The 116344-nt window shown below is 38.7% G+C and overlaps 6 protein-coding genes across 6 annotated transcripts; 4 read left to right on the top strand and 2 right to left on the bottom strand.

Annotated features, from left to right (window-relative positions):
* Positions 1 to 1270: 1270 nt before the first annotated feature.
* LOC134660784 (catalase) lies at positions 1271 to 4348 on the bottom strand. The gene is made up of 2 exons (XM_063516573.1): positions 4031 to 4348; positions 1271 to 2747 (listed from the first exon to the last, which is right to left on the bottom strand). The coding sequence occupies exons 1-2, from the start codon at positions 4085 to 4087 to the stop codon at positions 1281 to 1283; spliced, it is 1524 nt and encodes a 507-aa protein (XP_063372643.1). The 5' UTR covers positions 4088 to 4348; the 3' UTR covers positions 1271 to 1280.
* Positions 4349 to 24917: 20569 nt separating this feature from the next.
* LOC134660756 (uncharacterized) lies at positions 24918 to 28202 on the top strand. Its single transcript, XM_063516542.1, has 2 exons — positions 24918 to 25239; positions 26458 to 28202. Exons 1-2 carry the CDS (start codon positions 25151 to 25153, stop codon positions 28193 to 28195), a joined length of 1827 nt encoding a protein of 608 aa, XP_063372612.1. The 5' UTR covers positions 24918 to 25150; the 3' UTR covers positions 28196 to 28202.
* Positions 28203 to 33774: 5572 nt separating this feature from the next.
* On the top strand, positions 33775 to 37637 carry LOC134660762 (Y-box factor homolog). The gene is made up of 5 exons (XM_063516550.1): positions 33775 to 33996; positions 35772 to 35835; positions 36127 to 36342; positions 36586 to 36729; positions 36834 to 37637. Exons 1-5 carry the CDS (start codon positions 33888 to 33890, stop codon positions 37102 to 37104), a joined length of 804 nt encoding a protein of 267 aa, XP_063372620.1. The 5' UTR covers positions 33775 to 33887; the 3' UTR covers positions 37105 to 37637.
* A 3054-nt stretch (positions 37638 to 40691) lies between these two features.
* LOC134661786 (uncharacterized) lies at positions 40692 to 54969 on the bottom strand. Its single transcript, XM_063517973.1, has 6 exons — positions 54771 to 54969; positions 51074 to 51355; positions 45904 to 46067; positions 45499 to 45757; positions 42284 to 42376; positions 40692 to 40844 (listed from the first exon to the last, which is right to left on the bottom strand). The coding sequence occupies exons 1-6, from the start codon at positions 54939 to 54941 to the stop codon at positions 40692 to 40694; spliced, it is 1122 nt and encodes a 373-aa protein (XP_063374043.1). The 5' UTR covers positions 54942 to 54969.
* A 1776-nt stretch (positions 54970 to 56745) lies between these two features.
* On the top strand, positions 56746 to 78068 carry LOC134661785 (facilitated trehalose transporter Tret1-like). The gene is made up of 13 exons (XM_063517972.1): positions 56746 to 56878; positions 57211 to 57315; positions 62476 to 62678; positions 64021 to 64176; positions 64347 to 64430; positions 72870 to 72957; positions 73255 to 73388; positions 74708 to 74917; positions 75178 to 75243; positions 75689 to 75796; positions 76386 to 76531; positions 77046 to 77166; positions 77934 to 78068. Exons 1-13 carry the CDS (start codon positions 56746 to 56748, stop codon positions 78012 to 78014), a joined length of 1635 nt encoding a protein of 544 aa, XP_063374042.1. The 3' UTR covers positions 78015 to 78068.
* Positions 78069 to 81435: 3367 nt separating this feature from the next.
* Positions 81436 to 112268, top strand: LOC134661355 (neuralized-like protein 4). Its single transcript, XM_063517394.1, has 31 exons — positions 81436 to 81972; positions 82179 to 82280; positions 82910 to 83023; positions 83306 to 83467; positions 84225 to 84363; positions 84774 to 84840; positions 85223 to 85355; positions 85903 to 86058; positions 86325 to 86465; positions 87338 to 87425; positions 87652 to 87754; positions 87980 to 88156; positions 88589 to 88679; positions 90830 to 90947; positions 91923 to 92031; positions 93515 to 93708; positions 94880 to 95065; positions 95880 to 96004; positions 96528 to 96640; positions 97766 to 97898; positions 98952 to 99093; positions 100126 to 100304; positions 101164 to 101376; positions 101889 to 102111; positions 102533 to 102615; positions 106235 to 106390; positions 107251 to 107436; positions 108233 to 109199; positions 109845 to 110007; positions 110886 to 110945; positions 111820 to 112268. Exons 1-31 carry the CDS (start codon positions 81820 to 81822, stop codon positions 111920 to 111922), a joined length of 5079 nt encoding a protein of 1692 aa, XP_063373464.1. The 5' UTR covers positions 81436 to 81819; the 3' UTR covers positions 111923 to 112268.
* Positions 112269 to 116344: the final 4076 nt, after the last annotated feature.

The raw sequence follows: 116344 nt of genomic DNA, 5'->3' as shown, positions 1-116344 counted from the left end.
AATTTTCTTTTCCGCACCAATTGTAAGTTTCTGTTTGGCCCAATGGTTGACTGGTAGAGAATGCCTTATGGTATTAAGTCCGCCATTTGTAATTTCTTGTATTGTACAATAAAGGTTAAATAAATAAATCATTCAGAATTGAGGAGAATGGGGTTAATAATGCATATTTTTACAGACCTTCATGTCCTTAAACTTAGATGAAAAAAAACCGGCCAATTGCGAGTCGGACATAATAATAGTAGTTTATGCAACAGTGATATAATAAGGGTTCTTAAAATTCAAGGGTCGAAGTTACAAAACGAGACGTAGTCGAGTTTTGTAAAAAAAGACCCGAGAATTTTAAGAACCAATTATGAGCTGTTGCATACATTACTTTTTCTATGACAGCTGCAGCAAAAATAAAAAAAAAGAGTTATTATTAAAAAAAAAGAGTTATTATTAAAAAAAAAGAGTTATTATTTAAAAAAAATTGAGTTATTATTTAAAAAAAAAAGAGTTATTATTGTAAATGAAAACATACCTCTTTCAATCAAGATGATCGGAACTTGTATCTTTAAAAAAAATAAAGCAGTTGTATTCAAATGACATTGCTTTAGATATCACTGTCAGTCATTTAATTGACACATTTAAGTGCTGGAGTAGAAAAAATATCTATTAGCACGTGTATGCAAAGGTAATTCGCAACTCGTGTCGATTTAAAACTCTCCCTTTGGTCCCACTCATTTACTACTTTTCGCACTTGTATCGTAATCTACTATTGATTATAGTTATTTGACAAACAAGAAACATTATGGCTTTACCACTGATACAGTTTATTTTAATATCTCTCTGACTTTAAATCTAGATTTAAGGGCTCCACAGACCTTGCAATAAATCGCAAGGTGCAAGATGCAAAAAATTCAATCGTTCTATACACTTATATAGTTTTTGGCAAACCGCGAGTTCAGTTCAGACTTCGAGGAGAACTACTAGTTGTAAAGAAAAACAAGTATATACATGAGTTGCAATTTTTAATTTTAAAAAATTACATTGTGATCAGTAGTTTCATCAGCAACAAAACCAAATAAAATAGAAGAACATAAATTATTACAAATTACAAAGAAAAAACAAGACGTTTAAAAATGCTTAAATGTAAGTATTATACCACAAATCCCCATCAATATAATAGGAAAATATTTATAATAATAATTGTAGGTACCTACCCAGGTACATAAAGATCGGCCCTTGGTTATTAGCACTGATAACATTTTATAGCACCATTCAATATTAATTGGTAATATTTACAAATTGGCATGGTATTTTTTGAAAGGGGCCAAGCCAGCCTCAACCTTGCTGCCTAGTTCCGGGTGGACTTGGGTAAAGATCTTGATGGCCCTCTCTTGGATGAAAGCCGCGGCATCCTTGAGGTGGCCTACAAAGTTCGAGATGGTACGCTGCTTTTCGGCATCATCAAACACCTGTTTGTAGAGCATGGTAGCTTGAGAGAAGTTATCTTCGGTTTGACCACTATCATAGCGGTCGACATCTCCGGTCAAGTTGTATCTAGGTTGCAGACGCTGTGCGCGGGGGCACTCTTGTGGCCCAGAGAATGAGTTAGGGAAATAATTCGGGCACCCTTCCTGGTTGGCAATAGCTTGAGGTCCATCGCGTTGGTAGTTAGAGACAGTGACACGGAATGGGCAGTTCACAGGGATCTGCAAGTAGTTGGCACCCAGGCGATGGCGGTGGGTGTCGCTGTATGAGAATAAACGACCTTGCAACATCTTATCGGGTGACGGCTCGATCCCCGGAACCATATTGCTTGGACTAAAGGCCAATTGCTCAACCTCAGCGAAATAGTTCTTGGGATTTCTATCCAAAACCAGCTTACCTACTGGGATCAATGGGTACTCGGAATGGGGCCAGACTTTGGTCAAGTCGAATGGATTAAATTTGCAATTCTCTGCTTGCGCCATGGTCATGACTTGGATGTATAATGTCCACGAAGGGAAGTCACCCTTGCCAATTGCATTATACAGATCTCTGAGGGAATAGTCAGGGTCGGAGGACGCCAGTTCAGCGGCCTTATCCGTGGGCAAGTTCTTGATTCCTTGGTTGGTCTTGTAATGGAATTTCACCCAGTGAGCCACTCCCTGAGCATTGACCAGTTTGAAAGTATGGGAGCCATATCCGTTCATGTGTCTGTATCCGTCAGGGATTCCACGATCACCAAATAGATATAAAACCTGATGGATTGATTCTGGCCTCAGAGTCAGGAAATCCCAGAACATGTCAGCATCCTTTAGGTGGGTTGCGGGGTTTCGTTTCTGGGTGTGTATGAAACTAGGAAATAGAGTAGGATCTCTGATAAAGAAGATAGGAGTGTTGTTCCCAACTAAATCCCAGTTACCGTCATCTGTGTAAAACTTGACGGCAAATCCTCTAGGATCACGAACAGTATCAGCCGAGCCGCTTTCACCGCCAACAGTTGAGAATCGGACTGCAATAGGTGTCCTTTTCCCAATAGTTTCAAACACTTTAGCAGCGGAGTACTTGCTTATGTCATGGGTGACCTCGAAATAACCAAACGCGCCGGCACCTTTAGCATGTACCACGCGTTCCGGAATACGCTCCCTATCAAAAGAAGACATCTCATCCAAGAAGTTGACATCTTGTAAGAGGGCGGGGCCGTTTTTACCAACAGTTTGGATCGCAGTCTTCACTCCTACGGGGCTTCCAGATTTGGTAGTGATGAAACCAGGGGAATCCTGAAAACAAAAAATAAGATTTTTAGTAAGTAACAAATAAAATACTAAATTGCAATGGCACTATTTTAACAGACTTCAAAAAGGAGGACCTTTTTGTGACGACGCTGGCGGATTTTTTTTTAACCTTTTTTTAATGAATGGTCAACCGGGATAAATCCTAAAAATTACGAATTGCGTCGATTTCGTTATTTCTCGTATACGATTGGTAGGAATAGGAACGCCCTCAATGTTTCGTTTCATTCTCTAAATTGCCGTTCTTTAAAAAAAACTCAAATAGACGCAATAATCCCATAGTGGCATTTACCACGGTCGACGTTACTTATGTTCCTTGATTTCTCGTAGACAGCTGGATGATTATAGGAAGGGGATTATACTTTACAGTTGGTCCAATGATATATTGATCTGAACTCTTCAAATATTATAGACTCACTTATAGTGATTTGAGTATGTTTTGTCCATTTGCTCTAGGTAAGTTGATAACAGACTTCTGGTGAAGTTGAACTGATGGTGAAGACCAATAAATAAAGGCATACCGTTTAGTGAAGTTTTTTTGATAATGGTAATTTAGTGATGAGCACTAAAGATTTATTTACATATATATGAAGAGAAGATATATAAGGATACACACTAAAGAGCAAACATTGATTTAAAATATTAAGCCGTAACATAAAAGCGTCATACAATCGCTTAGCACATTCAATGCGTAGGTATCGACATATTAGTATACAGGGTACAAAGTACAAGTAAAAAGTAATTACACTAATGCAAGGACACTTAAGTAAGTACCACAGAAATAAGCAGTCCTCTGTACATGATTTAATCGATACCTACTTATATCACTGCTGTAAAAGTCATCATCATCATTAATTTTGTCAAATATGTGTCCACTTTTGATAAACTGATAACACCGATTCGAGATAAAACGTAGCTAAAGGTCATCAAGTTTACTTAGTCACAATATCCAGAGCAAACAAACAGAGACAGTTAAGTTCTTAAACGACGCATTAAAAAGATACCTAGTAATGACTTTTCTTTATTAAACTCATAATAGGTACTTAAGTAAACAAGTTTTACGCGATAGGCAGGGAAATATTCAATCTTTAATTAAGAACAGGGAAAAATAGAATGGTCAAAACATAACCTGTAAAAAAAAATTGAATCGTTTTGATTATATTAATGGATTTTAGTATCCTCAAGATCTTAGTAACAAACGCAGTAATTAGGTAGCTAATAGTAGCTGTTATCGTACTTCATGTTAACGGCATTAATGACTAAGAACTTACTTTAAGAGTCTTCTTGTAGCCGACCAGCTGGTCTGAAGCCGGGTCTCTTGATGCCATGTTCTGAAGTCTTCTTGCAAGTCTAGTTCGGTGTAAAACGGAGCGACACACTGGACGCGTCCTGTGAGCGCAAATACCGCACTTCTGTTCGCGCGAGCCCCTTATATAGAGTTGGTGCCGATAAACAACTATCACACCAAACGAGTGCAACCGGTGACCGATTCAACGCACACTAGAATATCTACCTATTGAAGCGTTCGATATGTTTTACAAATAACACGCGATAACCAATACTGATCAGCTTTATAAACTTGATAAAAATTATTTCACCAAGAACACTAGGCAACACATTATGATAAAAACAGTCACGATCACGAAATAGACAAGCTTAAGGTTTTGATGTGACGTCACTGTGTTCGGGCCGTGAGTGGCAGAAAGCGCGATGATAAACACATCTAGGCGGCTCGCCCCCTCCCGCTCTCGCGCCGCGGCCTGCCTCAACCGGTCGCACCGGCTTGATGCAGACAGTATTGCAGTATTGCCAACATAAAAAACCCACCCATGGCAAAACTCTCACGCTACAAGAAGTACAATAGTAGGTACATTGTGCAACGAGGGGGATAAGTAAAATTTTTGCAAACGAGGTCGATAGATTCACGACAGCCGCAGAATTAAAGACTCGAGTTTGCAATATTTTTACCCCCGGAGTTACACACAATGTTTTTCATCACAATTGCAAAGAAAAACTAAATTTTAAGCGAAATAATTCATTTTTCCAAACATTCGTCCGCCATATTGTCATTAGGGGTTTTCATCAGCCACGATTGAAAATTGTGTAAAAATATTTTAAAAGACTATTATATTAATCAAATTAAATATTTTTAAACATACTTAAACAAAATAATTAATTTATAAACGTTAGTATTTTGAAAGTAATGCTTTATTTATACATACCTTTACTTTTAACAAGTATTTTACTTAAAACCTACTTGGTTCGCATGAATTAATGACATAGGTAACTTAAAAAAATGCTATAACTCCCGGGGAAAAAAATGGACTTTAACTCCCGCTGCACTTGCGTGAAATAGCACGCTTACTGCGCAAGTGTGATGCTGATCAAATGAAATAATATTATTTTCACCACACCAGTTCATAGAGGCTCTCTTTATGGTTCAAAAACTGATGAGAAAGATGCATTTTATCCACAAGAGTGGCAAAGTAGTTTGATAAAATTTTTGAGTTGTTTCCTTATGTTGGCTGATAGAATTTACTTGTAAATGATGATTTTATTGATAAAATTTAAAAACGTTAATTTGGTTTGATTGTTGATATTTTTAGGTATGTACCTACCGACCTATCAACAGCTGATAAAATACGCATGTTTTTGTCACTCATAGAACGATTTGCGTTCGGCCACCAATCATTACGTAAGTTAAACATAGCTAGTGGCAAGGTCGGGGCGCAAGTAACATACGATTTTGAATAAGTGCCGTATGAAATGGTACCTACTAGCTATTAAAGTTTTAGATTAATTACAATTCGGTATAAATTGAGGTAAAAAGATGGAAAAAGTTACATTTAGGAACTCTAATACCTTTAAACGAGCAATTCTTGTATATTTATTTATTTATATCTATATATATATTTCGGGGATCTCGGGAACGGCTCTAACGATTTCGATGAAATTTGCTATATGGGAGTTTTTGGGGGCGAAAAATCGATCTAGCTAGGTTTTATCTCTGGGAAAACGCACATTTTCCAGTTTTTATATGTTTTCCGAGCGAAGCTCGGTCTCCCAGATATTAATAGTTATATGAAATAACTTCATAATTTTCCGGTTAAATCAGTGTTTGACAAAATACTTATTTATTTAACGGGGGAGCAAAATTGTTGTTTACCTACCCATCGTCCTGATATAGTCTCGAGTCACCAAAAATCCCAAAGCGCTCGAGGTTGAATAAGCGTCTTGAGAATCTTGAGCGTTGCGAGGGTGCTAAGGCACGGGAGGTGTAAAACTTTGCTACCGCGTGTTACTACATTTTTCACCTTGCGGGGAAAATACTAGGTATACCTAAACAATTCTAATAGAAATTAATGCTTACCTATTTATATTGATCATGATCATCGAAAATCACCGCTTAAAAGTCCATATTTATCAGCGAAGATAAAGAAAAGCAACAACTTAAAATGTATATTGAAATCGAATTATTTATTTCAAGTGTTATACCCATATATGTAAGATTAGTTTTAAAAAATCTTAGAAACTATGTTAGTATCCATAATATAATTATATTTTTACATTACATTTAAATAAAAAAGTACCTACATAATACCTATTAAATTACTTTGCACTCTAGAGAATAAAACGCAATTATGCACAGTGCTTTCAAAGCGGATGTGAAAAATAGTTACAGTAGACATGTCAATAAAAAAATGGTATTGTTTTTAATTGGCTTAGGGCTATAAGATAATATAATGTATTAAATTTTGCCCGCGACCTTATCTGTATGGAATTAGTATTATATTAGCAGTTAGAGTAAGTATACGGCCTGGATAAAATCTAATAATGGCAATAATTTTGAACTAAATATGTTTAATTGCTTACTTCATTAATTTTAATTTCAATACATTAATTTTCTAATTTACACCCCCTTTTCGCCCTCTTTAGGGATGACTTCAGACTAGGGTTGCCAACCGTACTATATTATATAGTATTGTACTATATTTTGGCTCTCTGTACTATATACTTTTGGAAAAATATATAGTACGCTATAATACTATATTTCCGATTAAACGTATGTTACACTTATGTTTAGTATTTTATCTAAAAGTACCATATTTTTTTGAAATGTACTATATTTTTGATGCCCTATTCTGGAAAATACTATATTCTACCAAAAAATAGTTGGCAACCCTACTTCAGACATAAAAAATAGGTATCCTATGTCCTTCCCCGGGACTCAAACTATCTCTATGCCAAATTTAAACTAAATCCGTTCAGCGGTTTAAGCGTTAAGGGGTAACACACAGACAGAAAGACACAATTTCGCATTTATAATATTAGTATGGATTTAGGGTACAAGAAAAAAACATTAGGTATGTACTTAAGTAATTTAGCAACGCTGTCCTCTTTTCCACACAATTGCGTTTTTCACGCAATTGCGATTTTATAATTAAATCCTATCAAACTGAATATGAAGTATTGTCACAAGTCATTTACAATTGGCTATTAATTACCCACTCCTAATTATTATATAGGTTGTACTAGCTCACTGAATATACGCTATACAAGTAGGTAGCAAGTTTAGTTACATTACAACCAAATTAAAAAGTCGATAGTAGTAGTTATTTATTAACTCACATTTATAGACGGGTCTATCGCGAAATTTATTTTTTACCTTTATTTACCGACGTTGTAAATGTGAGTTAATATGTGTTCAAAACGCGAAAGTTTTAAATAAATATTATACCTAATAGGTCGTTATTTGTTTTATCTACAAGGGGGCAAAGTTGTTGTTTAACCTGTCGTGCTAATACTTAGTGAGTAGTACCAGAGCAAGTGAAGGATTCCAAAATTGGTTGGTTCGCATAGTGGAATCTTGAACCTTGCGAGGGTTTCAAGGCACGAGGGTTAAATAAATTTTACCCCCTAGTGAAACACAAAAAATTTCACCACACAAGGAAAATACTAATTGTAAAATATTAAACTAAAACAAAACAAATCGATTCAAAATGAATGTTATTAAATAAAAGTGAATTCTACCAGCAAACATAAGAAAACAACTCAACATTTTCATTTGATTACATGTAAATAAAATGCAACTTTCTTATCAGTTTTTGAACAATCAAGAGAGCCTTTTCCAGCTGGTGTGGTAATCTGTTCCATTGTGTCTATAATAAGGTGATTCCACCACTTGGCAAATAGGTACCTACCTACCAGATTAACATAGGTAATAAAGTTACTGTCGAATTGATCAGCTGTGTTACTTAAGGAGTTACTAAATAGTCAGGTGATCTCCTCTACGAGTCCAAATAAGATATGCAATCTAAATGTTTAATGATATTAACGGGTACAATCCGTTCAAGCTGGGTTGCACCAGGTGTGGTCACTGGTCACGGATGACTCACGTCCCAGCAAAATGTCAATGAAGATATACTTTAACAACACTAAACTACCCGAAATTAGTTTATAAACATGAGCTGAAAGCGAGCGCGCCGTAAGAAAGCAGATGTGTGTAATGACCAATGCACGTGCATTTCATACTTGGAGGATATAATCAAACGGAGACGCCATGTCTGTAATTTTCTGTACAAAACAGTCTGCCGATTTTTGCGGGGGAGGGGAACGTCAAATGTATGCGTAACGTAAAAATAGCCATGTCAGATAAACGTCAGTCCATACATTGTGTATGACCGTTGGCCGCCTATTTTCGACAGAGGGGAAAGCCTGTTAATGGCTACTCCGTTTAGTTGTATCCTCCAAGATTTCATACGACGTTTTTCAACAAACTTGCGAGGAAAAAACAAAACATATATGTATTATTCAAATTTTAATTGTTAAAACAGTAAAAGATAAATTTTCATAATAATGGTGCGTGGCTTCCACTTTGAACATCGAATAATTGCAGCAAAGCGTATAGGTACTCTCTTCTTCCTCGCGTTGTCACGGCTCATGGGAGTCTGGGGTCCCCTTTGACAGCTAATTTTAACTATTTTTTCAGTCAATTATGATGGTGGTATGTATGTCGGTTTTTGTTATGTTTTGATTATGTTATGTTAGTTTAATTATTTAATAATGCATGTAGTTTAAGAATATTGTACGCCTTAAAGGCAGGTTATAATGGACATTAAGTATTTTAGAACATCTGTATTACCTACATATAACTCACAATAAAGAAATTGAAATTGAAATTGATGGTAAAAAGCTAAAACTTATCGCAGCGTCAAATTTAAATATGATGTGTTCTTCATATTCAATACTTTAATTTGAAGTTTTCGTCAATATTTAAACTAAAAAGTTGTGAAACTAGCCCATGTAAATATAACCTAACCATCGCACCGCACTTATCGCTCAATCAATGATTGTAGGTAGGTATAATGAGCGAGCCATATTTCGGAGACACTATCTGTCACTATGTCCGCGAAAGAGCAACGATGCCCATTGCCGGTCGTAACATGTGGTTCCTGGCATAGAGAGCTTATAATATGTGTAACGATAAAGCAATGTATGCAACTGTACATAATTAGGCATTGCATTGAAACACTCGAGTGATCTTGTAAATAATTTTCCAAATCCGAACTGAAAATCTCCTTCATTTGAAATATTGAAGTCGGTTAAAGAAACCAATTTATCTACACAAGAAATGTAGAGCGAATTCAAAACAACCTCCTTTAGCAAAGTACAATAAGGAAGTACATACATTATACCTAAGCCAAGAATCTTATCATAATCTGATAAATATTATGATGTAGATTGGTATTCGATACGTTGTTTAAAAAAAATACCCGCCTACATTGATTATAAATGTACATATAAACAGATAAAAACCGGTCAAGTGCGAGTCGTACCGCGCTCCAAGGGTACATTACCCAATTTTTAACCATGTATTTTTTATGTGGAACGCGAATGAAATGTCTTTAAAAACCCGTAGGGGTCGGATCAAAAACTACGTAATTAAGTCTGACACCCTTGATTGCACATTTCTTTTCTAATAGGTTTTCCTGTCATCTAATAGGTAAAGAACTATTTTGTGTAATTTTTTCAAAATTTTAAACCCAGTAGTTTGGGAGATAAAGGGGGGGGGAGAATGGTAGGACAGACAGACAGACGCACGAGTGATCCTATAAGGATTCCGTTTTTTTCCTGATGTAAGTACCTCATTTAATAATATATGTACATGTATAGTTAGGTTGGATTCCAGTACTATGCCCGTTGTTGGATACCTATAGTCATGTTGTTTATATAAAATGAAGGTATCTACTTGCATATTGTTTTGCATTATGTTGTTTATCTTCCAACCTTTGCGGAGAGCAAGGTTAGTTTAATTTCAAGGTTAATGAAATTATTGATAATACCTAGTTGGTTCATAACTCATAACATCGAAAATAATTGGTTGTGCTAAACTTTCCACTTAATAGCATCTTTCACGTTTACACATTGCATGATTTGCATGGGCCAGTGGCGTAACGTAGCTAGGCGGGGGCGAATGGGGCCCTCGCCCAGGGGGCCGATTTTTGAATTTCGATCGCTCGATTTCGTCACTCGAAAATGGGTGGAAAATGGCGAAATGCTGATTTTTGAAATACGAGCGATAGAAATTGGGAATCTAGTGATATTGACCACTCGTTTTCAACTCTATTAGTAGAATTTACATGGCTAGTAGTGGAGATATTACTGAACGAAATACACGAAATCCAGCGGTCGAATATCAAAAATCGGCCCCCTGGGCCTCGCAAAGCCAACCTTTATATTGCCTTGCTATTTAATGATTGTATGGGCTCAGGTTTTGTTCAAAACTTATAAAATAATTAAGTTAATTAGGTACCTAAATGTAAAAAAAATCCCACCACTCCATAGTCTCCATACATTTAAAAGTCTGAGCCGGTGGCACCTTGCGACTGGCTGATGTCCCATCATTAGAGTGTAAACTACAACTAAGTATTACCTACCTATACTATACTTTATAACTTTTATAAGGTTTAGTCCTTCAACCGACCAGTGGTCCGGCCATACGGTCCGGCTAACACAGGAGGTAGGTACCTATTAAAATTGTTAACTCCACCTCCCTTATTGCTCAAAATGGGTATTATTTTATTTCTCATGCTCTGAAAATGGCTCATTGTTTATATGCAGCTGGTTGAAAGTGATACGTTCCGACCTTAGAAAGTTTTACCTACCTACTTTTTTTTTTAAGATTAGCAATCAAAACTCGTGTCAAAATGGATCCCATCAAAAACAATATCTGGGTGACCGAGCTTCGCTCGGAAAACATATAAAAACTCGAAAATGCGCGTTTTCATTCAGAGATAAGACCTAGCTAGATCGATTTCTCGCCCCCGAAAACCCCCATATAGTAAATTTCATCGAAATCGTTAGAGCCGTTTCCGAGATCCCCGAAATATATATATAAATAAATAAATAAACAAGAATTGCTCGTTTAAAGGTACATAATATAAGATTACATGTAAAAAGGTGCAAGTCTCGCAACGCTTCTAGTACAAAAAAAGTATTGAGATGTAAGTAATGTGAAACCAAGTCGGTTATTTTAATCAGTGCCAGGGGGTGTTAAAACCGTATCAATAAGATATCTTTAATTTGTAATACGTATAATGACTGTACCCAGTGTACATCATATGAGTGTAGTTTTATGTTTTAAATGTCAGAATTAGTTAACATGATAAATAGGTGCTACAGTGTGTCCACACTTCAAGATTTTAATTAATTATTTTGTTAGAAAATTACTTACTAAAAATAATTTTGATTAACTTTAATAACTGAGTTAGTGCATCGTGTTCTCGATCTTCAATTACTTAAGTCAAAATTACTTATTTTGTATTACGTCTTAGGTGTCACCCTGTATATATTACTGAAAATTCAGGTTTCTAGCTTCAGCCAGCACAAAATTACAGGACGTCGAAAATGGCCTGAATCGCTTCGAGAAAAGGATGGTACGGCCATGCCTCGTTGTTTTGCTCGACTTGGCGGGGGCACTACCGTGCCCCCAGATTTGTCGTATAATTTCCATTCTGATTTAAAAAATAACGATCCTTTTACCTAACTTTCGGTGCAAAATTACCTCAAGGAAAAACTTCAAGTTTTTACTTTGTCATGTTTCAAAATATTCCTTTCCCCGTATTGAACATTTCTGTCTCGAACTGACGCTCTCACTTCGTCAAACTATCTCGTCAGAAGTGGGTAGGTATCTATTATCTTTTACCCATTACTACGGAACAATTTGGTGTTCCGGACTTATGGGAGGCGCGCGCGGAGCCGAACCTAACGTGTCGAGGCCCTTTTAACAATTTAATGAGATATACATATATAAGTACCTAATGTAAGGGGTACACCAAGCGAATGCTGCCTAGCGAATGATGGATTAAAGACTGCTATGGGATAATTAAAAAACCAGACGTCTGCCTAATAAAACGGTATGCATATGATCAATCTACTATTATTTATTATGTTACCTATGATAATCCAAATTATATAAAGTCTATTTTAAAAGATTGTGTTTAATGTATTTGTGTTAGGCAATAAAATGTGTAATAATTGAATTAAATTTTAATTTGGCATACAATCATTTTTTATTTACTTAATCATAACCATGTAATTTTAAATAAAGTGTAGCTTTCCATTGAGCTCAAAATAGCATTCAACATTTAACACGGGAGATATTTTTGAATTCGAGCCATAATAAAACAAAACAACAAAAGATAAAGGTAGTCGCAATATTAAGAACAAATATGGCACCTCAACTCAACATGCATGGGTTTAGAGTTGAAAATGCAATACCTACGTCTAAAGTGTAGATAATAAATTTACTTAGCAACAGTTGTGTTTAAATTAGACATACCCACATGCCTATCTATATATAGGTTACTAAATATTTTTGTTCGTATGGCTTTGCCTATTTTCACACGTAAATTGCCTAGCTAGTACATGTCAGTTACTTTAGTTTTTATTAATTAGCTATTTTAACTTGTTAATTAGCTACATGCTCTCTTTAGTTTAATTTTTATCGTGTAACTACTAGGTATTTTCACTATTTTATAAAACAAGCAACAACGGTTGCACTCCGGGAGTGCCGATAGAAGTTAATTCATCTCACTATGTTACCGACGCCCGGTAACACGATACATACGTTTAGCGGAGGTATTCTATTTATTTATTTTAAGTATATTATTATCATTCTTAAATAAGATCACGCTTTTTCATTGACATATGAAGGGTCCACGGAAAGAACATGTCTAGTCACATTTTTCGGAAAATGAGATTTTTATCTCAAAATGAAGAGCTCTTAATGAACTATTAGTTATATCTTTTGCTACCACTGTATAATAAATGTAACACAAGTTTATTTTTAGTTAAATAATACCTAGTCACGGAATTACCATACGTTTTGACATTGTTCCAAATTTTAAAACCGCGATTACTCAAAATGTCACTAGTGTAGACATGTTCTTTCCGTGGACCCTTCATGTTTATTTACATACTGCCATGACAACGTCAAATTATTTGAACATAGGTAAAGAGTCTTGAAAATGAGTCCGCAACATAAATGTCAAATAACATTGAGTTTTTCTTTATTGATTTAAATGCCATCTAAATTATGAGTGGCCATCTAAACCTTACGCCCCTTACGGTCACGTGATCGCCTTACGCTGTCTCGAGTTTATCATTTTTTCCCCACCTCAAAAAGTGCCCAGCGCCGCTAAAGAAATTTTCACTTCAAAAAATCTATTATATTTGGTTTAACTAGATGGGTACATAAGTGGGTACATACCTTTTTTTTTATTGGGAGGAAAATCCGTTGTGGATACCTCCGCACCGCAGGGACAGCGCGGAGGTTGTCGGACTTTCACCGACTAAAAACCTCCCAGTTGTCCTCCTCGGCGCATTTCGGACGGCTCTGGGATCTCCAATGAACGCGCCAGTGCCGTCCTAGCATTATGCCCCTTTATGGGTCCCCTCTTTTTTCAGTCGCAGTCCCTAGCTGCGACCGTCTCCGACCCCGAGGACCCCTTTTACGACAGGCAGGGGATGCCGTAGCCGTATCTTTCGCCCGGGCTACAGGGCGCAACTACGTATGATACCTACCTAACCCTTCATTTTCGGTTTTATATTTTACACCCATCTCGGTTCATTTTGTTTACCTTATGTTATGGCATATTTTTTTATTAAATATGATATTTAGTAGTATGACGAAACTGTATTATTTAGTCAGCAAGTCACGCCAAACTCTTTGACACGCTAACAACTTAACACTTCGCCATGTGTTAATAGTGTAAAACTGTTAAGACGCTTACTTCACCTTGCAAAATACTCTTTATTTCCAGGAAACGAAGGTACATGTAGGTACAGGAAGACTCAGAAACATTGTACTCAAATATTCTTTCCTGAAATCATTGCGCAATCAAGTAAATAGGTACCATATTGGCCTGACATTAAGCTACATCGTCACTAAAGGGTATCGTAAAGTAATTACCTACGTTGATCCATTTTTAAATTGAGTCCAAACGTTTAGTTAAGATAAGATAAACCATTTGTCTTTTATACTGGCATGAGACGAAATAAAGAAACAAATTACGACTTTGTAACAACTTAGCATATGAATCACATGATAAAGGCATCATGATTTGTAAATTTATGGAGTACCTAGACTACCTAGTATGGAGGAATGTGATGTATAATTCATTAAATAGTCGAGGATAGTTAGAAGTAAGCTATGATGCTGTGCCCTTACAGGGTCCATGTGAGACATTGTACATTTATTCTGACATCTATACTGTACCATGGTAAAGCAATAAAGAATTATTATTATTATTATTATTGGTATTTCTTTATTTTTCTCTCCAATTGGAGGAAGTTTTGTTTCCATATCCGCGGGCTTTTGGCCAAACGAATATAGAAATGTATTTTCGACTCTATTGTTCTAAAGCTAGAAATTTCCGAACTATTCTACATGTGTTTATAATGGCAGCTTTTTGTAGGATTATGTACGTGAGTGGGTAAATATCAAGAGTCTTGAGGCTGGAATGCAGAGTGCGGGGGATAACACCTGTGGATGAAATGATGATCGGAATAGTTTTAACTGTGTTCACTCGCCATTGGGTTTTAATCTCTATAGACAGGTCTGTATATTTACTGATCTTTTCAGTGTGTGTAGAGGTGAGGTTGTGGGTGTTAGGAATAGCAACGTCGATCAGATATACAATTTTTGCGGTTTTGTCATGAAGGGTAATATCAGGGGGCCGATTTTTGAATTTCGATCGCTCGATTTCGTCACTCGAAAATCGGTGGAAAACGGCGAAATGCTGATTTTTGAAATACGAGCGATATAAATTGGAAATCTAGTGCCATTGACCACTCGTTTTCAATTCTATTAGTAGAATTTACATGCCTACTATTGGAGATATTACTGAACGAAATACACGAAATCGAACAGTCGAAATTCAAAAATCGGCCCCCTGGCCTGTTGTAGTGGATAGTTCTGTCTGTAATTATAGTTCTGTCCCAGTAAAGTTTGTAATCGGGTGACTCTAGTACAGTTTGCGGAGAGTATTTGTAGTAATATGGATCGGCATGCTCCTGTAATATGTTGTATTGTTATTTCCTTTATCCATTTAATTTCTCAGATTAGGTTATTTATAATATGGATATAAAAATAAAATACAAAAACACTTACAAAAACAATACAAAATACTTATAAACATATTATAAAAAACCTAACCTAGGGTGCCGCCAGCAGCGGGGCAAGGCCCAAGCTGCCGGTGGTCAGGGCCGCAGAGAGAGGAACCGGCGGACTATCCGCGCCGTGTCCAAGATCACCGCCTTCTGCATCCGGCCCTTGATCCAACCACCTAGCGAGAGTCTCTCAAGATTATGTTATTATTATTATGAGGCTTCTAGGTTCTTACTTAGGTCACGTTAAACTCATAAAAGCCGAACGCTTATAGATACGATTCCCACCTATTCGTATTTTGAAATAAACACCCAAGCAACATTAATACATTTATTTATTTATACAATTAACCAAAAATACAAGTGATAACCTGGTCGTATTAAGTATAATATGTGGACCATATTACACTTAATACGACCGTGAATGATATAGCAAATAGGTATGAAAGTATTATACTCAGATCAGCAATACACTGTATAGACAAGTACTCCGTCGCTGGTGGCTGCTAGATGGCAAAAGAGGTCGCTCCCGCCTTGTGCTTGGCCTTATATGAAGTTGGGTTTGACAGCTCCGGATGTACGTCACACGCAGTGTTGCCAAGATCATCGAAGGGGTGTTGCCAAAATGCCGCGGCGACAACAATTTAAATGTAGATTTTGGGTAGATTCTTAGGTCATTAATTTTGGTAGAATTGTAGTCGTTTATACGGATACCTATACATAGGTACGTAGGTAGGTACATATAGGTAATGAAATTAATTAATCCCCTATGCGGATACATAGCAGAATGTGCAAGTCGCAAAATGAGCACTAGTGCAAATCGCAGAAGGTGCAGGTAGTAAAACGTGCAGATCGTAAAACGAGCAGGTCGCAAAATGTGCAAATCGTACAAAGTGCAGGTCGCGAAATGTGCAAATCGTAAAAAGTGCAGGCCGCATAATGTGCAAATCATAAAAAGCGCAGGTCGCCAAATGTGCAAATCGTAAAAAGTGCAGGTCGCGAAAGGTGCATATAGTAATGTCGTTTGCTTTGTGTGTCGTCCCTAGTTAAACTGCATGGTACAAAGTCCAACGGGCATATTTCAAAGCACTGCCTCATAAATTATTTGCTCATAAAACAAGGTCACGATAAGGTATCAAAATAATAAAAAAGATAGCAGGTTTGTTTCAAAATATTTTAACATTCGGTAATCAACAGAAGCCTTATTGGCAACGATTACGCTTTTTGGACCTGTAGAATCTGAGCTCTATTTCAAAATCTACACATTTTGCGACTTGCTCATTATGCGATCTGCTTGCACATTTTGCGATCTGCTCATTATGAGATCTGCACATTTTGCGATCTGCTCATTATGAGATCTGCACATTTTGCGATCTGCTCATTATGAGATCTGTACATTTTGCGATCTTCTCATTATGAGATTTGCACATTTTGCGATTTGCTCATTTTACGTAGCCTGCACATTTTGCGACTTGGACATTCTGCTATGTATCCAAATTAATGGATAAATAAAAATCCCATTTTAATGTTTGTCAAAAGAGAAGCGGGTGTAAATTCTAGTTTCAAATCTGAATTAAGTAGATACAAATAGTTCTTTCAGACCGGGGTTTGAAAGAACTATTTGAAGCATTTTATTTTCAAGGTAACTTGGGCCAGTTGGGCCTCGCGCTCGCAGGAAAGTCGTATCGTTGAATTTTTTTTCTAACTACCCCGATTTTCATTTCTCTTTCATTTAAGTAAATCAAAGATAAAAATTAATAGACAAAACATTTCTATCAGACCGCCCTCGACGTGCATTATGTAAGAAAATTTATACGTATTATCAGTAAACTTTTATCCGTGTTGTTCTTTGGTTTATCTACGCTGCACAAACACGAAGTGAAAAGTCACCGTGTATAGGTATCATGCATTCGATAGCAACATGCTTTCAATTTTGTTATTGCACCAACCAAACACACTGTAATCACCTTCAACTTGACCGGTCGTCGTAAGGGGAAATCTATTTGCATACATTTGAATGTATTAAAGCTCAGCGACTTCGACATCGAAAAACATAAAAATACTCCCGAAGTTAGGTAGGTAGGTATTTCTATAGGTATCGTACAGTCAGCAGCAGAAGTTGCTAAGCGGGCGAGGTGTTCAAAATTAACCTTGATCCGCACTTATTCTATTAACATTAAAGTCGCCTGATGACTGTACTAGAAATTAAAGTCCCAATTCTGGCCTGGAATGCCCATTCCCCAAATGTCCCAGTACCCGTATTTACTTAGAAACAGTTACTTACATTTATTTATACAAACGGCCAAGTGCGTGTCGGGCCACGCATGATGGAGGGCTCCGAACCTTCACAGTATTATGACCTCAAGAAAGCGAAGAAGAATGCGTGGTTAAAATAAATAAATAAATAAATATTGTAGGACAATTTAACACAAATTGACTAAGATTAGATTAGATTAGATTCATTTATTTCTTATTGAAAATGCCCCACAGTAAGCTCTAAGCTGGGGAAATCTGTCGGGTTACTCGTGCCCACGGTGTAGGCATGTACCTACATAGATAAGTACCTACGTCTAAATACATTTATGTAGTAGGTATCTGAAAATATTCATAACGCGTTTGTTTTACAAACTAATTTTTAATTCTGTCAAATCTTTCAATGAAGGGACTGAAAAGAGAATATCATGTATCCGGCGATATAATATACAGCTGGTCAACCAAATTTTGTCAGTAAAAAAAGGCGCGAAATTCAAATTTGCTATGGGACGATATCCCTTCGCGCCTACATTTTTCAAATTTGCCGCCTTTATCTACTGTCAAGATCTGGTTGACCAAGTATATTTAGGTTATTTAGGTACAGTCACCAGCAAAAATATATGACTGTGGGCAGCCGTGCAAAAATATCTGATGCTCCATTGGAGGCATAAGTATATGACGACACTACCTCGGTAAAAATATGTGATGCTTTGTGGCCGGCAAAAACATCGTTACTCTGTATCCGCATAAATATCGGATCGGATCGCTTAAAAATATTTGATTACTCATAAAAATCAAAATTATGTGATTACTCTCAACTGGCATAAATAGCTCTCGCAATGTGAATGCAAATACATCGGATGGCAGACGGACCGCCTATATATCTGACACGAAATTATGAAATATGTCATCAATCGGCAAAAATGAACCATACCTGGATAGCATAGAGCCTTACATTGTTTGAAGTGATTTGACAATTCACGAAAAGAGTGCAGACTTGTCATTGCATATGTCTGTCTCACATATTTCATTTGCAATTTTAAATTGTGACATAATTCAGGTAGACTTTTAATAGACAATGTGTAATAAACCTCCTTCTTACATAAAAAGAATGATGAAGAGGTCAACCTGTGAGACTGACAAGGACAAACAATAATAGCGCTTTCGCTGCTACTCCTACTGAAAGATACATAAGACTATCCCGTTTTGTCATTTCCCCCACCCCTCATGCCAGATCCAGTTATATACTAGAATTACTAGATTCATGATTGCAATACGTTACAATTCAAAATTATATCCAGCCAGCCTATTATGGATAGCTTTATCCATCTTTATCCACGTGATAAAATAACTGTCACTGTTTAACACCGTGGGAAAGAAAGTGACGGACACCGTTTTATCACGCTGTCACGTAGACAAGAACGACCATCATATCCGTACAGTTTATTCCGTCAAATCGATGATAGAATACAATGTGAGACAGACATATACAATGACATTACAATGACAAGTCGGCACTCTTTTCGTGAATTGTCAAATCACTTTATACAATTTACGACTCTATACCAAACATGTATGGTTCGTTTTTAAAGGTCGATAACATATTTGTGATTTTCCAACGTGTCAGATAAATAGGCGGTCTGTCGTCCATCCGATGTATTTGCTTTTGCAGTGGAGAGATATTTATTCTAGACGAGAGTAATCACATAATTTTGAATTTTATGAGTAATCAAATATTTTTAAGCGACCCGATCCGATATTTATGCGGATACGGACTAACGATATTTTTGCTGGTCACAAAGGATCACATATTTTTACCGAGGTAGTGTCGTCATATACTTATGCCTCCAATGGAGCATCAGATATTTTTGCACGGCTGCCCATAGTCATTTATTTATGCTGGTGACTGTACCTATAGGTCATTAGTGTTAGTGTCGAGTCGAGGCGGCGTATGAAGCGATTTGCTGACCTGAGTACGTATTGATTTGAAACCGGTGTCCTTGGGAAACCGTATAATTTACTTAATACGAAGCAAGAAAATGTCATGATCGATACTTAATGTTAGTAACATACCAATTTGATAAAATAAGGTCGGCCAACTGCATTTATGGGGCAAATGCGCGAAAAATCGCGCTTTATTACTTAAAATAATCAATAAATTCTCGATGATATATATATATATTAAATACTGGGTTTTTTATTCAATATACTAATCATATTTTTTTTTATTGTATGGAATATGTGCATAAATGTAGAGATGTTGTAAAAACTAAGAAAGGAATGGTATTTGATTTCCGGAGAATGTATAGGTACGCAAATTACGGTGGCCACATTTTTATGTCGACGTGACTAATATAATTCCTATAGATAACTCTACTTTGTTATCATACTAAGGCCTTTTTGAAATAATCACTGGGAAGATAATGATTTCGATGTACACATCAGGTTAATTTTTAATGGGGCACTGTGAACACAGGTATCCGATCCCACGCTTGCTACGCCTAAAAAGTCTAAAAAGACCTTCCAAATAAACAATTATTGGCATTTACAAATTTTGGAAGAAATTTACAGTCGGCGACAAAATCGTAAATTTTGTCAAAAAATTATTTTGATGCCAATCGGTTCCATTACTATTCAGGATCAAGAGACCAGTGGCCTATTTTATAAAGCTACAAGTTACAATTTAGAAGCGGAAGTCTCTTTCTAAACTTATGTGTTAGAACGAGACTTCCGCTTGTAAATTGTAACTTGTAGCTTTATAAAATAGGCCACAAATCGTATGAAAAAAGTTGATTTTTTCCATTTAACAGCGTCAGGTTGGTTAAGTGAAACATTGGGGTGAAGGGCACACAGACATTGTGCTAGCCGAGTACTCCTAAGAATCTTAGAATTGGACCAAGCAATTCTACATGGCATTTGCAATTTTACAAAGACAAAGTGTGATTATGTACCTCTACCTATTCCTTAATGTCAAATTTCTATGAAAATATGACATAATAAATACCTATAACGACACTTCCTCTCTTTGTTCTATCCCAGTTAGTGCAAAATTAGCTTAGATAATCTATATCTCAAGGAATTATTTTGTTTTTATTTGTTTCCGGCTTGTTTTTACCCTCATATAATATATATTATGTACCTATAGAATTCTACTGACATAAATAAATCATAACATGAACATAACGTTTACTTGATCGTTTTATACATACGAGTATTGCCTGTGAAAAGATATGAGCTTGATCATGTATTTTGCAGACTTTATTATTTTCTGTACTTAGGCGTTAGTGCGATTTTTTATGTTTACTTTTCTGTAAAGCATAAAAATAGAGTTAGACAGATTGAGCCCTTTGAATATAAAATACTTTTTTTATAATTTCATATATTAGGTTTTCCTTATTATCAAACCGACAAAACTCCTGATAAAACGTTCCATATCAACATTTATTTTGTCTTCCTTGTCTCTGACTGACCCATTTCGAGTCATAATTTCATAATAGGTCTGTCTGACAATTGGCTACTTTCCTACTAGTCAAATCAGCTTCTTTTTTAGAACTGTCAAAACGATTTTCTAATATCGATTTTTTATGAAAACGTGTGTAGTGACGTCACGGTCAACTCGCCTACATTTTATGTTTCAATCCAATTTATTAAATAGAAATAGTATTTAAAAATAACTGTTATCTATATTTTTCTAATAATTATCTGGTGCTTTATTTCGTGCACGGTGTGAAATAATTTATTTTAAGTAGAGGAAAGTACCCAATTTACATGGCGCATTCACCTAGACGGGTCGGTACAGTCACCTGCAATAATACGGTGAGTGTAACACATTATAACAGGTGACTGTACAAGCAGCACCTGTGTGTTTCAGAAATTAGCATGGTGTACTGATGAGTAATTCTGGAGCATAGGAATCTACGTCTGACAATCTACAAGAGAGTTAGAGACAAACCAAAGAAAGTCTGCAGCGCAATAATTTGACATCGAATTAAAAAACTACATATGGCAATGTTTTTTAAGCAGTCAGTAAACGTCATGCACTATGGTATGTTTGTCAAAATCGTTTAAATATTCATTGTGTTTTGTGATGAACGGAATAAACATGGTGAAACCTTACAAAACCGGCGTGCGGGAGTTACTTTTCCGCATGACGAATAATTTTACACTTGTAAAAAGTCAGCACGAGGCGATTCAAGCTGAAAAACGACAATGTTTACAAAATTTGGAGTTGATGACGGGTAAGTGGAATGAAACATCTTAATACTTCACCATATGTACCTACTTAGATAATATAATATTGGTTTAGACTAAGGTTTCACAGCAAATTGAACACACCTAATAGGTATAGGCATACTTATGATTCTTATGAACTTCCTCTAACATTTCGAGAAACTCATTGGTACTAGCCGGGTTTTGAGCTCGAACCCACAACCTCCATGCTTATGCTCACGGCATGGGTACCTACTAGTTAAAGCTAAAATTAATTTTTAATATACAGGGTGTCCCAAGAAGTAGTGATATACTGAAGCTGGGAGGTAGAGGACCTAGAGGGCTATCTGAATCACCCCCATGTATGTTCCGCGATTTTTCGTATTTTCGGAGTTATGATTTTTTTTAATTTTTCACCTATCGCCGAGTACGATGAGATTTTTATTTATGGTGACGTGAATTATTGCGGTAGATGCTTGATTTTTTTTGTGTGCTAAGCTGATAGATAGGCCAATTCAGTATGGTAACATTTACTATCGTTAGATCTTTGAATGGAATTAAAAAAAAATTAATGCCAAGAAAGATAAAATTACCCAGTATGTTCACAACTTCAAGGGCGCTTAGAAAAATAAAACATTCAGTATATCACTACTTCTTGGGACACCTTGTATGTTTATTGTTTTAATGGTTTATTTCGTTTTTCCGAAAACTTTAGTTCGCAAATTGCGGGCAATTTCTCTGTCAATCTAATTACGCCTTAATGGGAGTAAAAGAGAAAGATGCTCGCATATTGAGAACTTCGGTGTTCGCGGTAGGCCCTCTGTACCTATTTACCGCCGTCGCGGATATTACAAAAGCTTATTAATTTTGATGAAGCCAAATGTCACATTCTCCCAATATTATTTATCAATATTAGTATATGTCTACATATTAATAGTGACATCTATTGTTGGAATGAAATTTATTTTACCATAAAAATTAAGCTGTGCATACAGCAAAATTTTTTCATAGACGGTAAATATGGTAGAAATTTCACAAGTATCAAGACTATTTAATCCATTTTCTGTGGTGTTGTCGCATACTGATTTTTAAAAACTACTTTTAATCTAGCGCTGCAGACTTTCTTTGGTTTGTCTCTACGCTTTTGCTGAAACTTGCTTTTGCAATGTTTTACGAACAACTACTAAACAAATCTCTGGATACAAGTAAGGTGTATTCGGGTAATTTCGTATTAAATTAAGTATCTAATGGATTTATTCCTTTTGTTATTTTCCTCCTGATGGATCGTCCGTCAAACTAACTCATTCATCTAATTGGTTACTTTCTATCCTCTTCAACAATATAGGTATCTAGTATTGTTTCACTAGTGGGCAAAGTAGTTGATTAACATGAGGGGGTTAATCAACTATTTTGCTAGTATTGATAACCGAGCCAGCGAGAAATTCCAAAAGTGAACCACTAACGTAGCTAATCTTGAGCGTTGCGAGGATTTAAAGGCACAAACGCGAGGAAAATACTACCTGTAAAAATACAAATCTACTCCAACTTCATTATATACTTAGGTTTGATGCAAAAGGGATATTTATTTAAGGGGTGTAACGAAAAAAAACTGTAATCTTCAAATGAAAAATTTATGGATTGGTAAGGATTTTTGGATTTTAGGATTACTACTTTTAATTTAAATAATTATCAGTATTTATTATTATTCTATTTTCTGTAGGAGTGATAGGCAGCTTTTTCCTAGCGCCTTCAGTGACAGCTACTTACGGACCCGTTTTTCATATTTGCCTGCACCATCCCAACACATGCTGGATATGTCAAAGTTTTTTGGCTGTTTACTCCTTCTCTTTTAATACACTCTTGATTTGAACCCATTAATAGTCGAGAGAACGGCACTGCAGGAAACTGCAGCAAAGTAAGACCAGGTAAGGTGGTCTTACTTTGCTCATCGTCTATTAAAAAATGTGACTTTTTGTACGAAGGAAATTGTATGCTTTTTGACTTGGCCTATAAATTAATAACGCAAATTTTCGATTCCTCTAGCTATCCTCCTAAGGCCCAGCCATATAAACGAAACATCCAAAATTTACCACTGAAATTTGAACCTAAATTGTAGGAAATAGAGTCGTGTTTGCGTTGTTTGAAAATTGAACGAAACAAAGCAAAAGCGACTCTGTTCCAATTGAACATGGTTTAAATTACATCGAACTGAATAGGTACTATCGGTAGGACCTTGGGCCTTAGGAGGCTATCCTAACTTTTGAACGAATCTAAATACTGTGTATTTTGTTTATAGTTCGTTTCACTTTAGCCGAATATTTACCCCAATTTTTCACGATAAATATGACGGGCATGCGGGGGCGGGCGCAAATTCTATTAACAATATTTCTGATGGGTCACTTGTTCCTAGAGGTCTGCCGCTTCGAGACCTCTGTTCAAGAGACAAATGACTAAATTAGTAGTTGGTTATTATGAAATGCACGAATCTCCGAGGTTATTTTAAGTATCGAAAGCAAGCATGGAGTATGATGAAAATTTTCTTACCATTTGGAAAATACCAAATTTCATTGATCTCTTCTATTCAGCGGTGTAACGTCGCATGGCGTAAAACCAGAATTATTTGCACTAAAATATATAATTTAATAATAGGACTTATAAATGCGATAAGAAAGCCGTCGTCATCATGTTTAGGAATAAAATTACAACCGTTTGAAATTTACAGTTTTTTTTCGGCACAGGCTTTATATGCATTGTTATTGCCAAGTCAGTGCAAAGTTATCGTGGTCCGAGTCTATACATAAGGTCCAATTCCTAGCTGTCAAAATGTTTGATCTTAAAAGATCTTGTATTAAGTACCTATGTAAATTTACAATAATCCATAAGGTGATATAGAAATTAAGCGGAAGGTGATGAATAAATGTTAGGTACAATACATTTTCTATAATTAGATTACCATCTTCAGAAATCTGATGTTAAGCGTGCATGATGATCCGTTATCTCCGGACAATGCATTATCGATTGCGACATGCCGATCCAGTGAACAATGTTCTGCGACCTTAATACTTAGGCACGTTTCGCCATGCCGCTGCAAATAGCTGATGTTTTCAAAGCAAATTAACATTTATCGCTCAATAATTAGTGGTCACCATTGTAAAAGAATCATTGCCAGAACGGCTACGCTCACAGCCAATTTAAATATTACCGCTTTTTTTCTAATTAGTATTTGCATATTGTGGTGTGTAGCGCCCGAGTGACACAAGATGTTGGCTGTGTGCTTCCCCATCCTTGTGTCTTTGGCTGTGGCAGCTCCAGGAATTTCACGTACATGCTATGATTACTGCAATTCAAAGTAAGTTTTACTTTATGTTTCTTCTTTTTCACCACACGCTCGAAAGGCTCTCTCAATCTTTTGACATCGGTGTGCAAAGTTATCATCTAGCCCCCTGAGACCCAGAAGGATTTGTTTTGTTTTTGAATAAGGAACCCTTAGTTACTCAATGAAAATTCAAAATATTTTTTGGTATACATATGTATCAAAATTTGTACGCACCTTGCTTAAGCTTAAGAGGCTAGAGCGCAAAGTAATCTAACGTGTTTCTTCATGATAGATAGCTGGTAGGGTTGATTTGGAACTTTTAAGCAATTGACAACAAATATAACACGCATTACACGCATGAGATTTTGTTTAGTCTTAAGATGCAAATGCGAATTTCTGCACGTGTCTGTGTTTCACCGTTGCATTGGTCCTCATAGCCTTTACAGAGCTACTATATAGTTTTGGAAAAATCGGGCAGTGTATTTTTTTTTTATCCTTTATTAATGCTCCGATTTTGAGGAATGATGCCTACTTTAAATAAGTCGTTACACTAGTATAATTAATAAATATAAGAGAATTGCTCGTTTAAAGGTATTAGATTAAATGAAATCATAAAATAAAAAACATTTACACGACAACGTCCAATATTTTGTTTTTGTACTTGGAAACTTTAGCAATAGGGTGACTGCTATAGTTATTGGCCACTCTATACTATAGTAATTGGCCTTTCCTAACAAATCAGAAACAAACAAGCGGAAAGAACTCTTATAGTTAAGAGTGGCCAATAATTAATAGCAGTCACCCTAGTATTAAATAAAAGTGTTCAAAATAGATTGTGAAAATACGTACATAAAAACTTGTACGAGGGTTCTCAGGAGAATAATGTAACAAGCTTCACATGTCTTGAGGGGCGATTCGATCAGTGTGCGGACTGTGCGGTATAAGCATATTTACTACAAAAATGTTTGTGCCGCACACTGGTGGAATACCGCCTTTAAAGTATCAAGTGTGCCATTCTGGCTGAAAACTGAATAGGTACAACCTAAAATAGTTGCACGAATTACACGTCTGCTACAATGACTTAAAACATATTAATCTGAATATTAAGTAATAGAATATAATTATGGACTAGTAAAATACCTTCAAGTAGATGGATTTAAAAAGGTTTTAGTGGGTTTATATTATTACACAATATTTTACTATATTATAAAATTTGAATAAATTATGTACTTGTGATATTTATTTTTCCAGAGAATCCAAAGCAATCAAAAACACAGTGCCCCTGCAGTGTAATTGTGCGGATTTTCTAAATATTGTGATTGAATCCGAAGAGTCATCCGAGCTCACTCTAGACGATACCGGCGTTTACTTTGTACCGGCAGAAGTTCCATTTAAACAAGACCAGTTTAATTCTCAGCCTTTCTTCATTTCAAACCCAGCAAAGTTATTCCCAAAAAGAAAATATAGAATAAATAGAGAGTATGACATTTCAAAAGTGCCCCTAAACGATCCCTTGCCTTCGCAAAGCGCACATATTGAAATATACGAAAAGACGGAAACTTTTTCACATACTAGAATAGATGAGGAATCAGGAAAGTCACCATTATATTTAGATATAGAAGTGCAGGATTCGACAGATACAGATAGAACAGCTGAACAGAAATATATGTTTACTGAAGACATTGAGGCCACCGAAAAGGCTTTGGTTAAATGTCTCGACTTTCAGGTTGTACATTACACGAGGCAACATGGATTTATGAAAGAGTTCCAAGGATTCTGGGAAGCCAGAAATTTATACAAATATGAAAACTGGTCTGATTTGGATGTAGAGGAAAATATTCAAACATGGTGTAGTGAGCCTGCTTCTATAGTACAAAAGAGCCTCTATGAAATTAAGCAGGGGTTACCCAAAAAAACGCCTAATTCCAGGTCCGTTAATAAAATTGCAGATAATGTAAATAAAACGGACATAATAAATAAAACTATCGAAACAATCATGCCAGAGTTTACAGAGCCAGAAAATACAACATCCCCGTTCGGTTCTCATACCCTGTATGACAATGTAACTGAACCAACTAAAACGAGTAATAAAAGCACCGAAGCAGATACTGTGCGGAAAAATGTGACAGAGACATTCGAAACTACATACAATCCGATCGTAAAGTGGGCTGCCGTCAATACGAATTCGTCCTCCAGTTTAAATACAGATAATATAAAAGAAATAAAACATTTAACTTTCCCTGCAGATGCACTGTCTGACACTACTGCGACTACCGCCGATGATATATTATTAATAGATTATCCGGACAAAACTAAAATTGCGACGACTACTATTAATACATTATTTGCAGACCATTTAGACACAACTAAAGCTACACCAGTAAAACCAGAAAATGATTTAGACACAATGGGTTCTGAAGATGATATACACACCTACGTCCCAGTTACAGACGTTAAGATAATTGGTGACAAAAATGACATTCAGATCTTAAATAACAATACAATGTTGGTCCACATCTCGACGACCCCTTTAAGTACAGATCAATCCATGGGAACAGAAAGTATCATTGATGATGATATTTTCGATGGAGAATCGTTAAACGAAAGCACGACTCCCCAAATTTCAGTCACCAATGCTAACTCTGAACTTCGAAGTGCGTACGAGGAAAATGAGATTAAGATACCGAGAATAATAACCAAGGAATGTCAAAATAATACAATACAGAGTATAATAGACGGCATTGAAGAGTTACCAAATAATGATTTCACAGATTATGAGTCCGACATAACGGGCCGTCTTTATTTCGTTTCAAACAAAGAGCTTGTTCCAGTGCGTTTCGTACAAACGAATCGCGGTACCATCAATTTGGGCATAGATGGGCCCAGACTGTGTGATAAATTAGTCCGTAAAGCAGACAATAAATCAAGCTTACTGACTGCCTTATGTGAATATATACAAAGTGACATGTATCGAAATAAAAACCCATGAGACAATATACCTTTTTACTATACTGTTATTATCAGTTTTTATTAAAACTATTCTTATAAATTTTATTTTGATTTAGTAACGTCTTAATGAACGGCAAATGCAATGAAAAAAAATATACCAATAACATAAGAAAAACCTTAAAAGTTGTCTCAATAGAAAAAAATCACGGAAACATGTTTAATTTTCATTTTATTTGCACTTAAAGTACCTTTTTCAAGGTCCATGATTACTTTAATAATACATAATACATGAAATATTGATTAGAAAATTGATAGTTTATTAGTACTTAGGTACCCTCTTAGATTAAATAGAGGGCTGAGTTCAAAGCATATCAATTGCTTATAATTATAATTGATGGGAATATAAAAAGAGAATTTGCTATTTTTATTATGAACAATAATTTCTAAAAAAGGCTCTAAAGTCTTGAATTTTATAACAGCTACCTAATACTTTTAAGTTTGATATGTAGACTATTTCAATTATCCCATAGCATCAAATTTAAAGTGGTTAGCATCAAAATCATTTGTTCACCTCAGGGCCCTCCCCCTACCAGATGGTGTGCTAAAATGGCCGCAGCTATGCGACTGCACGAGGCCATGCGCTTGGTGAGGAACAGATGCCTATGGAGGAACTTGGTCTTCAACAGGACTTGATGACACAATCCTCAGCACTGAGGGAACAACTGAAGAACAAGTATGCTTAATGGTGGATTAGGATAAGGATTTGATTTTTTATTTATTTCAGAATAATTTAGATTATTTAAGCTGGGCTCCAGTACTACAATCCTATTATCCTACTGATGTTGTCTCAATTCAATTTAGGACTTCTTAGTTTTAAATTTCACAAAGAAAGTGTAGTTTTGCCCAATACTAGTTACTATGTATTTGATGATGATGATGTAAACTTGGTGTTTAAGTAATTGCATAAAATGTAAGTTGCTAAATAAAAGACTCTTAGGCCCTCACCATCCCACAAACCCGGGGATAAGCGGTTAAAACCCAGCTCAGTTAACCCAGTGTCAAATTGTACTGATCACCATGATAAATCCAGGTTGGTTAGTGGAATGGTGCAAGTGGGCCTTAAAGGACAAATACAAGACCATATGTAAGCTAGACCTCCATAGCTCTAGCAACCTTACTCACCACCAGAAACAACTGTATGTTGGGCCACTCCAGATTTTCCAGGTTGGTCTCGGACTGTCTAGAACACAAAATGACTAGTGTAATATTTTGCCTATATCCCTTTTAGTCTACATCGCAAACGGTCTAGAACACAAAATTACTACAATTATTTAGACCTTTATTTACCTACATTTCGTCGGTTTATCTTTACGTTAGCGATGTCGACGGAGCCCCGCTGCCGTGGGGCTCCTATTTCTGTGCGGTTTGGCCTTCGGCCATTTGAAGATACCTAACAAACCTAACCTACCTATATGTGGTCATTTTGTGTTCTAGACCGTTTGCGATGTAGACTAAAAGAGATATAGGCAAAATATTACACTAGTCATTTTGTGTTCTAGACAGTCCGAGATCAAAGCGATTTTCCTTGGCCTACCTCTCTAGTTCTCTCTCTCATCTCTATAATTAACTGACAGGATTGTAGTTAAACATTTATTAAGGAGTAAAAGTGGTTTCTAATACAAAAATGTTATTATACAATAGAAGAGTACCTACAAAACAAATTAATACAATTTTATTCCTTTGTCTTGTAGGAAACCTAATTTGTAATGTAACTATACAATTACGAATTATTGATAAAATATACTTATTTATAATCTTCCGTCGTTGCCATACTCAAAACAGGTAACCGGACAACCTCTTCCAGACAATGTTTGGGTAGCGGAGACAGGGCGAAAAGAAAACAAGTTATGTGAGTATGATGCAGTAATTGATAGAAGTTGAGAAAAAGAAATATAATAATCATAAGGTGCATTAGGGAAACTTCGAAAGCAAGGTAATGTTGAAAATGGCAAATATCTACTAAACTAGAAGCACATCACACTGTAGCAACAGTAAGCAAGATACCTTGGTAAGTTGCAGTAGCGTAAGTGTCGGCTAAAATATGACGTGATAATGATAATATGAAATTTTAAAAATGATCCCGTTTTCGAAGTTACCGCAATGCACGTTACGAAGATTAGTAATAAATAATAACCTATACTACTTACTATTATAAATTAGTCTCTTCAAACGTGGAAAAATAGTATTATGATTATGTAAGTCAGCACTTCTGAAGTTGTTCTGCTGAAACTAGAATATGATCGTCACTAATTCATAGTTAGCTAATAATCGACTGCAACAAATTCACCTCACATCACACGTTTTGTGACAATTCGTTGCACTTGCACAGTGAATGGGTAGGATGCTTTACATTACGATTTTATACTAAAATAAAAATATTTACCAGCTTAAGCATATAGCAGACAACGTTAAAATAGTATTAAATAGTAAACACTTCAATCCAATCCAAAATCCAATTTTACCGCCTATCTATTCTATTCTATCTGCTGTCAATGTCATTGTCATATTTTGGCATCTAGACACTTCACCGATAACGGCATATGTTTTGAGGTTGTACATAATGGCTCCTCTACACGATGGGCCAGCGCCGGCCACTCCAAGGGACGCATTTATGCGTTAGAGGAAGCAAGTGATATTGCTATCTCATTCTACCGCATGGCTGCGTCCCTTGGAGTGGCCGGCGATGGCCCATTGTGTACTGGGGCCTTAAGAGTTAAGAACCAAATGAAATAAAGGAAATATACTTGGTCAACCAGATCTTGACAGTAGAAAAAGGCGGCAAATTTGAAAAATGTAGGCGCGAAGGGATATCGTGTCATAGAAAATTTGAATTTCGCGCCTTTTTTTACTGACAAGATTTGGTTGACCAGCTTTAATAAGGAATAAAAATAATATACTGGGTCAACCAAATCTTGTCAGTAAATAGGAACAAAAAAACTATACTCATCCTTTTCTTTCGGGTGCTAGTACTAGACTACTAGTATAAGACAAAGATAGTATGATTCTCTCTGTCTACGTTTGAAATCAAACAGACACACTATAATTGTAATTTGGTTTATGGATTAAATAATATGAATCCATGGACGTAATTAAAAAAAAACTACTAGTGTCGTATAGATGTTTTATCGACACGCGTTCCAGCCGTTCGCGGCCTTAGATTTTTTTTAAAGAAAGTACTAAAGTAAATGTTATAGCTGGTGAAGCAAATCTTGACAGTAAAATAAAGCGCGAAATTCAAATTTTACATGGGACGATATCTCTTCATCTTCCTCGCGTTGTCCCGGCATTTTGCCACGGCTCATGGGAGCCTGGGGTCCGCTTGGCAACTAATCCCAGTAATTGGCGTGGGCGCTAGTTTTTTACGAAAGCGACTGCCATCTGACCTTCCAACCCAGAGGGTAAACTAGGCCCGTATTGGGATTAGTCCGGTTTCCTCACGATGTTTTCCTTCACCGAAAAGCGACTGGTAAATATCAAATGATATTTGGTACATAAGTTCCGAAAAACTCATTGGTACGAGCCGGGGTTCGAACCCGCGACCTTCGGATTGAAAGTCGCACGCTCTTACCGCTAGGCCACCAGCGCTTCGGACGATATCTCTTCGCGCTTACATTTTTCAAATTTGCCGTCTTTTTCTACGGACAAGGTCTGTTTGACGAGCTATAATTATTAATCGTTAGTAATGGCGGCAATATTTAAACTGCCAAAGAGGCGAGAGAAAAAGTAGCATAGGTTTTTTTTTCTTTTCTAGCGTAGCCCGCGTAGAGGCTGAAAGCCTCCCCTCGTATCGTATTATGAAGAGTCGTGGAATGTATGGGGCCCCATACAACATCTGGGAGATATAAAAACTCAAAAATATGCGTTTTCCATAGAAGTGGTCTACGCGTGCCACCGTGAGGGACAAAACATACGCAATACGACGCTATGATTGGTCGAATTTATTTGTTGCCCACCATAATCCATACTAAGTTATGGTTGGGAATAAAAAAAAATGTGAGACTGTGACAAGGACAAACAATAATAGCGCTTTCGCTGCTACTCCTACTGAAAGATACATAAGACTATCCCGTTCTGTCAGTTATCCTCACCACTCATGCCCAATCCAGTTTAATATTTTTTTTTTCTAAGCGATCTTGACATGTCTTTTAATTGAAAACCGCTTTTTAAAAATTAGTAACTATAGCTGGTCAACCAAATCTTGTCAGTAAAAAAAGGCACGAAATTCAAATTTTCTATGGGACGATATCCCTTCGCGCCTACATTTTTCAAATTTGCCGCCTTTTTCTACTGTCAAGATCTGGTTGACCAAGTATATTAATTAAAAGACACATCAAGATTTCTAATGCTAAAAAACACGAACTATAGATTCGTGGCGTTTTCCTAGTCCTAGAGATAAGATCGATTTAACGCCCCCGAATACCCCCACTTAGCAAATTTCTACGAAATCGTCAGAGCCGTTTCCGAGATCCCCGTAATATATTATAAGTAAGTATATACAAGAATTGCTCGTTTAAAGGTATAAGATAAGATATAGTTTGTCAAAGGACTGTCTCATTTCAAACAGACAGAGAGAATCATACTATCTTTGTCTTACACTAGTACTTACTAGCACCCAAAAGAAAAGGATGAGTATAGTTTTTCTGGTTCTTACTGACTGGCTGAGTCATTAGGATAGATTAAAGGCTTCGTCACACAGGCGCGTTTTCCAGGCGGGGCGTGAGCGCGGCGTGAGCGTTTTATATGTAAAAGCGGCGCGCCCCGCTAACGCCCCGCCCGGAAAACGAGCCTGTGTGACGAAGCCTTAAGATAAAATGGCGCTCACTACTCACTATAGATGATCAAGCAGATCTTGTCAGTAGAAAAAGGCGGCAAATTTGAAAAATGTAGGCGCGAAGGGTATATCGTCCCATAGAAAATTTGAATTTCGCGCCTTTTTTTACTGACAAGATTTGCTTGACCAGCTATACTGGGTCAACCAAATCTTGTCAGTAAATAGGAGCAAAAAAAACTATACTCATCCTTTTCTTTTGGGTGCTAGTCACTAGTGTAAGACAAAGATAGTATGATTCTCTCTGTCTATGTTTGAAATCAAACAGACCTTTGACACACTATATATACAGTTTGTATGTACTATCACAGACGGCTAAGATTACCATATATTTCCATATTACACTATCTCAAAATATACATTATCGTAACATATAATGTGATGGCTCAAGATACTACAATAATTTATATCCAAGATCCAAGCATTTTAAGTGGTATCCAGACGGGACTGATCAAATCAGTTGATTTGATCAGGAAAATTCATTCCATCTAATTATCTATAATTACAATGAAAATTGGCATTTATGTGTCCGCACCTGCTGATCAATCGGAGAATTTCATCAAATTGGCGAAAAATTGACTCATCTGGATACCACTAACATAAAATATTATAGTATCTTCAGTCTTCACCGTGTGTGAGGGCCTTAAATGTTAACTACAAAATTTTATATAAAAATATCGACAGTCGATAATAAATAGAATCTTTTTCGTGTCACTATTGCGCGCGTCCCTAAACTCTCTCTATATTTGTCTTGTCACGATCGAAGAGCAGAACAGTTAACATCGAGGAGAGGTCGTGGAGGATTTTTACCATCTAGCCACCATCGCCGTTCGCCAATTACACCATGGCTGATACCGAAAAGGCGCCGCAGCCGCAGCCCCAACCACAACAGCAACAAGACCCATCAACCCAGCCGCAACAAGCTAAAGCGGCCAAACAAAAGCAGGTCATTGGTAAGTGCCGCTACGCCATCTTAGTTTTCGGGTGCCCGGCATTATGTTATCGAAAGCACATGGCCGCTAAAGTGTAAAATTCATTATTTTCGTGTTTATTTCGATTTAAGTAACAATTTTAAAGAGTTTTTGCATCCGCTATTATTAAATGTAGTGTTTTGAATGTCTAAATGGACAAGTAGAAGCCTTATTGATCGATTGTTGACCCCGGCGCACTCGCGTGGGTACCTGGTGCATCGCGACGCAGGCTAAATCAATACCGGAGATGCGTCTCAGTGCTCGCGTTGCGATTCGCCGCAGATGAATTCGTGTCAAGAGAGATAGAACCCAATTTTGACTACCTGTACGTACGGGTATTTCTACATATAAAATCGGATTCCATCTAGCACGACTGATGCGTTGAAGGTTGTTTACGTTATTATTTCACAAATCTCATATTCTTCTCTTACTGTCTCATAGTGCAAGTGCTAGGCATTAATAAAAAATAAAAATCGTTTATTTCAGATCATTGATCCATAGCGTTATTAGTAGGTATAATCTTAAAAACTATGTTAATTACTAAAAATAATAGAAAGAAATAAAAATATAATATAAACATAAAAACTTATGACTAAAAACTACGTATTTGGCAGATGTGTGGCCATTGCGAGACGAGCAGCGCAGGTTGCCATGCTCTATTTAGCTCTCCCAATTGCCACCTCCACCCAAAACTTTGTAACCGGGCAGTCGAGGCGCTCGGCCAACACCCTGAGAAGACTGTTGCTGCTGCCGCGCACCCGTCTCAGCATGGAGGCGATTCTTTTCCGCCTAATGGCGAAAAAGTCATCTACTCGCGCCTCAGCGAACATGCCGGACGCACTGCAGTGCTTCGGCAGCCGCAACAGCATCCTCAATTAATGAGTATAAACAAACTTGTTTGTTTGCTTACTCAATTAGATAATTTGCTATGACGTCACAAATTTGCTCAAGAAAATAATTTTATTTCTAGAGAAAAAGAGAGCTTGATTCCTGATGCAAGGATGGTATGGGCGGTATGGTCTTAATCACAAATGAATATGTAGGATTATTACCATACCAAGTTTTCTTTCATACAATATGATTTATTTGAAAAGAAATGTCCTATGTATTTTAATACTATGATAAAGGGACCATAAGGGTCCAATACAGACGGACTGCAATTTATATGGGAACTGCACACCAACTGCCTGGCCTGGATGCCAGCCCATTAAATTAAAATTCATAGAGCAACACTATGCGGGTAAAACCTATGCTCGCACCATCTATGCAAACCTTTGACGGTAGCCTACCCATTATTAAATTATACAACGGGACTTAATCGCGTATCTAAGTTTTAAGATTTACCTCCGACGTTTCGAGGACGGCGTTGTCCCCGTGGTCTCGGAGAAGACTGGCTTAAGTTGACATCAGCATCGTCTAACCGTGCGAGTTTTTCGAACTACCCGCACTTGGTCTTGTTTATCCGCTTGAACGTTTGGCGCACTAGGGATGTCACTCGGAGGTAAATCTTAAAACTTAGATACGCGATTAAGTCCCGTTGTATAATTTAATAATGTGTAAAAATCGTGAAAGTTTAAATCAGTGGTAGCCTACCCCATGATTAGTTCCCAGTTTGCCTGATTCTTGTTTTTGAGTTTGTTTCTTCGTCAAATCAAGAACGAATCCATTCGATCCTGTTTATATAGGGTGAAAAAGAAAGATTTGTCTTTATTTTATTTCATTGTTAGAAAAAGTGATTGATAATTTTTTATCCACAGCTGAAAAAGTATCCGGCACCGTCAAATGGTTCAACGTCAAGAGTGGATATGGATTTATCAACAGGTAATATAGTAATACATACATAGTCTTATTCCTATTAAAGGGTTTTTTTATTATCATTAATGCTCTATTTACTATTGGATTGACGTTGCAATTTCAAAGCCATTGACCACAGACTGACAAATCTTAAATTGCACATGGTCTTTGAAAACTCAATTTTGCATTAATCTGTTTTGGTGTTTATCACTATTGAATGTGCTCATATGTTGCACTGCTAGTTACGAATGAATTTAGAAAAGTAACTTTCTTCTACACATTGACAAAATTTATAATAAAAAGATATATTTATTTCAGGAATGACACCAAGGAGGATGTATTTGTGCATCAAACTGCAATTGCCCGGAACAACCCACGCAAAGCTGTGCGCTCGGTCGGAGACGGCGAGGCAGTGGAGTTTGCCGTGGTCGCCGGGGAAAAAGGCTATGAAGCAGCTGGAGTCACTGGTCCCGGCGGCGAGCCAGTAAAGGGCTCGCCCTACGCAGCTGACAAGCGCCGCGGTTTCCATCGCCAGTTAGTTTTTTTTTGTGGCATAGTTTTGTGAATTGCACATAATATGTTTATTGATAATGCTGTGGTGACAGGAGATTAATTATAGCTGGTCAACCAAATCTTGTCAGTAAAAAAAGGCGCGAAATTCAAATTTTCTATGGGACGATATCCCTTTGCGCCTACATTTTTCAAATTTGCCGCCTTTTTCTACTGTCAAGATCTGGTTGACCAAGTATATACATATACTTATTTAATTTTTTCTAGGTATTACCCCCGTCAAGGCGGCGGACGTGGCGGTGAAGGCGCTCCACGCAGAGGTGGCATGGGACGCCGCGGACCCCCGCCCACCCAGGGGGGCGCCCAAGGGGATGAGGGGCAGGAGGGAGGCAGTGCACCGCCTCAGCGTAGGTAAGTTATCTATTGTCCCAACTAACTAATGTTAAAATGTGTAATTAAAACATGTTAGTGTCATGCCAAATCACAACATGATTGAAATTTGAATCTCATTGCAGTTACTTCCGTCGTAACTTCCGTGGCGGACGTCGTGGAGGTGGGCCAGGACCCATGAACCGCGGCGGAGGCGGCTTCCGTCGCATGCGCCCGCGCAACAACTACCAGGGCCAGGGCCCGGCTGGCGGTCAGCCGCGACAGAACGGCCAGGAGGGCGAGGCCCCCGCCACTACGTCATCCCCGCAGCCGCAGCCGGCCCAACAGGCCAAGCCCAAGACCACCAAACCTGCGGGCACCACCATCGAGACTACCACCAATGAGAGCCAGGCCTAAACACCCGGCATCTTGGTGTGGCACAACCCCTTGTAGTGCATGTTAATTCTAGCTGTGCCACACTCCATCACATTTACTGTCTGTTCAACCAGTGTTGTTTCAATGTTGTATCAGGCTCTGAGAAATGAGATCTTCGTAATTATAACAACAATTTATCTTTCATTCATTAATGGTGGGGAGGTACAATAAAAAATAACTGCAAGTATCATGGATTTAAGATGTGATATTTTATTAATAAAAATGATTTATTGTTCTAACTTTTTAAATTTTGCATTTTTTACTTGCAGTATTTTTTCTTTGTGTATATTAATGTATTTCTGATTTTAAATCAAAGCTATGAAGAGGAAAAATTTGTGCAATTAACGTTTGATATATTAAGGGATATGCAGGTCCAGTGCCCCAATTAAATTGAGTAATGTGAGAAACTTGTTTCAAGTTTTATTTTGTGCTGCATGTTACGAAATTATTTTTGTTTTAATTAGAAGTACTGTACCCACTTGGAAGATTAAAAACTTCTTTATACCTGTGTGAAACATATTTCATTTCAATATCACTAATATCAGTTAGCTATTCAACCCTTTTTTTTACGGCCATATAGTGCCAGCGGAAGGGGTGCGGAGTTCGTATAAAATTCGAAATGGTGAAGTGCTTCTATGCACTTCATCATTGCTTCTACTTAAATCAAGAGAGACTTCGCAGAGTCAAGTGGGTCCGTGCAGATGCAGACACCGCTCGACTTGCAAAAACTGACGCACTACCGTGAACTGTTATCATGATCATGGTGTCGTACGCTACGTTTATAGGGACTTCGCACTCAATTTCCTACTACGCTCTCTCTGAAACTCCGTTGGCAGTGGAAGGCAAAATACTGAAATAAGTATATATTTTTTGCTCTTGTGAAAACGCTGGTTAACAATAACAAATTAACAATATTTTTATTCATAATTGAAGTTTAGCAGAAAGGTTACATTGAATATACATAGGCGGCTAATTTAAAAAAACCGGCCAAGTGCGAGTCGGACTCGCGCACGGAGGGTTCCGCACCATCAACAAAAAATAGAGCAAACCAAGCAAAAAAACGGTCACCCATCCAAGTACTGACCCCGCCCGACGTTGCTTAACTTCGGTCAAAAATCACGTTTGTTGTATGGGAGCCCCACTTAAACCTTTATTTTATTCTGTTTTTAGTATTTGTTGTTATAGCGGCAACAGAAATACATCATCTGTGAAAATTTCAACTGTTTAGCTATCACGGTTCGTGAGATACAGCCTGGTGACAGACGGACGGACAGCGGAGTCTTAGTAATAGGGTCCCGTTTTTACCCTTTGGGTACGGAACCCTAAAAAAATTACACGCGTAATGTCGGTCTTCCATACAAATATATAATTGCGCGCTTATTTCTACTGACAAGTGGGTTTGCCAGAGCCAGAGGGACGGGAAATGATCATAGATAATGGACGCGATTCTACGTGCACATCGCCTAAATAGCCTAAAATTAAAATGTCTAAGTTTTAATCATATTTTAGACGGCGGATTTAACAAGTGCTATTCCAGAACGTCAAGCTGACTAAATTTAGCCAGATTTTAGACGGATTCTAAAATTTCTAAGTTGAATTGAGTGTGTTGCCACTTTAAAAAAATAAGTGAACGAATGAATGAATGATATCTGTATAAAAACTGTAAAATCGTATTTTCTTTTGGGTGAAATATGATAATTTAATGAATTTTATTCCATTACATATATTTAACACTAGTGTACACACCTTAGACCACTAAAACGTTACTTTTTAATTATGTAATTAAAAATAATTAATCAAATTTTAATAGGCAACATTTAAAAAAATCTGCTGTCAAGTACGAAGAAGTTTGTAAACTTGTTTGTATTCCAATTTGTTTGGTTTTGTTTTGTTTGTAGACCCGTCTCGCAACCTCTTCAAATACATTTTTTCACCCTCGCCCTCGCCATACTCCCTCTCTTCGGCCACCACAGCAGCTATGACGTATTCTTCATCCATTTCGAACAAGAAATTCTGCAAAACTTGACTTTTTTGTGTTATCGTATTTTAAACGGGACTATTTTATTCGCCGCTAAAATTAGTCAGTTTAGCTTGACGTTTCTATGTTTTTGTTTAAAAAAGACATGTACTGAATAGCATTTAAGCAGCTAAACCTAAATTGAATAGACCGCCTAAATTAAGAAACGTCAGATTCAAATTGGTGTTGTCATTTGATTATGACAGCTGCTCATAGAATAGCAAAGTGGTTTAGCGACGCCTAAATAAAATTAGGAGGTTTAGCGGCCGCCGTAGAATCGCGTCCATTGGATACCTATAACGTTAATAAAGTTATACCACAGAATAACTAATAGTACTACCGTAGTTATACACAAGTCACTAAATCTGTCCCCGCGTCAGGCGCACCAGCAGTTTGGAGCAAATACCTATGTAAAACTCGTTTGGGCCTACTAAAACATACACCAACAATGGATTGGCATATTGGGTGTACTCGACATAATTCGTATTCCCTTTTACGAGAAAAAAAGGACAAGAATAGGAACTAGGTAGTCTGTTCGGAAAGAGAAGAGTCGTGGAATGTATTGGGCCCCATACATTCCACGACTCTTCTCTTTCCGCACAGACTCTATAGTAGGTATACTTATTGCAGAAATTTTACTGGCTCTAGCAACACTAAGGCAAATGTCATCGTGGCAAGCGCAACTGCGCGTGCGATAGCCCGATAGGGTGGAACGATACCAGTCGAGCGTAAACGAACGGCCGACAAACGCGCGCGTACTTTTAAAACTTACCAACTAAAATATTTTGTTTATTTTGATTGTAGAGTATAGAAGTGTTTGTATAAGTGATTAAAATAGATCTACAGAATATACATCCATATATTAACTTAAATTATAAGGTAAGTTTTGCAAATATCTATATATTATATTTCAGTAATAGAATTTTACTTTATTCATGAAGTTAAACACTTTCACTTAGCATTTGCTTAGCATTGCGTAAGGTGTGTTTAATCATATCTAGTCCCGGGAAATATATTTATGTCTATTTAGAAGCTGAGGTCCATAGCAGTAGGCATGTGATGGTACCTAATAATACACCTACACCAACAAACATGGTAAAACCTGATTAATTAAAAACAACAAGTTAATCTATTCGGTTGTTGTCTCAGTGAGTCACATAGGTAAGAAATTCTAACAATAAAATTTTGTTACTTTAGCGTTAAAGCGTTTTGTAGTGAACTGATGCGCGATTAACATCCTCTTAGTTTTTGTGGAAGGTAAGGTCAGCCACTTGCTGTCGCGGTAGATGACATTCTATGGCCTCTACCTACTCGGTTAGCGATTGCTCGTTTCGCCGTTGAATGCAATATGTACTTGTACTCAAATGTTCTCATGGTACCGACTAGTATTGCGTGATCACATTGAAGGCTGGAAAAGTCAGTTTATAGCCTTATTCCGATCACAATATTCCGATACATAGACCTCGGTACTTAAACAAGTTTTATTATTAAATAATTCTTAATTGGAATAAACATAATATTATTAATATAGGTGCCTATATTATCTAAGTTACTAAACATCGTAGACTTGGTTCGTTTTGGCGCTGGTGCTAGCTGTCGGCCTCGGGTTGTTCGTGGACTTGCTCCGGGTTACTGCCCGGAGTTTCTGTTGTAACTTAGCGGTCATGGAATACATGGTATTAGTCCGTTGTAATGCGTTTTCTTCCTGAAAATGAAATAATTATAAGTTATAACATACCCATTTAGTAGTAGTATCTAAGACATACGGGGGATATAGGTACCTCGGTCATGGTCCTTCACAATATTATCTTACATCGCTCTTATTACGAGGTGTACCGAACTCTATTTCATTCGCCTTATTTATAAACGAAAACCGGACAAGTGCGAGTCGGACTCACCCACCGAGAGTTCCGTACTTTTTAGTATTTGTTGTTATAGCGCCAACAGAAATAGGTACATCATTTGTGAAAATGTCAATTATCTATCACGGTTCATGAGATACAGCCTGATGACAGACAGACGGACAAAGGAGTCTTATTAGTAATAGGGTCCCGTTTTTACCCTTTATCTTTTTACCTAAATCATTGCAATAAATCGTGCGATGGTATATATTACGGAACCCTCTGAACGCGAGACCTATTAAACCCACTTGGTCTTTTTTTATTATTTTTATGAAGACAAAGGAACGTACACATGCTTACCTCTACACGGGCTACGCGTTAAATTGATATTACCTATCGGTTTGTCTTCTAACAAACTATTGTCACGTACATGTAGGAAAGTCTATTTTTTTATTCGGTAGACTAAAATGAGTAAAACGACATTTCATATTATGAAATGTTATTTTATGTTCATTATTATGAAATTACATTTTAGTCTACCGAATAAAAAAAATAGACTTTACCTACTCTAATTTTGCTACCTAGAGTTTTAAAGCATGGTACCTACTTAGTATATGGGTAAAATAACGTATCCGAATTTACTTTGCCTAAGTACCTTTATATTTAAATATGACGAAAATAAACTATTCTGTAACGCATATATGTCTACGTTATATCGACACGCACGAGTACCCGCCTTAAGTAATAACATCATTGATTGTGTTAGGTATAAACATACTACAGTGGCTATTCCTTATAGGTACTACTGGTACTAAAAAAATATTGAGACAACTAATTATAGATATATAGAGACATATCCCTTTTAGTGAAGATACATATTAGAGAATAGATATAGAAATAATAGATTTTGACTCGTAGTTTGATCCGCAAATGTTGATGCTGCCTGTGCCTAATATTTTGAGGTCGTCTGCTAGCTGGCGCGGTTGCACGGAACAGGTGAGCGTGGGTTACGCACCCGCTCCTGCCAGCACCTTCAAATATCGGGGAATATAGCCCAAGCAGATCCTCCAAACATGGAATAAAAAGCTTTAGGTATGTCCACTACGCAAATAGACATGAGACGACAATTAAGTACTTACCTAGGTATCTACGCTCTAGCAATGACGTCCAATATGAACCTATTTAACGAGAACGCTAGCTACTTAATATAAATTAATGTCCCAAAAAAGTAACCTAAATCAAAAAGCTTATTAAGTGACCTGCCTCGAAAAAATGTTCCTAAACAATAAATTGAGATAATTACTTCTCCGTCCGCGAAGTTCGCCTGGTTGATTCGTTGCAACTTGTGTCTAGTTAGCACATCGGAGTAGTCACACGAAGATGATTCAGAAGACACCTAAAAGCAATGAAAATGTTCAGGAAAACCCCAAAGCATGTGTTTAAGATGCTAATTGAGGAAAATTGATCATTGTATCGGCCTTAAGCCTTTGGTAATCTAGACACTAGGTAGCGTGTCCAGCCAAGTTCAAAAGAAAAAGGAACTGGCGACGCAGCAACCGTGTGTAATATTACACGAACCATTTCGAGCTACTTTTGACCCCTTCACAACTTGAAACCTACTTAACCTACACACATGAAATTTGGCACATGTATTGAAGTCCCTTAGCATGTACAAAATACAAAATTTCATAAACATAGCTCAAACAGTTATTGATAAAGCATTTTTGTGACTGACTGACATATAGATCAAAAACCTAACCCACTTCTAGATGACTTAGAAACTTGATATTTGGCATCAAGGTAGACTATTAGGTGCATATAGAGGGAAAAATCTGAAAACTGGAAATTATTGATATTTCGATGGAAAAAAATAATTAATAATAGACCAAAAACCTAACCCACTTCTAGATGACTTCGAAACTTGATATTTGGCATCAAGGTAGATTATTAGGTGCATATAGAGGGAAAAATCTGAAAACTGGAAATTATTGATATTTCGATGGAAAAAAAAATTAATACTTATAGACCAAAAACCTAACCCACTTCTAGATGACTTAGAAACTTGATATTTGGCATAAAGGTAGACTATTAAGTGCATATAGAGGTAAAAATCTGAAAACTGGAAATTATTGATATTTCGGTGGAATAAAAATAATTAATACTTATAGACTAAAAACCTAACACATTTCTAGATCACTTAGAAACTTGATATTTGGCATGAAGGTAGACTATTAGGCGTATACAAAAGAATAAATCTGAAAACTGAAACTTTTTGACTATTAACCGCGCGTTAGCGAGGGTCTCCTTTTCAGCTTAGGCAAACTGCTTTCATGATGAATACTTTTTGAAGTAATTTCTGTACAAAAAGTAATGATATCCCAACAAAAACATAAATGTGAAATGAGAGCCAAGTTCAATATTAAGAATACCTATGTGTCTTTGTTGATTGTTGACTCGCCGACAAAAGAATTGAGATCTATATGGGCGCCAAGTTCTGTGCTGTGTAGAAAATCCTGAAATTATAAAGGATTTGTCTTGGCTAGTTTTTAACACCAAGCCAAATTTTTGAAAAAGTAACATAGATAAATATATATTACCTATATGCCTATACGTAAAACAGACACAGAACTTGGCGCCCATATAGATCTAAATTCTTTTGTCGGCGAGTCAACAATCAACAACGACACATAGGTATTCTTAATATTGAACTTGGCTCTCATTTCACATTTATGTTTTTGTTGGGTATGTTTTCACCACACCAGCTCGGAAAGGCTTACTTTGCACTTCAAAAACGGATAGCAATGTTGCACTTTGCTATCAGTAATTCACATGTAATCAAATGCAAAATTTGAGTTGTTTTCTTATGTTTGCTGGTAGAATTGACTTTTAAATGATGATTTTGGATGATAAATATTTTATAACATTCATTTGAATTTGATTTTGTTTGATATTTTACATTTAATATTTGCTTCGGGTTAGTGTGGTGAAAATATTTGTGTTTCACTCGGGGCAAATTTTGTTTAACCCTCGTACTTTGAAACCCTCGCAACGCTCAAGATTCCAATTTTGGAACCACTCGCTACGCTCGTGGTTCAATTTTGGAATCTTTCGCTTTCTCGGGTATCAATATTGCCCCCTTGTAAAACAAATAACTATTATAGGTTCAATTTGCTAATAATTTAATAATTTGAACTGTCCTATAGTTAATTTTGAAATGCGGCGGTTCGACGATTAGCCGGATTGAATGCGGCTGATTGAAAATCCGCCAGAATGTATTCGGCGCCATACGTTCTTCAACACGGCTAGCCGTAATGTAATACAGCGAGTCATTAGCCGCCGCTTTGACAGTTTTTAGTTCCCATTATTAACACTCGTGGCGCTGCCTGACATAACAACAACAAACTATGAAAAACGCTGGGGTGTCCATCAAATCTGGAGTTCGCCGGACTGTTTCTTTTCAAAAAACATTTCCTTCGCAACTTAACTAAACGGAGCCCCGCTTCGCGGGGCTCCTATTTCTGAGCGATTTGCCCTTCGGGCATCTGAAGCTACCTAACGAACCTAACCTACCTACCTATTGATTTAGTGAGACGTCCGTGAAAACATTACACTTTGGGGAAAAGAGCGTAGGTAGGTAAGTAGGTTAGGTTTGTTAGGTAGCTTCAGATGCCCGAAGGGCAAACCGCCCAGAAATAGGAGCCCCGCTAGCGGGGCTCCGTCTATTTAAGTTGTGAAGGAAATGTTTTGGAAAAGAAACACATGTAGTGCGGTGGGACCATGGTAAAAATAAATTAAATTGCAAACATTGTCAAACTCCGGTTACGTAGGCAACCGAAAGAACTGGTCACTCTACAATCTAAATAGTAGATACGATGCGGCTAAACGTAGGCCGCCCTATTGAAGAAAGTATCGCAATGACAATCCGGCTAAGCTCAAGCTAAGCTCAAGATTCCAATTTTCGAACCACTCGCTACGCTCGTGGTTCAATTTTGGAATCTTTCGCTTGCTCGGGTATCAATATTGCCCCCTTGTAAAACAAATAACTATTATAGGTTCAATTTGCTAATAATTTAATAATTTGAACTGTCCTATAGTTATATGTTAATTTTAATGTGTGTGTTTTATTACTTATTATGTTGGAATGTGTACCTAATGAAAATTTGTAAATTTGCTAATACCATTTAACTATTTAACTCTTTCTTTCATTATCGGCAGACCCATTCATATCGAATTTAGTAAATCGCGAAGTTGCAACAGTTAAATATTTATAAGATACGTTGGGGGCTGGGGCATCAAAAGATCATGGTGTTTAAATAACACGTGTAGTTACTTGTTGCTTGCACCGTCTGGGCTATTCAAATCGCTGCCAACTTAGCTTGGTCTAACTCTAGATGTCTATGAAATGCTACTTCAGTAAACCTCAGTACCTTTTGTACTAAGACTGACTGAAAAAGCATGACACGTTCGTACGTTTCCGTGAAAGTACGAATTTCCGGCAAAGGATTATGCACACTGTACCGGAACTAGCGATGTCCGCTGGACTCTGTGAATGTCGCGAGAGCACGCAGCCGGGGATGTGAACACTGGATCTACGCGGAGCCTGTTGTCTTCATTAGCGTTAAATACAAAGAATGAGTTGGCCCGGGGTGGCAGGAATTTGGTGAGGACGTGCCAGGCTGCCAGGGCTGCGCAGAGGAGGGCTGCGGACACGGCGAATACCGGGGCAAAGCCGAGCTTTTCCACCGGCAGACCGCACTCGGCCTTGCGCTCATCGAACCTGAGACATTTTAATGGAATTAAACCTAAATAAGTCATTGAATTTTAAAAAAATATAGAAATAAGTCTTTAGATGAATCTTTCACTGGCTCATGAGTAGAAATCAGCATCGGCATAAAAACTAACTTTCATCTCTTGATAACTAACCAGTCAGCAACTCCGCAGTTTTTGATTCCGTCACATACTACGCCGCTAGTAAAACAGTATCTGTTTTCATTGTTTACACATAATGATTCGTTTTTCCTATAGCAACTTTTCTCGCGGCGTGAGAGTAAACGCGCTGCCGTTGCTGTCACCTGGTACATGTGAGCCTGGAATTAAAGGATAAACTCGGGTCCAATCTATATTATTAAATATCCCATAAAATAAATGAAACTATATGCCCCCCCTTGCGTCATAGAAGCTTAAAGTACCTAGGTACCTACTTATAAAGATTCTTTTTTAGTTTACTGTGGACGCGCAGTCGTGCATATATTATACTTATGTCTAGGTAATACCTAATTACTTACTCAAAAAGGTACAGATAGTGTGACCTACCCAATTTTCGTCACATAAAATACAATATCTGGGAGTCCGAGCTTTGCTCGGAAAACATATAGAAACTCATAAATTAGCGTTTTCCCAGAGATAAGACCTAGCTAGATCCATTTTTCGCCCCCGAAAATCCCCATATAGCAAATTTCATCGAAATCGTTAGAGCCGTTTCGAGAGGGTCTCTATTGGTTCACATAAATTTTTTGTTCCGATTTTATCAGTCCATAACGTTTTCCATCATAATTTTTATTAGTTATATTGTCAATAGTCATAAAATTTAACAATATAAATTGGAGTTCCGATTTTTGCAGGTCATCATTATTGTTAGTCATAAAATTTGTTACTCATAATATTCAAAGTCCAGATGGTATACCATTACATAATGTTGAAGGCAATAAACTTGATTATAATAATTGTTGTAAGGTCTTTTATCGCAGGTTATAATGATAAGTAGGAGGTCTCTGTTGCTTTCCATAAATATTATGTTCCGATTTTTTTTAGTCCGTAACGTTTTCTATCATAATTATTATTAGTCATATTATCATTAGTTGTAAAATTAAACATTACAAATTGCATTTCCGTTTTTTGTAGGTCATCTTTATTGTTAGCCATAAAATTTGTTACTCATTATATTCAAAGTCCAGAATGTCCAGATGTTACCATACCATTACATAATGTTGAAGGCAAATAAACTTGCTTTATAATAATTGTTATAAGGACTTTTTTCGCAGGTTATAATCTTAGGTAGTCACGTGATTAGTTAGCTATAACATTATTATGCCTACTTGTTTACATACACGCGTTTGTTTGGCCTACTGATTTCCCCGCCATTTCTTATTTTTATGTAGCTTATTAAGCCATTCCATCCCGCCAATGAGTCGACGGAACCCCGCCACGCGGGGCTCCTATTTCTGCTCTGAGGGACACAAGGTAACTAACGAACCTACCTGAGAAAACAGGTTTTTTTTGTTTGACTTACTGATTTCCCCGCCAATTCTTATTTTTCATGTAGCTTATTAAGCCATTTCGTCCCGCCAACGAGTCGACGGAGCCCCGCTACGCGGGGCTCCTATTTCCGCTCTGAGGGACACAAGGTAACTAACGAACCTACCTGAGGAAACAGGTTTTTTTTTGTTTGGCTTACTGATTTCCCCGCCAATTCTTATTTTTCATGTAGCTTATTAAGCCATTTTGTCCCGCCAACGAGTCGACGGAGCCCCGCTACGCGGGGCTCCTATTTCCGCTCTGAGGGACACAAGGTAACTAACGAACCTACCTGAGGAAACAGGTTTTTTTTTTGTTTGGCTTACTGATTGCCCCGCCAATTCTTATTTTTCATGTAGCTTATTAAGCCATTTCGTCCCGCCAACGAGTCGACGGCGGGGCTCCTATTTCCGCTCTGAGTGACACAAGGTAACTAACGAACCTACCTGAGGAAACAGGTTTTTTTTGTTTGGCTTACTGATTTCCCGCCATTTCTTATTTTTCATGTAGTTTATTAAGCCAATTCGTCCCGCCAACGAGTCGACGGAGCCCCGCTGCGCGGGGCTCCTATTTCCGTTCTGAGGGATACAAGGTAACTAACGAACCTAACTGAGGAAACAGGTTTTTTTGTTTGGCTTACTGATTTCCCGCCATTTCTTATTTTTCATGTAGCATATTAAGCCATTTCGTCCCGCCAAGGAGTCGACGGAGCTATTTCCGCTCTGAGGGACACAAGGTAACTAACGAACCTACCTGAGGAAACAGATTTTTTTTTGTTTGGCTTACTGATTTCCCCGCCAATTCTGATTTTTCATGTAGCTTATTAAGCCACTTCGTCCCGCCAACGAGTCGACGGAGCCCCGCTACGCGGGGCTCCTATTTCCGCTCTGAGTGACACAAGGTAACTAACGAACCTACCTGAGGAAACAGGTTTTTTTTGTTTGGCTTACTGATTTCCCGCCATTTCTTATTTTTCATGTAGTTTATTAAGCCAATTCGTCCTGCCAACGAGTCGATGGAGCCCCGCTGCGCGGGGCTCCTATTTCCGTTCTGAGGGATACAAGGTAACTAACGAACCTACCTGAGGAAACAGGTTTTTTTTGTTTGGGTTACTGATTTCCCGCCATTTCTTATTTTTCATGTAGTATATTAAGCCAATTCGGCCCGCCAACGAGTCGACGGAGCCCCGCTGCGCGGGGCTCGTATTTCCGCTCTGAGGGACACAAGGTAACTAACGAACCTCGCTGAGGAAACAGGTTTTTTTTGTTTGGATTACTGATTTCCCGCCATTTCTTATTTTTCATGTAGCTTATTAAGCCATTTTGTCCCGCCAACGAGTCGACGGAGCCCCGCTAGGCGGGGCTCCTATTTCCGCTCTGAGGGACACAAGGTAACTAACGAACCTACCTGATGGGGAAATAAGTTTCTTTTGTTCTAATTCGTTTCTATACTGATCGCTTAAGACGTAATTTATATTAGGTAAAATCGTCTTTTATCATTTCATAACGTTTTTCATCATAACTTTAATAAGACATAATTATTATCGAAAAATCATAATGAAATGAACTTTCAAATATCTAATAGTAGAGAGAGTAGAGTAATAATGACATAATATGAAGGAAGTTATTGATTTGGTTTCTTAGACGTAATTCACTTTAGTCATTAAAACCCTCTGAGGGACACAAGGTAACTAACGAACCTACCTGAGGAAACAGGTTTTTTTTTTGTTTGGCTTACTGATTTCCCCGCCAATTCTTATTTTTCATGTAGCTTATTAAGCCATTTCGTCCCGCCAACGAGTGTGATTAAGGACCTATTAGTCCGTTAAAATATAAGCCTGAAAGTATTTCTGAATAATTATTGATACCTACACCTTTGAATGTTATACTCATCAATTTTATAATCTTTATGATTATAGTGTTTAATATTATAGCTCTTTAATATTATAAATATTAAACATTATACTTGACAAAAATTATAAACATTGATGTTTATGTCCATAAATCATAAGGATATCATTTTCTGACAATCGAAATTCCAAACAGTATGTTTATGGGAAACAAAGGGATGACATTAAAAATATATGATTAACGACCATTAGTACGATGAAATATATGCCTTAAAATATTTCTGAATAATTATTGATAGATCTTTGAATGTTATACTCATCAGTTTTATAACTTTTGTGATTATAGTGTTTAATATTATAGATCATTAATATTAGAACTATGAAACGTTGTACTTAACAAAAATTATGACTATTGATGATTATGTCCATAAATCATATGGATATCAATTTCTGAGTATCGAAATTCGAAGCAATAATTATGTGGGAAACAAAGGGATCCCGTTTCGAGATCCTCGAAATATATATATATATACATATATATATATATATGTATAAATAAACAAGAATTGCTCGTTTAAAGGTATAAGAAAAATTTTCAGCTATTTGGACATTATACTGTGAGAAATGTTCAAAAGTGCTGTGCAGCAATTGTACTTTAACTGAAACTTTAAATGAAAGTGAAAATTCGCAATTAAGGAACATAAAAATTAATTTTGGTTGGCAGGGATTCTGGTGATGGTCACAAGACAAAGAAGTTTGCTGTGAACGACTCTTTCGTGTTGAACCACTTGTTCTCTGCTGTTCAACCTTTGTCTTTGTGCTTTGCACACTAATGTTATCGTTATCACAACATGTCGAAGTTATTACGAATTAACTAGATCACTTAGATATGCTAAGAAAGTCCTTAAAGAAACAAAATGTCCTTAATGATGGACTTAGTGAATGGTGTGCATGTCGTAGTCAGATCGTATAATCCGCCGTATTACATTACGGCTAGCCGTTTTACAAAACAGGGGCGTTTTGAAATGCGGCGGTTCGACGATTAGCCGGATTGTCATTGCGATACGTTCTTCAATAGGGCGGCCTACGTTTAGCCGCATCGTATCTACTATTTAGATTGTAGAGTGACCAGTTCTTTCGGTTGCCTACGTAACCGGAGTTTGACAATGTTTGCAATTTAATTTATTTTTACCATGGTCCCACCGCACTACATGTGTTTCTTTTCCAAAACATGTCCTTCACACCTTAAATAGACGGAGCCCCGCTAGCGGGCCTCCTATTTCTGGGCGGTTTGCCCTTCGGGCATCTGAAGCTACCTAACAAACCTAACCTACTTACCTACCTACGCTCTTTTCCCCAAAGTGTAATGTTTTCACGGACATCTCACTAAATCAATAGGTAGGTAGGTTAGGTTCGTTAGGTAGCTTCAGATGCCCGAAGGGCAAACCGCTCAGAAATAGGAGCCCCGCGAAGCGGGGCTCCATCTAGTTAAGTTGCGAAGGAAATGTTTTTTGAAAAGAAACAGTCCGACGAACTCCAGATTTGATGGACACCCCAGCGTTTTTCATAGTTTGTTGTTGTTATGTCAGGCAGCGCCACGAGTGTTAAAAATGGGAACTAAAAACTGTCAAAGCGGCGGCTAATGACTCGCTGTATTACATTACGGCTAGCCGTGTTGAAGAACGTATGGCGCCGAATACATTCCGGCGGATTTTCATTCAGCCGCATGCAATCCGGCTAATCGTCGAACCGCCACATTTCAAAACGCCCTTGTTTTGTAAAACGGCTAGCCGTAATGTAATACGGCGGATTATACGATCCGACTGCGACATGCATACTGCATACCTCTCTACTCTACTTACTATAACTATATTAGGTACTTAGGTATAGGTCACCTATACCATCCTATACATAGAATAGATAATATTTTAGTTTAATAAAAAGACGAACGTTCATATCTATGTTTATACTGCTGTTACTCCAGAAGTGAAATTTAAATCTTTCCCGAACACTGGTAACAAAATAAGGCGACTTTTTGTTTTTGGCATCAATGGTTTCACATATTTTGTGACATTTATCGTTCTTATACACTGTTAGTGCAGTTGGGTTTCTGTAGCAGCTGTAGTCCATATTATGTGGATAAAGAATGGATATGATTAAGTATACGTCAGAAGACTCCGCCACAATTTCCACCTGGCAGTCGTAGTCGATCGAGTGTAATGTATGAAACACCTGAAACAAGGACGTGTTTGTTAATTGAACATATGTTAAAATAAATTAAATTGCTTACAAAATATGTTATTTGTACATATATACGCCGAATAACCGTAGGTACGTACTCCAACTAATCTATGTTTTATAGGTAGGTACATACTGCACCGACATTTGCCTAAAGGATGACTCACGCTAGACCGGGCCGTGCCCGGGCCGAGGCATCCGACATATCATTTTCTATGACGGCTGATCGGTGATCCATAGAAAACAAAGCGCCGAAAGCTCCGACCCGGCGTGAGTCCACCTTTGATGATTAATTTGAAGACAAGTCACATTTTTGGGCATTTCTATTTTAAAGTTGTACCCCCTTGCATTTTAGATTATGGAATTTTTATATTATATCCCCTCAGAATCACGAGCTCTTTCGATCCTAATTACAAGGAAAAAAGTGTCCCCAAAATTTCATACAATTTTTTTTGGTCCGTTTTGTTACGGTCATAGAAGGTTGTATGAAAACCGTACCTAAGCAAACGGACCAAAATTTTTGGGGACAATTTTTTTCTCAGTAAAAATGGAAAAAGCTCGAGATTCTGAGTAGAAATAATATAAAAATTCCCAATTCTAACACAAAAAAATTTGGTACAACTGTAAATAGAAATGCCCTTTTACAGCAGTTACCTACGGGAAATGTGCTACCTAGCACATAATTATACCTGCACATGATACCTAGAGGCATTGGATAAAAAACCAACCTATTGGTTGGTAAATTTATACTATTGTAACGCGGACTTTCCCAAAAAACATTAATACGCCATGTTTAGTTCGTATGACCTCTTACTAGATGGCGCTAGTAGTCCTCGATTTCGACGTAAACATTAGCGATATTTTATCTTTCCCGTAGTTTTAAAAATCCAAAACCTTGCGTAACCTGTGTTAAGTGTTGCCTAGATTTTTTGAGTACACATAACGAATGTGCAAACTAAGATTAATGTAAATTAGTTAGCCATCAGTTCCTATGCAAACCATAGTTCACGGTACCCACAAAAGATGGCGTTACTAATACCCAATGTTTGATCTTAATCCTAGTTTTCCTGGAGCCTTAAAATTATGACTTCACGCATTTCGTAACACTTGTATTTTTACCAAAACGTAGCAAATGTATAGATATAGATTAATGTCATTTTGTCAACCCATACATATGTAATTCACCTATGTGCACAGAGATGGTGATAGTAGGCCTATGTTATTTCGTTTCTGAAACCTGTAAAATACAGAACATCATGTAACATGTTCCTAAAAATATAGCGAATGTATCCAAATAGTTTAACATATAAAAACAACGCGCATGTTCGTACAACTTTGGTTACCAAATCACTCACTAGATGTCACTGTACAGTGCGCATAGCCATCCTACATGGCGGTGTTAAGATTTTTCCTAGAATAAGGACCCGATGCACCTAATTTTGTAATTGTTGAGAATAAGTTAGGCGTCATTAGGCGAACGGACTGCGTACCCTCTGGGACCTTTCTGGACCTTCTTGACACATTTAGTTAGATCTCAGTACATTTGCACCTAGGCGCTCGACTGCTGTCCTTTAGGACGCCGCTCGGCCTTAGGCAGTTAGTTTAGTAGTATTCTGTTAGTATAATTGTAATTAGCGCCGACTGGAATAGACTTATACCAACGTATACCGACTTTGCTTTCGCCTTCACCCTGCACGCCCCACCCCTCTCGAAGAAAACCACTTCACATCTGGCGCCCAACGTGGGGCCGTGCCGTGACGTCACAAGAGACATGGATGTATATACGACAGATAGTCAGATCCAGTTGTCAGGAGCTATGATGACGGCAGCGACTGTCAAGCGTTACGCCACAAGGAGGATGTGTGCCGCAAGAAGGAAGCAGCAGCACCGTGCAGCAACCCGAGGAACAGTGAAAGCTGAAGCGCTGCCACCAGCCACAGCCACTACCCCTACTGCAACGGAAACAAGAGCACCTTCACTGTCGCAGCCCACCTTCGCGTGCTATGGTTGTGGGATACCTGGTCCCACGCTGCCCACACTCACTGAAGTGGTGCCTCACACGATAACGGCTTATGTACGTTACGTAGGAACTAAGCCCTACCGGAGTAGCAGCAGCCACACAAATCCGGAAACGTACGTGCAGTCTTACCGAAGAGGGGGAGGGTTCCCCAAAAGACTACCCCTGAACCAGCAATCACGAGCGGACGTGGACGTCCGCCCAACGGCCTCAACGCAACGAAGACTTTCCTGTCACCGCGCCGGGTCGTCTGCAGTTCCAGAGGGGGAGACTGTAACGCGGACTTTCCCAAAAAACATTAATACGCCATGTTTAGTTCGTATGACCTCTTACTAGATGGCGCTAGTAGTCCTCGATTTCGACGTAAACATTAGCGATATTTTATCTTTCCCGTAGTTTTAAAAATCCAAAACCTTGCGTAACCTGTGTTAAGTGTTGCCTAGATTTTTTGAGTACACATAACGAATGTGCAAACTAAGATTAATGTAAATTAGTTAGCCATCAGTTCCTATGCAAACCATAGTTCACGGTACCCACAAAAGATGGCGTTACTAATACCCAATGTTTGATCTTAATCCTAGTTTTCCTGGAGCCTTAAAATTATGACTTCACGCATTTCGTAACACTTGTATTTTTACCAAAACGTAGCAAATGTATAGATATAGATTAATGTCATTTTGTCAACCCATACATATGTAATTCACCTATGTGCACAGAGATGGTGATAGTAGGCCTATGTTATTTCGTTTCTGAAACCTGTAAAATACAGAACATCATGTAACATGTTCCTAAAAATATAGCGAATGTATCCAAATAGTTTAACATATAAAAACAACGCGCATGTTCGTACAACTTTGGTTACCAAATCACTCACTAGATGTCACTGTACAGTGCGCATAGCCATCCTACATGGCGGTGTTAAGATTTTTCCTAGAATAAGGACCCGATGCACCTAATTTTGTAATTGTTGAGAATAAGTTAGGCGTCATTAGGCGAACGGACTGCGTACCCTCTGGGACCTTTCTGGACCTTCTTGACACATTTAGTTAGATCTCAGTACATTTGCACCTAGGCGCTCGACTGCTGTCCTTTAGGACGCCGCTCGGCCTTAGGCAGTTAGTTTAGTAGTATTCTGTTAGTATAATTGTAATTAGCGCCGACTGGAATAGACTTATACCAACGTATACCGACTTTGCTTTCGCCTTCACCCTGCACGCCCCACCCCTCTCGAAGAAAACCACTTCACACTATTGTATAAAATTATTTTTCCGTCAGACTGCCCGTGCTCCATATAGAAGGGTCAAAATTAACTATGCAACTGACTGTACTAATAGACCCTATATACTAAGAAACTAAATCTGCCTTAAATTGAGATATGCCCATGTTACTCACCAAGGTAATCGTGTCAGATAATCCCATACCAAAAGACAAGTCATACCTAAGAGCGCTAGAATAGGCGCAATTGTTAGATACGTCATACGGTCGGTAAAGTATTAGGAGCCCAACACCATTCACAGACAGAAACAAGCTCAGGAAGACACTTAGACCAAAAGCTTCATACATGATGTCTACAAGTTACATAAATGATGTTGAAACTGTTGAAAGTAATTTTCACTTGACGAATAGCAGCCTTATTGGCGATCTAATTGAACTACATGGTCGCGAACGTCACTATATACTTCATTGATACCTAATGAAAACTTCTTATCAACATAATTTTTCTGTGTCTCAAATAGAATAGAATAGAATAGAATAGAATATAATTTATTCGTAAGCACAGACAATACATAATATAAAAGAAACACAAAATAAGATTAAAGTGCCACGAAATGGCCTCATCTCAGCATGTTGCTGGTGGCTTCCAGCGCTGGTCTTCCGATGAGACCATCAAGTGAGAAGAATCACGGAGGGTAACAGACAAGAAGAAAAAGACATCAAATAACGTAAAGTGAACAAATAGTAAAATAAAAGTTACACAGAAGGAAGATACAACATAACGACTATATTAAATTAAATTAAGACTAATTTATACATATAAAACAACATTAAAACAAGCATCGTGCTCGCAACACTGTATTGATCCGGTCCAACCATACCTTGGCTGTACATTACAGCTGCATATGCAGCTAGCGCCAACGGTGGCTACACTAACTAAAAAAAAAAAAAGGCAATGACAGACCAGACCAATATCGAGCGTTCATGAAATCAATTTTATAAGATTAGTTTAACAAGACAGCATCGTAGGATTTGTAGGTAAACGAATACTAACATAATAATACTCTACTAAGTATGGCGTATCAGGAATAATGAACTCTTGCCAGGCTGAAGGAACAAAACACTTGTGGTAAGCATAAGTAAAAGTACTTACAAACTACAGGCAGCTCGTATCAAGTCTGTAGGCTTCCTGGTTAAGTTGGTGATTAAATAAATACTGTTTAAGCTTTGACTTAAAACTATGAATACTTTGCAGGTTTCTCAATGGCGGAGGTATATTATTCCAAACCTTCGACGCGGCGTAGCTGAAACTACCACGAAAAGCTGCTGTGGCATGGCGCGGCGTCAACAATTGAATCCCACAGTTACGGCGTTCGCGGAGCTTAATACAAGATAGCTTATTGAAGAGATATGGGGGCGTTCTATACTTCAGCACACCAAAGAGCAAACAGGCCAGATGAAGTTTACGACGGTGTTGCATTTTGAGGATCATATGACTATTCAGAAACGGAGTCACGTGGGCTCTCAACGGAATATTGAAACAGAAGCGAGCACAGGCATTTTGAACACGTTGAATGAGTCTCTTTGTTTTAGCAAGAAGTCTAGGCCCAAACACTACATCCACATAATTTAATTTTGATAGGACAAGTGATTCAACTAGTTGACATCGCAGGTTTTCGCTTAAATATGGCCGAATTTTATATAAAACCTTAAGCTTGTAAAAACAACTCCTAATGGCTTCAGAGATATGCTTCTCATAACGTAGTCCACAATCCATTATGAGACCTAAATTACGCGCCTCATACACTCTCTCAACCGGTGTGTTCATTAACATAACATCCGCTGATATACTGACACCAGCCAGTTGTTGCCTGCTGCCAAAAACAAGGTATTTAGTTTTATTTGGGTTAAGCAGCAGGCAGTTTTCTGTAGCCCATGATGCTATAGTGGTGAGATCATGGTTTAATTTTTCTATAGCACTGTCAATGTCGGCCGGCTTACATGATATATACACTTGTATGTCGTCTGCATATATGTGGTATCAAGGCAAATCAAGTTGAATTAATAAAATAGCACTTCCATTTGTATGTACAAAACCAGTGCATGGAAATAAACATGTATGAGTTTAATACAACGAAGGACAATGTGGTAGATGGTGGCAAATACCAGTACAGACCCCGAGAAGACCGACGGGGAGCTCGCAGATCAGTATGGATACAAAAAGGATTTTCGGACAGCACTCCCGCAGTTCATAGCCGTTAGCGTCAAGAACTTGTTATTGCTTGGTAAGAAAACATTTATTAGATTTGATCAGAGAAAATAAATTGGCGTTAATCGCTAATTTAATCACTAATTTTAGATTTATGGTGATTTTGAGCGCTCTAAATTTAAAAAAATGCCCCGAAACACGAGCGTCAAAAATTTGTATTCTTGCGTCCGCACTCGCGATCGAAAATCGGCGAGCCAAATTAGCGTTTGCGTCCACATCACCTGATTTGATCAGACAATTAATAAATTTTCGAACCCTACGGACGTTTTTAGAACCCTTCCACTCTTTGGGGCCATTAGATTAATTTGATTCTTAATTGCCATTATGATAGAAGTTATTTAATTTCAGGTTATGGCATGACACTCGGTTTCCCGACAATTCTCATACCTGCAGTGAGTCAACCAATAGAAGAAGAAGTATTAAGTCTGTACCCTTCACAAGTAGCTTGGATTAGTAAGTAGCGATACATATACTAGAATAATTTGTTTTTCTTTCTCTCTCCTCGTGCTAATATTGATAACCGTGCAAGCGAAAGACTCCAAAATTCAACCTCGAGCGTGTTTAGCGTAGCTTCTTGAGCGTTGCAAGGGTTTCAAGGCACGAACGAGGCGAGGGTTAAACAAACTTTGCTACCAAGTGGAACACAACATTTTCACCACACCAACGCGTGCAAAATACTAACTGTAAAACATTGCGAATCAAATGCAAATGAACGCTATTAAATATTTACTTCCTATCTAAAATCATCAATTGAAACTATTGAAAGTCAAGTCAACTAACATAAAAACAAAGTTTTCAAAGAATAAAGAGAGTCTTTAGGTACAAGCAAGTACAAGCTAGTGTGGTGAAAAATTCCTTATGTTGACACACATGCACCTTCAGTAAAATTTCAGAGATAACGGTATGGATGATAAAATACCGGAACTTGACACCCTTCGGCCAAAACTCCTCCACCTACCCTACTACTCTACAATTTACTCTCATAGACTTTAAGGTTTATAGACCACCAAGTAAGTCGTACGTAACGTACCCTGCCGCTCATCATTTTAAGTAAGACGAATAAAAACCCTATAAACATATAACAGCCGCATTTTCGGAGATAATCGTATACTGTATAATTGTATACCTAGACGGCGGCGTGTATACGCCTTATACTGTCAATTCAAATGAAAATAATTAAACTCCTCGATAACGGTTTAAATTCAAAATTTATAGATTATTTCTGTTTTTCCTTGAGATTCGAAGTGTTGTTACCTACGTACTTAATAATCAAAGTGCTAAAAGATACTCATACTCTCATACTCGTTTATTCATAAAGCCAATTTACATGTCAAATAAATTATACACTTACACTTAAACTTAAAATTATATATACAATCAATCGAAAATTAAAACAAAGCTTATTTACATGTCAATTAAAATTGGAAAACGTTAAAAATTAAAATTGAGGTCAAGACGAAAGACTTAAAATTTAAAATTAGGATACATTTTAAAATTACAATTAATATAAAAAAAGCTGATTCCCGTGTCTAATAATATTGAGGTCAAAATTGAAAAATAGTAGAAAAGCAAAAGTCAAAATTTAAGTTTAAAATAGTAGGTAAATATGATACATTTTTAAGATGAGGTAAAAATAATAATTATTCAATGTTAGTATATCTCACAATGGTTTAAATTTGAAAAATAATACATTTAATAACTGAAAGTCTGTTCAGATGGGCACTGACCCTGTATGCACAATGAACTCCCCGTAGGTGTAGAACGGGTGATCGACGAGCCAGTTCTTTAATCGATGCTTAAAGTTGCACAAACTTGGTGCGTCAATAACGTTTTGTGGTAGTTTATTATAGACAGCAGGTCCCATTACATGAGTTAATTTATTCGATTTCTTTAATTTCCTACTAATTCCTACAAGTTTTTTAGCATTACGCGTATTGTAATTAGACCCCATCTCTTTCGTTTTATAAGTGTCTAAGTTTCCTCTCACGTATATCGCTACCTGCATGATTACTATTGCGGGCAGTGTGAGAATGCCGAGTTTTTTAAAAAGCTCTTTGGCAGGGGTGTCAGCGGGCACTCGTGCAATGGTCCTGATGGCACGTTTCTGCAGGCGAAAAACTCTTTCCCATTGCGCACAGAAACCCCATAGCTCTGCACCATACTGTATCAATGAGTGAACAGTAGCGAAATAACAGGTTCGTGCAACCTCTGGAGCCACTATCTTCGTAACACGACCCAAAGCGAAACATGCACTTCCTAATTTGCCACACAACCTGTCAACGTGCAGATCCCACTTTAAGCCTTGATCGATTTGGAATCCTAAGAAGGTGGTGGAGGTGGTTTGTTCAAGCATTTTTCCATCGATCTGGACTCTCAGTAGCCTCGTACTGCGGCCCGACAAATTGAAGTGCAAGAAGTGCGTCTTTTTTAAATTTAATGCCAGCCCGTTCCATGCGAACCACCGAGACAGCTGTGCTGCCGCGGTGTTCAGTCCTTGCTCTAAACCGTCAGTGGTAGGCGCTGTAACGATCGCGGCAACGTCATCGGCGTACATTAGAGTTTCGGCGGCCTGAATGGACTCGGGTAAGTCGTTGAGAAGTAGGGAAAAAAGTATATTTGATACAGATGATCCCTGCGCAACACCCATAGTCGCTTCCAAAGGATCCGATCTTATCTTACCGCCGTCACCTACTACAATTTGGGATCTATTTCTGAGTAGGCTAGTAAATAGGGACAGTGTTGAGCCTTGAATGCCGTAATGTTGCAGCTTTGCCGCTATCACAGCATGGTCAGCGACATCAAAGGCCTTGGAAAGGTCACAGCACAAGATTGCGACCTGCTGTTGACCTTCCCTGGCAGCCATGGTACGGCGGATTAGTTCCCGAGTTAGAGAAGTCGTCGAATGCCCTGTACGGTACGCATACTGCCGTTCAGATAGCGCGTTCGTAGCGACCAGGAAGTTGGAGAGGCGTCTACTCAGGCCACTCTCAAGAACCTTCGATACCGCTGGGATGATAGAAATAGGCCGGTATCCATCCATATTTTCTCTCTTACCTTTGCCTTTAAAAATCGGAGCAACTTTGCTAGTCTTGAGCAGAGGGGGCATAATGCCCTCCTCTATGCAGCGGTTGAAGAGATGTGCCATAGCAAACGCAAGCGGGATTGGGGCTAGTCTTAATAACTTCATGCTTATACCATACACATCCTTCGAGGCTTTTGGTGGTATTGTTGTTGTTATGAGACGGTGCACCTCATCAGCAGTAAATGGCTGAAGAGAGAGGGTTCCGGTCGCAGCCGGTCGAACGGCACGCAATTCATGCATCGCGCACGCAACATCGGCGCTCGGCGCCCCGCACGCCGCTGCCGCACTCAAAAACCTACTATTAATCGCATTCATGGCGTGTTTCTTGCTGGGGAACTCTGATCCATCATCATCTACAATAATATCTGCGACATCTAACGCAGGACTGTTGTTTTTTCCACGTTCCTTGTTTATTACTGACCACAAAGTTTTAGATACATTATCGCTGGATTTTATTAATTTATTGTAGTGACTAGATTTGCTATTTTTTACCAAGTTGTTATAGTGTAGTCGCATATTCTTTATAATTTCATCAATTAATTCATTATTGGGTTGCCTATCTCTTATTTCTACCATGTCAAATAACAATGACTTGTACAGTTTCACTTCCGTTGTAATCCACGATTCCGTTGTACTCTTCATGATTCGCTTTCTAAGGGGGAAACTAACTTCATATTTATTCACTATTATATTTAAAATGGCTGTAGTTAGTTTGTCAGCATTAGTATTTTTAGTAACTATTTCCATCCAGTCAACACTAAGAATAGCATCAGCAAAGATAGCCTGGTTGCATTCAGTGAAATGCCTACAATATGTATGGATGTTGTTTACCATTTTACTGTTTCGTAATCGCACTTCCGCTTTGATTGCTAGGTGGTCGCTTAAATTAGTTGTTACTGGGCTAACATTGACGGAGCCTGCCGATAAGTTTGAATACAAATGGTCCAAGCATGTTGCTGTATTGTCAGTTATACGCGTGTAAAAATTTACCTCATTAACAAATCCGTGCGTACACAGTAAATCGGCCCATTGTTTAAGGTTCGCATTGCTATCGCCTAGGCAATTTACATTAAAATCCCCAATTACAATGCAATGTAGTTCCAGGTCATCTATTTTGTCAAGCACCCGCTCGAACACCACAAGGAAATCATTTATACTGACAAGGTTAGTTCTATATATACAAAGTATCGTTATACTATAATCAATAAGGTCTATAGCCGAGATTTCACAATATTGTTCTATGGATAGTTGCATCAAGTCAGTATTTTCAACACATTTTACACCATCACGCGCGTACAAACATGACCCACCGTGTAATTTATTTGTCCTACAATAACATGATATTAATTTGTAACCGTCTAAATGTACACATGTTAGTTTCGGAAGTGTAAGCCAGTGTTCGGTGATCCCTAAGATATCGCACTTCAGTTCACCTTGCAATAGCACTTCGAGACTTAATGTTTTATTTTGTAATGCAGCTATATTTTGTTGACATACTGTTATTAAATGGGAGCTAGTATTCAAGGCATTCGGTTTGCAGGTGTTGTTGTTGTTACCGCTGCTCCTTGCTACTGACGGCCGGTTCGGGTGTGCGCTGGCGTCGGCGGGGGTCGGTGGTGCGGGGGTGGCAAGAACGACCGTGAAACATGATAATCCGATAATGATCACTTTGATGCAATAACGACTAAAACATACTTGTCTTGTAGAGATAGCTAGTTTGAAACTAATCTTATATTATCTCGTAAATCACAACACCTAGTAACAGATTCCGAGCAAAACTTCAGTTTATCTATATAAACATGATCCAATTCCATATTATCATCGAAGGGTTGTCATTGTTATCTATGACTTGTTGATGTTAAGTTAAGCACCTACCATTTACCGGTAACAAGATATGTTAAAAGAGCTTCCCTTTTTCCTCATATGACTGCACAAACTGACCATGTAGGCCACTTTTGTTTTCTATTACATGTTACGTAGTGTAAGGCCGTGTAATAAGTTCGCTCTTTATTTACTCTATTATCCTCATAGTCCTAACGAGAGGTGATGAACAGGCGATCATTATCTAAATACACATATATTTAAATACTACTAAACGTGCAAGTATCTTATAGAGTCTGTTCGGAAAGAGAAGAGTCGTGGAATGTATTGGGCTCCATACATTCCACGACTCTCCTCTTTCCGCAGAGACTACTAGAGCAAGTATTGCGTGGGTCAGAAAGAACCTAATTGTCAACACTTAGATTATAATCGATGCTAATTAAAGGCCAAATAAGACTAGAGACCGTCCGTCGACCCTCTAAGCTAACTTTGCACCGACTTGAACAGAACTAAGTGAGGGCATGCCATTATAATAAACGTCATGTTTTCTATATATTTTCGTATATGTACATTTGAGATCAATGATGACACAGACACAGTTTGTCATTGCAAATGCCACACACAGTTAGCTTAGTGTCCTACTTTATGATTAAGTATTTTGTTTTATTGAACTAGGTACAAGTGAAGTGTTCAGGTAAAGCCTTTTTCAGGTTCAATCAACTTAATAGTGGTCCCAGTGGGCTGCGCATTGTCCGGCGCGGTGACCGCTCCGATGGGCCGGCGGCGCGCGATGCAGTTCGTGAACCTACCCTTCCTCGTAGCTTGGCTCATGTTCCATTTTTCTACCACTCCAGGGCATTTATATGGAGCTCTGTTCCTCACTGGGTTGGCGGGAGGACTTCTTGAAGCTCCGGTAAGACTTTGTTAACGTTGCGGTCATTTGAATATTGCTTAGAGCTTATACTTAATCTTTAATAGAAAAAGCGGCCAAGTGCGAGTCGGACTCGCCCATGAAGGGTTCCGTATTTAGGCGATTTATGACGTATAAAAAAAAAACTACTTACTAGATCTCGTTCAAACCAATTTTCGGTGGAAGTTTACATGGTAATGTACATCATATATTTTTTTTAGTTTTATCATTCTCTTATTTTAGAAGTTACAGGGGGGGGGGGGGACACACATTTTACCACTTTGGAAGTGTCTCTCGCGCAAACTATTCAGTTTAGAAAAAAATGATATTACAAACCTCAATATCATTTTTGAAGACCTATCCATAGATACCCCACACGTATGGGTTTGATGAAAAAAAAATTTTTGAGTTTCAGTTCGATGTATGGGGAACCCCAAAAATTTATTGGTTTTTTTCTATTTTTGTGTGAAAATCTTAATGCGGTTCACAGAATACATCTACTTACCAAGTTTCAACAGTATAGTTCTTATAGTTTCGGAGAAAAGTGGCTGTGACATACGGACGGACAGACAGACGGACAGACGGACAGACGGACAGACGGACAGACAGACAGACAGACAGACATGACGAATCTATAAAGGTTCCGTTTTTTGCCATTTGGCTACGGAACCCTAAAAAAGCTAATGGAAAGCACCACGTGATGACATGTCGGACGCCTCGGCCCGGGCGCGGCCCTCCTTTAAGTCATCCTTTAAGTAGAGTTAAGGATTATTTTATTAGAAATAGTAGATTGTACAACAAGGGCATAAAGTGACCCATTTTTACCCGAGGCAATTTATTAAAAATTGACATTTATGCCCTTGTTGTACACTCTGCTTTTCACTTCGATTGCGAGGAAAATATACATACAAAAATATCAAATATTTTAGGTTATTTTCCCGTATTTATTCAAGACTAAAGAAAATTTTATTCGGGCCGGTCGGGGGCGCGAGGCACGCCGGGCGGGAGCGCGCCGGTCGGGCGCGGGCGCGCCGGCAAGGCTGGCAGTTTGTATGGCAGATTTTGGACTTTATTGCTAGGTCAATAAGGGTCGCAATAGATGATTTTACTTTATGCTCTAGAGCATAATAAGCAACTTTATGTCGTCTACGCACGACATAATGGTGCACTTTTTGAGCTTGAGAAGTGAAAATTCCTTTTGTTTAGTTAGTTTTCCTGTAGATCTCCACGTTTTTAGATCGCGAAATTCTCGAAGCGTAAACATATGACGATTATTGTAAGTGGAACTAGGTCGGTACATCTCAGAAAACTGCATAAGTATTTATAATGATAAATATTCATGCAGGTGTTAACATACGTGGCTGAGATAACACAGCCGCACCTCCGGGGAGCGTTCACCGCCACCAGCTCCATGTGTATTATCATTGGCGTGTTCACGCAGTTCCTCTTCGGCCTGCTCATGTACTGGCGCACCATGGCACTGGTTAACATCACATTTACGGCAAGTATTTTTTAAGGTCCTAAACTTCACGTTGCTTCGTAGATGAGCGTGCCAAACAGAATATATATATTGATTTCTTTGCCACCGTCAAAAACATCATCTGGCAAATACGAGACTTTACCTAGGTATATAAAATTAAAACAATAGCATCATTTCTCCTTTTTTAACAGATCCTTGCGGTGATCGCCCTGTTCTTTGTACCCGAGTCTCCGCACTGGCTTGTATCGCGGAGACGATACGATGAAGCGAAGTCGGTAAATATCACTTGCATCATTTGAATTTTAATGTGTAGACATAATTATGTCATTTACGATCACAAAATCACGACGCTCGGCTAAAAAGATTTCATGTTTTATATGAGCTTTAGTTTTGGAATGTTCTTCCGTTTAAATATATGTACTAACACCTGAGTCTAGTTAGAACAACAAAGCCCCGAAGGTGAGTCCAGGAAACCGTAGGGAAACTTATTAAACTGCGCTTTTCTGTCACAGTATTCATACATTGCAGGAACGCTCTTGGACTACCTATTGACCCATAATATCACCGAATAAGAACTTTACCACGAGGTTTTCGTATACATTGACCCTCCTGTTCCTATCTCTATTACACGCGCTGTCACGCTCACTCAGTGAAATAGACAGCCAGCATCATGGGCGTGCAATAGAGATAACAACAAGCGGGTCAGAACCACGTCAGAACACTCAGAACGTGAAGATGTTTTATTCAAAATTCAAAGTGACAAATTAAAACGGTGACCTTACTCGTGCAGCACGCATGCACTATTTATGAACCTATTCGAAACTAGTTTCTATAGATAGGAAGGTAACTTATTAAATAAAAAAATATATTTGGATGGAAATACAAACTAAGTATATGTATTGAAATACAAACTAAGTATATGTATATGTATTTGATCTGACGAAAATATAAGTGCGATTGACCGATTGTGCCGGATGTGTTGGGATGACGCTGCCGCTGCTGGTCTGGCCCCGAACTTTTTTGTGTGCCCAACCTTTATGAGATGGTATATGTACTTAGATAATTATAGTGTGTCAAAGATCTGTTTGATTTCAAACATAGACAGAGAGAAACATACTATCTTTGTCTTACACTAGTACTAGCACCCAAAAGAAAAGGATGAGTATAGTTTTTTTTTTGTTCCTATTTACTGACAAGATTTGGTTGACCCAATATACTTAAACACATCCACAAAAACGTACAAAACATCTTTAACATTGGGAACAAAACAATCAAAACGTAGGGTCAACACATCACACAAAACCTTCCAACTTCCAAGGGCGACGACGACGAGTTAGGGTAGTTTCGCCATGTCCGTCTGTCCGTCCGTCCACGACTTTGCTCCGTGATAGTGCTAGAAAGCTGTAATGTGACATGGTTACATAAATCATACATGGCGACAGAACGGTAAAATAAAAACCGGCCAAGTGCGAGTCGGACTCGCGTTCCAAGGGTTCCGTACATTACAAAATTTTTAACAATATGTTTTTTTTTATGAAAAGTGAGTAAAATGTCTTTAAAACACCCATCAAAAACTGCACATTTCTAATAGGTTTTCCTGTCATCTTTAGGTAAAGAACTATTTAGTGTATTTTTTTCAAAATTGTAGACTCAGTAGTTTTAGAGAGAAAGGGGGGGGGGGGATGGTCATTTTTTGCATATTTTCTTGAATAACTGCTAAACTATTTATCTTAAAATTATAAAAAATATTTATTTGAGATTCTCAAAATGAGCTCTTTCATTTGATACGTATAGAGATGGGTAGTGACTTAGTGAGTAAATACTCACGGGTGAATATCGAGTACATACTTACTATTTACTCAATATACCCGTATTTACTCGTTTGTACCGAAATTGGTGGGTATAAACTATTTAGAGTGCTGAAAGGGGCATATAAATTTGAAATATAGGTGTATTTTGTAAGCCGCTACTGGATTATGTACGCAAAATTATAAGAAATGTATTTTTAAGAGGGACACTCCATACATGTACCTAACTAAACGTCACAATAAAATATTCTGTCCACCAACGTGTTGCACATCATTAAATGGGTCTTTAAAAATAACTGGAATGTTTCTAAGAACTTTTTTGGATAAATTGAATATTTTTGGAAAAAAACTGTTTCGAAAGGCCAAAATAATGTTTATCTCTCTATAACTTTCGAACCAAAGTTCAGAAAAAATATAAAAATATATCGGGAGATTATCCGTATAATAGAGTACAAACAACTATATTTTGAACATCATCGGTTGAGCCATTTTTGAGTTTTCTTTAAAAAACCCTTAATAAAAGGTCGTAAGTGCCGCGTAAAGATGCACTTTTGCGCGACATGCAGTTATCTAGCTAGAACATCGATAGAATTTAAGTACCATATTTTTAAAGTAGTAAATATATTCTTATTTAAAACAAAATTGTTAACTATGCATTATCACAATTTGCCTCTCACTGATAATTACCGTTTTTTCCAAAATTAAGCGTCCTATATGCTTTTGATTTTTTAGCATTCTTCAATAAAAGACAATTTTGTTCTTAAATCTCTTTGAATATTTTATAAGCAATCGTTTTTACGCACCTAAATGAGTAAATACGGGTATTTATCGGGTGCTTTGAGTAAATACCGAGTAAATACTCAGTATTTACTCACCCCTACCCATCTCTAGATATATAACACGATACAGTTTGAAATGCTTTATTTTTTAATTTGCTCTTTTACCCCCCAAAAGTGGCCTCCATATTTAAAATTCATTTTTTTACGTTACATGTATTTTTAACTTTTTTATGAAAAGTGAGTAAAATGTCTTTAAAAAACCCGTAGGGGTCGGATTAAAAACTAAGTACTTAAGTCCGACTCACGCTTGACTGCACATTTCTAATAGGTTTTCCTGTCATCTATAGGTAAAGAACTATTTAGTGTATTTTTTTCAAAATTTTAGACCCAGTAGTTTCAGAGATAAACGGGGGGGGAATGGTCATTTTTTGCCTATTTTCTTGAATAACTGCTAAACTATTTATCTTAAAATTATAAATAAAATATATTTGAGATTGTCAAAATGAGCTCTTTCATTTGATATATAACACGATATAGTTTGAAAAACTTTATTTTTTAATTTTCTCTTTTACCCCCCAAAAGTGGCCTCCATATTTAAAATTCATTTGTTTACGTTACATGTCCGTCTTTGGGTCACAAACTTACATATGTGTGCCAAATTTCAACTTAATTGGTCCAGTAGTTTCGGAGAAAATAGGCTGTGACAGACGGACGGACAGACAGACAGACGCACGAGTGATCCTATTAGGGTTCCGTTTTTTTCCTTTTGAGGTACGGAACCCTAAAAACAACAAAAAATATGGTTTTAGTCGTTTTAGGGTACCTCTACCACCTATACAACATATTTTATTTTTAAAATTATTTTTTTCGCTTTAAGCCAATGGTGTGGGGTCTCGTTGGATAGGTCTTTCAAAACGAATTAGGGTCTCCAACTCTCTTCGAGACAACCTTCAAAATTAGTGTCCGTAAAACTTTACACGGGTACCTACTATAATATTTCATAAGGTGAACCACTTTGTGAAGTCAGCTGCTGCTTAGTATTGACAAAATACTCGTAACGTCGCTGTTATCGAGGAATTTGCCGCAGTTGGGCAAACATCCAATTATATCCATAATCCAATGTTCAATTAGATTCGTTGTTCAATTAGGACATTTTTTACGAGTTGCCTTTGATTAAAGCTTCAAGCGAAAGCAGTGACCTTTTAGAGTCAAACCAAAGAAAGTCTGCAGCGCAATAATTTGACATCGAATTAAAAAACTACATATGGCAATGTTTTTTAGCAGTCAGTAAACGTCATGCACTATGGTATGTGTTTGTCAAAATCGTTTAAATATTCGTTGTGTTTTGTGATGAACGGAATAAACATGGTGAAACCTTACAAAACCGACGTGCGGGAGTTACTTTTCCGCATGACGAATAATTTTACACTTGTAAAAAGTCAGCACGAGGCGATTCAAGCTGAAAAACGACAATGTTTACAAAATTTGGAGTTGATGACGGGTAAGTGGAATGAAACATCTTAATACTTCACCATATGTACCTACTTAGATAATATAATATTGGTTTAGACTAAGGTTTCACAGCAAATTGAACACACCTAATAGGTATAGGCATACTTATGAACTTCCTCTAACATTTCGAGAAACTCGTTGCTACTAGCCGGGTTTTGAGCTCGAACCCACAACCTCCATGCTTATGCTCACGGCATGGGTACCTACTAGTTAAAGCTAAAATTTATTTTTAATATATGTTTATTGTTTTAATGGTTTATTTCGTTTTTCCGAAAACTTTAGTTCACAAATTGCGGGCAATTTCTCTGTCAATCTAATTACGCCTTAATGGAAGGAAAAGAGAAAGATGCTCGCATATTGAGAACTTCGGTGTTCGCGGTAGGCCCTCTGTACCTATTTACCGCCGTCGCGGATATTACAAAAGCTTATTAATTTTGATGAAGCCAAATGTCACATTCTCCCAATATTATTTATCAATATTAGTATATTCATATTCATATTCATATTCTTTATTTGTATTGATCATACATTGTCACAGCCGCGTTATTTACATTATTATATACAATGGGTATGTCGGAAATATAATATACAATTAAAATGTATAAGTCTACATATTAATAGTTACATCTAAAGTGTCATTCTATAGAACTTGCTAACTATGTAAACAAACCGCCATACTAAAATTGACAGTGAATGTCAATTTACTAGTAACTTTTGTTTACATAGTTAGCAAGTTCTATTGAATGACACTTTATTGTTGGAATGAAATTTATTTTACCATAAAAATTAAGTTGTGCATACAGCTAAATTTTTTCATAGACGGTAAATATGGTAGAAATTTCACAAGTATCAAGACTATTTAACCCATTTTCTGTGGTGTTGTCGCATACTGATTTTTAAAAACTACTTTTAATCTAGCGCTGCAGACTTTCTTTGGTCTTACTCTATTTATGTAGACGTGTGATGTTCATAGTTGACAAAACTAAAATTTGATCCAACGATTTTGACAACTTAACAGGTTGTCAATGGGTTGTCAAAATCGTTGTCACCCATACGACTAACTAAATATGGGTTCCGTAACCTATATTTAATGGCTCACGATCGTGCGCCTGGTACCATGTCTACCTCATTTTACTTACATCTATGGGCGAGCGCGAATGAACACAGCAGCAGAGAAAATGCCTAATTGCTCGGTTTTTTGTTGTAACAAGAGGTCGGGGACATGAAATTTACAAAAAGAAGGTGTTACATTTCACATGTAATCTTTTTTTACATATCATACATTTAATTGCATTTCAACACAATTATGTATTATATTTTAGTCTCATGTAATTGCTGGATTTATCGATTTTGCTTGCCCAGTACAAATTGCGGATCGGTCAAGCGACAAATCCGACTTCTCATCTTTCAGAAAACAATAAAATTCTTTGACGAAAATGTGTTAGTGTGCGTGTTGTTACACTTGTGACTCGTCCGTACACAAAAAAAAATCGGCCAAGTGCGAGTCGGACTCGCGTTCCAAGGGTTCCGTACATTACACAATTTTTAACAATATGTTTTTTTTAATGAAAAGTGAGTAAAATATCTTTATTAAACCCAACAAAAACTGCACATTTCTAATAGGTTTTCCTGTCATCTTTAGGTAAAGAACTATTTAGTGTATTTTTTTCAAAATGTTAGACTCAGTAGTTTCAGAGATAAAAGGGGGGGGGGGGGGTTATTTTTTTGCTTATTTTCTCAGGTTTTCCTGTCATCTATAGGTAAAGAACTATTTAGTATATTTTTTTATTTAATTTTAGACCCAGTAGTTTCGGAGATAAAGGGGGAGGGGGGGGAATGGTCATTTTTTGCCTATTTTCTTGAATAACTGCTAAACTATTTATCTTAAAATTATAAATAAAATATATTTGAGATTCTCAAAATGAGATTTTTCATTTGATATGTAACACGATATAGTTTGAAAAACTTTATTTTTTAATTTGCTCTTTTACCCCCCAAAAGTGGCCTCCATATTTAAAATTCATTTGTTTATGTTACATGTCCGTCTTTGGGTCACAAACTTACATATGTGTGCCAAATTTCAACTTAATTGGTCCAGTAGTTTCGGAGAAAATAGGCTGTGACAGACGGACGGACAGACTGACAGACACGCGAGTGATCCTATTAGGGTTCCGTTTTTTCCTTTTGAGGTACGGAACCCTAAAAAGATCGAGGTGTGCAAGATTTTTCTGTGTAGTGTGTTATTTTCTATGTATTTGTGTCGTCATTACAGACTGGATTTTGTACGTAAGTGTGTGAGAAGTGCGACTGTGTGCACGTTCCCCCCCGCGAAAAATGGCAAAATGATTTCTATGTTAAGATATCGCTTGGGCCTATCCCTTCCGATGTGTCGGAAGCCCGTGTTAATCGAAGATGGGCGAAAGTCAGTAGAGTTAGACCAAGAAAAGTCTGCAGCGATTTTGATAGCCCACGCAGTGCAAGTGTTATTTAGGTACACGTCATAAATTCATAGAAGCTTGACATTTAAAATGTCACTTGCACTGCGTGGGCTATCTAAATCGCTGCAGACTATTCTCGGTCTGACTCTAAATCGTTTTAACTTCTGAAGCATGGACGAATAAAAAATAGAAGATTGACTGACAAATTGACAGTGCCCGTACAAAGTAAATTAGACGCTTAGTCTTGCCTTGCACGATCCTCTGGGTGATTTTGTTAAACAGATAGGTACTTAATAGGATGCCCTACACCAGAAAGGAATACACTTGTTATAAAGCTTAGGTGCTTAAAAACTGCTTATAACGCGTTGCACTCAGTTAGTCTAGGCCCTCAGCACACTGAGCGTAAGCGGAAGAGACGCGTAGCCGTAATACGCGCGTACGAGTAGAACGATAGCACTACGAGTCGTTATTAAGACAGACGTAAAAAACAAAACTTCTGACATAATCAAACGACATCTGACAAGAAAGTAAGATCGTCGATACATCCGCCGTAGACATCTGACGCCAGTGATGCCATGATTTCAGTTTATTATAAAACGATTAGGTACGCTTACGCGACGATTGGTGCCCAGAACTCTCGCCAGAAATATACACGCGTCTCGTAGATACTCGTAACGTTTTTACCATAGGTACGCTTACGCTCCGTGTGCTGAGGGCCTTATTAGTTTCTTAGTGAACATCACGATTATAAATACATGCCTATGTATAACTAGGTCAAAGTAAGACTAATTTCAAGTTTGTCTTTTGAGGGCCATCCATGATTTATAGATTCTTGATAATATCCTTCAACCACATTGTCACCGTATCGTCAAGTAGGTAGTTGTTTAAAATGTGAAGTATCTATCACCGCGATAATAAACATGTTTCCAAATAGATACATAACACAAGTAAATCTTATAATATTTCTCAGTACCTTAGATTGAGAGACTATATAAAGACGATTAAGAAATTTTTAAGTGCACTTTAGGACTACTAGACAAGTACTATTGCGTGATTTGCGTGATATAAGATATGCGGCAAGTAAAAGACCGACCGATGGCATCGATGGTGGCGAGGTATTCGCTAGGTGCACGACTGGTGCTGCCCTCATTTTGTCGGACTTTCTACGTTAAATCTTATGGTGTAAAATTAGTTCAAGCGGCTGCCGCTAGTACTAATGTCGGACATTCCATAAGATTACCTGTGTTTGTGACGATCAGCGCCACTTCTCCCTCCACTGACTTCGCACCTTGCCATTACTAATAGTTTAATAATTAGTGCAGCAGATGACCGCTCTACCTTTGTGATTATTTATATTGTTGCTTTTTAATTTACATTTTATTAGTTGACCGAGCGTAGCGAAGGTCTACGTTTTGACTCGGGCATTTTGCTTTTGTATGTCCGGATGTTCTCTTCTACAGGTCGCAATTCTTAACCGATTTTCGTGAAATTTTGTGACCGAATTCTATGACTAAATAAAAAAAATTTGTCGATCCGGTTTTTGGAAATTTTTCAAAATGGCGGAGTCGTGATATCTCCCGCCTAAACAAATAGTCGTATCGGTATCATAAGAGTTTTTTTCTTTTTGAGATATGTTTATAAATTAAATGGCCAAAAATTCAGAAAATTTGTATCGCTGGTTTTGGCGGTATTTATATATTTAGTTTTTACTTGAGAATGAGTAGCTAAATTTCGTCAGCTTTAGTAAGAACTATAATGGCGTATTTTGCAAACGTTCGCTTTTTTTTTTGCATCGGCAGGTCCCTGGTTCCATCCCCAGTGATTGTATACTGCTACATAACTTTTTGTATTTTTTTTATACTTAAATTTCGTATAGTTGTTTTTTATTTTATTTTTTATTTTGAAATAATTAAAAATTTCGTATTTTTTATTTATCAAGCGCGGGTTAAGCGTATTCATTTAATTTTTGTTTGTAGCTTTATGTAGTTTTTAATTTTTTGTTTATATTACATGTACTATTACCTATATTTTAATAAATATTTTTGCCATACATTTATTCAGTTTTAAGCTCTGCTCGCGACCTCGCGAGGTTACAGCTCACAGAGCCACTAGTTGTATAGGTATTTTTGTATGGAGCTATTCGTATAACATAAGCTGAAACGCTGTAATATTTCCAGAGTCTGCAATGGCTTCGTGGATGGACTCACTCCAGTGCCGTAGAGAGAGAACTACGAGACATCCAGGCATTATATAAAAACAAAAAAGGTAATATACAAATTTGGAGCTAAGTAGCTGGTTAGTATTAGCTTCTTCTTTTTTGTTCGGATATATTCAGGTCAATAATCAGTTATTTAATTAGAACGAATAAATAAACAAACACAATACAACTGAGACCAAAGCCTTTTAAGCTATATATATACTTCTGCTGGTTGAGATTGGTTGGATCAGTTTAAAGGGCTATTTAAAAACTCGATGAAAATGGAAATATTTCTTTAATTAGTAAATTAAGTACATAGTATACTTACCTAACTAATGCCTTCTTATGTTTGTCTTATTTTTCAGTGCAATCAGAGGATTCGGATGAAACTATTAGAGAAAAATTATCGTATTACCTCGAGAGAACATTTTTGTTTCCATTCTTTCTCGTTAGTTACTGCTTCTTCATTGGGCATTTCAGCGGAATGACTACGTTACAGGTATATTCTTAATTCTTACTGAGTTTTGTTGAAGTTCAACGAAATCTCTTCCAAATCTGAAACTGACATGTAACACCCTCTACTTTTCATTTCTCATGCTCTGAAAGTGGGTCGTTGCTGTTGTTCTAAAAAGTGTGCAGAAAATGATACTTTTCAGCTCTAGAGCATTGTATCACAGATTATATAATAAGTACATACTGTATTTTCTAAGTACATTTGTTTTTCGATAAGCAATTAAAATTTTGGTTTTTATGGATTTGTTATACATTCCATAAATAACGATATTTCTACCTAAATTGTTAACTGAAAGTAATCCTCTAGAAATGCCTACTACTGAAGTTTATGCTTAGCCGTGTGTTTTTTTTTAATGCACGTGTATTTTACTTTCCTCGTATTCGAAATGAAAACTCGGGTGCCTTTCATCCCTTGGTTAACAATCTACTATGCGTGTTTAGTGTTTACATTGCTGTCTGTGACTGCCAGTGTATCTATCAATATGATTGTCAGATGAAGAGCCACACAGCGATTACAGATGGGTACAGACTCTCTTTCTAGACTGAGATTGTGACATCTTCAAAGCTTTCCACCCGGATTGTGAGATAAGTCTGCGTTGACAATCATAACAGACGTCTGAATCATTCCTATTTTGTTTACTTATCCTTAAACTCTGTTGAGATAAAACATAAAAATGATAAAAACCACTTAATCCCAGATGTGTTATCTTTCTTCTAATAATATGTACAGCGGACTACAATAGTTTGCATACGGATACATACAGGACCTATTATATTATCAGCTCTCGTTATATTTATCTAAATAAGTTATTATTTACAGATTGCGTACGCCAATTCACAAAACAATAAGTAGTTATTTGTTTTAAGCAAGCGAAATATTCCAAGACCGACATGGATCTTGAGCTTTACGAGGGCTTCAAAGGGGAAAACATTTCAAAACTGTAAATTAGTAAAAAAAATATGGGTCATTTTCTGAATGCGATTTTTGTTCTCTCCGAGATGAAAATAGGAAGGTAGCATCAGATATACGTACAATTTCTTTTTCATAAAGAAGTCACACTAACACCGAGGTCAACATGAATTTACTGATTAATTTGTTTTATAGGGTACTCCCGTGGTCCGTCGTGATTAGTCATGGGCACATAACCTATCCTTGGACAATTTTATATTTGAGTCTGACAAAATATTCATTTGAAAATACAGCAGTTATATTATATAAAACGTTGTACCTGATGGCCAGTTCCAACAGTAGGTACCTATTTATAATTGATCATAATTGTAATTTCTTTGAACGGGCTCGCGCAGACGTACGCGGTGTCCATATTCCAGATGTTAGAAGCTCCGATAGACAAATACTATGCCACGTTGATCCTGGGCATCGTGCAAATATTGGGCTCCGGGGCGTGTGTAGCGCTGGTACACTACACGGGGAAACGTCCCTTGGCTGTGTTCTCCACGGCGGGCGCGGGGATCTGTTGCGTACTCGTAGCGGCGTACGACGGTTACATACAAGTGGTAAATATTTTCAAAATGTTCTAGGAAACAATACCTTCGCTATACAAGTAGGTATAGGTACGATGCACCGGGTTACCTTGGCTTGGAGTCCATGTCTCCAAAAGGATGCACTGTTGCATACGCTTTACTACTTTATATGTGGTCAGGAAACGAATAACTCGGATTATTAATATACATACAGGGACATTTATTCTTCGCTGATCAATAGTCAATATAATCATGTCCATTAACCATTACTTATCCATTTTTTTACCTTACAGCATAGTGTTTCGGCGGAATCTATTGCTGACACTGATGTGAACGGAACTCTTGATAGTGACATAGCAGTAAGTTTAATCATTGCCTTGTGCATTATAACGACGGCATCCATTTTTTTAATAAATAGACCTAGTCCAAGGTTTACAAGGAAAGTACTGAACGTAGATATGACACGTAGTTCCTTGACGTGTAATTTACTTAAATTATTCTTGAGGATGCTTATAAAAGTATGTACAAATATGATGTACATAGGTAGCCTAGTCTTTTGTACAGGCTAGGTCCAAAATACCTGGCAGTGTAAATATTTTGTTTACTATTTTAACATAGGTACACATTTAGCGTGTTTATATCTTTATTTATAGTACAGTCACCTGCAATAATATGTTACACAACGAAGGTCGCTAAAATATCTGACACGGTCTTATTTGTAGTGCAATAAGAGCATGTCACATATTTTGACTGTACCTATTTCTTTACGTAAGTATCGTGCTGAATGGGTTAGTGTGATTTCAGAGAAGTATAATGTCGGGCTACTCGTGGATCCCCACAAGCCTCCTTTTGATGCTCGCCTTCATCACACACACGGGGATCAGGTTACTGCCTTGGATTCTTATTGGTGAGGTAATGTAATTCAATTATTTCCTTGATTTGATTATAATTTGTTATAACCACGTTACCTAGGCCCCTAGGCTGGGTAGTATTAACATTATGAAATAGGATGAGCTATTATTATCTAGCAATTTAATTCCACACCACAGGGGATAGTTTTGAGTCCTATGATGTAATTCTAGCTACACCTACGTATTATACCCATTATTCAACTTGCCGCATCATTATTAAATTACCCGATCTCTCTTAGGTAAATGATCGCGAGCCAGGTCTACATATATTACCTAAGAGAGATGGAGTATATAGGAGGCCCAGGAGCCTACATATTTCCATGACCAATAGTGTCCCGGGCGATACAGTCGGCTGACGATTTTTTTCATTCGTATCGCATAGGTATAGTATTTTTTAATAGCATAACCATCTGACAAATTTTCAATCATTACGCATTTACCGACGAAATTGGCTCCTTGCCCACGGTCTGTAATTTCCGGAACACCATTGTTCTGTACAAATACAGAACAGAAATTATAATTATTATTTGACGATTAAAATTTGTGATGGTTTTTGTACTTTTTGTGTGACATTCGATTTTGATGGCCAGGTATTCAGCGCAAAGACGCGATCAGGAGGTGCCGGCCTCGCCAGTGGTGCCGGCTACATATTCGGCTTCCTAACCAACAGGTTGTATGTTGCCTTATTGGACAGCATATCAATCCGTGGCACGTATGGTCTCTATGGTGCAGTAAGGTAAGTTTTCTCACATAACGTCTCCAAGAGACTTGGGCGTTAGTATAGGAACTAGCTTGCAAGCCGAATGTTTTTTTCCGTAAAATAGTCGGTAATTATTTTACGGGTATTCATAAAATGTGTGCTTGATGGTTTAAATTAAAATGAACTTCAAAGCTGGTGCATATATATAGTTCCATATAGCCCCAAGTTACATGTATTTTATTTATGATATTACATTAACTAAGCATAATAATCCTGCTATAAATGTTAAACCTTAAATATACTGATGCAAAATAATTAAATCCGCAGTCAGACTTGTTGGATGGGGTATTCTTTTTATAATTGGTTTATAGGTAGTAGGTAGTTTGTGTTTTATTTTATAAGTAGTTTGTGTTTTTCTAGTTTTAATTAAAATATACGAGTATAAATATAAAATGACTAACATTCCAAAGCTTGACTAAAATAAAAAGGTACGAAATTTTTCTAGCGAAGCACCCACCTTCTTTACCTACATAGTTGTTTTTATTTTCAGCTTAACTGGGTGTTTGGTGTTGTACTTTATTCTGCCGGAAACTGAAGGAAAAGAGTTGGGTGATATAGAAAATCACTTCGCAGGAATTAAGAAGCTTGGCAACGAGGTTTATAAACCTCCGGTAAGTGGATAATCTTTATATAGGTTAAGATTCTATTTTTTTATGCTGAAATTGTCAGCTGAGACTGAGTATTGGATCTTATCACACATCACACTGTATCACTGCCGAAATCAGAACTGAATCTAGTTAGAAACAAATGAAGGAAGAGCATGTATGTACAGTCGCCATCAGAAATATCGGAGCGGCCAAGTGTTCACAATATTCCACGCACTCTAACGCCCTGACAATAGAGGCGTCTTCAGATATTTGTGACCGCCTTAGGGTGGAATCACATCTGTCAGCATCGAGCTGCATTTTATATATGAGAAATTGCTCGTTAGTATGAAGATGCGTACGCATGCTTTCAGCTTTCCGATGCGTACGCATCTTCATACTAACGAGCGATTTCTCATATATAAAATGCGGCTCGATGCTGACAGATGTGATTTCACCCTTAGCCGCTTCGATATATCTGATGGCGACTGTACCTACTCGACTTACTTACTCGGTTACCTTTACCTAGGTAGGTAATTCAGAGTTGTTTGTAGAGCAGAAATTCATAATTTTCAATCCTCATCTTCAGTTTCACACTAATGGATGACTCACGCTAGACCGGGCCGGGGCCGAGCCGGAGCTTTTGGCGCTTCGTTTTCTATGGAAAGGGTCACGTGATCACCGATCAGCCGTCATAGAAAATGATATGTCGGATGCCTCGGCCCGGGCACGGCCCGGTCTAGCGTGAGTCATCCCTAGTGCCATACCTAAACTCGAGCATTTTTATGTTTCAGAAAAAATCGAAGGAAGTGTCAATGTCTCATCTCAAAGGTGCCCGCAACCCGACATTTGAGGGCGATGATACGCACATGTAATAATTGTATTAGTTGTAGAGATTGTTTTTATCGAGATTACAGAAATTAAAGCCTGCTCCGGTTTAGTTTTATTCTCGGCCGAACTGAAGTTGCCAATCGAGCAGTCTGTAAGCACCGCCTACAATCGAATACTTTACGTTGGGTCATAAATGAGCGTACAGAATACTTCCATGGTTTATATGCGTTCACTGGCCATAAAGGACTTACTTATATGGCGACATATACACCATGCGACTTAAGACTATTGCGAGTTCTCTGTAAAAAAATATTCTTGAGACGAAGTACCTAAGTATTTTTAATTCTAAATTTTTTAAGCTTACTGGCGAAGTACCCTATAAGTGCAAGAATTCTAGCTGTCTGAGTTTTTTCTTCCATTTATAAAAATATAGAACCTCTATATTCAATAGGTATATAATAGTGTCACCTAAAATATCCGATCCGAGTTGATTTTGGAGCTGGGAACTTTTGGCCTGTGGATGGGTGGTTCACAGCACGTCTATTGTGCATCTTAGGTAGGTAGGTATGTACTTGAATCATCGACTCTATTTGATCATGTTCATTTGTTACGTTTTAGGTCGTTCGTCCGTGCCAAGTTAACAATAGGCACTACAAAAGGTTGGGTACCTTTGTAGTGGCTATTTGTATTTGATTGAACCTACATATGTAGGTACGTAGGTATATGGCCACTACATGTACCTATTATATGACAGAGTCTGTATCCTCGATGTACTCGTATGTATTATTATGATTATTGATTCAAAACTCAAACATTTATCCAGCAAATATATTATAGGGTATAATATATTTATTTTCACCACACCAGCTCTCTTGATTGTGCAAAAACTGATGAGAAAGTTGCTTTTTATCCACATGTGTGTGTGGCAATAAAGTAATCTGATGCAAATTTTGAGTTGTTTTCTTATGCGCGCTGGTAGAATCGACTTTTAAATAATGAGTTTGAATGGTAAATATTTACTTAATAACGTTCATTTGGATTTGAAATGTAGGTAATTTAGAATAGTGGAATCGTGCGCGCAGAGGTCCTTTTTTTTTTATGGCTATCGCCACGAAGGCATTTGCCAGCATCACGTCAATATGATAAAGAAAAAGTATATTAAAAAATTGAAATACGGGATTAGGAACTACAAAAGGATTGATCAGATTAGGGAGCGGGGTAGGGTCACAATTTTAGATTATTAATTTTGATAAAATTTGAAAGGAGTCGAAATATAGAGGGGTTAGGGATGCCGCTGACCTGTATAAAACTGCGGTCCCCGTAACTGTCTAGGCAGAGGGCCTATGATGACGGCCGGGGGGGTTGCCACTGCTGGCCGGCGCCGGCGTGGTGGCCACGAGGATGACCACCTCTATAAAAAATCGCTAAGGCAACCTGAGGGGGTGGAACCCGGGGTTTTTCCATCTCCTCCCGGCGTGGAGGTTGTCATGAGGGACCAGTGTGTGGTGTCGCCCTGCATACTACCTTCGAGAGGGGGAGCTTCGGCTCCAGGGCCTTCGGGTCCAAGGAGGGGACAGCTTCGGCTGTCGGCAGCAGGCGGTGTTCGCGGTGGAATGCTCTGCGATCCCGTGTTCACCGTCACCATTGCTGCGAGACGGGCATACCGTGGAGGGTTTAGTCGGTATTTGGCCCCTTGGCCACGAGTCCGACATATCCGTCCTAGTTCCCCGGCTAGGCGGAATGCCTTAAATGCATTACTCCACGTTAAAAAAAAAAGGGATTAAAAGAGAGGGCATATGCGTCGGAAGAGGGATTTTTTGATAGATAAGATCAGAGAATAGATGTGAGTGATTCAAACGGGGGCAGTTCAAGAACAGATGGTTAAGGGTTCCATCGTCAAGGCCACATTCACATAATGATGTGTCCCGATAATGCATTTTAGATAGGCGAACTAAGGAGAGACAGTGATTAAGTCTCATTCGGTTTATTATTGAGGTCGCCCTTTTGCTCAAGAAGACCTTGTGAAACCATGGTTTTTGCCCTACATCCGGCTGCAACAACGCATAATTTTTAGCCTTTGTCCTACTCGATACGTGCCACCGGGCGTTCCAGGAATTATAAAGAAATTTTTTTGGAAGAGAAAGAAGGTCCTCAATGGGACCTCCCCAAGACCTCCCATACAAATTTTAAATTTCATCCTTTCTTCTCATAGATGGTAGTATTTTCTTCTACTGCCAGTTGGCTTGCCAGAGAGTATAGAATGTAATGCTGAGTACACACATGGGCCCAACGTAGGTCAATCTAATAGTGTCTATTGATGACAGTACCGGACCAACAGTATCTCTTTCTCGCTCTCACTGTGTCCTTAACGGTCGTATAGCCCATCTTATGGCTCCTCTACACGATGGGCCAACGCCGGCCACTCCAAGGGACGCAGCCATGCGGTAGAATGAGATAGCAATATCACTTGCTCCCTCTAACGCATAAATGCGTCCCTTGGAGTGGCCGGCGTTGGCCCATCGTGTAGAGGAGCCGTTACACGCCATCGAACGTGGGCCAGACCGCACCAATGTCGCGGTCCGGTGCGGCCGTCTGACAGACAATTTAAAGGACGCAGTTATGCGTTAGAGGGAGCAAACGATATTTCTATCTCATTCCATCTGATAACAACGTCCTTAAAGTCATAACAGACTACCGCACCGCACTGCGACTTTGGTGCGGTCAAAATATACATATATTTCTCGTTCTAACTTATAGCTGCATCTTTAACGCACGTACGGCGACCAACTTACACACTATCGATACCATAGATGGTACGAAGATGGTTTAATTTAGGTTTAGGTTTAAAGACATTTATTCTCATAAAGACAATACATCACTGACATGAGAACATATTTAAAATACATATTTACATCTATTTTTTCGTCGTCGCAGCATAACAAAATTAAAATAGGTAGGTACATATTTTATTACATGCGCGCACCCTCAAAAGTAATCATTGATTTGCCGTAGTTAGTACGAATCTTCGGTAAAATAAAAGAATTAGCGCGGCGGCTATGTCGAGTGCAGGGGTTCGGAACATTTTTTCTATTTTTAAACGAATGGTACTATGATTGGTCGAATTTATTTGTTGCTCACCATAATCCATACTAATTTATGCGGGGGAATAAAAAATATGTCAGACTATGACAAGGACAAACAACAATAGCGCTTTCGCTGCTACTCCTGGTGAAAGATGCATAAGACTATTCCGTTCGGTCATTTCTCCCCACCCCCCATGCCTGTCCGATTAGCCTACGTTGTCCCATGTTGGCCCCCTCCAGACTATGTGCGTGAATCGCGGCGCGAACACGCGTACGCGATCCGCGCATGAGTGTAGAGGGGGCTCAATATGTGTACTCGGCAGAGCAGACAACATGATAATACATTTAGCTGCTTGCAACACTGTTGTTGCATAGACAAAAGAAGTATGTCATATAAGTCAAATTAGTTAAATGTCAAACATTTTCACAGTGACTTTAGTTTTCGTATGACTTCCTTTTAAAATTGGGAAATCATAAAATAAAACTGGACTGTATTGCTTCAAAAGACAAATGCAAAGATCTGTTGTGATGTGTTCTTTCTTATATATTTTCAAGAGTGTTTCTAGTCCATTGTAATGAATGAGAAAGGTTTTAAAAGTAATTAACACCCCACCACCATGGGGTGTGGAGTGAGAATGCGGCAATGAAGAAATTGTGTAAATATATAAAAGAGACAATGATGTGTGGGTATAAAGGGACTTTAAGGTCATTAAGAGTCCAAATACTATAGTTACAGTATGTATGGCTGAAGGAGCGAGAGCAAACAATGAGATTTCATAGAAGGTGTGGTGACAGAGTCACGCTTCTAAATGACAACACTACAGCTGTAAGGAATTTTGTTGAGTTCAATCATGGCTTGATACTTAGCGCGGAACCCCTGAAGGATGATGTTATGTTTGAAGTGTGTATTGATAGAAAGGTAAGGTAACCATTTTGTCAATTCTTGTTTTGTATTTGTGGTGTCTTGGTGTTCACTTCCATGTCCAGTCAATGATCAGTTTTTAATGATAAAAATATATCCCCTTTTGAGAGTTACTGTATAATGCCCTAGCATACCTAGAACATGTGATAAATGTAAAATTAATACACTGAACTGGTAATAACATAGGCGTTGTTGTTGAATAGGTCAATGTGTGGAATGGAAGCCTTGAAATTGGCGTTACTACCCTGGACCCGGAGTTCATGGAACTGCCGGCGACAGCTACAAAATTGAGGAATACAGCTTGGGTATGACTTAGAGTTATATATTTTCTAAATTAGTTGTCAGTTTGATATGTTTAAGCTTAAGTTCTTGTAATAAATCTATCTTTAGCAAAATAAAGTGCAGTAGAGTCGTGTTATTTACTGTCCTTTGTTTGATGGAATGAATAATTTTATTATTTATCTTAGATTTAAGTATGTAAAATGCTAGGCTAGTGTTAAAGAATCACTCAGAAATAATGTTAAATTTTGCTTAAGTGAAATACAAGTGAGCCTTAAGAGTACTAGATGATTAACTATTTACATTAAATGACTATATTTATTTGTTTTTTCTCCTTAACAAAAGAAATTGTCAAAAAATAATATTACAAAGTAATTGGTGTCATTTGTTATATTTAGATACTCACAAAATAAATTATTCATTCAATCATAAAAAATAGCAAATAGGTGACCAATTGCCCTATATATGTTATATACCTAGTTGGCAAGTTGGCTACTTACTATTGGCTGCTACCTTCATATAAAGTTCCTATCATTCTAACATAAAATAAAAGGTGAAGATGATAATTATGTTCCCAATGTATTATAAAATACCTATGTATTTGTTTAAGTGTGAAAGGTATCCAATTTATATTTTATTGCTTTCCATGTAACAGATAATGTCTGGCAGCTCAATCGTGAAGGATGGTGTTACACTTGTTAATTCCTATGGTCCCGAACTCGACACACTCAGCGAGGGAGACTGTGTTGGTGTTATGAAAACAGCCAAGGTAAAATTGATGGTATTCCTGTAACACATTTCATTTTTAAGAATACATGATTGTGATCATGAAAATACATTAAATTAGCTAATTTTACAATTAATCTTCATTAACACATTCACTACCAGGAACCCACCTGGTGGGCACTTGTAAACTTTGCTCAGACGCCGCTGGGCGGGTTTTATACGCAGCTATAGACGACCGGTTTCTGGGGTAGTGCACCGTTTTTTGTCTGGTAGTGAATGTGTTAAAAACCAGATTATCAATGTCATAAAATGTATTTTGTTACAGGGGGAGTTATTGTTTTATGTGAATAGTCGATGCCTTGGGGTGGCAGCTAAGGACCTGCCTAGTAAACTGTTTGCCGTCATAGATTTATATGGGCAGTGTGTTCAAGCTTCTATCACTCATGTACATGGCATGAGGCCCATTATGGAAACCAGTATAGATCAGGTATACTTTTTTTTTCGTGATGTCAGAGCATATACTCGTAATTTTTATTGGTTTACAATCAGGAATGTATTTAAGCGTATGGCGTAATATTGTAGGCAATTATAACTAAAATAACTATTATAAGTCGACATCCAGGCCATGCAGCCAACTAATCGCGTCTGATCAGGAATCATATCATCTTTCTTTGTGGGGGCATCAAATTCAAATTCGTAACAACACGATGTATCCTCATGATACAGCAGGGGACCAAAATGTGTGAGATGGAGATGTAGATGCAGTCGCTTTCATGTCAGAAAGAAAGAAAGAAACAAAGAAAATACTATTATTTACGTCATCATAGTTACAAAACCAGTTAAATTAAAACAAGATATAGGTTAGATGGACGTTAAAAGGACCCCGTCGCCGACGTCCATGAGGTACACGTTAAGGTACAAATGCGACTTCATTTTCATACAATTTCATACGTTTACGTCCCCTGCTTCGGTGTTACGATACAATTGTGTTGTTACCTTGGCCGACCACGATAAAGTATGTATAAAAGCGCTATTTTAATTTAGAATCAATTTGAGGGTAATTTGAGGCCGGAATCGAACCGGCGTCTTCAGCTTAGGGCCTTAGGGGCTGTCCATAAATTATTTACGTCATCTATTTTTGACGATTTATGAATAGCCCCTTACGCAGACTTCTAGGAGCTAAGCCACCCGGCCACACCGTCCCGGCCGGGCCGTATCTAAGTTGATAATTGAAATTGTTGCAGTTGGAAGAGGATCCCAACAATGATGACACTTTAACATCGAGTGACATGGATGTTGTGCCACTACCCCCGGACCTGCTGCAACCGAAGCCGTCTCAAGATGTTTATGTCCCGATCGCCTCTGAGGGTGCCTGTGCTCTTGGTAATCCACTCTTATATATGTATTTTGTTATCAGGGGGCGTTCAAGTATTACGTAACGCAATTTTAGGACATATTTTACCCCCCCTCCCCCCCATGTAACGCGCCGTAACGTTTTTCTGTACAGGGGGGGTAAAACGTTACGTAACCACCAAGTGACCATTTTTTTACCTAAAGGCCACAATTATGTGGCGTAAAGTACCATAAAGTGGCGAAAAGTTCTGAAGGGCTAAAAAACAATGTTACGTAACGCGTAGTTCAAATCCCCCCTCCCACCCCTGTAACGCATCGTAACGTTTTACAAGACCCCCCCCTCCCCCCAAATTCGTTACGTAATACTTGAACGCTCCCTCAGCCTGATGTTATGATGTATATCTTGCAAAAAAAAAACTAAAAAGGTATTTTCTTTACAGTAGCACAGGATCGTTTAAGGTTTCACCCAAGAAGTGGGATACTTGTAAAATTATCAGCTAATAATAAGTAAGTTTAATTACGGTTTTTACGGTATTAAGTAAAAGTTTCTTCTTTAAAAAATCTTTAGTTTCGTAGTGTCAGATATAATGCATGAGAGATTTTAAATATAGGTGAATCAACTTTTTCTTGTCACTCGTTGCCATGGTTATGGCCGTTATGGTCGCCTGGGTCACTTTTTAAACCCTGGTTTTATGGTATTTCATATAACTAAATGTACATTTTTATGTAATTTATAATCCCTTTCCATAATGAGTCTGCTACTTATCATATTAAAGTGTAATGTTTCTTCTAACAAACTATGCTACTATTGTCGCCTGGGTGACGGGACATATTAACAAAAAACAGTTGATCCACCAATATACAAACATTGTGTTTGGTTGCACTACAGATCAGCAGAAAGGGCTAGGCCTTTGGACGACTACAACAATGGCGTAGTGATGACGCACCGACCGTTGTATGACAACGAACTGTTTGAGATACGCATCGACAGGCTAGTCGACAAATGGAGTGGTAGCATTGAGGTAAAAAACTAGTCAAAATACTAACAAATTACTCTTCTTCTGAATACAATTCTTTTCCTACCAAAACCAAATCGTCTTGGCACATTACTGGTAGCTATCAAAAATTAACCAAAATTCATGATACCTAACTTTACTGTCTATGCACTATCACGAAATGTACTGCCATCAATTGAAATCAGAGATCTCTAAAATTTTAATTGGCCCTAGGATATCGCCCGACCCAAGTCTGCAGGAAAGGCTGGTCTGAACAGTCTGGACTGAATCCGAATTAAAAGCACATGGAAAAAACCTACAGTATGTCAAACTTGTAGGCTAGCTCACTTGACTGTTGGAAATTAGAATGCTGTATTAAGCCAACAACTGCTGTCATCCATGATGTAAACAGCGTGATAGGTACTACCCACAAGCTCGTGCTTATGAAGTGATGTATGTCAGGTGTATTTGAGTGATTCCAAATAGCTACTCTGGTTTTAAGGTTTTCAGAAGTACCAGAGTAAACCTTAATACTAAACTCAATACTTAATTCTAACTAAGAAATTTTGAGCAGGTCGGTGTAACATCTCACAATCCGGCAACAATCAGATTTCCTTCCACCATGACGAACATGGACTCCGGTACCATCATGATGTCAGGCTGCAAGGTGCTCATGAACGGCCACGGCATGTGCATGGAGTATGGGAACTTCAATCTTGATGAACTAAGGGTAAGTACCCATACACGTCGGATCTTTTCGCTCTCTATTAACATCAAGTCCTTGTAATAGTTTTGATTACATTTTTATACATTTGATGACAAAATCCACCAATGTAACACGTTATTAAGAAATTGACTATGCTAGTGAACTGTATCACCTTACGAGATTGAAATATACTGGTTCCCATAATCGAATAAAAACATATATATTTTAAAGTTATATAGGTAGGGTATTAATTAAGCCTGTGTAATTAAATAAATACAATTGATGGACAGGAAGGGGACACCGTTGGTATGATGAGAAAGAGCACTGGCAAACTGCATTACTTTATCAACGGCGTGGACCAAGGCATAGCCACGGATAAAGTGGAACAACAAGTCTGGGGAGTTGTTGATCTCTATGGCATGACTGTAAAGGTATGTAGCAAAAGCAAACTCTTAGTTTTCTGCTTGTAAATTTTCTCTTGCTTTCCATATCTCTGTTTGTGTGTTCATAAAGTGTCGTGTCTAGTAGGTAGAAGTTGCTACTTGATTTTTTTTCTTAAATAAAAAGTAGGTAGAAACCGTCGTGTAACTCGCTTTAACTAGTTGGCGGTTTAGCATAAGGGCTCATTTAGACGGCGCGCGAACTAGTATACGATTTTAGTTACATTGCGGACCATTGAGGTTACAACAATTCAGCCGACCGATCAAATGACGCAATGTAATGAAACTCGCATGCGAGTTCTCGCACCGTCTAAATGAGCCCTAAGTTGCGCGAGTTTATACTTGAAGTCGCGCTAGATGTATGGAGTCGCGCGCGAGAACGCAACTCATGTTAGCAGGCCAGGTCTCAAATGGGCCTTCTTTTCTTTTTTTACGAGTAGCCCGAGACAATTTTGAATAGACACGCGAATTATATGTTCCATGTACCTGCCTTAATCACTGTTAGAAGCGCGAGGGTCAGGCTAAACTGAGTTCTTCCTGTGTACGATTACGCCCGTACGCCCTTCTTATTGGGACCTTATTTCGAATGTCGTTATATATTGTAAAAGTATGAATAATCAATAGGAATTTAAACTGAATTTCATTCTAATTTCAATTAGCTAATCAGACAACATTAGCACAAAAAAAACATTACCGATAACCATCTTGGCGGTCTAGCACAACTTGTGTTCTCGCGCGCGAGTCCATACTTGAAGTCGCGCCAGATGTATGGAATTGCGCGCGAGCACGCAACTCATGCTAGACCGCCTGGGCATCATGGATAGGAATTGAATTGAAGCAATGGCCTTTATTACGTTTTCCAGGTCACTATAGTGGACCCGTGTGAGGACATGGACACGACCGTTACCAACGCGCCGGTCGTGCTCGGCGCTCCCGCCCTGCCTGCTCCGAGTAAGACCTCTTTTTCCACGACTTATATCCAATATTGCGCACAACTTAGCCGCTGCAGCGTGCATTTATAAACTTGAATAAATGACTTCTCCTGTTCCTAATATGTTTAGTAATAAAACATGTTCACTGAAAAACTATCAAGCTTATTTAATAAACTTATTTACGGGATAGTTCAATGATACATACAGTAATTATTAATGAATGTTACATTTCTTATGATCAACAGGCAGGATAAGACAAAGATTAGATGAAGATAGCCTTTTATTTCATACGCTGCGTGATTCGAATGTTATTATTATTAATGATGGTAAGACTGCTCATAGGCCTAAGTAAGTATCATTTTCTATATATAATTAAGCTTTTCTAGAATAAACGAAAACTAAAGAATCCTTTGTACGTATTTGGAAAGATATGCTGTCACTACTAAAGACACAACTGTAGTGCATGATTGAGTCATATTGAATTTTGAGTTATTTTAATGCGACTGCAACATATGGATGTTGGTTAGAAAAGATATGAGGTTATTGTAAAATGTATGTTGACTTTTATTCCAGTGCTTTCGAATACTTCAATAACGGGATAGTGATGACGAACCGCACATTGAGGACCAACGAACTGTTTCAAGTGCGTCTCGACTTGGTTATCCCTAAGTGGGCCGGAAGCATTGAAATTGGGGTCACGCAGCATTCTTCAAACGATTTATTATTTCCATACAAAATGAGCAACGCAAAGTAAGTGTTTTATTAGTAAGAGTCAATGATTGTTTGTCAACAAGTGTTTATTTCAGGTCAGTTAATGTTTTTTTTTTAATATTGCTTTTGAGAACCTTTATACATTTGAACATAAATTGAACAATATTGCCTGGCCTGTCAAAAAGAATCCCAAGCTATCAAATGTATTTAAAAAGTATATATAGAAGAAGAGTGGTATGAAACAGCCATTTTTTGAAAGAACCTTTTATCAAGTCAATCAGTTTTACCGGAAATATTTAAGCCCACGCAAAAGGAGCTTCCAAAACCTCACTGGCATAACACTCTGACATCACTGGTATTGGAAAATACATCAGGCTTATAAGAGTTATAAGTAAATGGTTAGTGGTAACTAAGACTTTAATTTTAATTGCGTTGTTGACTGCATTAACTATAATACTATTGTGTCCATAGATCTGGCACTTGGGCAATGACCGGAGAAGATGTAATACGAGACGGGACCACCATCATCCCGCAATACGTTAGGAATCTCAACAGACTCGTGGTGAGTACTCTACTCTTATTCTTGCCCGAATTATTGTATGTACTATCAGTAGGACTAGCACAGGAGTGGCACGACTGTATCTCGCCCTCAAGATAAACTACCCGTCTTATTATAACTGTATGAATTAGAGACGGACGGGTAGTCTATCTCGCGGGCGAGATACTATCGACTATACTAGCTTCGGCTTGGGCTGTCTGCTATTGTAGTTTTAGAGCGATCATGCGTGGGAACCTGGGGAATAATTTCATTGCGTTATGTAAGAATTTTTAGATAATGGTACAGTCGAGGACACAAACATTTATACAAGCCAACGTTCGCGTTCCAAAAATATATTTACGCGCATCTAAGACACTGAAAATAAGGTCAACCCAATGTATTTTTGGAATGTTGGCTTGTCAAGATGATTGTGAACGCGACCGTACCTAAACCGATGTCCCACCCTTAGGGTGTTGATGTTCAGTGCGGATTAGGGAATGCAATCTCGCACCAAAATTGGCGATTCGAGATCTCGCACGAAAAATCTGAATCGAGATAGGGTGTTTCGAGATCTCGATCGTCAGACTTTCGAGATCGAGAGTAATCTCGACGAGATCGAGATTATACAAAGTAATTAAAAATGTCCTAATCTGGTCAAAAAACTCTTAAGAATTTTGTAAACACTACCTACTTATTTAGGGTACACCATGTTATGTAGGAAATTGAATCAACATTTAACAAAAAAACTACTTTTATTTAAACAAGATAATTCTTATTTTGCTCTAAGTAGCACGTAACGTAAACATGTTAGTAAGAAAAAGTGGTATTAATTATTTTTAATTATACATATTTGTAACGTGTTTGACTTAGAAAATCAGCATTTTAATTCACTATGCATTTTGAAAATTATTTCGTAAAAAACATAGGGTGCTCAAGGTATTGTCGGCCAAGCGTTTGTTGCAAAAAGGCCAACAGCAGAAAACGCTCTCTCGTTATTCCGCATATATTCCGCACAGAGTGCGCCACAGTATTATTATCGTCGGCTAAAGCTGGCTACACACAATAGTACTGCCTGAACAACATGAATCTAAGGTAAAAAGATTACTCGAAACAAAGTAATTCACAGAGATCAATCTTTCAATCTCGTTCGAGATCTCGAAAATTTTAATCAAGATCTCGACCAAGATTACATAAATCGAGATTCCCTATCAAGGAGATTGAATCTCGCAAATTCGTGCGAGATCTCGCGAGATCTCGAAATTGCGAGATCGAGATTGCATTCCCTAGTGCGGATATGATGGTCGTATTTGTCTACGTGACTGCGTGATAGTATCTGTCTCTTTCAATCGCGTGGTGTTAAAAAGTGACTGACATTCTGAGTTCGTCACTTTCTGAGATCGTCACTTTCTGAGTACGACACTTTCTGAGGACGTCACTTTCTGAGTACGTCACTTTCTCAGAACGCCACTTTCTGAGGACGTCACTTTCTGAGTTCGTCACTTTTTTAGTATAGGTACGATTTAACAGTATAATATACCTGCACGAAAGATGTATACTGCCAGCAACCAGATTAGCTGTTCGACATACGGTCGCTTTTATATCCTACATACCAATACCAATCTCTGTTTGCCTTACGCCTGACTGGTAGAGAATTCCATTTGGCCAAACGTCCTATGTGTCGTGCAAGAAAGTGAAAATAGAGAAATAAATAATAATAAAAAACAATTAATTATGTTTCAATCAGAGTATTTAATTCAGAATAAGTACTTAGAAACTACAAGCACCAAAACATTTAGCCACAGATTGGAGTTAGGCCGGCAACAGCTTCGATTCAATACACATAAATGTTTCGCACAGTAGGAACTTATTTTATCACGTGGATAAAGCCAATCATCATACGCTTGCAGCACGAGTATGTTGTGTCAGGCGTGGTCCACTCCGCGATTTCGTCGCGTCGCTACAAGTACCTACAAGTACATGCGACCCACACCAATTTTGGTGTCTAGCCATAGTAGTTGCCGCGCTCCGCTACGGAACGGACGCCTGCTCGTACTTGCGCCACCTAGCGGTCATATTTGTTGTAATAGACGCGTTTTGTTAGAGGGTGAATCTTCTGTACCTAGTACTATTATTTATTCTGTGGTTGTGTTAACAAGGGGTCGTGTGTGCCACAGGAGGGGGACACCGTGGGCGTGATGCGCAAGGACATGGGCATACTGCACTTCTTTGTGAACGGCGTGGACCAGGGACCCGCGGCCTTCAACATCCCCGACCATGTGTTCGGGCTAGTCGGTGGGTGCTACCTACTCATTACCATACCCTGCATTTAAGGGGGCGGGAATGTTATACACAGAAAATAGAAGATGGTCAAGCAGGTCAAGTCCGCAGAAAAAGGCGGTAAATTTGAAAAATGTAGGCGCGAAGGGATATCGTCCCATAGAAATTTTTAATTTCGCGCCTTTTTCTACTGATAAGATTTGCTTGACCAAATTTATATTTTTATATGTATTTCTAAGTATATTTGGAGCTAACTACGTATTTTACAAGCTTTTATTTAACTTGCAATGTACGTATGTATCTAACATTACTATGTTTGTACTGGTCAAATGTTGCAAGTTAAAATTGACCCACTTCCCGACTTCCAATGAAGCTGAAAATTTGCATACATATGTAAGTCGGGTGACAATGCAATATTATGGTACCATCGAGCTGATCTGATGATGGAGACAGGAGGTGGCCATAGGAACTCTGTGATAAAACAACGCAAACTAATTGTGTTTGAGGTTGTTAAAATTGCCTCGATGAGTATTAGTTGCCTTTGGAAAGAAAAGTACAGTCAGCGATAAAAGCTTGAAATTTTTGCCAACGCTTATTTAATTTATAGTTGGGTAACTATTTTACAATAAACGAAGGTATAAATACACAAAATCATTTCCGCAACCCAATCCGGGTTACCTATGTTCATTACTACATCAACAAAGACATGAGTGTTCTTACACAATAGAGGATTTAAATACTTCAACAGTTACACATTTCTGCACTTTAAAGGATCTTGTAAGATTAAACGTGTAAGTCTATTTTCTGGCATATGGCATTTCTTACGTATTTGAGACAGTCAGAAGTCTACTGCGGAGAATGATCTATTAAGACTTATGACATGGTATAACCTACTTTTGATAATCATTTTGTGAATGTAACACATCAATTCAGATGTCCGTAGTTTTTCAATATGTGTAACTCGTACAGTGGAGTTATATTTGCCTACAGACTTGTACGGGCGAGTGGCGCAGGCGACCATAGTGGAGGCGTACACGCCGCCCGCCGCTTACTCGCCGGAGTCACCTCTCTCTACTGAGTCAAACGCTACTATTTATCCGTAAGTAGTTTGAACTAGGTATCTAGTATAGGAGTCCTACAGTAGGACTTCGATATCTAAGTGCTAAACAGCTCAGAGACTCGAGCTTAAATTCTCAAAGCAGTCTCAATATTCGTTGCCAAAGGGTGGCAGGATAGCATTTCAAAAATTGCCCCCAAAGCTATGATTGTGAAACTATTACCAGATGGTGTCCCCCTCTACTACCTTCTGGAACCTCACGGCATCAATTTACTTAACCCTAAAACTTTTCTTTCCTCAAAACATTTATTTCACAGTAAGCCTTTGCTAAGCAGATGAAACTTGCATATTATGTAGAATTGTAGATAACTTATTGGTAATATGTCGGCAGATTGACTGAATATAAATGAGTTACAACCGTCATTTGCCGTTGACTACCTAAGACATGTAAAATTTAATGTGAAAACTGCAATTTTGCGTTAGCCCCTTCTTAATGTTAGTATGGCTCTGATCAGTTTAATTCAGCCATTCTCAAAGTGTGTTCCGCGGAACCCTAGGGTTCCGCGACACCCCTGCAGGGGTTCCGCAAGTATTTAGAATAATTTAGAATAATAAAATAAGCATGATTATTATGCTTATTAATAAAAAAATACACTTCTAAAAACTATTGTTTTATTGTAGGGTTCCATCAAGTATTTCGCTTTCCAAAAGGGTTCCGTCAAAAAAAAAGATTGAGAACCGCTGGTTAATTGATAGGAATGTTGGCGAGTAAGTAATAGGGATGATGACACATGTTGAATTTTATGACAAAATCTAGTAAAATAGATAGCAAACGAGCAATTTATCACAATAATGTGGATATTAAAATAAAATACGGAAATGTTACAAAAATACAGGACCTGAAAGTTTCAAAATTTAAGTTTTTTTTAACTTCCGAAAACGATAAAAGTAAGGGTACCATTTTATTCCTTACATTTTGTATAAAAAAAAAAAATGATTTTGTAAAAATATTGTATAGCAACCAACATAAACGCAATATTTCACGAGCAAAAACGCAATTTTCTTGTATTGTCCATACTACAAGATGGGATCTCAGTGACCTTGACGTCACGTTCACTTATCCTTTTGTGAGGGGAGTTTGGCGAGTGAAGTGCGACTGTCGAACTTTGACTGTAATTTCTGACTTTTGTGTTGCTTTAATGCAATGGGCCCCATACAGACATTTGATCCTAAAAACAAACCCGATTGATTGATACCATAAATGAAAAATATCTGGGAGACCGAGCAAAGCTCGGAAAACGTATGAAAACTCAAAAATGCGCGTTTTCCTAGGGATAAGACCTAGCTAGATCGATTTTTCGCCCCCAAAAACCCCCATATAGCAAATTTCATCGAAATCGTTAGAGCCGTTTCCGAGATCCCCGAAATATATACATATAAATAAATAAATATACAAGAATTGCTCGTTTAAAGGTATTAGATTAGTCATGTAGCCTATTTGTGGAAACATTGAATGTTCGTGCAGAGAGATGTGTTTCCACCGCCTGCACGGGCGCAACGCGCGGCTGTCCCGCAGCCGGCTGACCGCGTCGCGCGCCACCGTCTACTCGGAGTTCAACGACGCCGTGCTGTTCAGCTCGCGGCCGCTGCGCGAGTGTGACATGTTCGAGCTGCGCATCGACAAGATGGTCGACTGCTGGATCGGCAGCTTGGAGATCGGTGAGCTACAACCTACTCGTTTTCGGTCCAGGGGGACGATTTTTAGGGTTCCGTAGCCAAATGGCAAAAAACGGAACCCTTATAGATTCGTCATGTCTGTCTGTCTGTCTGTCCGTCTGTCCGTCTGTCTGTCCGTCCGTATGTCACAGCCACTTTTCTCCGAAACTATAATAACTATACTGTTGAAACTTGGTAAGTAGATGTATTCTGTGAACCGCATTAAGATTTTCACACAAAAATAGAAAAAAAAACAATAAATTTTTGGGGTTCCCCATACTTCGAACTGAAACTCTAAATTTTTTTTCTCATCAAACCCATACGTGTGGGGTATCTATGGATAGGTCTTCAAAAATGATATTGAGGTTTCTAATATCATTTTTTTCTAAACTGAATAGTTTGCGCGAGAGACACTTCCAAAGTGGTAAAATGTGTGTCCCCCCCCTGTAACTTCTAAAATAAGACAATGATAAAACTAAAAAAAATATATGATGTAAGTACATTACCATGTAAACTTCCACCGAAAATTGGTTTGAACGAGATCTAGTAAGTAGTTTTTTTTTATACGTCATAAATCGCCTAAATACGGAACCCTTCATGGGCGAGACCGACTCGCACTTGGCCGCTTTTTGAATTTCGACCGTTCGATTTCGTGTATTTCGTTCAATAATATCTCCACTACCTGGTAGTAGAATTTAAATGCCTAGGCATCGAGTGGTTAATACCACTAGATTCCAAATTTCTATCACTCGTCTTTCAAAAATCTGCATTTCGCCGTTATCCACCGATTTTCGAGTGACGAAATCGAGCGATCGAAATTCAAAAATCGGCTCCCAGCTCTCACCTATCCAGTGATAGTGATGACATGTGCGTCAAAATACTGTTTACTTTTAAACCTTAACTGAACACTAAACACTTGTGATGAACCGCATTGACATGGTGTTGTTATATGGTGGCAAACAGCGCTGCATCAAGATAAGTGACGTTATTTCAAGCGCAGCCAAACTTTAAAGAACGTAAACGTATCTAAGATACGATCAAGTTTTATTAACTTTCACATGACTATTACTAAACAACTATTAATAACGATATGACGTCACCCATAAGCGTTCTGGCTCATATATGAGCCACTGGGAGCTGACAGATTAATTACTAAATAACTGGTAATTTTCAGGTGTAACCGCAATCCGTCCGGACGATCTCGAAGCGAACGGTGGAGTCGGCGCCATAGCAGGCACGGCGACCGACCTCAACTGGGACACGTACATCCTGAGCGGCGCGGCCATGATGAAGGACGGCGAGTGCGTGCGCAGCGGCTACCCGCTCGACCTGGACACCCTCACCGTCGGGAGCAGAGTCGGTCAGTGCCACACAACTAGTGCCTCATTTATTTAAACACTAGCTTTTTCCCGCGACTTCGTCTGCGTGGAGTTAATAATTTGGGTAGCTTATTTTTACCCAATCTGCTTTTTAACGATTCCCCATACAAACTTCTACCCCCTTTTCACTCCTTATAGGGACATTTTTAGGATTAAAACTACCCTATGTCCTTCCCCGGGACTCAAACTATCTCCATACCAAATTTCAACTAAATCGGTTCAGCGTTTATTGATTTCCATACAAATTTCCACCCCCCTTTTCACCCCCTTAAGGGGTGAGTTCTGAGATAAAAAGTATCCTATGCCCTTCCCCGGGACTCAAATTATCTTCATACCAAATTTCAACTAAATCGGTTCATAGGTTTAAGCGTGACAGGTAAGAGGTAACAGACAGACAGACAGACACACTTTCGCATTTATAATATTAGTATGGATATTTATACCGGGTCTATCGCGAAATTATTTAGTTATCTTTATTTCCGACGTTCCGACACAAGTTTCACCGGTCGTGGTCGCGGCTAACTGATTTCTCAGTAAAATGTCAAAACAGATATTTGTGTCAGACATCACCAATGCGCACGTTCGTGTTTTTGACGCATTTAGAACTTTTCTGGGGTTGATCGCTACTAGATTTATAATTTTGTTTAATTGATAAGAAACTTTGCGAGTAATATTTTTATGCATTTCATGTTCGTGGAGAGAAAAAGTTAAAAAAAAACATGCATGGTCCCAATTGAATTTGAACTGTGGCAAACCTTTTTTGTTATGTCGGCTGTATAAGATGATGTTGTTCAGGCATGATGTGGCACGCGGACCGCAGCCTGCACTACTACCTGGACGGCATGGACATGGGCAAGGCGTGGTACGTGCCGCACCTTAACATCTACGCCGTCGTCGACCTTTACGGACAGTGCACGCAGGTACGCTCCTGCCGGGTCTATTATTTTACAGTACATATGGGGCTACTTTTCCGCACTAGTGCGTAAAATAGCACTTTTCGTGCGTATGTCGAAACTTTAAAGTGCCATATGTACTGTAAACCGTTGTTCGATACACGTGCGAATAGGTAATTCGCAACTCGTGTCGATTTAAAACACTCCCTTCGGTCGTGTTTTAATTTATCGCCACTCGTTTCGAATTTCCTCTTTTTCGCACTTGTATCGAAATAGTTATTTACTAGTGCGGAAAAGTAGCCCCATATGTACTGTAAATAACTATTATTTTATTTTACAATTTTACACAGATCCACCTAGTCCGACAGTAAGCTCAGTAAAGCTTGTGTTGTGAGTACCAGATGACGATATGTATGATACATAATTACATAGTTATGTATAAAAATACGTACGTCGTTCTTTGAAAATCATGAGGTCTTTCTAACAATCTCGTTAAACTTATTTGAAATAGGTCGCTCTTAGATGTTCAATATTTATTTATTCAACACAGGTTACGATTCTGCAAAACGAGGAAAGAGCTTTCAACTACAATGGCTGCACCAATTCTGATAACTCGCTGCTGAGCAACTCAAGAGCATTGTCATCGCCCCCGCCGCCATATTGGTAAGTTAACAGTTGATCTGGAGAAACACAGTAAGGGCTGATTTAGACGGTGCGAGAACTCGCATGCGAGTTTTATTACATTGCGTCATTTGATCGGTCGGCTGAATTGATGTAACCTCAATGGTCCGCAATGTAACTTAAATCATATACGAGTTCGCGCGCCGTCTAAATGAGCCTTAAAGGTGCGTCCAGGTTTGGCACGTCGCAGCATTCGAGAGCCGTCTGTGGGCTTGCTGATTGCTCGTGTGCATTTCGTAGTAGGATGTGTGGTTGGCGAGGGCCGCGTTCGCTGGATTTGATCGCACTCGCACCTATGTCACAGAATAAGTAATAGTATTATCATACAGAACGGACACGCACCGCCCCGCCCCGATTCGGATTTCCTCGCCCCGCGACTGGCCGCGACATGAATGTGTGCGTAAGTCGCTCTACTGAGAGCATGCCAGAAGTCCGTCAGATACACAATGACGCGTGTACAGACGTGCCGCGCACACATATAAACGCAAATCATTTTTAATGTATGGCGTGTCCGCCCTGTGCCTATGTAGAGCCAAAGAACGTAAACAATAGATTCATTATGTCGACCAAGTTTTTAGGATTATAAACAATATTGCTTTCCAATATTGGTTATTTTGACTAATTCAAATACGAATATTCATTTAAAAAAATCTTATGTATTTCAGCCTCAGGTTTCTGAGTAAGTTTACTATTCCTGCTATCAAGCTTTAAATTGTGGAACAAACAACAACAAATGTTTGTGCTTTAATCGTCTTATTTCATGAGTAACTATCGCGGTAACCGAAGACAATATTAAATGTTTGTCCATCTATATTTCTACGTTCGATGCCTCGTGATTTACAAATGTTTTTGACATAGCTGTGCGACTGAGACGTTACGTTACGCCTGAATTGGGTCGCGCCGGAGCGCATTTTCAACGTGCCTATAATTATGTATGGCAGAAGCGATGGAGTCCGCCCGGAGCTGTCCGCGTCCGCAAGAAGCCGACCGGCTTGCAGCCGTACAAATGTGTAATGCGCTCCGACTCCGCCCGTTCAGTGGGAATCGTATTAAATAGCGCGATTCTTAAGCACCTAAAACAGAAGTTAAACGCAACTTGTTGTGCAGGAGTTTCTCGGAGTACTGCGGTGACAACATCTGCATAATGCACGACTACTCGTTCGCGCGCCGGCTCACGCCCGACCCCACCGCCGCGCTCGTGTTCAGCTCCGCGCACTTGGCTGTCGGCGAGATATTCGAGGTACCTCACAACACCTTATAGCCGTAGACAACATCTGCATAATGCACGACTACTCGTTCGCGCGCCGGCTCACGCCCGACCCCACCGCCGCGCTCGTGTTCAGCTCCGCGCACTTGGCTGTCGGCGAGATATTCGAGGTACCTCACAACACCTTATAGCCGTAGACAACATCTGCATAATGCACGACTACTCGTTCGCGCGCCGGCTCACGCCCGACCCCACCGCCGCGCTCGTCTTCAGCTCCGCGCACTTGGCTGTCGGCGAGATATTCGAGGTACCTCACAACACCTTATAGCCGTAGACAACATCTGCATAATGCACGACTACTCGTTCGCGCGCCGGCTCACGCCCGACCCCACCGCCGCGCTCGTCTTCAGCTCCGCGCACTTGGCTGTCGGCGAGATATTCGAGGTACCTCACAACACCTTATAGCCGTAGACAACATCTGCATAATGTACGACTACACGTTCGCGCGCCGGCTCACGCCCGACCCCACCGCCGCGCTCGTGTTCAGCTCCGCGCACTTGGCTGTCGGCGAGATATTCGAGGTACCTCACAACACCATATAGCCTTGGTTTCATTGATTTTATTACATGTGTAAAGTTTATAGAAATATCGTACTCCGAGTTTTATAAATAAAGATGATGGCGGTACGACGCCATGTGTTTTGTGGTACTTACTGAACTGTCGAACGTCAGCTTTTGACAATTAGAGTTACAGCCTAACATAAGGAGCCATGGAAATAAATTAGCTGTTAAATACGAAACACGAATAATTTGTCTTAGAGTTACAGCATAACATAAGGAGCCATGGAAATAAATTAGCTGTTAAATACGAAACACGAATAATTTGTCTTCGACTTTACACTCGTGTACCGAGTAATACAATAAAAATTAATCTCTGGTTCGTACTAAACGCATGTAGTCGATTAAACGCGTCTATTCTGATAAAAGATAACCTGGGAAATAACTGTACCTTCGTTAATTCACGACCGTGCATGAAAGACAAATTATAACCTAAATGAGTATGAGAGCCACAGTGTTTGTTGCGCAGGTGAAGATCGTGGAGTGCAAGTCGGGGTACGCGGGCAGCTTCCGCATGGGCGTGACGGACATCAACATCCTCAACGTGCACGTCAACCGCAGCCTCCCCCCCACCGTCGCTCTGCTGCCGCACTACACTGCCTACATAGACGGTAACTTGAAACAAGCCGGCGAGACTACACTTTGTCTTTACTACAGTGTTACCGCTTTTACATTTTATAATCATAATCATAATCATTTATTTGCGTTAAAAAAGGTTATATACAAATTCTTTCTTTAAAATATACATTTTCAACTCCCATCTTTCTTAACTGACTATGCAGCATGCAAATGTTAGTGTAATATATTTCTAACTTAACCTATTTAAGCTATTTATGTTATTTCATCGATCAAACCAGGGATGTTGCGGATGCCGATTTTTTGACATCCGCGGATGCGGATTTTTAAAGGCTCACATCCGCGGATGCGGATGATAGGTACATAAAAACGTCAAATACCTATTACATTTTAGTAATTTTTATTTCAAAAAACCGGCCAAGCGCGAGTCGGACTCGCGTTCCAAGGTTTCCGTACATTAAGTCCCACTCACGCTTGACTGCTCATTTCTAATAGGTTTTTTTGGCTAATGACTAAATTACCTAGCAGTCTACCACTTACGCCGATGCTAAGACATTCCTGTACCGACCTGTTCCACATCCGCATTAAACTCCGCATCGATTTTATGCGGATGCGGATGTTGAAAATAATGCGGACGTTCCGCGGTTGCGGATGCGGATATTCAACGCAACATCCCTGGATCAAACTGAAAGAGCTACGAATTTGTATGATTCCATGTACATATGTATATTTTCTAAATCAAATTTCTATTACACCTTATGTGTATAATTGCATGAATTCTATAGTGATTTAAATTGTATTTTTTTTTCCTTATTTTCTCGTAATGCATGTTAATTATAAGATGTAAGTAATTATTTTTGAAAAGATGTGTCCCGCCGAGTTTGTTGCCGGTCCCATAATGGGATACCCTCCTCTAATTGAGGGGGGATTTAAATCTTCTCGGGGCAGAGGTGTAGGGTTGGAGCCGGTCTACCTAGCTTTATTTGACGTTCATAAGCGCATTGTAATTATGCCTACTTGAATAAACTATCTTTTATCTTATCTTTATCTTAAACTTTACCTTGCAGGTAAATACATGAAGTACTCGCGTCACAACGAGAAGGAGCACTCGCTGCGCTCGTTCGTGCCGTCGTTCGACTGGCTGCGCCCCGGCGACCGCGTCGGGCTCAAGAAGACCAACGATGGCCGCGTGCTCGTCTACTACAACTCCGAGCTGCTCGAGACCGCCTTCGAGAACGTTCCCGATGTCAGTACTATTCCTCAGATCATAGTATGGCTCTTCTGAGGTGAACTTTTCGCTTCGAACCTTAATCTTTCAAACAAAGGCCATTGTCTCTATTATCGCAAAACCGCTTGCTCCCGACTTGGCACGTGCCAGTACAACATTCATATTGAAAAACAACCGGTATCGTCATAGTATTAAGGTTCAAATTTAATGTCACTGATATTCTAGATATTACGTTTTGGTAGTGTAGGACGATAGACCGCCCCGAAGCGATACGGCACTCATATTATTTTGATACTTAGTGTGGTGTTCACCTCAGAAGAGCCGTACTATAATAATGTTTATATTGAACTTGGACAGATGTTACACTAATCTATAAACGAGTAGCTAAACATCTAAGTTTTAATAAACCTTCTATGTATTGACACAGAATAAATAATAGTACTAGGTACAGAAGACTCACTCTCTAACAAAACGCGTCTGTTACGATCAGGACAGATATGGCTGCTAGGTGGCGACGGCGCCACGCGCGGCTTATGGCTAGCCACCAAAATTGGTGTGGAACGGATGTACTTTTAGCTACCTGTAGCAAATCAGAATCAGAATTGTTTATTGCACTCATATTAGTATACAGATCTTAAAAACTACTTAGTACAGTTCCACATGAACCCTGTAAGGGTATAGCAATATACTTAACACTAACTTATGAGATAACATGCATCATAGGCTTAAGCCAATTCGCGAAGCGACGAAATCGCGGAGTGAGCCACGCCTGGTATTGATACCTCCATATTCTAGTTCGATTTCACATATATATTACCTATTCCAGTTGTATCAGGTTCAATTCTTTAAACAACCAAAAATTTCAAACTTTTTACAGAAAGTATACGTGGTGATGGAAATATTCGGTCACGTGACGAAGATCCAAGCAGTCTCCAAAGGAGCCAACGTGGGGACGGCGCTGCCGCAGCACACCATTCCGAACGACGAGTACGTGAAGGCGCCGGCGCTGACCGCCGCGGCCAAGAACGCGACCAACGCGAGCGTGGCTCACTCGGTGCAGAACAACGCTAACAACGAAACTGTAGCACAGGTACGGAGACACAGAATAAATAATAGTACTAACAGAAGACTCACTCTCTCATGCGCGGCTCATGGCTTGGGCAAAATTGGGGCGGAACGGATGTACTTTTAGCTACCTGTAGCAAAGCGACGAAATCGCGGAGTGAGCCACGCCTGATGAAGACGCCACTATTTTTATAAATACCTCACATGCCAGTATTTTTTATTAATTTGGGACATCGTGCTACATTACACAATTGTTTCGTAATATGGTAATATCAAAGCGATCGAATACACACCTTAAATAAAGTGCTTCAGATGTGAAGGTTTTGTTATAAAAAAAACAACGGGTTGCACTCCGGGAGTGCCATTTATATCATTTAAATCAATAAAGAAAAACTCAATGACATTGTAACATCAGGTCACGTGTCCATCTTACGGTCACGTGATCTGTCGCGAGTTTAACATTTCTTCCTCAAAAAGTGCACAGCGCCGCTAAAGAAGTTTTCACTTCAAAAAGATTAAAATGTAATTTGTAACTAGGCCCAAGTGGAAGTGACGGAAGACACGAACGATGAGTCGAGCCACTCGAACGATGTCGTGTCTTCGAACGTGGAGTTGCTGGCCGCCAGCAACGACACGCTGACCGTGCCCACGGAGACCTCCACCCTTACCGTGGTGAGCGCCGACTCGCGCCGCCGCCGCAACCCGCTGCCCTACACCTTCCACTACGTGCACGGGAAGAATATCAAGCTCTGTAGCTCAGGTAAAACACAGAATAAATAATAGTATTATACTTGGTCAACCAGATCTTGACAGTAGAAAAAGGCGGCAAATTTGAAAAATGTAGGCGCGAAGGGATATCGTCCCATAGAAAATTTGAATTTCGCGTCTTTTTTTACTGACAAGATTTGGTTGACCAGCTGACAAGATAGGTACAGAAGATTCACTCTCTAAACGCGTCTGTTACTAGGACAGATATGACCGCTAGGTGGCGCAAGCGCCACGCGCGGCTTATTAGCGCCAAAATTGGTGTGGGATGGATGTACTTTTAGGTACTTGTTGCGACGCGACGAAATCTCGGAGTGAGCCACGCCTGGTAATACAACTCATTTTATTCGTTTCAATTTTATTTTAGGCTAATACAAACGAACATTAACAACAAAATAAATGTATGAACTTGACAGATACCGTGGCAATGCGTACATCAGGATACAAAGACGGAATCGCAATTGTCAGCCAACCACTTCGGAGGGGTCACAATTTTAGGGTATGTATATTTTATCTGCTGTTTTTCCTTTTAATTTATAAATATCTTGCGACTGCTCTCCATTGTTTGTCTGTCCTCGTCCTCTAAATAAATATATATATTGTGATGTACCGTAATCACTGATACAGTTCCGACTTGTAAGAGCGCTTACCGTATCACCTAGGCCAAGATTTATCTATGTCATGTTTTGCTGTATGCTGCGAATGCTATTATATTACTGTAACGTGTGTCGTGTGTGTATGCTTATTTATTCGCTACGTTGCGTTGACTTCTTGATAAAAATTCGTAATTTGTTTTTTTATTGTGAACATGTCTCGTTTCCTTAGTCAGACGTGCCTAAGTAAAATTTGTAAACTGGTGGCGTTGATGTCCCTTTGAGCTCATTATGTGCGCAGTAAACTGCTAAAGATGAGCTAAAGATCTGTATGTTTAATTGACGACGGATGTCACGAATGTCGTTGAACCAATAGCGGCTTAAGTTATCGTTATCGCAACGGCAGACGATAAAGGAAACGCACAGTTAAAAATAAAACAAAGTAAACAGTAATGTTAGTGATCTCATTCTTCTATTTTAATGAAGTGACATCCTTTGTATGTAGCTGCTAAACGAATGTAGATGAATTTTACACATATGCTAGCTTTGCGAATGCATGCAAAAATACTTATGAGATGTGTTAAAATGATCAAATTGGTATAAGTATGTTAAGTGCATTTGTTTGTATATAAACACTGCGATGCGAAAGTGCTATAAAATATGGGACAGGGAAGGGAAGCGTAGCTGCGTATTTATCTTACCAAGGCCAACCAACGATATGGTTTCCATATACATAATAAACAGTTAATCTTGATTTAAATTGCATAGTGCGTGCGTGCATAGCTTTAATATACCAATACAGTACATAATATTATCATATTAAATCAGAATCGCGTTGGTTTGTGTGCACCTCACCTGCTTACATTAATGCGAAATTATATAGGAGTAAAACGAACAGAATGTAAGCGGTAAGCTTTATACCTGCGTGGGAGTAGTCAGTCCCTAAAAAATAAATTCTCATTCAACATTGCGAGGCAAATATGTCCCGAATACCTGGTGCTGGGTTCGAATCCCGGTAAGGGCATTTATTTGTGTGACGAGCACAGATATTTGTTCCTGAGTCATGGATGTTTTCTATGTATTTAAGCGTTTGTATATTATATATATATCGTTGCCTGCCTTCTTGAGCTTACCGTGGGACTTAATATTAATATTTTTATTGTGTTTTTTAAGTACCTAGTTACACTACAAAACCCGCAAAATACGGCGCAGCTGAAAACGGTGGTTCGAATCCCGCCTCGCCCGCTCGAGGGTTTGGTCACTTTTTCTTTTTATACCTACCTAAGCATAATAATGTCTTATAATAGGTACATTTAGTCTGTATGGGCTTCTAAATGAATTGTCAAATTTGATACCAAATCATTTTATAACAGTATTCATGTATGTTCGCCAAGTATTTCTCTCACACAAAAGCCACTACAAATGAAAAGTATTGCATAGCGATTGAATTTATATGTTTGTAAATTAAGTGTTCTATATTGAATTACTCCTAGTGTCAGGCCAACGCCAAAACGCTTAGTTTTACTTTATTGATAATGCTATTCAAAATCGAAACGTGAGTGTTGGAATTGCAACAATTTATTTGAAATATAAATATAAGATTTTTGCCATGAATTTTATTTTATTTATAGAACAAACTTAGAAATAGTCAAAATTGATACATTAGAAGTACAACAATGCTGTAAGCAAATGCGAATATTAGCATGAAAATACGTTTCACCAGGTTCCTGGATCATACTTTTGTAAGTCTAAAATAAGCTGACTAATGCGGCGTCTAGTTTATCGCGATCGAATTTGTTTAGGCAATACTGCAAGTTCCGCTATATTTAACATTACAGTTGTCCTAAGAACACCTTCGTTATGACGATCATTTTATACTTAAGATAATATATAATACATGAAGGTTTAGGAATCGCTGCCATATTCGTCAATCACCGCATATATAATTTTGGTGACGTGTTAAAAATGCACTGCTATCCTAGCGGTAAGGCGTGGTCGATCAATGAGTATCTAGGAACTAATGTACGCGTAGGAAGCGTCTCTAGATATTTACAGTTTGCTTTGCGTTGGAGAAACATTGTCAGAAAACCTAAAAAAAAAGAATAAGAATTTTTTTTAGGACTCGATTTGTGTACCCATTTGGTTAATAGATCCAGAGAAAATCTAGGTGTATATGCATATTGTTTTTAGTGGCTGCATAGCTGTAATATTTATGTTGTGTAACTTATTTCATCATGCTACAAGCTAACTTTGCTAAATTGCACTCTTTTGTAAATTGTATTACGAAGGTTGCCGTTACATCACGAATCATGACGTCATCAAATTGCGGTATCTTACGCGACATTTGTTAGTGTAATGAAAAATATTTATTGAAATAAAAAAAAAATTAATCATTTCATTGTAATCAATTCCTGTTCGTATAATATAAACACGGATGTTTTCTTAAATTTATACCAGGTATATAATATAGCGATCTTGCTAAAAAGCGAAGTAGGTACAATATACCTACTTTGTTTTTTTTAAAACGCTGATGGCCTAGCGGTAAGAGCGTGCGACTTGCAATCCGGAGGTCGCGGGTTCGAACCCGGCTCGTACCAATGAGTTTTTCGGAACTTATGTACGAAATATCATTTGATATTTACCAGTCGCTTTTCGGTGAAGGAAAACATTGTGAGGAAACCGGACTAATCCCAATACGGGCCTAGTTTACCCTCTGGGTTGGAAGGTCAGATGGCAGTCGCTTTCGTAAAAACTAGTGCCCACGCCAATTACTGGGATTAGTTGCCAAGCGGACCCCAGGCTCCCATGAGCCGTGGCAAAATGCCGGGACAACGCGAGGAAGATGAAGAACGCTTACTTTCTTTCAAATGCTAAAAAACTAAATATATATAAAAACAAAATTTGTAACCTTTATTTTGCTTTTCAACGACTGCGTTGTTACGTTTGTTATGTCGGAGCGATTAAACGGCTGTCGTTTTGTGTCATTTTGTCGTTTTCTCGATGAATCATCGTGTTTTTCACACCACCAGACGGAAATTTCATACTATAATTTGATTGTTTTTTACCTATTGTGTATTCCCACTTCTCATGGCCGAATACGGGTAAATGCATCATTGGTGTCGCTTCATTTACTGACTACTTTGATTACTCGTAGTAAATTGGAGACCCGTTGAATACGAAAAAAAAAAAGAAATTACGATTATTGTTAACTTCTGGCCATATTTATTGCATTCGATTGTGTTAGATGGCTGACGCAAATTCGTCAGCATTCAAAAATAAAATCAAAATTTAGAACGAAGAAAATACATAACAGTATCGAGTGCCATACATTAGTGAAAAGCAAATGCATAGTGGTCAAAGCTGCAACCTCTTTTTGTGGCTGAGGCGAGAGTCGAGGGATTAAATGAAGTCGAATTTAAACTGTTGTGAGACATACTAAAACAAGTGAGTCTAAACCGTAAAATTATTCAATTAAATGAAGTCTTCGTTAGGAAACCCATATTAAGAGGAGCTCGTGTGTTACAGTTTCGCGTGGACAAGGTGGGCGGCGACTGGTCGGGCAGCATCTCGCTGGGCGCGGTGGGCGCGCTGCCCGCCGACTCGCTGCCGCAGTGCGCCATGCACCTCGACCCGCCCATCTGGGCCGTCACCAGCGACCTGCTGCACGACAACGGCACCTTCGTGAGTACCTTAATTGAAGGGATGTTTACAATGCGGGGTTGCGTAATGCATCGCAATCATAATGTGTTTTTGTGTTTAGTTATGTTTTTATAATATGTATGCTAGTTTTAAGGTAACATAATTGACTACACTGGTTGTCACCTGAAACGATTAACAATGTTCTTAAAAAAGTGTCAACCGCTCTAAGCAGTTATGTTGTTTTTGTAAACATCCCTTCAATTGTGTGTCCAAGTGGACAACGTGGGCGGCGGCTCACATAGTATAGTATAGTGTATTGACACTATCGATGGTATCGATCGATTGGTAGTTTAGTTATTTTATTTTACTGGATGTCAAGAGTTATTGATTGTAAAAGAAGTGTAAAGTGTAAGAAAAAATCGTGCTTCCAATTTTAACAGCCGAACTTGATGCTATGCGATATGTCTAAGGCTTAAACGCAGTGCGATTAATTTCTTGCAGTTTTAGTCTTACAAATGAGTGTGCTTATGAAGCATGCCATACGTTAAATTTTTTGCGGTTCCGAAACTGCAGGAAATTAATCGCAGTACGTTCTAAGCCTTAAACAGAACCACATAATGTACGGACATCTAGTAGCTATATAAATCTAAATGACATTAAATGATGGTCCATGCACCTCCATATTATAGCTCCTCTACACGATGGGCCAACGCCGGCCACTCCAAGGGACGCATTTATGCGTTAGAGGGAGCAAGTGATACTGCTATCTCATTCTACCGCACGGCTGCGTCCCTTGGAGTGGCCGGCGTTGGTCCATAGTGTAGAGGAGCCATTATATAGAATCTTCATGCAAACTTTGCTTTTAATTGTACTTAAACATGATGCATCTTCGTACGTTACAGAAAAAGACGCAAATGGCATCTGCGTTCGACGAGCTGACCGAGCAGTCGGTGCTGACGCTCCACTTCCGGTTCAACAGCGAGCTGGTGGTGGACGTGGACGGCGGCGTCATGGGCGTGGTGGGCATCGTGCCGCGCGCCTTCAGCCACGTCTACCCGCTCATCGACCTATACGGCCGCGTGCACCAGGTACTCAATGATTTATAACTCAAGATAGGTTATAGGCGTTCCAAAATTGAAGCGCTTAACTTGTGACAAATTGGACAAGTTGCCTTTAGACGCGGCTGGACAAGCGAGAAATGTGCACGCGCTAACGAGCTCCCGCACACCGAAAGAGAAAGAGACGACCTTATGTTTAACAACGAGTGTGACAAAGATGGAATTAATGAGAAAACTAATCAAAAATAACAGATTTCTTCGTAGGCACAGAAATAAATATGGAAGTATTTTTTGTGCTCCTCAAGTATGAGTATAACCTATTTATGGTTATATAATATCATTGCAGGTACTAGACTAGAGCCATGCCACTCATGTCCACTTGTATCGAGACAATGCACCAACTTCGCGTGCCCTGATCAGCTGAACAGTTTTAAAGCGCTACTTTATATAATATCAAGGAGATTAAAGACAAAGCGCTGGTGGCCTAGCGGTAAGAGCGTGCGACTTGCAATCCGGAGGTCGCGGGTTCGAATCCCGGCTCGTACCAATGAGTTTTTCGGAACTTATGTACGAAATATCATTTGATATTTACCAGTCGCTTTTCGGTGAAGGAAAACATCGTGAGGAAACCGGACTAATCCTTAAACGGGCCTAGTTTACCCTCTGGGTTGGAAGGTCAGATGGCAGTCGCTTTCGTAAAAACTAGTGCCCACGCCAATTACTGGGATTAGTTGCCAAGCGGACCCCAGGCTCCCATGAGCCGTGGCAAAATGCCGGGACAACGCGAGGAAGATGATGAGATTAAAGACAATATGTTTGTGTACAGGTATCCGTGCTGCTTCATCCGACTGTGGTGGCGAGCGGCGCCTCCCTCGACCTACCCATCATCGCGGAGAACCTGCGCGAGGAGTCGCTCGCCGAGCTCGAGCTGCTCGACGACGACGAGGACATGATGCCCAAACTCACTCCAGAAACTCCCGAAATTCACCCGAAGCGCAAAGCCAAAGCCTACAGCCACGACAACCTCCTAGGGGACTCTTCGGACCCCCTGTACTCTGAACCCGGCCCCAGCACACATCCCGACCCGCCGACGCACAGTCTTCCAAACGAAAACGACGCCAAAAATAAGCAAATCAAATGCAGAAAAATATGCACCAACCGCACCGTGCTTCACCAGAGCTTGATAATAACGCCCACTCCCATCGATAACAACGAGTCCGCTAATCGATGCATACAAAAAAGTCACTCTACGCATAGTTTTTGTCAATTACCGGATGAGAATAATTTAGATGTGGACAATAAGGACACGGTCAGGCTCGCGTTCAGCGCGGGCGACGAGCCGGGCGCGCCGGCCGAGGGGCGCGCGCGGTGCTGCGACACCAACATCCGCCACAACGACCGCTACCCCGAGGCCAGCGACGTCGACAGCCTCGACACCGAGATCATGGACGCACTCGCGCTCGAGACCGGCAACCTGCCGGACCTCACCGAGGAGCACTCCTCTTCTATCGACGAATCCACTCGCCGCGACGACCTGTGGACGGAATCTCTCTCCGTCGAGAATCTCAATTACTTGAATCGAATACTTTGTCTGGACCAGCAGAGCTCGGAGGGACAGAGTCTGGAGGCGGAGTGGGAGGCGCGGGGGGAGAGCTGCGAGCACCTGCACGTAGTGCTCAAGTACTGGCATTTTCTGGTGTTGCCCTACCCCGAGTTGCGGCGCGCCGTGTTCAGCGGCCAGCTGCGCTGCTACTGCCGTAACTGCCAGCCGGACGCCCCACCACCTTTGGCAGGTAACATTTTTGATTCTACCTAATACTATCTATATCTAATAGGCTACATGACTAATTTTTTTTATGGTATTAATCGATCGGGTTTGTTTTTAGGATCAAATGTCTATATGGGACCCATTGCATTAAAGTAACACAAAAGTCAGAAATTGTAGTCAAAATCCGACAGTCGCACTTCACTCGCGAAACGCCCTATACAAAACGGCCAGAGGCCGTGACGTCATCGCCCACGTTGTAGTATGGACAAAACAAGAAAATTGCGTTTTTGTCGGTGAAATATTGCGTTTATATATCTATATACAATATTTTGCTATACAATATTTTTTTTGGTGAAATGTAAGGAATCGAATGGTACCCTTACTTTTATCGTTTTTGGAAGTTAAAAAAAACTTAAATTTTGAAATTTTCAGGTCCTGTATTTTTGTAATTTTTCATTTTAATATCCACATTATTGTGATAAATTGCTCGTTTGCTATCTATTTTACTAGATTTTGTTATAAAATTCAACATGTGTCAACATCCCTATTGTTAACTTTTGTGTTTCGTATTGAATGCTAAAGAAATAGGTACTGATTTAATGGTGTCACATAGCAAATGACTACCACGAGCAAGTCTAAAACAGTGTATGTATTAGGCTACGTATTGCAGGATGGGTGCGCATCGAGCGCGCGGAGGGCGGCGGGGCCCGCGCGTACTGGCACGCGGTGCGCGCCGTGCTGGGCTCGGCGCAGGTGTGCGACGGCGCGGGCGCGGCGCGCCGGCCGCGCTCGCTCGCGCCCGCGCCGCGCGCCAACCACCCCAACCACGACATGTAAGTGTAAAGCTTTGGATTCCTCCGAAAACGGTGCCGTCATATGACGGCCGTCATATAGCGGCCGCAAAAGACGGCCGGCTTTACGGTGGCGACATGTGGAAAGTACCACGGCGTCATAACACACCGTCATCCACCAAGGTCAAAGCGGCAAATTTGAAAAATGTAGGCGCGATGGGATAACGTCCCATAGAAAATTTGAATTTCGCGCCTTTTCCTACTGACAAGATTTGCTTGATCATCTATAATTTACTTGGAGGATGAAATATCATCAGAAGAGGAAAATAATCGTAGTACGGAATCATTTATTAAAATCTCGTGTCATTTATTCAAAATGGCGTCACCGCTATCTAATAAAACGTTCACGAAACTATCGACACCGTCATGACGGCCGTCATCTTACGTTACGTTGACAATCAACGTAACGTTACGCCGTCTAGGAAACCGCGCCATCTTGTTTACATAGACAACGTTCTAGTGACGTCAGTCAACGCTATATAGCAGCCGTAATATGACGGCACCGTTTTCGGAGGAATCCAAAGCTTAAGGCCTGAGTGGACGCTCGAAGCGGAGCGTTCGGCGGGGCGTGCAGCGTGGCGTCGGGCTCACAAGTGATTTGAGCAGCGTGCACTAAGGCCGCTCCTATACGGTTGCATTTGTTTAACATGCACGCCGCACGCCCCGCCCCGCTGCACGCCCAACTCGAGCGTCCACTCAGGCCTTAGTGTAAGATACGTTTCTACTCACACTACGCGAAAAGTACGGAATGTACCGCGAGCTGCAGGAGTGCATACCGACTTGAATGAATTCTATTCACTGTACCTGTTTCACTAAATACTATTTAGCCATTGACACTAATTAATCACTATTAATTCCAGATGGTTTGATGAAGAAGGCAAACCTCACCACACAGTTTTGGCTATAGAAATTGACGTAGAGTAAGTATAATTATTGTTTATTTATTAAATCGTCCAAATATAACCCGCCGTGGCGGTCTACATTACGTGTAAAATTCGAAGCACTAATTTGTCTTAGACTGTACATCTAATACAATGAATGAATCTTTGGTTAAAATAAGGTTATAAAAGTTTACCGTAACAGAGAAATATAATAAGACAAGAGTGCTCACTCCATAAGTCCATACATCAGTTCAGACTATTAATTTCAGTGTCTACATCTAGCATCGAGTAGCGGAACTATCAGTACTGCTACATTTATTGTCAAGTAGCAGTACTGATAGTTGCGCTACTGAATGCTAGATGCTAATAGTCTTTTTGGTACTAAAACTGATGTATGGAGTGAGCACTCTATGTATTTTTTTTTTCTATGACCGTAACCAGGCGTGGCTCACTCCGCGATTTCGTCGCTTTGCTACAGGTAGCTAAAAGTACATCCGTTCCACCCCAATTTTGGGGAAAACCATAAGCCGCGCGTGGCGCTGTCGCCACCTAGCGGCCATATCTGTGCTGATCGTAACAGACGCGTTTTGTTAGAGAGTAAGTCTTCTGTACTTAGTACTATTATGTATTCTGTGCCGTAACACATTTATTGTTATCTGTGTAATGGCGACACTGTGTTTAATTTGACGCACTTTAACTACAAATGTGAACGTTCAGCCTAACAATCCAGTGAGGAAGTGCTGCACTATGCCGCGGATGCCGTTTTTAGATTGATATAGTTATATTATTCGTTTTAATCATAATGTTATTTAATGTACTTATTTATTTTTGTAAAAATTCATAAAACCAGCTTTAAAACCTCAATGTGAACATTACAAGTTCGCTTGTAGACGTTGTTTGTGTTTTGTTTCAGAAGTCCAGACGCCACGCGCGACCGCCTATTGGCGTTCCTGATATTTCTGAAATCTCACTCTGTCCAGCACAACGACGACAACCCGCTGAGCCTCGATGATTAAGCACGCCGATCTCCACTATCTACTCAACGTACATATTATATATCCGATATTATACATTATTTTTAAGGGGCACAAATGGTTGTCATATAAGTATTAAATGAAACTTAACGAGACGTCAGCCGTCTGTATATTATTAGCAAGTAACATGTGTTAGGTATAATGTTATGGTCAAACTTCTCCATCTTACAGATTCACCTGTACACGTGCTTTACTAGTCTTATTATTTTATAAGCACTGTTGTGATCTCAGTCTACTGACTAAGTTATCTTTTATATTATTTATTATCACGGCGTTTGTATTATTCATAGTTATTTAAATATAACGACAAATAAGTATGTTTAAGGTCTGAGGGCGAGGGTGCGCTCACACATGAATAAACGTTTATTATAAACAAGTATTTCTGCCTCAACTGCCTACAAGCTGAAGTATTTTTTAAGAGGGGGCATAAAGCGTACATTAGAAAGGAACAAAAGATACGGAGTGCCGCGCGAAACCTGCGACGTGGCAATAGCGCGGGTTATGAACGTTTTACCTTAATATTATACTTCTGTTTAAAATTTCGCTCGTCCTTCGGCTATATCGCTAGCTATTTTATACTAAAATTATACTGCTGATGCTGTGGTAATCAGGGTAATGATAAACAATTGAACATAAATAAAAATGAGACATGTTTTCATGTCTATTTTTCTATTAGGCCAACTTAACCTAAGGTTTTGGTTGGAGTCTGCCCTTGCTTATAATCTATAGTCTCCCGTGTGATTTTCTTCATAGCATTTTCCTTTGTAATAACGTGTATTTATCAATTCAATATAAAACTACATTCGCGTTAGCTCCCTCTTAAAAGCTTAAAGCTTTTATAAGATGCACAAGCTGTCATGAAAGCGGGCCGCTGTTCTATAAGTATTGTCCAATGAAACATATTGAATGTCTTACTAGGAGCTCATTTCTTAGCTATTTCGCTATATTAAGTGCTGATCAATTGTCGAGGCGTGAGGTATAAATATGAGCATAATAAAATATGTAAGTATATGACGGAGACTTGAGGTGCAGGGTGTGAGCGCGACCGGCCCATAGTAAGCGGAATGAGCCAAGCGGGATGTTGTTTGATAGACATCATTATTGTAATGTGATATTGATAAATTGTACCGTTGTTAGGGAACTTCCGATGTGCTGACCTATGCTGGCTTTCTCTCCCTCCCTTTGTCGCTTGTCTCTTCACACTTTATGGGTTCAAAATTTCAAATATACAGTTTCCTCAAAGCCAGTTTCAAGTCAATCCAGACAAATATGTTATCTTTTGTATGGGTAGCATTTTGTGTCGGGAACTACGCTACAGGTTCCAATCTTGAATGTATTCTCAACTTCCACATTTAATTGAGAGAATAAGTATCGTGCTTTTCTATGTTGCATATTTTGTTAGAATATCGAGGCATGTCTATATTATACATGTTAATAGTATAATATTACTTAAGATTACTCGAGCTTCACTGCATGGCAAGAGACTAAAGGGGCCCACTGATTACCAGTCCGCCGGACGATATCGGCCTGTTAGTTAGAACTAAGTGTAAGGCCTGAGTGGACGCTCGAAGCGGAGCGTTCGGCGGAGCGTGCAGCGTGGCGTCGGGCTCACAAGGGATTTGAGCAGCGTGCAATAAGGCCGCTCTTATACGCTTGCATTTGTTTAACATGCACGCCGCACGCCCCGCCCCGCTGCACGCCCAACTCGAGCGTCAACTCGGGCCTTACACTAAAAGTTGACAGTTCCAAACAACTGACAGGCCAATACCGTCCGGCGGACTGGTAATCAGTGGGCCCCTTAACATTGATCATGCACCCGCATTCTCTGGTTGTTTAGTTTAATGTGCACCTAGTACTAGTACTGCAAAATGTTGCATAACCGTAATAACAGTATCAAGCGCGCTGATCCAAACATCCATAATTCTTCATACAACAATTGCCTGTAAAATATTCATGTATAACGTAGAGGTACCTATAACTTAAAAATCTATTTTTAGATTGTGAAATTTTAGCCACTTCAAATCAAACTGCCGTAAGACGATTACGGTTTACGTGTTATAAATACACCTTCTAGATATTTTTGCGACATCACATTTACTGTCCTGGTTAAACTCCGTGCGATTTTAATATTAAAAGAGATTTTCTAAGCTTCGGACACGCCGAGCATTTTATTACTACGGAGCTTGGTAATATCCGTCAAACAAATGCGGCTAAAACAAATCTTGGCATCAGGCTTTATTAGGTATATTGCGGTAAAATCTTGGAGGAAATACTAGAGTAGTAAACTTCATATCTTACGTTCTCATTCAGGGGGACGTGGTAGCACGCATATAAATAACTTTTCGTTATATATTTTATTTTTTAAGGAGTACCACCAGCTACAAAAACATTATACAGATTTTGGTAAGAATACAAAGCCAGTTACAGGTACTCACAGATAGAATTAAAATAAACAACATACATAAAATATGGTTCATGTAAAGTACAAGTATAATTAATACATCTTTTTCTGGAACCAGACAAATTTTAACCTTACATCTAGTTATGACGAAGAAATGCTCCCTCACCATCTTTATCTTCTTTAATATTAGGTTCATTTTTTTATGATATGTAAAACCCAAAATATGGGTGTTGTTTTGGTTTCAGTATTGTTAACCTTTTCGACGCCGTGGTGTCAAACACAAAAGCTGTCTCCCAGACGCCACGTCACCGAAGTGTCAAAACTGAAATTGAACTTTATGCATATGCACCTAGGTCTATGTTGCTCTGTGGTCTTTGACTGATTAATACGTCTTTGGCGTTGGACCTGCGGTGCGTATATATCGGTCATTGGCGTCCAAAAGGTTAACGTTTATTATATTCGAAGATGTGAAAACAATTGACGTAACTTAATCACTATATTACCGTTTCAAAATTAATGCATGTAGGACCGGCATAATACACGAATATCCGCACTAACTGCATTATAAAGTTAATATGAAACTAAGCAATTACTAAAACAAACTTGCATTTAACTTATATTCACACTATAAGGAATTCGTTATAAATATTAGAAGTGAAGAATGAGCTTATAAAATAATCCTTCAAAAGAGGATTGCAGCTTAAGTGACCCAATTTACTTGTATCTTTCAACAGAAGAAACTTCATATTATAAACAAACAAATCTACAATACTTAGTGATTGTATACCTTGGTTGTAAATAAATCGAATTACTTATATACGCAGTGTTTAAAAGAATGAATCAAGTCAAAATGTTTTCACTAGATCCCTATAAATACGACGGCACACCGTCTTAAACGTAAGTAGATGTGATAATTAAAATATCCTCTTGTGATATATTTTTATTCACTATAGTTCGTTTTTTTTAGCATTAGAAATAAGGTGTTTACCTTATTTCTAATGCTAAAAAAAACGAACTATAATATACCAATATATAAATAAGACTAATGGAGTAAAGTTATAGAGAAAATAATTTAGTGCTGAGGAATTATACTTGAAAATGTGGGTAATCACAGTGTAGGTACCTACCTACCTACCTATAGATACATATATTACATATGCTTCTAGAACTATCGCTTGCGCAATGTGTCTGCTTCAGAATAGCGAATGTTTGACTGAATTGTCCTCCAACATTTTAGTTCTGCGTAAATGGATTTAGTTATGTATTTCAATCTCCCGGCTATATAGTGAGCTATTTGGTATGTATAATTTATGAACAAATAAACGAATCTTACTACCACTTGTCGGTATATTTATTTTACGTTTTTTGTGACCGCTTGACCACGATAACACTGTTGTGTGCATGTAGATAATGAATACAGTCTAAAACGACTGTGTTCCTAGGATAGCGGTGCCGTCATATAGTGGCCGTCTCCATACAAAATAATACGGATAAATATGGATGTCGTAGTATTTGTATGGAGACGGCCGCTATATGACGGCACCGCTTTCGGAGGAAACCAAAGCTTTAGTATATGACGGCACCGCTATCCTAGGAAACCAGAGCTTAATATCAGTGTCATTGAGTTTGACTGCTAATAAAAGCAAAGCTCTCAGTCGGATGAATTATTCTAAAAACATCGTTTTGTTTAAATATAAGTAGTAAGTCACCAAACGAAAACCAAAAACTGCCAAATAAGGGAACTCATTTGTGTATAAGCGAATCTTGGCATAGTTGTAGGAAATGGGTGTTTTACACCACATACTGATAAATGCGGGTGAAGCTTACGGGTAGGGGAGGGTAAAGGTCCCTTTGTTCTAGTTATACATATATAAATTAACATTACATTTATTCGTTTTATTACTAAAATATTACATTTATACATTTTATACATAAGGTGTATTCGGGTATTACCGAATGAACGAATAGTGGCGGATAATTCCGAAAGCCGACTCTTACTACAA

The sequence above is a fragment of the Cydia amplana genome, chromosome Z (genome assembly GCF_948474715.1).
Source record: "Cydia amplana chromosome Z, ilCydAmpl1.1, whole genome shotgun sequence".
In the NCBI taxonomy this organism is placed as follows: domain Eukaryota; kingdom Metazoa; phylum Arthropoda; class Insecta; order Lepidoptera; family Tortricidae; genus Cydia; species Cydia amplana.
Note: the sequence above shows the minus strand (reverse complement) of the source record. Positions and strands in the feature narration are given on the sequence as shown.

Coding starts and splice junctions, on each gene's coding strand:
- LOC134660784 (XM_063516573.1), bottom strand. CDS start 4,087: ATGGCATCAAGAGACCCGGCTTCAGACCAGCTGGTCGGCTACAAGAAG. Junction 2,748..4,030: donor GCTACAAGAAGACTCTTAAA/GTAAGTTCTTAG, acceptor TTTTGTTTTCAG/GATTCCCCTGGTTTCATCAC.
- LOC134660756 (XM_063516542.1), top strand. CDS start 25,151: ATGTTGGCTGTGTGCTTCCCCATCCTTGTGTCTTTGGCTGTGGCAGCT. Junction 25,240..26,457: donor TATGATTACTGCAATTCAAA/GTAAGTTTTACT, acceptor TTATTTTTCCAG/AGAATCCAAAGCAATCAAAA.
- LOC134660762 (XM_063516550.1), top strand. CDS start 33,888: ATGGCTGATACCGAAAAGGCGCCGCAGCCGCAGCCCCAACCACAACAG. Junction 33,997..35,771: donor CAAACAAAAGCAGGTCATTG/GTAAGTGCCGCT, acceptor TTTTATCCACAG/CTGAAAAAGTATCCGGCACC. Junction 35,836..36,126: donor GGATATGGATTTATCAACAG/GTAATATAGTAA, acceptor TATTTATTTCAG/GAATGACACCAAGGAGGATG.
- LOC134661786 (XM_063517973.1), bottom strand. CDS start 54,941: ATGTATGAAGCTTTTGGTCTAAGTGTCTTCCTGAGCTTGTTTCTGTCT. Junction 42,377..45,498: donor AGCGGACATCGCTAGTTCCG/GTACAGTGTGCA, acceptor CATTGCTTTTAG/GTGTCTTCTGAATCATCTTC. Junction 40,845..42,283: donor CGAACTTCGCGGACGGAGAA/GTAATTATCTCA, acceptor TTTCATTTTCAG/GAAGAAAACGCATTACAACG.
- LOC134661785 (XM_063517972.1), top strand. CDS start 56,746: ATGGTGGCAAATACCAGTACAGACCCCGAGAAGACCGACGGGGAGCTC. Junction 64,431..72,869: donor GATACGATGAAGCGAAGTCG/GTAAATATCACT, acceptor TAATATTTCCAG/AGTCTGCAATGGCTTCGTGG. Junction 75,797..76,385: donor CTTGGATTCTTATTGGTGAG/GTAATGTAATTC, acceptor TTTGATGGCCAG/GTATTCAGCGCAAAGACGCG.
- LOC134661355 (XM_063517394.1), top strand. CDS start 81,820: ATGAGATTTCATAGAAGGTGTGGTGACAGAGTCACGCTTCTAAATGAC. Junction 83,468..84,224: donor TGGAAACCAGTATAGATCAG/GTATACTTTTTT, acceptor AAATTGTTGCAG/TTGGAAGAGGATCCCAACAA. Junction 101,377..101,888: donor ACAACGAAACTGTAGCACAG/GTACGGAGACAC, acceptor ATTTGTAACTAG/GCCCAAGTGGAAGTGACGGA.